Source organism: Pelobates fuscus, chromosome 1 (genome assembly GCF_036172605.1).
Source record: "Pelobates fuscus isolate aPelFus1 chromosome 1, aPelFus1.pri, whole genome shotgun sequence".
Taxonomy (NCBI): domain Eukaryota; kingdom Metazoa; phylum Chordata; class Amphibia; order Anura; family Pelobatidae; genus Pelobates; species Pelobates fuscus.
The window spans coordinates 291,063,305-291,185,200 of NC_086317.1; the positions used below are offsets into that span (position 1 = coordinate 291,063,305).

Below are 121,896 nucleotides of genomic sequence, written 5' to 3' on the forward strand. Positions count from 1 at the left end.
AGCTCCTGGGTCCTCTCTCACTCCCTCCCCCCACCAGCTGCCAGCACAGTGTGATCTCCCCTCCGGTCCTTGAAGGCACATTGCAGGGCTGGCACTTGGACAATGCCAGCCCTGCATTAGCCGGCTGGGGAGAGGGAGACCCTCGGTTTTATCAGGGGGGGCAATTGCCCCGTTGCCCCCACCCCCTGGATCCGCCACTGCACAGGCGCCATTGTGTCATATGTTTGTCGATTTGGTTTAATAATTCCGTTTGCTTCACCTCAGCAGCATGGATTTTCTCCACCCTCAGCAGCCACTGAGCTGTAGATGGGGTATTCATCTGTTTCCAGAGGGACAGCTCCAATGATTTCGCTGCGTTGTCGCAGAATCAATTTTTTTGTATCGTGAGATTGGCAGTTGGAAAATCAATTTCTTTCATTACATGTGATTAATCTAGGACATAGAAAGATTCACAACAAAAAGACATCATATTTCAAGGAGAAGCACTATATTGTAAACAACAAAAACATTTCATTTATTATAAAAAAATATTGCATTACTATCACAATATTTTTATTGAAAAACAAATACAAAAATAACATAAGCATATTAAATGAATTATGATAAAAAATTGATAATTTAATTTACCATTTAAAAGAGGGAAGTACTCATGCCATTATACAGAGCATCAGTGAGTTCTCACTTGAAGTATTGTACACAGTACAAGACCGTATCTTCAGAAGGATATTGATACTTTGGATAGAGTTCAGAGAAGAGCTACTAAACTGGTTTATGGATTGCAGGCTAAAACTTACCAGGAAAGGTTAAAATATCTGAACATGTATAGCTTGGAGGAAAGATGAGACAGGGGTGGTATGATAGAAACATTTAAATACATTAAGGGAATTAACACAGTAAAGAAAAAATATATATTTAAATGAAGAAAAATTACCACAACAAGAGGAAATAGTCTTAAAATAGATGAGCAAAGGTTTCAAAATAATTTCAGAAAGTATTACTTTACTGAGAGGGTAGTGGACGCATGAATTAGCCTTCCAGCTGAAGTGGTAGACGATAACACAGTGACGGAGTTTAAGCATGAGTGGGATAAGCATAAGGCTATCCTAGCTATAAGATAGGGCCAGGGACTAATGAATGTAAAAGAATTGGATCTATATCATGAATTTTGAAAATTGGGCAGACCAGATAGGCAGTATGGTTCTTATATGCAGTCACATTCTATGTTTCTTAGTTATTCTGGTTACTGTAGTATCCCTTTAAGGTCAGAAAACATTTTATTGAAAAAGAAAGTTATTGTTTTTGGTCTTAATTATCTTTGTATGAGTTTTTACTAGAACAATACTGTATACAATTAGCATTTCCTTTGTATAACAAATTAATTACAGTAATTTTGAATCTAAATTTCATTCAAGATTAAACGTAACAATGCAAGGAGACTTCCTAGATTTGTCTCATACTACTTCTGTGCCGACATTGATTATAGAAAAAATATTCTAATGGGGTTTTTTCATAAAAGTTATTATTGGGCACTATCCTCATGACCGCAAGGAAGATTGGCTTCCTATGGTTGACTGTGCCGTCTCACAGTATTGTGTTCCTTTTGATACTATATGCAGTCAAAAAATAAGTCAGCTAACAAGTATACCATGCATGTTCTGCCCTATTAGGCTGAAGCGATGGTTTCAAGTTATCCATAAAAAGATCGCAAAAATCAAGCATATATCTAACAATAATTAGATATAACTAGTGAAACAATTATACAATAAAAATTGCATATTAATTTTGTAATATTAAAGCAACTTTAGCTTTAAAAAGCAGTTTTAGGGTATAGATCATTACAAAAATGTATAGCATATATATATAATAGAAATGCTTTTTTATAGTATATGTATTATCTTTTTATTATTTAGTAATATTTTTAGTAATCCACTGAAGCCATGAATGTTATTATCTCCTTTGGCATAGATAAATAATGGAAACATTAGAAAGATGTCCTTCTACTAATCAGGCAAATAATTTCTTATTTGACAGACAGTCAACAGAGTCTGCAAAACCCACACCTCTATAAGACAATTGTACAAAAACACTCACTTATCGTAGTAATGCAGCTTCCTCTCGGGATATTCCAGACTTTATCCCTTACAAAATGGAAAATGTATAAAGATGGCATAGGAAAACACAGCACAATAGTGTGATATTGTAAATAAACATAAGAACTGTGCAAATATAAGGTGAACTCACAATATGTAGAAAGTAAAATCACCTTAGGGTGCCTCCCCTTGGATATATGGGGAGTATTTCCAAAACTCCCTCTCAGCTGGTTGATGGTCTCGCCACAATATGGAAGTCCGGACTCAGGAAATGGTTAAGAAATCTGCTTTATTTAGTGTGTATAAAAAGTAAAAAAAACAAATATGGTCCAACATGTTTTGTCTGTTTCGTCAACATGTTTTTGCAATATAACACGTTTCACCGCATTGGAGAGGGGAAAATAGAGAATATAGACTCACACAACAAAAGACTTTTTGGATCCACCAATTGGGCTCTTAGGAGCCAGGTCGTCTTAATGCAGATATAGATATAGTGTGCTTCCTTTAGATATATATTTTTTTCTATTTAGAGGCGAACTCGCCAGTTAGACAACACATATCCCTCTCGAAGAATATCTTTCTTTGGGTTACTAGGATTTTACATATATATATATATATATATATATATATATATATATATATATATATATATATATATATATGTTTTTTTTTACTTTTTACTGCCCTTATGGTAGATTGCCTCAATTTTTAGGTGGGATATCTATCATGCAAGCACTTTGTTCTATAGAATAAATAGGTCTGATTAATAAGTTTCTCGAATATTCAATACACCTACATATCAATATAGAGGAGGGATCTAAGTTTTGTAAATATATACTTTTGATGTATCTATTCGTCTGTATATTCCACATGAGTTGGATAAATATGAGGCAGCACTGGCTTCCAAAATAGGTTATTACAACACAATATAGAAGTCATAAAAATTTGGAATCTAAATCAAAATCTAGATTTCCATATTATAAAAAAAACCAATTTAAAATCATTTTCTATAATCAGAATTTTTACATTTGAAATTTTCAAATTATAAAATGTTTCCAAAGTCCAGTTTATTCATCTAAATGGTGTTGTTCACCTATATACTGGATAAGTGCAACCTCATTCAATGTTTGTGTCCTATCTGAATTTTCTTCTATCTTTTTAAATATATTATATACTGGATGTAGTTTGTATATGTACTATTATTTACACCTATTTTGAGCCCTGTAGACTTCCTTACTTTGAACCAAGGAGTTATTCATGTCTGCATCAATATGGGACACTTATTGTGTATTACTGAAGGTGGAACGCAAAATGGCCACCATTTGGAACGCATACGACACCCGGAAGTGCAAGCCGGAAGTGACATACCGGAAGTGACGTCACACGGGTCTGATACCCACGAAAATCAGTTGAGGAATCCCTTGAAACAGCTGGACAGTGAGGACAACGCCCCCTGGACCACCAATAGCAAGAAAAGCCAGCCACATATAAGGAAGGACTGGGGAAGGAAGGGTTATGCTACTATTTTGTCCTTTTGTTAGGAGATTTTTATTTGTGTTTATTATTGTGTCCCTGACGTCTTTGTTAGACGAAGCATGTTGGACCATATTTGTTTTTTTACTTTTTATACTCACTAAATAAAGCAGATTTCTTAACCATTTCCTGAGTACGGACTTCCATTTCGTGGCGATCACATCAACCAGCTGAGAGGGAGTTCTCGAAATACCCCCCATATATCCAAGGGGAGGCACCCTAAGGCGATTTTACTTTCTACATCTTGTGAGCGCCACTTATAGTTGCACAGTTCTTATGTTTATTTACAATATCACACTATTGTGTTGTGTTTTCTTTCTGTAGATTATCAGCTATACTCCTCTGCCACCTATATAAATAATTTCTTATTAACTGTACTTAACCACATCTATTGTTTTAATACTTTAATAGCAGCTGTCTGCGCAGACAAGCATAGGAGCATTTTCTTCTTACCTTCACTCGTTCAATATTTGTAATTAATTAATTTTAATTATCATGTTGTTTTGTTTATCTATAGAACAGTTATTGCATTTGCATACCTGACATACATATATGAAACATTTAGAAGTACAATTGTACCAAATTACTATTAAAATCTGAGAAAACTATCCTTTATTGAGTTTCAGAACAAGCTACATATTATCAGCTGGCACATCAGGTAGACACACATCATTGGGATTGAAAGATTTCAACAGTATGATACCTTTCCATTTGCACCAATCACCTTTACCATTGACAACTATGAATGGCTCTATATCTTACAAGTGAGAGAATGACTGCAAATGCAAATGTAACACTATGCATGGCAGGTTATTTCACAATGTTGAGGAGAGCATATGATTTGCCATTTTGCCAGCTGTATGGTTGTGTGTTGCTTGGTTACCTTTTATAGAAAATTGAATCTAAAAAAGCTAAAGCTCCAGAATATAATTATTGTTGTTGCATATCAATGATGTCCAATGGGTCACTTACTGTAGGGTCAATTGTACTGAAATATTTATATAACAAAACATGGTCTCCTAGTCTAAGCTTCTCTACATTCCCTTTCAAACAAAGTACATTTTTTCAGAATTTTGGTTAATCAGTGGGTCGTCCAAATCCCATAACTCAGAAGTGTTATATGGATGTTTCACATAACAAACAGCCTATGCAATGGATGACATCTTTTTTGTTTTATGTTTTGTAATTGTGGCTATGGGGCTAGAAAATGTGGGTGGAATGGAGAAGAAGCTGTTTTTTGGAAGAGTTGAGACAAATAAGCATCTTAATTTGCCATGATGGACAAGAAGTCTTCCTAATGATGTGCATCACCTGTCCGGTAAAGAAATGGGAAACAAATAATGATTAATGGTTAGAGAACAGTCACTTAACAGTCACAGAGGTGAAAAGAAAAGAGCAGTAAACTATTTCCAGGTAGGATTCTTCCAGACACTTTGATTTAGCTACTGAGGAAGACATACAAGCAGACATGGATAGGTACCTGTGTCATTGATCCTAGAGTGAGACTGGTGAGATAGTGGTTATGTTACAACTGTGCCTAGCCAGCCAGTGCCCCTTACACCAACATTAAATCACTGATCTTGATGGGATTATTTTACTGATTTCAGATTTTTGGTATTATTTCTTGTGAGAGAGACGTTGATTTGGAGCTTCAGTTCCACTGTTTTCTTGTGCATTTTAAATTGCAATCTAGTTGTTGCCGTGTTTTTTTCTTCTGACTATTCAGTCCAGTCTGCTGCAGTAGCAATAATGTTGCAGACATGGTACTGCAAAATTGATGACAAACACGTTTCCTTTAACTGTGCGCCGTGCAAGTATCCGAGCAGTGTGTGTGCTGTGCACTGTGTACTGTGTGTGTAGTAAAGTAATCTTGATGTCTGTCAAAATAACATTATAGTGGTAGTAAATCCACCAAACAGCTATCAATTTTTAACACAAATTAAAATCTGTTTTGTCTTAATAAACATATGTGTATTAGCTTAGACAATTCACATTACAATTTACTTTAATCATAAAAACAAACCCACCATCATCAATTTTACATCCTAATCCAAAGAAGAAGTAAGGCGTCATGTTCCCCAATCCACCATCAGCTGTAGCACCATGGCTTCCCAAATCCTTAACGCCTATTCCTCAGTCATGAGGACTGCTGATACTTCCACCACCACTGCTACCTCTACCACAGCCACCAACACCACCATATAAAACACTATTAGTAGTATTCAGCATTAGGATAGTTAAAACTAGTTATGACAGCTTTTACTGTATCCAAAGATAATACAACTAGGAGATAGGTGTGTGTGCGCCTCTCCCTAAATCACCTCTCCCTAAATTTGCAAAAGCATTCTAAAATTTGGTTGAGTAAATAAATAAAATTAATCTACAGGACTCCTGCTGCTGCTTCCCTTTTATCCAATGTCTTTCATTGTAGTGGGTTCAATTCTGCCTGGCTGAGGCTCCCTAGTGACAAACTGCATGTAAAACTGTATGCTGAAATGATAGGAAGTAGTATCCTCATCCTCAAGTAGTATCCTTTTACAAGGAAGCAGCACCAGTATCTAAGGATTCTGCACTTCCTTGAACATTAATATTTAAATACATTTTTGTTTCAGTATTCATTAATTGCACATTATTGCAATGAAAATAAAAAATGAATAAAAGATTTTGATTGGACAGGAAAATCAGCAGCAAGAGCCGGTCTCCATTCGCGCCTAATTACATGAAAACTACCATACGAATGTTGCAGTTTGTTATATGAGAATGCTCCCCTTGTTCGGTAGATTAAAACTCCTGAATGCCGGTTTGATTCGTTGAATGGAAAGTAGTCAGCCGGGACTTCCATAATGACCGGACCTTCGCGTGGTTGCCATGCCGAAAACAGTTCCAGGCAATTAACGCGTAGGTCCCGCTGACCGCATTTGGGAGATTTAAGATGGCCGCCATCCTTTGTTCTCACCACGTGTTCGTATGCCGAATGGTGGCCACCTAGAAGCACTCAATTAAGTTGCGGTTTTCTCAATGTTCCAAATTTTGATTTCTACCCAGGGTGGTCTCCGTTCAGTAGAACGAATACATTTCTCGAACACATAGTTAAAACGAAACGGCTAAAAGTATTTAAACAGCAGGGAGTGGATATAACCGAATGCACACAGGTGAGTATATGGAAATCCTTTACAATAAATATTAAAAAAAATCATTCAAATATATTATTTATTAGTCCTGATTGTTAAAATGCCTCATATGAATTTGAAAACATTTTTAGAACTTATAGGACAAATAATGAAAAGAGTGAATTGCAGTTTCAAAGCTAATCCTTTGCAAAAGTGGTGGTCCACTCAGACATTAATAGCACTCACAGAATCCAAAACTCTAAACAATATTAAATATATTATAATTATTATTGTTATTATTATTATTATTATTATTATTATTATTATTAATAGTATTATTATGTACATTCCTCAGGGGAACTAGCTAAAAACATTTGGACATATTTGACCATTTTATTGCCAACCTCTCCAAGACAGTGGCAGGACTAATGCAGAGAAGGCCCTGCTGTAAGAAATTTTTTGGTCTCCCCACTATTATAATCATCATTAATATTTCTATAGCGCCAAACATTCGGCAACAAGTTGGATGCACAGGAACGGAGAGGTTGAGGGTCCTGCTCAATGAACTTACATGCTAGGGGGGAGTGGGGTAAAGTGACACAAAAGGCAGGAGTAGAAAAGTAGCTTAGTTGAATAGTATTCACTGAAGACTTAGTGTTTTATTTTTGTTTATGACAGTTACAGGAGAGGAATCGGGGAGGGGGGGAGGGGAGAAATGATTAACAGCTTAGTTAATACATGTAGCAAAAGTAACCTCACCACTGGCCTGTTTGCCAGCCTCCTGACTCAGGACTATGGGCCATGCAAAAAAGTTCATAAAATACCTTGTTCATGCCCTTTTGCATTCAGTAGACTGCATTCCCCTCCTATTCTAACATTGTACCGTTCGACTACTGAACAACCGCATGAACCAGGGACCACCCCGGAGCTTGTTAACACCTATTAACAACTTGGAACGCTTCTCACCGCAGTGTTCTACTTGTTCATCTGGGTGGCCGCAATTCCTATGGACATCTTGTTTGCATGAACACAGGCAGTGGTGTTTGGGCATGAATCTCGTGGAACTAAAATCGGACGCAGAAACTCCCGAACACCGCTGGACTTCCATCATCACCTGCGTTCAGTTCTATACAATTTAGAAGGGCACTGTTTGGTGAAATTGTTTGTCTGGATGAGGGGAGCAAGCTCCAAGGTAACAACATTGACTATGTTTGGTAGTTTGTTCGTTTTCCAAGCTACTGAACTAGACCAACCCAAAGCCCTGATTCTCGGGACCATGCGTGCGGAAGGTCAAAAATAAGGCTTCCTGAACCCCTAAACTGATCTGGGTGATATTTGGATATGTTGGTCACCCAGAGCATGGTGGAGATAATTGAGTTAGTGCAGTCCATGACTCAATTATCTCCAAGATACAGAGGAGGGATTATCTGATTATGTATGGGAGTGTCCTGGATCTGAAAGTCAATGTGATTGTGTAATTGGTTTACTCTCAGGTCCGGGGGTAGTGCTCCTTGCATGGGGACTTGCATTTAAGGCCAGTTGTGGCTCCCATTAAATTAGTTCTTGCTTACCCTCAACATAGAGCCTCGTCTCATGTGTGGGGGAAATGGCTGCATCTGCCCTGGGGATTGCTATATCACTATACTCCTCTGGGTTATAATTAACCTTTCTTGGATTTATAATTGAGGGCAATGCTAGTACCCGCACAGCGCTCCTGACTACAGCTTTATGCAACCAGCTAGTTCCCAGACAGCATTCCTATACGAGGAGGAGGATGACCAAGACTATAGAGATGCAGCCTGGAAGGAAATCTGGTATGAGGCCCTGGAAGACATACGGGGCGAGAGTCTCCCCAGTGAGGAGCAGCGGTTGCAGATGCGAGTGGCCCTGCGAATACCTCTCCTGGGAGAGCAGCCCCTGGATGAGTGGGTGACAGAACTCAAATTGAAGGAGCTTTAGCTAGACAATGCCTACCAGGCCCTATGGTGGTATACGGTTCGGCATAACCCCTGGATGGCTGAGTACGACAGGCCTGAGGGTGAGGATTACAATGGACCTGTTGTGGGAAGCCTTTGCAGAACCAGAGTTCGGGAGTGCTGGAGAGACACGATGTTGCAACACTTATGACTACAGGGAGGGCATGCATGATTGGGCTGATGCCAACGAGGTGAGACTAGACCTGACATCTCTGTTAACAATGGAGTGGGAGCTGGAGCAGGACTACCAACACATGCTCAGCTCAATTCAGCCCCAATCTGCCCTGCAAGGAGAACAGGAGAGCTGGGTGGCAGACTCAGACCTGCCAGCCTACAGCTGAGAAGACCCGGCCGAGGTATCCCCTGCTTCACTACCAGTTGCAGAAGTAGGGGACCTCATAGACTCCTAGACAATATATGTAATATTTTACAATTATATTTTTTATATATAGGTATATATATAGTGATATTATTTATTTTTTATTTTTTGTTTATATTTTTTAACGTATGTATATATATTTTTTTATTTTATATTATATTTATATAACTAATATCATTCTACTTGCATTTTTCTACTTGCATTAAAGGACCACTATAGGCACCCAGACCACTTCAGCTAAATGAAGTGGTCTGGGTGCCAGGTCCATCTAGGGTTAACCCTGCAGCTGTTAACATAGCAGTTTCAGAGAAACTGCTATGTTTACATTAGGGTTAATCCAGCCTCTAGTGGCTGGCTCACTGACAGCCGCTAGAGGGGCTTCTGCGCTTCTCACTGTGATTTGAGAAATGCTTTCCTATGGACTGATTGAATGTGCGCATGACTCTTGACGCGCATGTGCATTCGGCGGATGACGTCGAAAGAGGGAAGAGAGTCCCCAGCGCCGAGGGAGCCCGGTGTTGGAGAAAGGTAAGAGTTTAACCCATTAACCCCTCTTGAGCCCGGCGGGAGGGGGTGTCATGCCTTAACTATGGTATCCTCTTACTTCCTGGTTCCACGGAGCCTAGCCACACCCCTTTATGACACGGTCTCCTTATTTAATCCGACCGCACCAGCTGATCGACGCTGGATTATTGAACTACGTTCCGTACTCACGAACCGGCTACAACTTCGTTGTGAAAGCCTCTGTTACCGGACCGGACTGGAAGACTTCAAGTTCCCTTCACCTCTCCTCATCCACGACTAAAGCTGACTCTCTCCATCCATGATAACCGCCTCTGAGGAGATCTCGGGAACCAGTGTTCTATGTGCCGGAAGCTAAGTAAAACCTCTGTGATAAGCGTTGCATCTCAAAGCCGTTAATTCCTGTCTCCAAAGTCCTTCGATAAAACAAACCAGTTACAGCTAACTTCAACTCATACTCTATATCAGTTAGCTGCATCTGTCTTGCTTCAGTTAAATACTATGGAACGGCTATTGTAACTTCTTATCACCTAATTCATTAATACTACTAAGAGACTCTTTCTGATTCAGTGTCTGCTAATTACTACCGTTTACTACTTAAAGCTACAGTGCCTGTAATTGTGGACTTCAGTTATCGTTTACTACTTAAAGCTACAGTGCCTGTAATTGTGGACTTCAGTTATCGTTTACTACTTAAAGCTACAGTGCCTGTAATTGTGGACTTCAGTTATCGTTTACTACTTAAAGCTACAGTGCCTGTAATTGTGGACTTCAGTTATCGTTTACTACTTAAAGCTACAGTGCCTGTAATTGTGGACTTCAGTTATCGTTTACTACTTAAAGCTACAGTGTCTGTAATTGTGGACTTCAGTTATCGTTTACTACTTAAAGCTACAGTACCTGTAAATTGGACTTAACGTCAATACCTTTTACTTTTTATAATAAATATTCAAACTATAAGAAATCTGCAGTTGTGTTCCTTCATAACAAATGTTTAGACGTGACAGAATAATCCAGCCCTTGTAATGGATCCAGCAGATTTCGATTCTACGATAACTACGCTGAATCAACGAGTCAATACACTAGCCCATGGTTTGCAAGACCTTCAAGTTACTAATGAAAGAATTCTCACTTATGTCAAAGACTTACAGACACATCCTCCTCATACTGTTCTGCACTCACTTAGCGATCCTGCTGTATGTAACCCTGAAAAATTCTATGGTGATCGTTCCAAATATAAGGAGTTTTTTTATTCCTGCAAATTATTGATTGCTTTAAAACCTAGATCTTATCCCACAGAAAGATCTAAGGTTTATTCAGTTATCTCATTTCTGAGAGGTGAACCTATGTCCTGGGCCCATTCCTTTTTGGACAATGATGACCCCATCTTAGATTCACTGGAGGAATTCCTTAAAGCCATGTCTCTTCTCAATGAAGATCCATACAAACAAAATACTGCTGAATTAACAATTAGAACCTTGCTACAAAACCATAGACCCGTTGAAGATTATATTGCTGAATTTAAAAGATGGGCAGCAGAAACGCAAAGGAATGACATCGCATTGCGCAACCAGTTTCGAATCGGCTTATCTGAAGCTGTAAAAGATGAACTATCCAGAATAGAACTCCCTACTACTTTGAATGCTCTGATTCATCTATTGATCAGCATTGACAGAAGGCTTAGAGAAAGAAAGGCCGAAAAGGCTCTCTCAACTTCAACTGGGAAAAAATCATTTCATCCTCCAAAGCCTCCTGACAACCCATCCGAACCAATCGAACCTATGGAAATAGGGATAATAAGAAGTCCCCTCACTCCTGAAGAGAAAAATCGAAGACGTATATTAAACCTCTGCATGTATTGTGCCTCTCAAGTTCATTTAGTCTCTGATTGTCCTTTATTGAAACGGATAAAAGGCAGTAGGCAGTCTCATGCCTCTTCCATCCTAAGTGTACTTCCCTCTACAGCAAATACTCAAATGTCCCCTATCGTTCTTGTATTACAGTGGGACAATAAAAGAATTATAACCAAGGCTGTTATCGATTCCGGTGCAAATGGAGTATTCATCGACTCAGCCTTTGTAACAAAGAATAAAATTCCTTGTGTTCGTAAAAGAACTTCTGTGCCTGTTAAAGTGATTGACGGGTCCCTCATTTCATCGGGACCAATACTTCATGAATCCATCCCTCTAAAAGTAACCATCAATCATACTCATACTGAAAGTCTTATATTTGATGTTATCTCATCACCATTTTTTCCTATTATATTAGGGATCAACTGGTTAAGGAACCACAACCCTCAAATCTCATGGTTTCCCTTCTCTCTTGCCTTTAATTCCGATTATTGCAAGAAAACATGCTTGCAACGTATTCCAATTCTTCAGTCTACTAAAGAACCAGCTAAAACCTCATGTTGTTCTGACACCGAACTGGAGTTTCCTCCTCCTACAGTCATTGGAATCTTATCTTCTCTTATTGACGACATTAAAGATCTCAGTGAAGATGCTCTTGAACTTCCTAAATCAATTAAATTATCCAAGAAAAACGGTCTCTACTATTTTAAAGACCGGATTTATGTACCTCCCTCTTTCAGAATTAAAGTACTTGAATTTATTCATGATTCTCCTCTGGCAGGTCATCCAGGTATAAAAAAGACCCTTGAATTGTCTAAGAGATACTATTGGTGGCCTCGTCAAGACCAAACTATTGAATCTTATGTCAAATCTTGTTCTATATGCCAAAGATCCAAACATGTCCATCATCAACCATTCGGTCACTTATTGAATTTACCGATTCCTGAACGGCCTTGGCAATCCATTTCTATGGACTTCTTGGTGGAACAACCTCCTCCCTCTTATGAAATCGGTGATCTTGTCTGGCTTTCCTCAAAGAACATCTCTACAAACCGTCCATCAAAGAAGTTAAGTTCCCTTTTTCTTGGTCCTTTTCCGACAATATCGGTTATCAACCGTAATGTTGTTAAATTGAAGCTTCCACCTACTTTGAAACTACATCCTGTTTTTCATGTGTCCTTGCTAAAACCTCATCATCCTGACCCTTTCCATAGAAATGTCACTACTTCTCCTGATCCCATATTGGTCCAGGGTGAAGAAGAATACGAAATTCAAAGTATACTGGATTCAAGGATTCATCGTGGCTCTTTACAATACCTCATCAGATGGAAAGGATATGGAATTGATGAAGATACATGGGAAAACTCCTCTGTCGTTCATGCTGACAAATTGATTTCCAAATTTCACAAGCGTTACCCTTCTAAACCAAGTCAATAGCACCCAGAGGTTGCTCATTAAGGAGAGGGTACTGTCATGCCTTAACTATGGTATCCTCTTACTTCCTGGTTCCACGGAGCCTAGCCACACCCCTTTATGACACGGTCTCCTTATTTAATCCGACCGCACCAGCTGATCGACGCTGGATTATTGAACTACGTTCCGTACTCACGAACCGGCTACAACTTCGTTGTGAAAGCCTCTGTTACCGGACCGGACTGGAAGACTTCAAGTTCCCTTCACCTCTCCTCATCCACGACTAAAGCTGACTCTCTCCATCCATGATAACCGCCTCTGAGGAGATCTCGGGAACCAGTGTTCTATGTGCCGGAAGCTAAGTAAAACCTCTGTGATAAGCGTTGCATCTCAAAGCCGTTAATTCCTGTCTCCAAAGTCCTTCGATAAAACAAACCAGTTACAGCTAACTTCAACTCATACTCTATATCAGTTAGCTGCGTCTGTCTTGCTTCAGTTAAATACTATGGAACGGCTATTGTAACTTCTTATCACCTAATTCATTAATACTACTAAGAGACTCTTTCTGATTCAGTGTCTGCTAATTACTACCGTTTACTACTTAAAGCTACAGTGCCTGTAATTGTGGACTTCAGTTATCGTTTACTACTTAAAGCTACAGTGCCTGTAATTGTGGACTTCAGTTATCGTTTACTACTTAAAGCTACAGTGCCTGTAATTGTGGACTTCAGTTATCGTTTACTACTTAAAGCTACAGTGCCTGTAATTGTGGACTTCAGTTATCGTTTACTACTTAAAGCTACAGTGCCTGTAATTGTGGACTTCAGTTATCGTTTACTACTTAAAGCTACAGTGTCTGTAATTGTGGACTTCAGTTATCGTTTACTACTTAAAGCTACAGTACCTGTAAATTGGACTTAACGTCAATACCTTTTACTTTTTGTAATAAATATTCAAACTATAAGAAATCTGCAGTTGTGTTCCTTCATAACAAATGTTTAGACGTGACAGGGGGCCATGAGGGTGGGGGGACCCATTAACACTATAGTGCCAGGAAAATGAGTTTGTTTTCCTTGCACTATAGTGGTCCTTTAATATATATATATATATGTATATATATATATAGATTTACAGTGTATATGATCTCAGTATATATTATTTCATTTAACACTGTTTTAAAACTTTATTAAACTTTTTTTAAGGCAGCAGGGGGGGCTATCTGGTAGACTTGGAGTTGTGGATAAAAGACATATTGCACAGTCTGTTGCTCTACATAATTCATTTTCTGCACTTTCAGAGTGTAGTGGTGTCGTGGAGAGAGGCACTGAGGCTAGTGGTGTTGTGCAGAGAGGCACTGAGGCTAGTGGTGTTGTGCAGAGAGGCACTGAGGCTAGTGGTGTTGTGCAGAGAGGCACTGAGGCTAGTGGTGTTGTGCAGAGAGGCACTGAGGCTAGTGGCGTTGTGCAGAGAGGCACTGAGGCTAGTGGTGTTGTGCAGAGAGGCACTGAGGCTAGTGGTGTTGTGCAGAGAGGCACTGAGGCTAGTGGTGTTGTGCAGAGAGGCACTGAGGCTAGTGGCGTTGTGCAGAGAGGCACTGAGGCTAGTGGCGTTGTGCAGAGAGGCACTGAGGCTAGTGGTGTTGTTGAGAGAGGCACTGAGGCTAGTGGTGTTGTTGAGAGAGGCACTGAGGCTAGTGGTGTTGTGCAGAGAGGCTTGAAGACTATGGTGAGGCCTAATAGAAAGAAGTTGTTGTTGGGGGATTCCATCATAAGAGGTGTGGAGATGGACAATGGTGGTCTTGTGAGGTGTCTTCCTAGAGCTACTGCTCACAGAGACAGGAGACGTATCTGTAATATTGTTAAGCGAGCAAAGCAGGAAGGGGAATTGGATGTACTTGTCCATTTAGGGACAAATGACTTGGCTTGCAATGAGGTTTCAGAGGTTAAGGAAGTTTTTAGTGTTTTTGCCAATGATATACGTCAGGTTGCTTCCACACTGTCATTCTCTGAAGTTCTGCCTGTGCATAACACTCAGAACAACAGGCGGATGCGTATTAGGGACTTTAACTTGTGGCTTGGTGAATGGTGTCGGGAGCAAGGATTTGGCTTTATTGCTCATGGTAGCTCTGTTTGGAATGGAAATAAACTGTACAAAAAAGATGGTTTGCATCTTTCTCAAAAGGGAACACATTTTCTCAGTGAGCAGTTCAGAGGTTTTGCTAGGATGTATTTAAACTAGGAGGGGGGGCAAAAGGGTGATAAAACATCAATCCAATTGTCCCCCAAAACAAGGACAGAAGGTGCCTGTAGCAAGTGTGTTAAAAAATGATAAGCTTAGAGTCATGTCTACAAATGCTCGCAGTTTAGGAAATAAGATCCATGAACTTGTGGCAATAATGGCAACTGATAGTGTAGATTTAGTCACTGTTACTGAGACATGGTATAATGAGAAAAATGACTGGGACATAGCAATACCAGGGTACTCTTTATATAGAAAAGACAGGGAAGGCAAGAAAGGGGGAGGGGTGGCCCTGTATGTAAAGGATAGCATAAAATCTAGCCTAATAAAGATTAGTGAGGCGAACATAGAGTCCGTTTGGGTTACGTTAGAATTTGGTAATCACACAGTAACTCGTGTAGGTGTGATTTATAGGCCCCCAGGACAAATTGAAGAGTTAGATAATCTACTAGTTGAAGAAATAGCTAAAATAACAATGAAGGGGGAAGTTATCATCATGGGTGACTTTAATCTTCCTGATGTGAATTGGAAAACAAAAATAGCTACTTGTGCCAGGAGCACACATATTCTAAACTCCCTACTGGGATTGTCTCTAAAACAAGTCGTTGAGGAGCCAACTCGTAAAGAGGCCATACTAGATTTAGTGTTAACAAATGGAGATTTGGTATCCGATATTACTGTAGGTGAAAGTTTAGGATCCAGTGATCATCAGTCAGTGTGGTTTAATATAAGAACAGTGACTGAGTCACACCACACAAAAACACAAGTTTTAGACTTTAGAAAAACAGACTTTTCTAAAATTAGAATATGTGTAAAGGAGTCATTATCAGACTAGAGCAATTTAAATGGAGTCCAAAAGAAATGGGATTATTTAAAAGTTGCACTACTAAAGGCAACAGAAAATTGCATTAGGCTTGTCAGTAAAAGCAAAAAAATCAAGAAACCACTGTGGTACTCCGCAGATAATGGCCAAAATAGTAAAAAACAAAAAGTTAGCATTTAGCAATTATAAAAAAAAAACAGAGTGAGGAAGACAGAATGACCTATAAGATTAGGCAGAAAGAGGCTAAGCAAGTTATAAGAGCTTCCAAATAACACACAGAAGAGAAAATAGCACAGTCAGTAAAAAAGGGGACAAAACTATTTTTAGATACATAAATGAGAAAAGAAAAGTAAAACAAGGATTAGTTAGATTAAAAACAAAAGAAGGAAGGTATGCAGATGAGGATAAAGGTCTAGCTGACTGCCTCAATGAATATTTTTGTTCGGTATTTACAGATGAAAATGAAGGAAAGGGACCTCAGTTAAGAAAAAGGATAAATGAGTCATTTATTACGCGTGAGTTTACAGAGGAAGAGGTTCTATTTCAACTGTTAAAAGTAAAGACAAATAAGTCAATGGGACCTGATGGAATACACCCAAAGCTATTAAAAGAGCTTAGTGGTGTACTAGCAAAACCATTAACAGATTTATTTAACCAATAATTGATAACAGGAGTAGTCCCAGAAGGTTGGAAGTTAGCGAATGTTGTGCCCATTCACAAGAAAGGTAATAGGGAGGAGTCGGGCAACTATAGGCCAGTAAGCCTTACTTCAGTAGTGGGGAAAGTGATGGAAACCATGTTAAAGGATAGGATTGTTGAACATCTAAAAACACATGGATTTCAAGATCATAGACAACATGGGTTTACTTCAGGGAGATCATGCCAAACTAATCTTATTGATTTTTTTGATTGGGTAACTAAAATTATAGATCAGGGTGGTGCAGTAGACATTGCTTACCTAGATTTCAGTAAGGCTTTTGACACTGTTGCACATAGAAGGCTATAAACTACAATCTTAGAGTTTGGATTCCCATATAGTTGAATAGGTAAGGCAGTGGCTGAGTGACAGGCAACAGAGGGTTGTAGTCAATGGAGTATATTTGAAGTTTGGGCTTGTCACCAGTGTGGTACCTCAGGGATCTGTACTTGGACCCATTCTCTTTAATATTTTTATTAGTGATATTGAAGAAGGTCTTGATAGTAAGGTGTGTCTTTTTGCGGATGATACTAAGATATGTAACAGGGTTGATGTTCCAGGAGGGATAAGCCAAATGGAAAATGATTTAGGTAAACTAGAAAAATGGTCAGAGTTGTGGCAACTGACATTTAATGTGGATAAGTGCAAGATAATGCATCTTGGACGTAAAAACTCAAGGGCAGAGTACATAATATTTAATAGAGTCCTAACCTCAACATCTGAGGAAAGGGATTTAGGGGTGATTATTTCTGATGACTTAAAGGTAGGCAGACAATGTAATAGAGCAGCCGGAAATGCTAGCAGAATGCTTGGTTGTATAGGGAGAGGTATTAGCAGTAGAAAGAGGGAAGTGCTCATGCCATTGTACAGAACACTGGTGAGACCTCACTTGGAGTACTGTACACAGTACTGGAGACCCTATCTTCAGAAGGATATTGATACCTTAGAGAGAGTTCAAATAAGGGCTACTAAACTGGTTCATGGATTGCAGGATAAAACTTACCAGGAAAGGTTAAAGGATCTTAACATGTATAGCTTGGAGGAAAGACGAGACAGGGGGGATATGATAGAAACATTTAAATACATAAAGGGAATCAACACAGTAAAGGAGGAGACTATATTTAAAAGAAGAAAAACTACCACAACAAGAGGACATAGTCTTAAATTAGAGGGACAAAGGTTTAAAAATAATATCAGGAAGTATTACTTTACTGAGAGGGTAGTGGATGCATGGAATAGCCTTCCAGCTGAAGTGGTAGAGGTTAACACAGTAAAGGAGTTTAAGCATGCGTGGGATAGGCATAAGGCTATCCTAACTATAAGATAAGGCCAGGGACTAATGAAAGTATTTAGAAAACTGGGCAGACTAGATGGGCCGAATGGTTCTTATCTGCCGTCACATTCTATGTTTCTATGTTTCTACCTGTCAGGATCGGCAGCAGGGGGACTCCCTGGGATGTCAGGTAGGTAGGAAGGTAGCATTTAGAGCCGCGTCCCCAAAGATGGCATAGCACACCCGCCGTCCTTAAGGGGTTAACAGACAGAATAACAAAAAAAATCCAGAAAAAGGCATGTCAAAAAAGCTATAAATTGAATTGCATGTCAATATGTGGAATAGGTATTTGATCCCCTATCAATCAGCAAAATTTCTGGCTCCCAGGTGTCTTTTATACAGGTGTCTTAAAGGGAGTGCTCCTAATCTCAGCTTGTTACCTGTATAAAAGACACCTGTCCACAGAAGCAATCAATCAATTCATCAATCAATCAAACCAAACTCTCCACAATGGCCAAGACCAAAGAGCTGTCCAAGGATGTAAGGGACAAGATTGTAGACCTACACAAGGCTGAAATTGGCTAAAAGACCATCGTCAAAGAGCTTGGTGATAATAGGAGTTTTATCCAGACTCTGACTTGCGATCCGAGTAAGGAAAGGAAGACACTGTCAGGATCGGGACAGGGATCCAACACGCAGAGTACAAAGAGTGGAAAGGTACGTATACCGGGCCTTAGAATGGCCGGACTAACGTACCGAGAGTAATAGAGAATAGTCAGAGACAAGCCGAGGTCGAGGGAACGGGAAGACAGATAAGCGAGAGACAAGCCGGGTCAAGGGAGAACAGAGAAGCAGGGAAGTACAACAAGCCGAGTCAAAACCAAATAGAGCAAACTAGAATACCAGAGCACTGAGTGACTAGACAAGCTAGAACCACGACAGGGCAATGAGCTGAAGAGAGAAGTAAGCTTAAATACCCTGGCTCTGGATGGTAATCACGCCTCTGACAAGTGCCGATTGGATATCGGACACTTGAGTGACAGGTCGCTCGTGATAGCGTCATGACGTCACGTATTGAGCGTCCTGCTAGAAAAGGATGTGGATTCCTCGCGGCCGGTGTTTAAGTGGCTGGATGGACCGCGAGGAACGGAGGAAACAGCTCGCCTGGACGGATAAACCACCAAGTCTCTACCTCCCTTAGAGGTAGAGACCTCAGGTACCCTGACAGTACCCCCCCTCTCAGATACGCCCACCGGGCGGAAGGAACCGGGGCGAGATGGGAAGCGGAGGTGAAATGCTCTGCGAAGGCGAGAAGCATGAACGTCCTCCTGAGGTACCCAACTCCTCTCCTCAGGACCATATCCCCTCCAGTTGACCAGATATTGCAATTTTCCCCTTGAAATTCTGGAATCAACGATGGAGCTTACCTCGTACTCCTCCCGACCCTCCACCTGAACAGGACGAGGCGAGGAGACTTTAGAGGAGAATTTGTTGCAAATAAGAGGTTTCAACAAGGAGACATGAAAAGAGTTAGGAATGCGTAAGGCAGGTGGCAGAGCAAGGCGATACGCAACCGGATTGATACGAGTGAGAACCCTGTAAGGGCCTATGTAGCGAGGAGCAAATTTCATAGATGGAACTTTTAGTCGAATATTCTTAGTACTTAGCCATACCCTATCCCCCGGAACAAAAACAGGAGCCGCTCTTCTATGCTTGTCAGCGTGTTTCTTGAACAACGAGGAACTATGTAACAGAATTTGCCGAGTCTGATCCCATAATTTCTTCAGGTTGGCGACATGATCATCAACCGACGGTATCCCCTGAGAAGAGGAAACCGAAGGAAAAATCGAGGGATGAAAGCCATAGTTCATGAAGAAAGGGCTAGAGCGAGTTGAATCGCAAACAAGGTTATTGTGTGCGAACTCCGCCCAAGGAATCAGACCGACCCAATCGTCCTGGTGTTCGGAAACAAAGCAACGCAGATACTGTTCGATCTTTTGATTGGTACGTTCAGCAGCTCCGTTAGACTGAGGGTGATAGGCCGAGGAGAAGTTCAATTTGATGCCCATTTGAGAACAAAAGGATCTCCAGAAACGTGAGACAAATTGAGAGCCTCTATCAGAAACAATCTCCGAAGGAATCCCATGTAGGCGAAAAACCTCTCTTGCAAAAATCTCCGCCAATTCAGGAGAAGTCGGAAGTTTAGGTAATGGCACGAAATGGGCCATCTTAGTAAATCTATCCACTACCGTGAGAATAACAGTCTGTCTCTTGGAAGCAGGCAAATCAACGATAAAGTCTATGGACAAACAGGACCAAGGTTTCTCAGGAATGTCCAAGGGGTGTAACAGGCCACATGGAGATGCATGAGGTAGTTTAGTCTTGGCACAAGTTTCACAAGCTGCGACGAACTCCTCAATATCTTTTCGAAGTGAAGGCCACCAGAAATCCTTGGATATCAAAGAGCATGTCTTGCGAATACCAGGATGACCAGCTATTTTACTTTCGTGAAAACACTGTAAGAGCTCCAGTTGAAGTTCAGGAGGAACAAAGTTTCTTCCCTCAGGAGTGTTTCCGGGAGCTAGATGTTGTGACTTCAAGATCTGGTCAAGTAGCGGAGAATGAATTTTGAGACTGGTATTAGCAATAATATTGCATTTGGGTACAATGGAGGACATAAGTGGTTCAACTGAAGCAGAGGGCTCATATTGGCGAGATAGCGCATCGGCTTTAGAATTCTTTGACCCAGGTCTGTAAGTCAGAACGTAATTGAAATGGGTAAGAAACAACGACCAACGAGCCTGCCTGGAGGACAACCGCTTAGCCTCTCCGATATAAGACAAATTTTTGTGGTCAGTTAGAATGGTAACAGGATGTAATGTACCTTCCAATAAATGTCTCCACTCTTTCAAAGCCTTGATAACCGCTAGTAATTCTCTGTCACCAATGTCATATCTGCTTTCAGTACCGGTCAATTTTTTAGAGAAAAATCCACATGGATGTAATGGTTTATCAACCCCCAACCTTTGAGATAGGACAGCACCTAAACCAGTCTCTGATGCGTCTACCTCAAGTAGAAAAGGCAGAGAAGTGTCGGGGTGAACTAAAATTGGAGCGGAAGCGAAAAGCTCCTTGAGAGTTTTGAACGCAAGGAGAGCTTCAGTAGTCCAATTCTTAGTATCAGCCCCCTGTTTGGTCATATTAGTGATAGGTGCGATAATGGAAGAATAGCCCTTAATAAAGCGCCTGTAATAATTAGAAAAACCAATAAATCTCTGTATGGCTTTAAGACCTTTGGGTAAAGGCCACTCTAGAATGGATTGGAGCTTATCCGGATCCATCTTAAATCCCTCCCCAGAGATCACATAGCCGAGAAAGGTTACCTGGGTTTGATCAAAGCTACATTTCTCCAACTTGCAGTACAAGCCATGCTGGAGAAGCTTGTGCAAAACCCTCCTGACTTGCTTGTGATGAGTCTCAATCTCACTAGAATGAATGAGTATATCATCTAGGTATACAATGACGCAATCTTGCTGAAATTCCCTAAGAACCTCATTTATCAGATCCTGGAATACAGCTGGCGCATTGCATAACCCAAAAGGCATAACAGTATATTCATAGTGACCATATCGAGTATTGAATGCCGTCATCCACTCATGTCCCTGCTGGATTCTCACCAAGTTATATGCCCCTCTGAGGTCTAACTTGGTGAAAATTGTAGAGCCCTTCAAACGATCGAAGAGTTCGGTGATCAAGGGAATCGGGTAGGCATTTTTAATGGTTATCTTATTCAAGCCTCGATAATCAATACAAGGTCTCAAAGAACCATCTTTCTTTTTAACAAAAAAAAATCCAGCCCCGGCAGGGGAGGAGGACCTCCTGATGAATCCCTTGTCTAAATTCTCGTGAATATACTCCTCTAGAACTGAGTTCTCTTTTGTAGATAATGGGTATACATGACCTCTGGGAGGCATGGTACCAGGGAGTAGGTTAATTTTGCAGTCAAAGGACCTGTGTGGGGGTAAGGTATCGGCTTTCTTTTTGTCAAATACTGCCTTTAAATCTAGATACTGAGGCGGAATTTGTGTCTCTGTAGGATTGTCAGAGGTAGTCGATGTATTAGTTAATCCGAGAGGTAAGACCTTCCGCAAGCATTTCTCTTGACAATTCTCTCCCCACGAAACTATCTCCCCTGACTCCCAATTAATAATAGGGTTGTGTCTCCTCAACCAGGAGTACCCCAGGACTATGGGAATAGACGGAGAAGAAATGAGCATTAAGGATATATCCTCTTTATGTAGGATGCCAACAGTTAAGTTAATCGGTATGGTCTCATGGAAAATAACAGGCTCAAGTAACGGTCTACCATCGATGGCCTCAACAGCCAGTGGTGTCTCTTTTAACTGGGATGGGATGGCATGCTTGGCAACAAAACCCTGATCTATAAAGCTCTCAGCAGCTCCAGAATCGATTAGTGCCATAGTCTTTACTACTCCCTTCTCCCACCTCAAAGAAACGGGTAACAGAAGCCTGAACTCTTTGTAATTGTGAATAGAGGACAAAGTAGAAACACCCAAGGCCTGTCCTCTAGAGAAACTTAGGTGCGAGCGTTTCCCGAACGATTGGGACAATTTAGGCGTAAATGTCCTCTGACTCCACAATACATACATAAACCCTCCCTTCTTCTGTACTGTCTCTCTCTCTCTGTGAGATGAGTACTGCCTATCTGCATAGGTTCAGAAATACGTAAGTCCTCGAACTCAGAATTTTGAAAGGTAGGCGCTAGTTTAAAGGAGGGTCTACGGGTCCTATCTCGAGTGTTCTGCCTCTCTCTTATGCGTTCATCAATACGAGATATAAAAGAAATTAAATCCTCCAAATTCTCAGGGAGTTCTCTAGTAGCGACCTCGTCAAGAATTACATCTGATAACCCATTCAGAAACACATCTATATAAGCCTGTTCGTTCCACTTAACTTCTGCCGCCAAGGACCTGAACTCTAGTGCATAGTCCACAAGTGTTCGATTGTCCTGTCTAAGGCGCAACAGTAATCTAGCTGCATTGACCTTTCTACCAGGAGGGTCAAAAGTTCTTCTAAACGCAGCTACAAAGGCATTATAATTATAGACTAGTGGATTATCATTCTCCCATAAAGGATTGGCCCATCTCAGAGCTTTCTCAATGAGTAAAGTAATAACAAATCCAACCTTCGCTCTATCTGTAGGATAAGAGCGGGGTTGTAATTCGAAATGAATGCTAATCTGGTTCAGAAAACCACGGCACTTCTCCGGTGACCCGCCATAACGTACTGGTGGGGTAATACGGGAAGAAGCACCTACAGTGGCTACCTCTAGACCTGAGACTGCAGGAGAAATAGAAGGAGTACGTGTCTCCTCAGGTGGGTTACTAGCACGAGACAAAAGTGCCTGTAGTGCTAGGGCCATCTGATCCATCCTATGCTCCATGGCGTCAAACCTGGGATCAGAAGAACCAAGCTGACTGTTTGTACCTGCAGGATCCATTGGCCCTGTCGTAATGTCAGGATCGGGACAGGGATCCAACACACAGAGTACAAAGAGTGGAAAGGTACGTATACCGGGCCTTAGAATGGCCGGACTAACGTACCGAGAGTAATAGAGAATAGTCAGAGACAAGCCGAGGTCGAGGGAACGGGAAGACAGATAAGCGAGAGACAAGCCGGGTCAAGGGAGAACAGAGAAGCAGGGAAGTACAACAAGCCGAGTCAAAACCAAATAGAGCAAACTAGAATACCAGAGCACTGAGTGACTAGACAAGCTAGAACCACGACAGGGCAATGAGCTGAAGAGAGAAGTAAGCTTAAATACCCTGGCTCTGGATGGTAATCACGCCTCTGACAAGTGCCGATTGGATATCGGACACTTGAGTGACAGGTCGCTCGTGATAGCGTCATGACGTCACGTATTGAGCGTCCTGCTAGAAAAGGATGTGGATTCCTCGCGGCCGGTGTTTAAGTGGCTGGATGGACCGCGAGGAACGGAGGAAACAGCTCGCCTGGACGGATAAACCACCAAGTCTCTACCTCCCTTAGAGGTAGAGACCTCAGGTACCCTGACAGACACTTGCGAAGGGGGAAAACGTGGCTACAGAATGTGTAATATGGTTTCATGATAGCACTTATTAATTTGTAAAGTCATGCATATTGAACAATCACATGAGAACTATTGGTCATTAATTAATATTCAGAATTATAAGCAACAAGGCAGCCAAAAGACATGTTGTTCACTCATCCTACAAAGTACAGGTGAAACAAAGTTAATGTTAAAACAAGGAATTAACAAATACAAATTTCTAAATCATAAATTTGAGGAGATCCTCTCATATCTTTCCTCTCATAAACTCTCCCCTCCCAAGATGATTGGGAATATAATAAATAGACAGACAGCACAGAGGGGACAATCTGGCCCAAACTGACAGATGTACAAAGGGAAAGAGACTGAACTATGCTAGGGAGGTGTTGCAAAAATAACCTCGCCACTGGTTCTTGGAGGGGCCTGTTTGCCAGCCTCCTGCCCACCAACTATGGGCCCTGCAGGCAAACCTGTAAAAGACTACCGAACTTGACCAACTGTTAGCACTGACTTCGCTGGAATTGTTTTGGGCATAGGACCATGTGCAAGGTCGATAAAAAATATGACTTCAAGGAAATTCCTGAACCCCTGAACCGATCTGGGTGATTTTTCGATATGTTGTTAACCCAGATCAGGGATATCAGGGGATGTAACTTTTATTGTGTTGTATGTGTTTGTAAGGTACTTTTTGGGGTTTCATGCAATTGTATGTTTTTCTGTGCTTGGAGATAAGTGGGTTAGATTAGTACAATTCCTGATTCAATTATCTCCCAAGCGCAGAGGAGGGATTCTATTGTTTGTGTATGGGAGTGTCTCACTGTATAACTCAGTTTTTATTGGTTTATTCATTTTGTGTCCCTGTACCCAACAAGGTCCACCTGGGTGTCACCCTTGTTGGGAAACTTGCATAAAAGGCCAGTGTGCTTCCATTAAAATTCTGTAAATGCTTACCCTCAACATAGAGTCTCATCTCATGTGTGGGGGAAATGGCTGTATCTATCCTGGGGATTGCTATATCACTATACTCCCCAGGAATTATAATCACTAGCACTTATAAGAGCTGTTCCTGCTACGCTCTCTGGGAGTAGGAGAGGTCTTCCCACTGGAAGCTGGATCCCAGTCTTGAGTCCAGGGTGGGTGAAGGATGGCGAGACACCAACCAAGCTGCGGCAGTTCGTGGGGTTTATGGTGGTTATGGTGTTTCAGTACAGTGCTTATGGTGCTTGCAAGTACTATGAAGCAGCGATTGATGGAGGTACCTGGTCGGGATGCCAGGTGGGTCCGTCACAGGAGGGGCTTAACAATCATCATGACTAACGAAAGAAAGGTGGTTTTCCATAGCAAGCGGTGACAAAGGAATCTTAACGTCAGATTTAGTGGGTAAAGTATTAATCTATGTCCTATCAATACTTAGCTAATCCAAAGCCTATAAGACTAAATAATTGATTCTCACCTTTTAGGTATATAACGTTTGAATCAAAATTGGATTAACCCCTTAAGGATACATGACATGTGTGCCATGTCATGATTCCCTTTTATTTCAGAAGTTTGGTCCTTAAGGGGTTAAGTTCTCCTAACTGCAATATGGACATAGTATAATTCCAATTTTGCCATAATTAAAGTCTTCTATATGGAAACAAACATTTGGCAGGAAAAATAAAGATTAGCTCCAATCAGAGTGCTTTGAGTCAAATTGCAGGGCGTGGGAAGCCTTTTCCCACCCTGCAAAGCTCAGTGTGCACTGTGCACTCGCTGGGTGAAGATGGATTTTTTTTAGCGTCAGGTTTTTCTTTTTTCCGCATGTTTTTTTTATTTTGCGCTCTGTTTTTTTTTTATTTAATAAATTAAACGGGAATTGTGGATTTTAATTTTGCTTTTTTGGGGGCTTAAAAAGGAAGGTTTAAGAAAAAAGAAGACATCAAATGGTAAATATGATTTTTTTGTCATTTACAGGTATTTTGTTTTTTGTTTCCTCCTCACTATTTTTAGGGTGACGGGGCTAGGTCGTGTTTAATGTTATTGGGGTGGGGGGGTGACAAGGGACTTTGGCACCCCTAGTCACCTATGGGGGGTGATTTTTTACATTTACCCCCCACCCGTCGCCAATGGGTGGGGCCTTGGGGGGGGACAATAGGTCCCCCCTTTGTTACTTTCGGCCCCCACCCGCCACTCATGGGTGGGGGGAAGACAATAGGTCCCCTCCCTTTTGTTACTTAGGGCCCCCATCTGCCCCTCATGGCCCCTCATCTGCCGCTGTTCCATTAAATAGCCCCCACTCGCAGGGCACGGGTGGGGGCTGGGGGAGAACACTATGTCCTTCCCTGTTAATTATTTTTCTAGATGCCCCACCATGGTGGACCTATAGGTCCTCCAATAATTGATTCGGGGGGTGGGAAGCTTATTTTTTTAGAACAGTGAGCAGCCTGTGGCTCCCCTATGCTATTATGGGGTCAAATTGACCCCCATAGAGTGAGAGGACATGGGGGGAGTTAGGAAGTGGTGGGGAGCACTGCTCCCTGACGCTTCTATTTTTACATATTACAAGGAGGCACCTGCAAGCCAGTAGTTCCCTCCTTGTAGTAAAATGAACAAAAAAACAAAGAGGTATTTGTTCATTTGTTTGAAATGTCTAATATAAACAAGATAGGAGAGTGCAAATCTATTAAAGTAAAACTAAATAAAATATAATAAAAGTGAATGAATTAAGCAGCTATACACAAATAAAGTTTCCTTAAAAGCATAAAATGTATGTTCAAATTGAGTGTCAGCGCTATGTTTGAAAAACGTAAATTAGGTGATCGATATCAGTAAGAAATATTAACACTTATAAATTTGGATTCCTGATAAATACATCAAAACATGTAAGGCACAATAAGTGTAGTATCAAACAACCATAAAGTCTCGCTAAAGGGTCCAGAAAGTCTTTGGGTGTTGATCTTTATAGGGTTAATCCTGTCTTGCAGCTATGATGCAGCATTTGTTGGAACACTGTAGCACAGTGAACGTTGTACCTTAAAAGGATACAAAAAAGCCTTCCATAGCGTAATTTATTCAAATAAAAATATGATACCCTTCCCCCAAATAAAACCCTTACATTAGCAAGTGGTGGTACTCGTCTCCAAGATACCACAAATAAGCTTAAATGTATCAGAGGCTTAGCAGCCGTGTACTGTCCGTTGTTCTGACAGTGCACACTCCTGTCCGATCTCAGTACTGATAATATAGATGTAACTGCAGGCTGTAGATTGGGATCGGTGTTAACAGTCTGATGTGCTTCCACCTCTGACAGCAATTGCGCTCATGCTTCAACGCATTTCGCCCCCGTGATACCGGGCTTTCTCAACATAGTGTGTCGGCTAATGGGAGCTTTATTATATATGCTCCTATCCAATTAGTTCATAGAAAAACTACTACTGTATATACTCAAGCATTTTTTGTGCTGAAAACCCCCCACTCGACTTATACTCGTGTCAATGTCTGTATTATGGCAATTTACATTGCCATAATACAGCCCAGGACCGCTGGGCTCATTACAAGCCTGGCGGTCCTGTTGGGGGCTGGCAGACTTACAGTGGAGGAGAAGGGAGCTGACCGGAACGGAGGTGAGCGAAGGGAGCTGACAGGAGCTGCAGGAAAGGTAAGTAAGAGCTCTCTGCCAGCCCCCTCCTAAACAGCCCATCCACTGGATCACCAGGGAATAAAATTAAATAATAATAAAACAATATTACAATAAAAAAAATATTAAAATTAAAAAAATTAAATAATAAAATAAAAAAGAATAATATTTTTTTTTTTAATAATTAAAATGCCCTCTCCCCACCCAGTTCGCACACACTACACACACACAAACACAAACACACACTCATACAAACACACACTCTTCATTATATACACACACTTATACACAAACACACACTCTGCATTATATACACACACACACTCATACAAACACACACACACTGCATTATATACACACACACTCATACAAACACACACACTGCATTATATACACACACACACTCATGCAAACACACACACACATACACACACACTCTGCATTATATATACACACACTCACACTCTGCATTCACACAAACACACACACTCTGCATTATATACACACAGAGTGTGCGTATATAATGCAGAGTGTGTGTTTGTATGAGTGTGTGTGTGTATATAATGCAGAATGTGTGTTTGTATGAGTGTGTGTGTATAATGCAGATTGTTTGTATGAGTGTGTGTGTAATGCAGAGTGTGTGTTTGTATGAGTTTGTGTGTATATTATTATAAAAATCACAGAATTTCATAGCCCCAAGTTTTACCCTCGACTTATGCATGAGGCATAGCATATTTCACAATTGTTGGTCACAAAACTGCACTCGACTTATACATGAGATCGATTTATACACGAGTATATATGGTACTCTGATCTTACCGTGAAAAGTGCTCTCCATACATGACCACCCTTCGTTCAGAGTCAGTGTACAATTGAATCCACATTGTATTATAATCCTATTAATGCATAACATTTATAACAATTATATCATTATGCAGATACATTAATTCCCATGTAATACAATAAACAGATAAAATTACTAAAATAAAGTGTATAAATTGCTCAATGCAAAAAAAGAACTTGGCTAAAGACTTAAAAAAAAAAAATATTCTGGATGATTGTAAAACGAGAAGAGTTATATGTAGTGATGTCCCGAACAGTTCGCCGGGAACCGTTCACTGGCGAACATAGCGTGTTCGCGGTCGCGAACACGCGCAATGTTCGGTCCGCCCCCTATTCGTCATGGAGGTGGGAGGGTCTGGGAGGGAGGGTCTGCTGCTGATTGGCTGGAATGTGTCTGCTGACTGTGAGGCACAGGGTCAAAGTTTACTCAATGATGACGAATGGGGCGGACCGAACAGCGCGCGTGTTCGCGATCACGAACACGCTATGTTCGCCGGCGAACTGTTCGAGACATCACTAGTTATATGTAACAAATGCTACCTAGGGGAATAGTGAATAACAAGTAGATATTCCTCTTTTTGCACTCACATAAATGAACAGATATGTATAAGTCATATAGAGATTTTTGCAAAATATATCACTTTTCCTTTACCAAAGAAGGAGGTTGTGGGCATCTATGGCACTACTTCAAATGTATTCTCTCTGTGTAAATTAGTCAAAAAGACATAATAATAAAAACATATATATGCAAATTCATATCAGAAACATGTATACATTATAAAAAAGCACTATAGCTGGTATTGTGTTCTATTTTTCTAAATACAGATTGTAGATCCATAAATAAAGAGAAAAATATTTTCTTAGAGCGCTAGATTAAATCTTAGATTGAACAGCTTATATTTGTCATTAAACATTACTCACTATATATGAGAAAGCCTCCACCTTGGGCACTATATACAGAGGCTTGTTGTTTGATGTTGACAAGTTCAAAATCAGCATTCATTCCTGATGGAGCCATAGTTCTCAGCCTGTAGATCAATGTTTTTGCTAACTCTCCTCCTCTCCAGGGAATATTAACCTTCTCTATACCACAAAAGTCTAGACACCCTTTTCCTATTACCACTATCATAGTATATAGTGTTATATATGTGGAATCTCATGCAGTCTGATATACACGATCGCTCTGTTTATAATTCAACTAGTGCACAGAATTCACAAGACATGGACACCCCTCCTACCACATCAAACAGATGCGATCCACTACTTGACCATCAAGATTTGTCACACCGATTTGGGGATATCGCAACACACAAGACCACCTGACATCCAGGTACCACAAGAACCCAGGTAACCTGGATCATTTCCACATACACTGCATATACAGGAAACAATGCAGCTACACCCTACAACAAATCCTCCCCCCTCCACCACCACCACAGCACAGCACGGGCTCATGCCCTTCAGCCTCCTGTCCCCCTTTAGTCTCAAACCACAAAATTGCCCTAACCACTCCACGTGAACGCAACATAAAAGGATTCAACTCCCAAGCAGGCTATGGAATAACCTAACCTGCACACCGGATAGGAAGGCCGTGGACACACCCAGCCACCCTATAATATTAATACACTGTACCTAGCTCCTATTTAGGTCTGAAAGACCTTTCCCAGGTGCACAACCGCTACCTAGGAAGCCCAACCCCGCCCAAGGTAGCCCACCAAGGGACCCCTACCAAGTCTACTCCCCTACTGCTGATTACAGCAACTGTAGACATCACACGCTTCTTGTATATAGTTAAAGTTTATTCCCCTCAACCATCCCCAAGCGCCCTCCCAGCCCTCCCCCCAACATACCCACAACAAGGATGGCCAACACTAATACCACACTACCTCTTGACCCCAAGATGGTGAACATACGCATAGTTACCCTTAACGTAAGGGGCCTAAACTTCCCCGAGAAACGAAAAATGGCTCTCCTAGACCTCAACCGCCTAAAAGCTGATATACCCTTCCTTCAAGAAACCCACTTCAAAAGAGACAACGCCCCCACACTGCACAACTGAAAGTTCCCGAGAGGCTACTTCAGTGACTACGCACACACGAAAGCACGAGGGGTGGCAATATTGCTATCAGCCCACGTGCCCTTCACCTATTTAGCACACAAAACAGACGATACAGGGAGGCTCCTGATGGTTAAAGGCCAAATTGGCCTAACCACAGTAACATTGGTCAACACATATCTCCCTAACAGGCGTCAATGTACTATCCTCAAGAAACAACTTAAAACCATAGAACTCTTTACGGAGGGAATTCTGATAATGGGTGGAGACTTTAACCTCTCCATTGATGCCCAAATGGACACACATGACCCAATATCAGACATCTGCCCGGAAAAAAATGACAGCGTTGCTAGACCAAGCACAACTCTTCGACTGCTGGCTCACTTTACACCCGGCAACGTAATTATTACGCACGTGGAAGCAAGTGCGGTCACCTGCTTGCAAATTCTCTCCGACAACAGAGACAATCCTCATTTATAGCCAAAATCAAGACCCATACAGGCGCCACGGCCTACAATCTCCCAGACATTCTACTGGCCTTTCACAAATTTTACACAGAACTCTATAACTTTAGGGATACACCTCCCTCAAACACTGAAATTGAACACTTCCTCTCCTCCCGTATCGAGAAACCTATTCCGACACATAGCCTCCCATCCCTTGAAGCCCCTATCACGCTGGATGAGGACCGCGCAGTCATACAACATCTCCCCTTAAGGAAAAGCCCGGGGCCAGATGGCTTTACTGCCAAATATTATAAGATGTTCGCAGAACACCTGATAGACCCCTGTAGGCCTTTAACTCCCTCACGCAAACATCAAATCTTCCCATTCCATCCTTAGAAGCTCACATAACCCTCATTCCCAAACCGACCAATTGTGGAAGTTATAGGCCAATATGCCTTATAAACCTAGACTTGAAGATCTTCACGAAAATCCTGGCCAACCGCCTACGACCCCTTCTCCACTCTCTGATACACAAAGACCAAGCGGGTTTCGTCCCAAACAGGGAAGCGAAACATAATACAACTAAGATACTAAACCTTTTATATATAGAAAAACACCTCCCCATAGACAGCCTCCTGCTTTCAATTGACGTGGAGAAGGCATTTGACAGGGTGGACTGGACCCTGTTGATTGCCACGCTCCGCAAACTAGGTTTCGGCCCCAATTGGATATGATGGATGCAGTCCATATACTCCACCCCAACCGCAAGACTGCGAATAAACGGACAACTATCCGACCCGGTACACATCAGAAATGGCACGAGACAGGGGTGCCCCTTATCCCCCTCCTATTCATCCTTATACTGGAACCATTCCTGAATGGTATAAGGAATAACACAGACATACAAGGCATATGGGTACAGCAGGCAGAATACAAGGTCTCAGCCTTTGCTGATGACCTCCTATTCACCATCCAATCCCCTGACACCTCACTACCACCACTATTGGAGGAAATTTCCCTATACAACTCACTCTCAAACTTCAAAGTTAACTTCGCCAAAAGTGAAATTCTTCCAATCAAACTGACCCCCCAAACCTGCTCCTCTCTCACAGCGCAGTTCCCGTTCACTTGGGCAGATAAGGCAATAACATACCCAGGGGTTCGCCTTCCGGTCGACCTCTCCACTACATTCAAAATTAATTTTGAACCACTCTTCCACTCGATATCTAAAGACCTCAACTCATGGCACAGGCCACAGTACTCATGGCTTTGTAGAGTCAACATCCTCAAAATGAACACCCTCCCCAAGATCTTGTACCTACTACAGACCCTTCCCATTGCTATACCCAAGACATTCTTCACTAAACTCAGACAATTGTTCACATCCTTCATATGGGCCCACAAACAGCCACGAATCACATACGACACCCTCACTAGACACAAGACCAGGGGCGGTCTGGGGCTACCGCACCTAGAGAGGTACCACAAAGCGGTCATCCTAACAAGGATCTACAAATGGTCGAACCACACCCAAGTCACCAATGGATCCAACTAGAAGCTCAGTTTTTACTGTCCCCTTACACACAATACCATGGCAAAAAGCGGTCCCCTCATTGCTTCTCCCCAGCCACACCACACACCCCACGATCATGCCTACACTCCAGATATGGACACGCATGCGGGAAGACACAGGCATATTCCCCCACCCATCCCCCCTATACCCCATTACGCACAACCCGCTCTTCCCACCAGGCCTGCAAGCCAAGACATTTCAACACCTCTAAAACACAACTAATGAAACTTACCTCCAGTTAAGCACCATGTTAGAGGGAAGCCGCATCCGGTCCCTGACCAGCTTGACTAAACACAACAACCCTACAACGATGCAAACTCTCCTCTATGCTCAGGTGACTCACTTCATAAGAAACAACCCCACACTCCAGGGGGGCTCCCGCACTCTCTCAGACTTTGAGATCCATTGCAAGGCAAATAATGTTAAAACCAAACAGCTTTCGACATTCTATAAGCTCCTAGGATCTGACCACCACAACACACTACCAAAATTCACAGACTCATGGTCCACCGATCTAGGTATTCAAATCGACGTTCCCCAATGGAAGACCATCTTCCGCCAAACCCACACCACCTCCGTATGTGCTGCTATCCAGGAAAGTAACTATAAGAGAATCGCCAGGTGGCACTATTCCCCTTCGAAAATCCACAACCTTTTCCCCAATTCACACGACGCCTGCTGGAAATGCTCCCAACCAGGAGCCTCCTTGGCACATACATGGTGGCTTTGCCCAACTCTCCAGAAATACTGGAATAACATAGTAAAAATGATCGAAACAATAACAGGGATCCATATACCTATTACCCCACAAACCCTACTGTTTATGATACTCCCCCATCCCCTTCCCAAACCACAAGGAATTCTTCTCACGCACCTGGTAACGGCTGCCAATTTGCTTATACCGGTAAAATGGAAAAACCCGATCGCCCCATCGATCACCAGGGTAGACACACTCAGGAACATGGAAGAAATCCATGCCTCCATCACACACAAACAAGCTCTCTTCCGAGACATTTGGGAACGCTGGGACACATTCATGGCAGAGAACTAGCATGGCTCTGATCGCCAGACAACGGGGCCTAAGGAAACACACACAGGACGCACAAAAAGGGAACTAAAGAAGGTAACCCCCGAACACACCCTTCCTGCTGGTCTTGCCCCCCCACCCCCCCCCCCTCACGATTTCCACAAACACTCACCCTAATTCCCAAGACACACTAATAACGGCACAAACACACAGAATACACAGGAAAGACAAAATGGATTAAACAGAGAGGCCATGCCTTGCCCCCATCACCCCACCACCCCCTCAATCCCAGTTACTACCCCACATATGTATCCAAACCCTCTAGCCTGCTTTGCAGTCGTCTCATCCCCAACACGGCACTGTCCACGCCACCACACGGTGACCAGAACGACTGAAGCTGCACTACTAACTTTAACAACATGTCAGGCAGATTCACACTCATACACTCTCGAATACTCCAGTTACCTCCCTGTAAGGTAGCACACGGACACATTAACACGCTGGCATACTTGACCTACATTTCTTATAGCCTCCACCCTACACACTTCACACCACACCACCTGAAGGTGCAGAAGTAAACCGTCAATCAACTATACATCCACTTAGGACATGTTTGGTTATCTACAGCCAACAGATACTCAATGTTAGCAGCTGAGTCCTAAAATGCATTGTAACCAATCAAACAGAAATCAAAAGCTTTATCACTTGTATTTCACTTGCCATTCCTCTATAAAATACTATGAGTACACTCAGATTATCACCGTGCTAATGTCGTGAACATATGCTTTGAGCCTGCTGACCCTGCTGTGGCGATAAAGGCACTGTTCTATTTATTTCAATATCGAAATAAAAAATGTAAAGACAAAAAAAAAAAAGTCTAGACACCCTGGATCACTAGCATGATGTTTCAGGAAGTGCTTAGATACTGAATGTTTGTCAAATTTCCTTTTAATATTATATATATGTTTATTAAGTCTAGTTTTTAACACCCTTTTTGTTTGTCCTACATATTGTAGTCCACATGGACAACTTAAAAGATAAATGACTTGCTTTGAATGGCAAGTAATACATTCTTTAATATCAAAGGATTTTTAAGTGGCTGAGGATTGGAAATTAGACATTTTCTTATAGGGAGGACCTGTCGCTCTACAGATACTGCAGTTGCCACATTTAAAAAAAACAAAAACTTTTCTGAGTTCAAGAAATGCTTTTGGGGTTTAGGTGGTCTGAAACTGTGTACTATTTGGCTTTTAATTCTCGGTGTACCCCTGAAGATAATTCTTGGATGGTTGGGTAAAAAAGTGGCCAAAACTGAATCTTTCTTTAAAAGATGCCATTTTTTTTTATGCTTTTATTCAAAAGCTGAGATTGACTGCTATAATTAAAAATAATGGGACAATTAAAACTATCATTTTGTGTTTTTTCTCTCTCTTGGATGGGTTCAGGAGAATATTTCTCTCCAAATTGTTTAAATTGTCTATTCATTCATTCATTCGTATTTCCGACGAATGAATGAGTTGATGAAATTCCCATCTGAATGCCCCAGTGTTTAACTGGGCATGCGCAGGAATTTTATAATGTTATCTAGTGTGGGCAGGTGATGTTAGCTTGCACACTGATTTAACCATTCATTGTTTTATCTAAAAGAAGGTTTTCTATTGGGTTTCATACTGCATGTTATTAGACTTGTTGCCTTGTTGATCACTGGTATTATTACTATTAGTTTCTGCACTAGATATTTTAGTTAATAAATAAATATATATATATATATTTTTTTTTTGTACAATATTGTCTGTTATTGTGTCTCTAAATTAGCACCAATCAAGAATCCAGGGTAATTATTTTGTTTATGTTTATTAGTAAGGCATCTCCCTATTATCAGATCCTTGCCTGTCCAAATAAATGTAACGTTTGTAACGATTGTAACGTTTGGCAATAAGCGTGCCGTTGTACTGGAGATTTTTTTTTTCGTGTAATAACTTATCTCTATATGAAATCCTAGAGATATAAACCTCCATAATTGAATCCATTACAATAGGTAAGTTATTTGTGTGAGTTTACAAATCACTGGGTTTTTTTTGTTGTTGTTTTTTTTATCAAATACTATACACATTTTTACACATTCACCTCTCTGCTTTCTTGTATTTTAATTTAGCTGTTTTTTAGAGAACTGACTTGGTAGTTGCTGCCAAAAGAATCATTCCAAATTGCAATTCAGCTCAAAACAAATCTTCAAGTCTAACTTAAAGTTATATGAGTTTCTCTAAGAATTCAGAAACAGATCCATGATATTTACAAATATTGTTTGCAGGCTTAGCATAATTCAGCATAGCAGGAATGTTTTGTGTGTGTGTGTTAGGTTCAGATTGTGTATATTAATATCTGGGGTCAGTGAGACCACCATTACGCAGCATAAAAAAGCAAATTAGTTCTATACTTCCTCCCATACCCCCAGATACTTGGGTGCAAGATAATTTATTTTAAAGGGGCTCAGCAATTTTTCCACCTTGTCTATTTTGGCCAGAATATTACTTAAATCTTCACAATTCCATCTTTAGTGAGTAAATTGAAAAATAAAAAAAATAAAAAAATACCTATTCACTGTTTTATCTCACACAACGTGTTAACATTGTCAACTTAAACCCTATATCTCTCTAATCCACGACTACACTCATCCCTTAATTTATTTAATTTATCCATATTGTTCTTGAATCTCCATCTACCATTCTGGGTACTTTTTGTTGTAAACATATCTCACGTTCATTAAACAAGCATTTGAACAGCTTTGATCAGCTGTTTACTCAACTTGATTTATCATAATTTCTTGCTTTTCTTACCCACTGTGTATTCCTGTAGACTTGATTGGTTCTTCATACATTTAATTATTGATAAAAAAAAAAAAACTAAACAAAAAAAAAACATAGGAATAATTGCTTCTATGAAACATTAACAAAACATATTTGTGCATGGACTATCCACTATAAACGAACATATGCTAATGTTGCATCTGATTTGCACAATGCAGAATGTATGTCACCATGCCACTGGCAGGGGTTAGGCACAAAAATAAATTAACCAGTCCCACACTAGGATTGGTGACCCTGTCTATCACCCACTCTGACATTTTGTAAGTGCCAATGGCAGTAGCTAGGTAGGTACAGCAATAATCTTAAAATAACCTAACATTTAGAGTAAACTAAGTACAATAGTCTTCTCATATATTACATATATTCATTGTTAGTTCAAATAGCAAAAAACAAATACTCTGACTAATATTCAAATCAAGATAAACTATTTAAACAAGAAATACATTCATAAATTGTTGTGCATTATATTCACCTTTGCCAGTCAGGAAGAGGACAGAGAAACCACTCAATGTTTCGACACTAAATGGCTTTTGTCAAGGGCCATTGACTATTATACTTTGTTTACTCTATATGTTTATTAACTGCAGAGATATGAGTTTTCTAGGGGTGTATATGGATCATTATTTTACATTTGTATTGCTATGAAATAACATTTGATTTATATAAAATGAGAGTGAATTCTATTTATCAAAGCCCAATGGCAAGAGTGGTGGGAATGGATATGTGTTCAGAGTGGTTTTATTTAAAAAATGGTACTCGTCAAGGGTGTCCATTGTCGCCTATCTTATACATACTATCCATGGAAGCCTTGGCTATTAGAATAAGAAATAATCCCAACATTCGGGGGGTACCTTCCCCAGATAGAGACTTGAAAATCAGTATATATGCCGATGACACCATTCTGACCCTCACAGATCAAGTCAATTAAGAACCTGATGAAAGAAATAGAACAATATAGTATTGTCTCAAATTATAAGATAAATATAGAAAAAACCATAGTGATGTTCAAAAACTGTAACAAAAAATGGATAAATGAATTTCTCAAAACATGGCTTTTCAAATGCAAATGGCAGCCTCGAATATCTAGGCATACTTATATCGGATGATATTGATAACATAGTGGAGATTAATTATAAGAAGCTATTGAAGTCCACTGGAATAACATTAAAAAAATTGAATTGTCTATTTTTTAGTTGGATGGGAAGGATAAATATAATTAATTTGTATATAATTCCTAGATGGACCTACTTTTTTAGAATGGTCCCTTTAAAAATTCCCTTACCCTGGTTAGAGATCGTACAAATGTCAATTAAAAATTTTATCTGGAAAGGGAAAAGACTGCGGATCAGCATAGATCAACTAACTAATACTATAGGACATGGAGGTGTAAATTTCCCAAATATAATAAATCACTATGAAGCCACTATTGTATATCACACCCAGTTACTGACAAAAAAAGACTCCGGAAAATTGGGTTGGTATGGATTAGAGACCCAAACATTGAATGGGTTAAACTTAAAAAAGTCTATATGGCAACCAAAAAAGTATAGAGAAGTAATTGGCAACAAAATCCTCTCCCATTTATTGAATGAATGGTTTTTGATAAAAAAAAAAACTAAAAATTCTGGGAAATCTTTATGGGTTTATGAAGATAGACCTATTAGAGGTATTCATACCCGATTTAAAAATAGACTCCTGGAAGGGAAGGAATATTCAAATACTAGAAGACATATTATTAAGAGATAAAATTAAAGATTTCCTAACTTTGTCGGAAGGATTTGGTCTTCCCCAAACGGAGATTTTTCGATATCTAAGAATAAAGTCCTCCCTAGGGAACTGTCTTGCAACTTGCAATAATAATAGGAATAGTCTCATAATACAGATTTTTGGAAATGAAAACCCAAATAAAAATATGGTTAAATGTTATGCCTTGATAAGATCATCTCCTAAAATTATAACATCTAAACAGATAAAGAGTTGGGAAAAAGAATGCAATTTAAAAATAGATCTCTCAGAATGGGGCAGCATGTTGACACAAGTTAAAAAAATATCCATAATACGATTCTGTTTGAGACACACTATAAAATATGCTATTGGTGGTACTTAGTACCTAGCAGACTAAACAGAATCGATCAAAGGGAGTCCAACATATGCTGGAGATGTGGTTCTGAAGTTGGTAGTTTTATCCATATATGGTGGAACTGCAAAATAATTACAAAAACATGGGTGGAAGTTTTTAGAAAATTATATATTTGGGACAAAATCTGGATAGAACAATCCCCAATTACCGCTCTACTTCAGCTACACTGGCCTGATCTTTGTTTATACCAACAATATTTAGTAAACCATGCTTTTATAGCGGTAAAAATATTGATAGCCAGAAAATGGAAAAATCCCATGATAAGTATAAAAACTGGGAAAATCAATTGGCTTTACAGTTTAAGAATGAGATAATATTATTTAGAACTAAGGAGAATTTACGAAAATATGAAATGAGTAAAAAATGTTTACAACTGTTAGAAATGAATCAGTAGCTCCCATAGGCCACTGTATAGGGCTTTATCATAATGAATTGCTGAATACTTGACTTATAATCAAAGTAATATATCTATGCTGGTCAAAAACCAAATATAGAATATAAAAAAAAAAATATATATATATATTTTTCTTTTTTTTCTTTTTTTATTTCAGACAGTACCCGCCGGTAAATTTCTGCTACCGTTCATGTAGTTTGGGCCATGGTACTTAAGTCATAATTAATATTTTCCGTTTTAAAAAAAAAAAAGAAAAAAAAAGACAATACAAACACATAGATGATGACAAAGGTCCTCAATAGTATTCCCATAGTAATAATTAGAGTAGCTAGATGATTATCTTAACATTTATTCTTACTTAATTTTCTAATTTATTTATTAAATTAGATTACACCCACAACTTATTTAACCATTTATCTATATCCATCTTTTTTTTCAGATTTTTATTTACACCTCCTTCCATTTTTAGCTGTAAGATTAACTGATTTTTTGTGGTTTCCCAATTTGGTATTATCTTAGTTCTCCATCTTGTAGCTATAGAAATCTTTGCCGCTATTAAGGCATGGGTAAAAAAATATTGGAAATCCATATTATATTGGTTAAGATTTAAGTGTAGTATGAGTAATTCGGGAGACAAGGGAATTTTAATACCGATTATTTCTTGGATTTTACCTATAAACATTTTCCAAAATTCTATTATCAGGGGACAGCTCCACCAGATATGTAACATGTCTCCCGTTGCTTTATCACACCTCCAACAGGTGTCTGATATGTTATGATCCATTTTATTCATGCGACTAGGGACCAGATAGAGTCTATTTATGATCTTAAAATGTAACTCAACTAAATTTAAGCATTTAATATGTTTAGCAACTGACACCCAAGCTTTTTTCCATTCGTTTTTATCCAACTGTTTCTTTATTTTCAAATCTTTCTCCCATTTCTCAATGGCCGGAAAAATAAGATCTTCTTCCCCGTGTCTCAGTATCAAATTACACTTTTTTAATAGATTTTTCATGTCATTCGCCTTCAACAAATGGCATAATTTACATTTGACTTCTGAATGTTCTTTATCTAGTGCTTTACTTAAGTAGCTATTAATCCTTATATAGTTATATTTTTCATTTTCTGAAAGAGCGAATTCAGTGCGTATTTGTTCATATGATTTGAAATTTGATCCTGTCATTAGATCTTCTATATTTTGGATGCCTGCTTTGGCCCAATTTTTTAAATTTAGATCTTCTATATTGTTTTCCAGTATTAAAATTGGTAAAATGTTGATGATACGATTATTGAGTCCCAATTTTTTTCTTATTTTGCTCCATGCTTCTCCAATATCTTGTACCACTATACTTTCGGAACTTGGTTGGCAGTTATCTTTCTTTTTTTGCGTAAACCAAAAGAGGGTAGACAGCTCTTTGTTATTTGACATTTTTTTTTTCTATTGCATACCATCTCTCTAATTTAGACTCTGTTTGTTGTGAAATAATACAATGAAAGAGAGTGCTCGCTTGATAATATTGTTGGATCAGGGCAAGTCCTACACCTCCATTTGCTTGTTTTATCGCCAAGAATTTTCTTGCCAGCCTTGGTTTCTTTGATTGCCATATAAATTTAGAGAAGGATTGTTGGATCAGTGATAGCCAACTGTCAGGTACCTTCAAAGGAAGCATTCTGAATAGATATAACCACTTTGGTAGGATATAGGATTTAATTATATTTATACGACCCCACCAGGAGAATTCCAGATTTCTCCAATCTTTTAATAGCTTATTCATTTTGAGAAGTAATAGGAGAAAATTGATCTCAACAATTTTCATTGGATCTGTACAAATATTAATTCCCAAATAATTAAATGATTTTTCAATCCAAATAAAATCAAACCTCTTTTTTATCTCTTTTTTTTCTTCCATATTTACATTACTCGCCAGGATAGTTGATTTGTCTGTATTTACTCTGTAGCCTGAAACCTGTGAAAACTTTTCTATAATTGTCATAAGCTGTGTTATTGATTGTAGCGGGTTTTCTAAAGTTATAATCACATCATCTGCATAAAGATTTATTTTAATGTTTTCTTTCTTATGATCGAAACCTAAGATGTTTTCTTCTTGTCTAATGGCAGATGCCAGAGGTTCTAATTATATTATATAGAGTAAGGGGGATAGAGGACACCCCTGTCTTGTTCCGTTAGATAATGGGAACCACTCTGAGCTAAAGCCATTCCCCATAATTCTTGCTGTTGGAACAGTGTATAGGGCAAAAATATTCTCGAGAAGTCTTCCCTCCAATCCAAATAACTGCAGTGATTGTCTCATGAACTCCCAGTTGACCCTGTCGAATGCTTTCTCAGCATCCAGTGACAGGGTCAACATGGGAGTTCCAGTGGTCCAAACGGAGTCCAAAATGTCAACCAATCTTCTGATGTTATGGGTTGAAGACCTCCCCGGGACAAACCCGACTTGATCTCTGTTTATCACCTCTGATATAATATTTTTTTAGGCGTTCTGCTATCATGGCAGATTATAATTTAATGTCGGTATTCAAAAGCGAGATTGGACGATAATTCTTTATCTTTTCTGCATCCTTTTCTTGTTTAAGGATTGGCACTATATTTGCTTGTAACAGTTCTGCAGGTATGCTATTAGGTGTTACAAAAGAATTGAAAACTTCAATTAAATCAGTTTTAATATTGTTTCTTAGTCATTTGTAAAAAAGGTTATCAAATCCATCTGGGCCAGAAGATTTTTTTTTTTTAATTTATTAATACAGAAAATCAGTTCTTCTTCTTGAAAAGCTTTATTAAGCTCCTGCAATTGTGTTTGTGAAATTTTTGGACTCTTTATGTTCCCGAGGAATTCACTAATGTTCGCCGTTTCGATTGGCTCTTTAATATTATATAGATCTTGATAATAATTCTTGAAGGCTTCTGCTATTTTTTCAGGTCTCAGGAGAGTCTCTCCATTGTGAATAATTTTGGTAATGATTCTTTTTGATTTTTCTTTTTTTATTCTGTTTGTCATTAATTTTTCTGCTCTATTTCCAGTGTAGTACCATTTCTGTTTTAAGTATAACAGCGCATTATTAGCCTTTGTCATAAGATGTTCATTTATTAATTTTTCAGTGTCTGTAATTTCGTTAGTAATACTACATAATGTTTTTTTTTTATTTTGTTCAAGTAAGTTGTCTAGTTTTATGTACAATTCAGCTAAATTTGCCTTTTTTTATTTAGTTTATTTTTTTTTGCTGATAAACTTATAAAAAGGCCCCTTATTACTGATTTGTAAGCGCACCAAGTCATTGCTGGAGAAACTTCTTTATTTCTGTTTTCTTTGAAAAAGTGGTCTGTTGTATCTTTAATTTGTTTTAGATTATCTTTATTTTTAAGTAACCAGTCTTTCATTCTCCAGTCAGCTCTTGTTCTTTGATGTTGTTCTTTTATATCTAAGATGACCGGATTATGGTCTGACCAGGTAGTGGCTATTATGAAAACCTTTTTAATTTGGCTCGCTAAATTTCTATCCCCCAAGAAGAGATCAATTCTGGAATATGAACAGAAAGCTTTTGAGAAACAAGAAAAATCCTTTTCCTTCGTATGAAATATCCTCCAATAATCTAAAAGCTGAGCTTGTTTAATTAGTTCTGATAATTTTTTAGCAGTCACTTTCAAGTTTCCATAGTTACTAGTTTTTGTTTTAGAGCTTCGGTCAATCTCAATATCAGGTACGCAGTTGAAATCTCCCATAACAATAACTCGGCCCATTTTCATACGCTCAGTTTTGTTGAGCACTTTTTTAATAAATGCAATTTGTGATTGATTTGGTGCATATATATTAACTAACGTATATTTTTGATTATTAATTTCTGCTACTAATATAATATATCTGCCTTCTATATCAATTTCCTGATGTATAATTTTTAATGAAATATTCCTAGAAAATAAAAAGGCTACTCCTCTTTTCTTTTTTTGACTCAGAGAGGCACTGATTATAGTAGGAAAAAATTTAGATTTAAGATTGTTTTTATCTTGGGTTCTCCAGTGGGTTTCTTGGAGAGCTGCAATCTGGATTTGTTCTTTTTTTAGAAACTCAAGGATTGTATATCTTTTAAATTGTGAGTTAATCCCCTGTGCGTTGATCGTAGCTGATCTCATATTATTTTATGAATCCTATTTCTTTTCTTTCGAGGACTAAAAAGTTCACCATCTTTACTAACAAACATATAAAACATAACAGAAACGTACATTGTCTGCCTTTTCCTAGGCAAAAAACTATGTATCTATTCCCTCCCTTGTTTTCCTCACTACCTGGGTCACCCATAACCTCCAGGTGGGAGCCCTGCCAAAAACAAAGGGAGAGAAAACAAAAACCCAAAAACGACACCAACTCTCTAATCAGTGACGTCGTAAATGTCCCCATACTCTAAGCTCGCAAAGAGGTAAAATGTTGAGATCTGCAAACTAGAGTATTCTCCTTGGCCAGACGGATTTAATGGTTATTTGTTTTACCAGAAGGCTAAAAAAATAAAAAAAAAAATAAATAAATAAATAAATAAATAATTCCCATTTCATTAATTTATTTATTTAGCCTGACTAGCACCCTAGAGTTAGATTAGATTTTAGTGTTTATTTAATTCCAGGATATTACATTTATTTTGTGTCAAAATCTTTCTATCAGTTACTTCTAATATTTAGTGTATTTGTTTATTATTATTGTGATTAGTATAGACTCTCCTATTCTTTTATCTTTTTTTTTTTAACTTTTCAGGAGAGATTTAGCGTAATAGTGTAAAACTCTAGTGTAGCTTAAATCCTAATCTTATATTATTTTATTTTATATGTGCTGAAAGAGGAAAAAAAATCCCATTTCTCTACTTTACTTATTTAGCCTTAATAGCCCTTGAATTAAATTAAAAATGTATTTTTCCCTTTTTTTTTTCCTTTTTTTGTGCTTATATAATTCCAAAATATTCCGTTTATTTGTGCTTAAAAATTTCTATCAATTACTTCTAATATTTAATGTATTTGTTTATTATTATTGTGATTGTGATTAATATAAACTCTCCTGTTCTTTTATCTTTTTTTTCCTTTTCCTTCTTTTTTTTTCTTATTTTTAACTTTTCAGGAGAGGATTAGATTAATAATGTAAATCTACTCTTTACTTTTATGTGACCTCCAGTGTAGCTTGAATCCTCATAGTATATTATTTTGTTTTATATGTGCTGAAAGAGGAGGGGAAAAAAAATATTAAATCATTCTATAACTTATTTTAAATTCCCTTCTAGTAACCATTGTTCTAATTTCTGCGGTTTATCAAAGGTCAGTCTTTGATTATTATATGTTAGATTTATGCGTGTCGGAAATCCCCAAGCGTATTTAACTTCATTTTTTCTAAGGACCTCTGTCTGCCTGTTAAATAATTTCCTTTGAAGTCTTGTCTGGTATGAGAGATCTTGAAAAATCTTAATTTGATGGAAAATTGACCCCTTCAGGTCTTTTGTTGTCATAGCCTTCATAATTTCCATCTTAAAACGGTATGTTTGTAGGCAGATAATTGTGTCTCTCGGGACTTGGTCTGGTACGTTACCGGGTTTATAAGTTCTATGACATCTTTTGATGCCGCTTGTACCGTTGCCTAAATTAATCCCCAGAAACTTAAAAAACTCTGCACAATAATCTTCTAAATTTGAATTTACAACAGTCTCCGGGATCCCCCTAATTCGAAGATTTTGTCTTCTGGATCTATCTTCTAAATCAGTAATCTTCTCTTTCAGGGTCTCTAGGTTTTCCTCCAATTTAATTATTTTATCCGTATTATTTTTTTGTTGTATATTTATTTGATCCGTCTTCTCTTCTAACAGTTCCACTCTTCTTCCTATATTTAGAATCTCATTTTTTATTTCTCTAGACTGCAAATTTATTTCTTCTTTTATTTTTTCTAATTGAATCTCCAGGCATTTGGATGAATAACCGGCTGTGATAGATACATTCTCTTCCCATGAGCTGTCTGACATAGTTTTGTCTATCTCAGTCTCTTTGGGGTCCAATATAGGTATTGATTCTTCTTGTATAGATTTAGTACTGCTCCCTTTGTTTAATATGGGAGAGAAAAAACCTGAAGTCCTCCTTTCTATGGCTGGCTCTTGTTTTTTCACTGCTCTTTTTAAATTCTGTTTACTATCTGAATTTTTTTTTTGAGGCCATATTTGATCAGGTGTTTGTTTCTTTCTACTTTGCTTCTTCTTTTTTTTTTCCTCCTCTTTACCTCCCCCCCCCCTTTTTTTTTCTTTTTGCTTTATCTTTTTCCTTCCTTTTTTCCTTCTCTTTTCTTTTTCTTTCTCCCCCTCTCTTCCCATTTCCTTCCCCTTTCCTTCTCTTCCCTTTCATCTGTCTTTCTATTTCTCTTTCTATTCTCGTTCTGTTTTCCTTCTCTGTTTTTTTTTTTTTTTATATTTTTTTCCTCAGTAAAGTTTCCTTTAAATCTTAGTAGGTGGTTAAAGGATAATAAAGATGGCAATTATTGCAATAATAGTAGGAAGTAAGGTTATTAAACCTAAATATGGACCTTAATATAGACTGAGTGATATATAAGCTTGGTTATCTAATGCATGAATATAGCATAAGTGTAGCATAAATGTTTAGCAACCAGCCGGTATACTTATCCACTTCTCCGTTTAAGCGTCCTCAGGGGTCACTCCCATCACTCTTTTCCAGCAATCAATGGACGAAGTTTGTTTTTACTTAAAATGTAGGCGTTTGTGTCCTATCTTCTCTCACAGCCGCTCAGCAACGCCGCAACAACACCGCAGCCAAACCGCAGCCACGAGACAGTATGGGCGTCTTCCCTCACAACGCCCCACTCTGCTCGGTATCTCCCATCTTCCGGCTAAGGAAAAAAACCCGCGAGACGCGGCGTGCCTCCGTGCGCCGTCTACGTCATCCCCCCTCCTCATCAAAAATATATATATATATAGTAAATGAGAGTGCAGGTATTTCTTTAATATATGGTTTTAATGTTATGTCTGATCAATGTAAATGCATAGATATGTGGTTGCTTCTTAAAATAACATTTGGACATTCATGCCTACTAAACATTGAGATACCAGTTACTAATTATGGTTGGGGAAAGAGAGAGATGAGCACCAGAAGGAATGAAAATTAATATTAGCTGCCTAGGAGAGTGACTCCTCTTAAAGGGACACTATAGTCACCCAGACCACTTCAGCTCAATGAAGTGGTCTGGGTGCCAGGTCCCTCAGGTTTTAACTCTTCACATATAAACATAACAGTTTCAGAGAAACTGCTATGTTTACATTTGGAGTTAATCCAGCCTCTAGTGGCTGTCTTCCGAATTTTGCCTCCATCACGCAGAGTGTCCATAGGAAAGCATTGAGAAATGCTTTCCTATGGACACTTTGAATGCACGCATGGCACTTGCCGCGCATGTGCGTTCGGCTCCAGTGACGTCGGACGGGGGAGCTGACGTCAGACGGAGAGGAGAGGTCACCAGCGCCGAGGGAGCCCGGCGTTGGATTAAGGTAAGTGGCTTAAGGGGTTTCAACACTGTGCAATACAGTATTTGAAAACATAATTTGTTTTTCTTGAAATAATAAAAATTCAACAGATGCAGAAATACTGTCTCAATATGTACTGAACCACAGCCTAATTAAAAATAATCTCTGAGTTCTGTGTCATGCCATTAAAATAAAAAGAACAAATTTACTTTTTTTCTCAGGACTTTTATACATACTTAATCATTATGCACTTACTCTCCCATTGTCATTCCAGTTCAAAAGACCTTGACACCATCATATCTCATCTGAGAACCAAAGTTCTAAGAGTTTGATGTTCTCCTTTTAACTAATGTATTGCATTTTGCCACTGGCATGCTTCTGAATATACAGTCATGCTGTTTTACTTCTGATTTTAATGTCACCAAACATGAATCTCTTGACTACATTTATATTCTTGTTACCCATAGAGTGGAACAAAAATGTGACAATTCAGTGAGAAAGTGAATTATGAATTCTTGCTTTTTGTGTACTGTTCTCCGTGGATTGTGTTTTAGCTGAATCAAATGTGTCCAGGTTATTCAGTGCAGGTATTATTTGTACTTTTTTATGGAAATACAATAATATGTATTTTGTGCAAGAATTTAACATTTTAATAACTGAGGGTTATTTTAGATTTTCTGTAAATGATGACTGATTCACTGTTGGCAATTTTGATGATCATCATAAAAGTATGCTTTTTTTATTAATTATATTCATACATGTAATATCTTTTTTGATTTTTTAAAAGAGAACTATTATGACTGAGATTTTTGCACAACCCAATAACGAAATAATGCTCCTTGATGCTATCTGGTCATTTAGAACATCTACTGAAGTGAGTTAATCCAGTACTGTGGACACCCACAGTGATCCACAAAGAGTACGCTGTGGCGACCTGCTGTTAGCTATTGCTATTATTTTATTGTAAAAGAAATGTGGAATTTCCCACACTTGTCCTTCTCAGTCCATGTAATCAGAACTCAGAAGAATAATAACCATATTTTATCCTATGTGCCCCTAGTAATTATAGGCACTGTCAAATGACTAGATAATTATATAAATACAGTATAACCAGCCGAAATGCAAGGTCTTTGCAGTATCACAATTTGTTTTCTGTTACACTTTGTACCCTATGAGTGCATTGTAACTCACTCTAACTGTATCAATGTTAAAGGGACACTAATGTCATTAAAACAATTTAAGCTTAATGAATGATACAGAATATGACACCCTTATATAAGAAGTGCAATAAAACAATGCAAAGATAAACCCTTAAAAATTGTTTACCTAAAATAAAAGTCTCCCAAAACTGTAGAAAGATATATCAGGACTCCTCCAGGTCCTGAATAGTATATAAACACAGAAAATATCTACAGTGGAAGGAAGTAAAAACTCATAGAGTAGTACAGTTAATACTCCTTTAAACAGTGCGTTTTAGATTGCACTCACAAGCATATGATTGATTGTAGGCACATCACATGATATAACATGATATTTCTTCCTGTCCAGGAAGAAAGGCTAAAGTAAGATGTTTGGAACGTACCAAGAATATACGCAAAACAATTACCACACATTCGGTTCCAACACATGTCCCCTTTTTAATAATAACCTTAATTTTATTGCAATAGAACAAGTGCATCTTGATGAGAGATGAGGAGACTTGATGTTGAAATTAAGAAAAAGAGAAGGGTTTTGGATCCACAAAATAAAAACTTTGCAGATAAATGTTGATTTTAATTTTGTGTGTTTTTTTTAGATAAGACATGTATTATCTTATTTTACAATGTAATAATTTATATTATTATTTTTAGACTTTTTTCTTTTTTATATCTATATATTGCTTGATTAATTTTCAGCCATTCTGGGGTTTGCTGATTTTTTTTAGTTTTTTTAGGTTTTTAAGGCATTTTTATCAAGTAATTTGTATGAAGAATTATTTTTTATGGATCTTTCTGACTTTCTTTTATCTATTTTTTTAATATTAGTAAATATTTACACCTATTAACCTTTATAATGATTATTGTGAACCATAGAGTATTTTTGATTGTATTATATTCTGATGTTTTTACCATTATTCTGAAATTTGTTTATGTTTTTTTTTCTTATTTCACATCTCCTTTTGGAGTAATATTTTTGACACTTAGATGACTTTGAAAATTTCCGGCACTCAGCGCTAGCAGTGGAATGCAAGCGCCATGTCCGAGACCCCTATAATGCACATACAATACGTTCATTAATGCAACATGGAGATGCAAAAGCGTCATATGAGAATGAGGCCTGGAACACACTCACATCCGGAGGTACTACTCATCGCTGATAGGCTGGAGGCAACTGCGGCAATAATGAATATTGATATAAAAAAGAGTGACCCAGAACACATTTACGGGAGAGTGGATGACTATATAACCCCTGAGAAAGCCCGGGCTATAGACGGACGAAACGCGTAGGGTTGAGCTGTAGCAGAGAGTTGATTTTATTTTATTGTTTATTGTTTTATTGTTTATTATTTTGTTTGGCTTATAATAAATTGTTAAAATGTAAGCCAGTCGTGTGGAGGTGTCTTTTGGAATCCAGCCAGTGACAACATCTTCTGAGATTTGATGTGACTTGATAAGTCCTTTTTTATTCGGTCTACACTTATTATAATTTTTTTCACTCTCTCCTATGTGCCCTTTTATTGTGTCTGAGGATTTTGTGTCTGAGGATTTTCAGTCATCTTATATCATGTGATGTGCCTACAATCAATCATATGCTTGTGAGTGCAATCTAAAGCACACTGTTTAAAAGTGTATTAACTGTACTGCTCTATGAGTTTTTACTTCCTTCCATTGTAGATATTTTCTGTGTTTAAGCTTAATGAAGCAGTTTTGGTGTATAGATCCTTCCCCTGCAGTCTCATTGCTTTTTTCTCTGACAGCTAGGAGTTAAATCCCTTTGTTTATGCATCCCCAGGCACACGTCTCTGCTTGTCACTTAGATAGCCTTCCTAAACACTTCCTGTAAAGAGTCATCTAATGTTTACATTTCCTTTATTTAAAATTCTATTTAATTTAGTATTTCTTGCTCTTAGAATAGCTTGCTAGACCTGCCAGAGCCTTCTGTATGTAATTAAAGTTTAAATTACAGAGCAGGATATAAAAACTTTTAAAGTAAGTTACATCTGATTGAAAATAATAAGATATAGTATTTATATAGTGCCCTTCTCCCAGTGCGACTGTTATCATTGATCTCAGCCAAAGAGGTGGAGCGGCATGCTGGAGACCAGCTCTGAGAGGTAGAAGAGATAACTAAACTCCCCTTTTTAATCCTTTCAGTAAGTGCCCTGTTACCTAACGTTGATTAGTCACCATCAAAGCTCAATAAAAGTGTGGAAAAAGAAGCCCCTGCTTGCACTTATATAATATTAACTCAAATTGCTTAAAAAAATAAACAAACAGGATGCTGCCCACACCACTGGCCACACCCCTTGTACGTCACAGGACTGAGCTGGTTTGCCATAAGAAATTAGCTCACTATACCCGTGCCCTCCTCTTCTATAATACAAGCATTGATAAAAATCAACTGAATGTGCGGTTAAGATGAATCAATATTCATGGGTTGCAGCAATGGCTATGGTACACATTAGCACCCAATAAAAGTAATCTGAATGGGCAAACACCGCATGGATGAATATCGTTTGGCACACATTCGTTCTTTCGTTTGTTTTGTGATTATGTAATTGTTTTCATCCAAACTCCAAGTCAGATGTTGCTTACTTCATACCTAAAAAAGTGCTGTAAGCCTATCCTTTATCCAAAGACAGTAAGAACATTTTCATGTGATAGTTTCTTAGCATGCATTTAATTAATCTATACAATATATAAACCAACTCAAACATTTATATATATAAATAAACAATAGGCAGATCACGCTTTCAAACCTCAAACTGCATACCAGATGCTATCATATTTGTGTTATTCATAAAATGTTTTGTTTGACTGGCAACGTTCAGTATGGTGGTCTTAATCTAATTTTAGCACCAGGAGATACATGTCCTGGGCCTCCAAAGGTAAGTGGAAATTATGCTCCCAGACAGCAGTTAACTCTTGCACTTGCTGCCATCAATAACTACATTATTGATGGCACTTGCAAACTGCAAGGGCATGTATGTTCTGAAACTACCATATGATTTAAGGAAACCTAACCCTATCCCTAATCAATATATGAAACAGTGAAGCATGTTTTAACGAAAAATAATACCATGTTTGGAGTCACAACATATGCATAAACTATTTGACCTTCAATCTTGTGGTTTATTGTGATGTCTACAGAACCACTCAAATGCGCTATTTTCCCATAATACATGGTTCATTTATATATTGTGTGTGTACATGCATTTGTGCAATATTATAATACACTATGTAAATTCAATGTAATATTTCCTACCATTATTTTTTACACTCTTTAACTGTAATTGTATTTCTCCTTAAAATCAAACTATATGAGTTATTCCTTTAGGAAAACAAATTACATTTGTTTTGTTTTTTTACTTGAATATTTACTTGTTAACTTCCATTTTCAAGATAACAGTTTAAAAAGTAATAAACATGTTTGATGCAAATACTCTAAAATGTTTTATTTTGTATATAAAAAAAATCTAAATTACTCTATTAAAATTTGAGTATCAAACATTAACAGCGATCATTATAAGATAGATATTTAAATCAAATAATCCATTCTGTACAACTAATTATCTAATTACTCTTCTCTTAGTTTAAAAATAGATGCGTTCATATTTGCTAAATTCTAAAATCTCTAGTCAGAGTATTTAGCTGATATCAGAGTGATAAGCATTTCTCCTTTTAGTGGAAGTTGTTCTTCTCAAGGTATCTAGACTTTTGGAGTCTTCTGTGCATAAGATAGGCAATTCCACCCATTAGGGTGCAAAGTAATGCTAAAAAGCCAACAGCAATCCCCAGGCCAATAGCGGACCTCACAACTCCTTGTGAATCCATATTAGAAGCACCTGAAAAATAAATGTCAACATTTTAGATATGTGCAAAAGAAAGTGCATGCATGATTACTATTATCTTTCACTTATTAACACTTAATAAATATATAGGGGTGTTGTGGCGGAACAGACCTCGCCACATGTTCTTTGAGGGGGCTGCTTGCCCGCTTCCTACCTTCTGACTATGGCCCTGGGATATATGACGTTTGAAAACACTATTTGTGCCCTGTGACAAAACTGGAGATTGTGCACAAATATGACTATTGTCCATATTTTTTATGATTCCCTTCGTTTGTTGAACTGTTCCCCATGTGTTTCATCTGTTGGTTTGGCTGGATAGACTACCAGACAAACGGTGAAGTTACAATGGATGAAGCACATGGTGAGTACAATGGATGGCGGCCATTTTAACTCACAGACACTGTTTTGACTTTTCTACACAGTGCCAACTCGCCGGTATTTGGTGCACAAAGACATCGTTCAGTAGTTTTAAACTACAGAACAGGGGACACATTTAACAGTAATTATTTTTAATATTGCCTGTATATGTTCTGTGGAATCTGCATTAAACCGTATCTTCCAAACTACTGAACGGATCTGGGTGAATTTTGGATATGTGGTTCACCCAGATCCCCCGGTTCCGATGATATATATATATATTTTTATGAGGTTATTGCATGTTTTGGGGTCCCTGTGATATGTTTTATAATACTGTGTGGCGAAACCAACCTCGCCACTGGGCCCTGGAGAAGCCTGTTTGCTAGCCTCCTACCTACTGACTATGGCCCCTGGGTTATTTGGGGCATATTGTACTGTATATTGCTGCTACTGGCCCTTTTAACAGCATCTATGGACATATTGGGACTTTTGGGACTACTGTCCCTTTAAGATTGTGAAGCATAACCATTCATCCGAATTACTTGAATTTTGGATATGTTGTCCCCCTGAATAAGGGCTATCCAGCGATGCTGGATTTAAAGGTGTACCCCCGGGTTTTGGGGTACATCCAGAACTTGGCTGAAAAAGTGTACCGGATAATTGAGTTTAATGTTATCTGAGGGGAGGGGATGTGTGGGCTGAACCATGTATGTGATTGGTTATTTTATGCCTCCCCCTGGGTGTGGCCTGTATGTGGATTAGTGTAATAAAAGCCAGGCTGGATGAGCCAGTCCAGAGTTCCTGTTTAACCCTCAAAGTGAAGTGTCGTCTCATTATTGGGGGAGGATTTATTGTATGCTGTTCCAGTTGACTGCTAGGAGTACAAGCCTATTCGTATGGTTCCTATTCAATGGTCTACAGCATTCATATGCTTGGGAGAATTTAAAAGGTTTCTCGGATTCGGTGATTGTGGTGTCTGCCAGAGTGCTTGGAGTCCTCAGGAAGCGCTAGGAGCATCCATTAACGGAGGTACCAAGTCGGGGTGCCAGGTGATCCGTTACATTGGTGGCAGCGGTGGGATGGCGTCCTAGTGCGAGGTAAAGCAGCTCGGAGACACAGTGCGTTTGGATTTACAATTGAGGGCAACGCTAGCAGTCGTGCAGCGCCCCTGGGAGCAGACAAGTATGGAAGGTTCTGGCTCTGGAGATGATTGGCTGGCCGAGGTGAGGCAGCGAGTGGCTGAGTATGGGGATGATATACCCATGGAGACACGCCGGGTGATCTGGAACCAGGTCATGGCCGAGCGAAACACAAGGCTGGACCGAGAATTCCGGTTGGCAAAAGAGAGGAAGTATGCTCAGCAGCAGGAGCGTTACAGCAGCCGGGTAGAGGCTGCATCCGAGGAGGTTAGCCGTCTTTCCCTGAGGCGGCGGGAGGAACCCGAAGTGGGGGTCCTCATAGACTGGTCCTGTGAGGAACCACAACAGGCAGGTAGAGATGGGACCAAGGTCACTCCACCGGGATGCTGGGCAGCCGGCCCAGATCCCCAGCAGCAACCAGAGTTGCCAGGTGGGGAAGCAGGTGGCCCTTACTCACAAATGTTGAGGGGCCTCACGGATTGGTCCTGGGAAGACCCACCAATGGCAGGTGGAGATGGGACTGCGGTCTCTCTACCGGCCCTACAGGGATGCTGGGCAGTCGGCCCAGATCCCCAGCGGCAGTGTGCGTTACAGGGAGCTGAAGGTGCCGTTCTGGCTCCCCAGCGGCAGTCTACGGTGCAGGGAGAGGAGCCTGTTATCCCCTCTCCCCAGCGGTTGAAGGTGTGTAAGGGAGAGGAGTTTGTTATTCCCTCTCCCCAGCGGCAGCACAGCTCACCAAGGGGAGACAGTAAGCCCCTCACCAGCGCAGATGGGACCGTGGTCTCTGCGCCCTGCCTACAGGGAGTACAGAGGGTCAGCCCTGCTCCCCAGCGGCTGAAAGTGTGTAAGGGAGAGGAGTTTGTTACCCCCTCTCCCCAGCAGCAGCTTAGCACACCAAGGGGAGACAGTAAGCCCCACACCAGCGCAGATGGGACCGTGGTCTCTGCGCCCAAGCTACAGGGAGCTGAAGGGGCCGTCCTCCCCCCCCAGCGGCAGTGTGATTTGTTGGGAATTGGGAGCCCAGTCTCCATTCCCCAGCGGCAGGCTGAGTTACAGGGGGCAGAGGTAGTTGGTCCTACCCCCCAGCAGCAGAGTGATATGCCGGGAAGGCAGTGTGAAGTGCAGGGAGAGGAGAGCAGCGTCCTCCCTCCCCAGCGGAAGGCTGAGTTACAGGGGGCAGAGGTAGTTGGTCCTACCCCCCAGCAGCAGCGTGATTTTTTGGGAATAGAGAGCCCAGTCTCTATTCCCCAGCAGCAGGACACTGAATTGGGAGGAGAGACAGTCGGTCTCCCTCCACAAAGACTGAAAGTAGGCATGGGAGAGGAGATTGTTACCTCCTCTCCCCAGCAGCAGATCATCAATGGGCAGAGTGTTCTAATGGGAGAGGAGATTGTTACCACCTCTCCCCAGCGGCAGATCATCAATGGGCAGAGTGTTCTAATGGGAGAGGAGCTGGTTACCACCTCTCCCCAGCGGCAGCTTAATGTACCAGGGGGAGACTGTAAGCCCCACACCTGTGCAGATGGGACCGTGGTCTCTGCACTTCCAGCACAGGGGGTAGGGACGGTCGGTCCTGCCCCCCCACAACAGGGCTGTTTAGCCAAAGGGGAGACAGTCGGTCTCCAGCAACCAGGCTCCAACCAGACTACTCCTGTAGTAGTGCTGGCACCAGGGCAGAGTACCGCTGGTCTCTGCCCACTCAGTAACCCACCAAAACAGCCTACCAGTCCCCCACACAGCCGGGGTGAGGCACCTGGACCTGGACAAGTTTTTCCATTACTCAGGTGTAGTAACCATTTATTGTGGGTGGGCTGTACTGCTGTTTCTGTTTTGTGGGTGGGCTGCTGGACTAACAAGGGCACTGACCGGCAAGAGGTCAGGTACCCTGTTAGTCTGTTTGGAAAAGGGGAGAAATGTGGCGAAACCAACCTCGCCACTGGGCCCTGGAGAAGCCTGTTTGCTAGCCTCCTACTGACTATGGCCCCTGGGTTATTTGGGGCATATTGTACTGTATATTGCTGCTACTGGCCCTTTTAACAGCATCTATGGACATATTGGGACTTTTGGGACTACTGTCCCTTTAAGATTGTGAAGCATAACCATTCATCCGAATTACTTGAATTTTGGATATGTTGTCCCCCTGAATAAGGGCTATCCAGCGATGCTGGATTTAAAGGTGTACCCCCGGGTTTTGGGGTACATCCAGAACTTGGCTGAAAAAGTGTACCGGATAATTGAGTTTAATGTTATCTGAGGGGAGGGGATGTGTGGGCTGAACCATGTATGTGATTGGTTATTTTATGCCTCCCCCTGGGTGTGGCCTGTATGTGGATTAGTGTAATAAAAGCCAGGCTGGATGAGCCAGTCCAGAGTTCCTGTTTAACCCTCAAAGTGAAGTGTCGTCTCATTATTGGGGGAGGATTTATTGTATGCTGTTCCAGTTTGACTGCTAGGAGTGCAAACCTATTCGTATGGTTCCTATTCAACTGTCTACAGCATTCAGAGGCTTGTGAGGCTTCAAATGCTTCTCAGATTCGGTGATTATGGTGTCTGCCAGAGTGCTTGGAGTCCTCAGGAAGCACTAGGAGCATCCATTAACGGAGGTACCCAGTCGGGGTGCCAGGCGATCCGTTACATACTGTATTTTCCTGCCTGTGATAATTAAGTTAGTCTATTGTGTTGAGATAATTGTATCACAGGCAGAGGGGAGGATTTCTGATGTAATGAATGGGAGTGTTAGCTGTGTTGTAATGTGCTAATTGGTTGTTCTTCAAAACCCTGTGGGCAGTACTATGTTTGTAGAATGTGAATAAAAGAGGCTGTATGTGCCAGTACAGTCAGTTCTACTTCACCCTCAATTTGGAGTGCCGTCTCTTATTGGGGGAATCTGCTCCAAGGGATTGCTATGCTAGTCACTACTAAGTTCTTGTAAGAGCTTGTTCCTGTCTTGCTCTCTGAAGGAGTCTACGGTGGTTATGGTGTCGGCTGGAGTGCTTAGAGCCCTCAGGAAGCGCTAGGAGCATCCTTCAACGGAGGTACCCAGTCGGGGTGCTAGGTGATCCGTTACAGGTGTATATAAAAAAATACCCCTCTGTCTCATTTGAGATATGCCAGAAGCTCAAGGAAGCAAGCTGAAGGGTCAGTGTAGGACCCGCTTAGGGAGGTCTGCCTTGACATTGGCAGGCGGGCATTCCCTCCAATGGCCATTGGAGTAACTAAATGACCTCCATGTGTTTAAATATACATAGGGATTAAGGAGAGAGTGCAGGTAACTTGTTTTTCTTTGATTTTTACTGTATATATTGGGGCTTATGTGTATTGTAGTCGTTGCTGCCGCCCAGGAATGATGGGAGTGAGTGCAGGACTTATCTTTAAGTATTTGTATTCGCTTCTTGAAACAACCACACTGTCATTTTTCAGAGCATCTTGTATTTCTCCTGAGGTTACCTGTGGGTTTTTCTTTCTATCCTGAACAATTCTTGTACCAGTTGTGGCTGAAATCTTTCTTGGTCTACCTAACCCTAGCTTGGTATCAAGAGATTGCTGAATGTTCCACTTCTTTATAAGTGATTGAACAGTACTAACAGGCATTTTCAATGCTTTTGGATTTCTTTTCATATCCTTTTCCATCTTTATAAAGTTCCATTACCTTGTTCCGCAGGTCTTTTGACCATTCTTTTCTTCTCTCCATAGTTTAGTATCTAGCCTGCTCAGTGCATCTATGTGAGAGCTAACAAACTCATTGACTATTTATATACAGACACTAATTGCAATTTAAAAAAACAGGTGTGGGAAACTAACCTTTAATTGCCATTTTAACCTACGTGTGTTAACTGTGTGTCTGTAACAAAGCCAAACATTCAAACGTATGTAAACTTTTGATCAGGGCCATTTAGGTGATTTCTGTTATCATTATGATTTAAAAAAGAGCCAAACAAATAAGTGATAATACATGGCTTCATATGGTCACTATCCTTGAATAAAATATATATTTTTTTTTGCATGATCAGTTATATTATCAAAATCAATGCCAAAATGTCACAATTTCTGCCAGGGTGTGCAAACTGTATATAACTAACATACCTTAGGGTAGAATATGGAAAATCTGATTTTGTTTGTCATCTGCAAATGCATGGGTGACTGTCAAAGCAGACTACAAGATCATTATTAAAAAAGTGGTCCCAGGACAGTATGCTAAGTATCCCTTACACTGGCTGAGAAGTGTAAGCTGACACACTCAATCATTGAATTGCATAGACAGACAGGATTGGTATTGAGAAAATGGAATAATATTATAATAACTTTCACTTTGTAGAGATAGCCAGACTGATGATGCCTAGAGGACTAAGTAAGTGTTAACAATTTGAAAATGTTTTTACTCTTAATAGTGTGACAGATCCAGGGTACTTTTGAAACCACAATCACTGCAACTGACTGGTGTGTCTATGGTGCTTAGTATGCCTCATAAATTCCTCTTACAGTTTTATCAGCCAATTTCATGATTCTGTAAAGTTTTTGCTGTATTATAAAATGTCAGCTTTTTAAAATATTTTTTTCCTTGAAATATGTAACACAAGAAAAAAATAAATTAAAAATGAATTATAATGAAATTATAAAATATCAGCTATGCATTAATACATTTTAAATAGGCCAATATTTACTTTCTTAATTATTATGTAGGCATCAGAATCAGAACATGTGATCAGGATTTTAAAGTGCACTACTGGAGCTCAAATGGTTAAAAATAAAAGTGTAGTAAAAATTAAAAAGGATACCTAGGACCTTTCACTAATTAGAAAGCAGCATATCATACAGACACTATTGTACCTTATAAGTAATATATAAGGGGATTAAAATGAAAAATTACTTGAATAAAAGTACAAAATATGCTGTTTATATATCTATCAATTCATATATTACTTTTCCTAAACTGACACTGATGTAATAAATGTGAAGAAAATAAATACTCACCACTGCTTGAGCTTCCTGTTGTACCTGTAACAGAAATAGAGAAACTCTTTTAGCCGACATTGTAAAGGTGAGATTTGTTTTTGTTCATTAAAGCATTATTGAACCAAGCCTTTGATATACAACCTGAAAAGTTTCACCTCTGTGCACTAAAGGTGAATTTGTACAGACTTTGCAACCAATGAAAGAACTTTCTATCACTGAGTTACCTTCAGGCCAGCAGTAAAAAATTACATAAAAAAAAAAAATTAGCTTTGATTCCCAAGATACTTGCTAAAACTAAAGGCTTAGTTAATCCGAAGTTATGAGGCAGGGACAGATTTTGATTTTACTGCACAGATCAAAGATGGTGATATTTTGTGCTAGCAAATAAAAGAAAAATTAACTATTTGCAGTAATTTGAATTATGCAACTGTGTTACTTGTTAAAGACTTAAACAAAATGTTTGCCAAAAGCACACAATTTGAAAACGCTTAATGTATTTTTTTTAAATATACCACAAACTCACTATTAGATGTCAATCTCCATAGATCTCCATATTTTATGGACATACAGTTAAAGAAAATGGGTCTGGATGTTTCTCCAACAGAGAGCTTAAAGGGACACTATAAGCACCCAGACCCCTTCAGCTCTGTGACAAAATGCCTTTTGTCACTGGATTGTTAGGTGACAAGCTGCCCTTTGCCCGTGGCTGCTGGAGGAGCCTGCTTGCCAACCTCCTTCCTCATGACTATGACCCTGGGGTGTATTGCCATTTAAAAATACTATTTGGGGCTTATTGGCATCTAAAGACTGTTTCTGTCCATTTGAATCCATGGGAAGGTGTGTCTCTTCCCCTCCCCCGTTCTGTCTATTGTTCTCCAGCAGGGTATTATCCCAGGCACACTTCCAAACCAGTTGGAACTGACTGCCTTTGTGCCTCCTTGGTCTCTCAACAGCCCTTGCTATGCTTTACCCCGTGGCAAATTTACTCTGTTCATGGTATCTGAGCGCTGTTCACCTATATTGGGCGTTTAGATCCGAGCTATCTGGGGATAGGTTAAATGTGGGGGTTCTGTGTAATATAATAAGAACTATGTATTTTTATGTACTTTTACGTATTTTTGCTGTTAGTGTAAAATGTAGATATTTTCTGTACCTGGAGATAATTGAGTTTACTGCAGTGCCTTAAGCCAATTATCTCCAGGATGGAGAGGAGGGATTTCATTGTGTATGTGGGAGTGTTATAATGTTAATTAGTGTTCCCATTGGTTTGTGTCCCTTTTGTCACAGTTTACCACCAAGTCCAGGGGGTGTGCCTCTGGCCTGAAAACTTGTATATAAGGAGTAATAAACACTCATTGGAGTCAGATCATCTTGTACCTTCATGAAGTTTCAGCTCATGTTTGGGGGATTGGAGAACTACACTCTGGGGATTGCTATAATCACTATGCTCCCCAGAGTGTAATCACTAAGCTCTGCTAAGAGCTTGTTCCTGTTCCTGCTCTCTGGAATTCGGAGAGGACGACCTACTGGAAGCTGGACTCTGGTCTTGGGTCCAGAGTGGTTGGAGACGGCGAGACCCCAACCAAGCTGCGGCTGTTCGTTTGAGTCTACAGTGGTTATGGTGTCTGGCAGAGTGCTTGGAGTCCTCGGGAAGCACTAGGAGCATCCATCAACAGAAGGTACCCGGTCGGGGTACCAGCGGTTCCGTTACAGTGGTGGCAGCTGTGGGATGGCACCCTAGTGCGAGAAGAAGCAGCGCACTAGGTAACGTTTGTAACTACAATTTGAGGGCAACACTAGTATTTGTACAGCGCCCCTGTTCACAACAAACATGACCTATCGCTTTGAGGGCGCCGCTTACAGGGAGGAGGCAATGAGGCGTTTAACCAGGTATGGCCCGGATCCTTCGGGAAAAACAATCCTGGCAACCATGCGCAAGTTGGAAATTGGAGAATCGAGCGGCATGGGAATTTGAGCTCCGATTGCGGAGATTGGGGCTGTGGGCAATCGGTCTCTCACCCAGCGGCAGCCAGCATCCCAGGGAGAGGAGATTGTCGGTACCTCGTCCCTGCAGCAGCCATCATCACTGGGAGACGAGACAGTCGGTCTGACTCCCCAGCGGCAGTGTGTTGACAAGGGAGAAGAGACAACCGGTCTCTCTCCCAAGCGGCAGCCAACATTCCAGGGAGAGGAGACTGTTGGTCCCTCGTCCCTACAGCAACCATCATCACGGGGAGTGGAAATGGTTGCTCCCACCACCCAGCACCAGGCAGCGTTACTGGGAGTCGAGATAATTGGTCTGACTCCCCAGCGGCAGTGTGTTGTACCGGGAGAAGAGACAACCAGTCTCTCTCCCCAGCGGCAGCGTACCCTACCAAGGGGAGACCCTACTCCCCCAGAGGGTGCAGATGGAACCATAGTCTCTGCACCCGACCTAGAGGGATGCTGGATGGTCTATCCAGATCCCCAACTACCCTCACAAGAATACCGGGCGGAGGAGGTAAGCAATGTCTCCCCTCCTCAACCAAGTTGCGTCCAGGCTACCCCAGCTGAAGCGCTGGCATCGGGGCAGAGTAAAGTTGGCCTCTGCCCCCCATGTCCCCACAGAGTGTTGCCCAGTAGCACCAGAGGAACCACCAGGTGCAGTAAATGTGTGTTGTGGGTGGGTGGGCTACTCATGTATTTATTCACTGTGGGTGGGGTTTATCAACTAACTCGGGCACTGACCGACAGGTCAGGTACCTGGTTAGTCTCCCCCCCAAAGGGGAGATGTCTGCCCATTTGAATTCATGGGAAGGTTTGTCTCTTCCCCTCCCCTGTTTCCTGTCTATTGTTTTCCAGCAGGGCGTTGTCCCAGGCACACTGCCAAACCAGTTGGAACTGACTGCTTTTGTCCCTCCTTGGTCTCTCAACAGCCCTTGCTATGCTTAACCCCATGACAAATTTACTCTGTTCATGGGATCTGAGTGCTGTTCACCTATATTGAGCACTCAGATCCGAGCTATCTGGGGATAGGTGAAATGTGGGGGTTCTGTGTAATATAATAAGAACTATGTATTTTTATGTACTTTTACGTATTTTTGCTGTTAGTGTAAAATGTAGATATTTTCTGTACCTGGAGATAATTGAGTTTACTGCAGTGCCTTAAGCCAATTATCTCCAGGATGGAGAGGAGGGATTTCATTGTGTATGTGGGAGTGTTTTTACCACCAGGTCCAGGGGGTGTGCCTCTGGCCTGAAAACTTGTATATAAGGAGTAATAAATGCTCATTGGAGTCAGATTATCTTGTACCTTCATAAAGTTTCAGCCCATGTTTGGGGGATTGGAGAACTACACTCTGGGGATTGTTATAATCACTATACTCCCCAGGGTATAATCACTAAGCTCTGCTAAGAGCTTGTTCCTGTTCCTGCTCTCTGGAATTCGGAGAGGTCGCCCTACTGGAAGCTGGACCCTGGTCTTGGGTCCAGAGTGGGTGGAGACGGCGAGGCCCCAACCAAGCTGTGGCGGTTCGTGGGAGTCTACAGTGTTTATGATGTCTGGCAAAGTGCTTGGAGTCCTCAGGAAGCACTAGGACCATCCATCAACGGAAGGTACCCGGTTGAGATGCCAGCGGTTCCGTTACAAGCTCATTAAAGTGGTCTTGGTGCTCTGTCCCTGTCCCCTTAATCCTGCAATGTAAATTATTGCAGTTTCTCGGAAACTGAAATAATTACATTGAAGGGTTAGGACTACCTCTAGTGTCTTACATTAGGACAGTCATGAGAGGCACTTCCTGGTGGTTAAGCGACTTTTGGTAGCCTGATGCTGGATGTGCTCACTTTCAGACATAAGGATCCAGTGTAGGTAAAAAACCCCATAGGAAAGCATTCATTATGCCTACCCCACGCATGCTTGAACTCCCTCACTGTGTTAGCCTCTACCACTTCAGTTGGAAGGCTGTTCCATGCATCCACTACCCTCTCTCTAAAGTAATACTTCCTGATATTATTTTTAAACCATTTCCCCTCTAATTTAAGTCTATGCCCTCTTGTTGTGGTAGTTTTTCTTCTTTTAAATATAGTCTCTCTTTTACTGTGTATATTCCCTTTATGTATTTAAATGTCTTTATCATATCCCCCCTGTCTCGTCTTTCCTCCAAGCTATACATGTTAAGATCCCTTAACCTTTCCTTGTAAGTTTTATCCTGCAATCCATGAACCAGTTTAGTAGCCCTTCTCTGAACTCTCTCTTAAGTATCAATATGCTTTGAAGATATGGTCTCCAGTACTGCAACAGCTCTGATCATTTTTCTTGTTCACCTAAATTATTTGCAATTTGACTTATCCCTCCAGGAACATCAAAAAAAAAAAAAAAAACATCCTAAATGTTAGGATTATTTTATGCTGCTGTTGAAGCTGAATCTGAGTGTTTAAGATTATGCTTCCTGCTGAAACTGAAACTCAGAAACTCTGCTATGCTGTGAGTGGCTAGATGTATGTCAATTCAAATTGAAATGCATAACTCATGCTAATTAAATGGTATATTTTCACAGACAGAAAATTAATATATGAAGAGCTTTTGTAACGATATGTAAGAGGGTATCCATGAAATATTTTTATAAAGTCTTGTATTTGAAAACCATCAAGGAAAATATATTTTCATATATATAATCAGAGATCCGGCAGGGGAACGTAATATTTTGCTGATCTGCTCTATTGGATAGGTTTTGTTTGTTCAAAGTGCGTTTTTTTAACTTGAATCAGGTCCGTCTAAAACAGGAAAACTATTTAGCGCATGGTAAGTATTTTGCCATGAAAAGAAGATTATTCTTAATTTTAATGTAAGTGCACTTGCTATAATACATTCACCTTTTTTGTCATTTATTGACCATTTCAATTATAAGAGATTACATTTTCCATAGGTTACTAAAAGACATGTTGATAAGCTACACATAGAAAGCCAGAATATTGCCAAAAAAAGAACACTATAGGCAGCTTAACAACTTCCTCTTATTTAAGTTGTTATGGTGCCTGCAGTCTGCTCCCCTCTCCTACCCTCCAAAACCATTATTTCATGGATTAGAAGGGTGCGAAGCTCGGCCTCAAGCCATGCATCCTAACCTTCTGGGTATGAGAGCAAGGAATCTTTCTGGCCGGCTCTCATACTGTAACATACCGTGACGACACGCATGCATGCTCAGAGCAATTAATGTATTAACATAAACAAAAAAAAAATACTCTGATGCAATGACTTAGCACTGAATGCCAACACTAACAAGTTGCATTGTTCTGTTACAGATATTGGCCTCAATTTGATATTTTTGGATACGCTTTTCAAATTATTTATTATTCGAACGTTTTCAAATTCATAAAGAAATCTTGGAAAACCATGTATCATGACATGCTCTGTCATGTTTTCAATCCTTAAACCCCTTAACGACCGAGGACGGTTCAGGACCGACATCAGCATTTTAGCATTGCCGACTGCTGACGGTCCTGTACCGTCCTAACGGTGTAATGTACTTACCCAATCACCGTCGTTCCCCCAGTGGTGATCGGCGGTGCTCCCAGTGTGGGGAGGCTGCCTGCAGCCCAGGCAGTCTCCCCACGGCGGATTAGGACTCCTGGGGCCATGTGATTGCTTCACAGAGTGCTCACATGGTCACAATAGGAGTCCATGTGTCTGCCTGCAGGGGGACTGCCTGTGCTGACAGGCAGTCTCCCTGTTAATGTAAAATAAAAAAAAAATAATAAATGTTAATGTTAATAAAAAAAATAATAGATGAAAATGTATCCATACTTACCGTAATTTTCCTTTCCTGGTCATAGGCCATGGCAGCACAACAATGGGTTAGCTCCTCCCTATCCCTAATTAGACAGGAACAGAATTAAAAATAGAGGTATAAATACCCCCTCCCACCACCACTCCCTCAGTCTTGTTAACAGCAATATCCCAGGGCGGGATCTTTGTGCTGCCATGGCCTATGACCAGGAAAGGAAAATTACGGTAAGTATGGATACATTTTCATCTTTCCTGGCCATATCCATGGCAGCACAACAATGGGTTATACCCAAGCAATAGCCAAGGGAGGGAATAAAGAAAAACTCAGACTCAGTGTTTTTAGAGATGCTAGTGTATTAGAAAACCACACGTGAAATTGTAGACAAATCAACTAAGATTAGCTGACTGCGGACAGAACAGATTTGCCAAAGAGCTCTAACTGGCTGGCTTATACGTCAATCTGGTAATGTTTTATAAATGTGTTTGGAGAGGACCATGTAGCTGCTTTGCAGATGAGTTCTGGTGATAAATTAGCCGCTGCTGCCCAAGATGAGGAAAGAGGCCTCGTAGAGTGAGCTTCGAGTCCTTCAGGAATTCGATACCTTGTAAGCCTGAATGATTGCGGCTACTATCCATCTACTAATGACTATTTTAGATGCTTGAAGCCCTCTTCCGGGACCGCTGGGTATGATGAACAGTCTTTGAGAATTACACCAAGCAGATGATAGACAGATAGACAGACAGACATCTTACCAGATCTAACGGAGAAAGATTGGGTTCTGCATAATTTTCAGGAACCTCCGAATGAAGAGCTGGGAGTACTATCTCCTCGTTGATGTGAAAAGCTGATACTACTTTAGGACGCAATTCAGGAACAGTCCTCAAAATAACTCTGTCCTTATGGAATATTGTAAAAGGCTCTTTGGCCAATAAGGCATGGAGCTCAGACACCCATCTGTCTGAAGCTAAGGCCACCAATAGTACCGTCTTTATGGTGAGAAAGTCAGGAGAGATGGATTCTAGAGGTTCAAAAGGAGGACCACTCAGAGCTTTTAATACCAGGGGTAGATCCCATGGTGGAGCAAAGGGCTTGATAGGAGGCTTTATCTTTAATACTGCTGCCATAAATCTGATCACATCCGTGTTTAAGGCCCATCTTTGATCTGTAAGGGCTGAAAGAGCTGAAATATGTACTTCCAGGGTATTGTAACTTAACCCCTTGTCGAGACCTAATTGCAGGAATTCCAGGATATCTTTAGTAGTGATTGTCTGAATGTTTATTTGATTAGACGTAGCCCAGGAGGAAAAGACATCCCAGATTCTGTAGTAAGTGGTAGACATAGAGCGTTGAGTCTCAATTACTGCATGAGAAAAACCTTTACCTTTTAACCCTTCCCTTTTAATTTCCATGCCATCAGCTTGACGGAGGCAGGGTCTGGGTGGAGAACAGGACCTTGATATAGAAGCGAAGGAATCTTTGGAAGCTGCCAAGGGTCTGCATTGCAAAGGCTCAGTAGAAGGGTAAACCATGGTCTGCGAGGCCAAAAGGGAGCTATGAGAATGATGGATACCGTCTCTTGTCTCAACCGTCTCAGAAGTGGAAAGATGAGTGGTGTAGGAGGGAATGCGTAACCTAGGTGGAATTGCCAATCGCTTGACAGAGCATCTCTTCCTATGGCCAGAGGATCGATGTTCTTTGAGAAGAAGTTTCTCACTTTCCTGTTCTTGTTTGTTGCCATTAGGTCTATTTGTGGCATTCCCCATATTCATGTAATTTTCTCGAATATTTTGTTTGACAGACTCCATTCTCCTGGGTCTAATTCCACTCTGATCAGGAAATCTGCTATGGAATTCTGGATTCCAGGAAGATGTACTGCTGATATGCCTGCTAGATGTTTCTGCGAGAAAAGGCCATCAGAGGCTTCATAATTGACATCATTTTCTGACTCCTTGTTCCTCCTTGATGATTTATGTAGGCGACTACTGTGGTGTTGTCTGTTCTGATTTTGACCCACTTGAAGCGTATAAGGGGGAGAACATTTTTTAAAGCTCTTAGTACTGCCATCAGTTCTAATAGGTTGGAGGGAGTCTCTGTTGCTGGAAAAGGCCATTTCCCTTGAACGAATTGATCTTGCAGGTGAGCTCCCCATCCCCATTGGCTTGCATCCGTGGTTACAACAGTCCATGTGATGTTCCCCAAGGGGAATCCTCTGAACAGGGATTTCTTTTGTAACCACCACATCAGTGATTGATGGACCTGAGGAGGAATCTTGATAGGCTGTCGTGGATTTCAGGAATAGGACAGGAACAAAAAGACTGAGGGAGTGGTGGTGGGAGGGGGTATTTATACCTCTATTTTTAATTATGTTCCTGTCTAATTAGGGATAGGGAGGAGCTAACCCGTTGTTGTGCTGCCATGGATATGGCCAGTAAAATTATATATGGGTGCATATATATGATATATAGACATATATTATATTTATATAATATATGTCTATATATCATATATATAATGTCATACTAAGTGTATTTTTTTATTAATATGTACATATATTAATATAACAATGCACTTATAATTAAATTACACATATATATAATATATATAATAACTATATATATTGTATATATATATATATATTATAAAATACAAATAATAAGTAATTTAAAATAAATAAAAAAAATTAAAAATAATAATAAAAATTCCAAAAAATTATATATCTATATGAAATTTTATTCTAACTGTATTTTGATATTAATATATATATATATATATATATATATATATATATATTAATATCAAAATACACTTAGAATTAAATTGTATATATCTATGTATATATAAATAAATAAATAAAAATAATCCAAAATATACATATGTCCATATACAAAATTACATAAATAATTATATAAATATACACGTAGACTTCAAATATATAAATATGCATATATATTTAAATTCTACATGTGTATTTATTTAATATTTTTACATAATTAAGTAATTTTATTGATTGCAATTTGAGGTAGCTGCCTGCCAACCCAGGCCGAAAGTCCAGAGAATTTAATTTGCTAGCACTGTATTTTACCCTGTAACTTTCTATGACACCCTAAAACCTGTACAGGGGGGTACTGTTTTACTCAGGAGACTTCGCTGAACACAAATATTAGTGATTCAAAACAGTAAAACATATTACAGCGATGATAATGTCAGTGAAAGTGACTTTTTTGCATTTTTTCACACACAAACAGCACTTTTACTGATGATATAATTGTTGTGATACATTTTCCTGTTTTGAAACACTAATATTTGTGTTCAGCAAAGTCTCCCAAGTATAGCAGTACCCCCCATATACAGGTTTTATAGCGTTTTTGAAAGTTACAAGGTCAGATATATGGGTTAACTATTTTTACATTGAAAATGGACAGGTTGGTTACGTTGCCTTTGAGAGCATATGGTAGCCCAGGAATGAGAATTACCCCCATGATGGCATACTATTTGCAAAAGAAGACAACCAAAGGTATTGCAAATGGGGTATGTCCAGTCTTTTTTAGTAGCCACTTAGTCACAAACACTGACCAAAATTAGCATTCAATTTTGTTTTTTACTTTTTTCACACACAAACTCTAAATTTGACCACTGTTTGCGACTAAGTGGCTACTAAAAAAGACTGGACATACCCCATATTGAATACCCTGGGTTGTCTACTTTAAAAGAAATATGTACATGTGGGGTGTTATTCAGAGATTTATGACAGATAATAGTGTTACAATGTCACTATTGATAAATTTAAAAAATGTATGTTTTGAAACCGCAATATCCTACTTGTACTTATAGCCCTATAACTTGCAAAAAAAAAGCATGTAAACACATGGTATTTTTCAACTCAGGACAACATTGTGAATCTATTTAGCAGTTTTTTTTCATTTGCTTTTGTAGATGAGTAAAAGATTTTTCAAGTAAAAGTAAAAAAACATGTATTTTTTTCAGTTTTTCATCATATTTTTTTATTTTTTTTTAAATTAAATTACATGAGATTATATAAATAATGGTATGTAAAGAAAGCCCCCTTTGTCCTGAAAAAAACAATATATAATTTGTATAGGAACAGTAAATGAGAGAGCGGAAAATTACAGCTAAACACAAACACCACAAAAGTGTAAAAAGAGGCCTGTTCGCAAATGTACAACATCGCAAAAACAGTCTGGTCCTTAAAGCTATACATACCACCATCAGCAGTTGTTATGATCCCAGTCGATGAAATTGTTGCCGGTTCTGAAACTGATGTAGAGGTTGAAGCTGCTCTAATCGCTCTTCTTTTTCGTTGACAAGTCTATAAATAGATTTTACAGGTAATTAGTATTACTATAGCACTCTACATATCTGTAAATATATATATAGACATATACACACACACATAGTATGCACCAAAGTGAGCATTGTTTGGAATTCAAAGTGTATTTAAAATTTAAGGTCAAAATAGCTTGAATTGTAAAGTTCTTGAGGTCAGTTATACTTCCAGTTTGTTATTTTGATCTAAAATGTGAATCACTTTGGTTGCATCTCCAAAAATTCTCACTTTAATGAATATTTGTGGTAGTTTTCTGCCAGCCTTTTATGAGTACTCAAACATTATATACTAGATGGAATAATTTTCATTTGGGCTTACATTCATTTACCTGCACTGATTTGGAAGAATGTAAGATAGCCATTCACTGGTGAGACCTCACTTGGAGTATTGTACGCAGTACTGGAGACTGTATCTCCAGAAGGCTATTGATGCATTGGAGAGAGTAAACTGGTTCATGGATTGCAGGATAAAACTTACATGTCAAACTCAAAGGCTAGCAAGGGCCAAATAAACAAGGTTTAAGTTTCAGTGGGCCGCAAAAAAACAAAAATGTAAATTTTCATTGAAACGTAGGTTTATTTTGAAAAGTACAGTATTAAAAAAACAACAGTGACCCCCTCTACTAAACACCAGTCCCCCCTCGTCTACTAAATCCCAGTCCCCCTCTCGTCTATTAAGTCTTAATCCCCCCTTGTCTACTAAATCACAGTCCACCATCTACTAAACCATCTACTAAACCCCTGTTCTCACTCACACTCACTGATAAACACTCACTGACAGATATACACATACACTGACATAAACACACAATCACTCCAACACACACATGCACTCACAGACACACACATTCACTGACAGACACACACTAACTGACAAACAGGCTCCCTCACAGACACACACAATCACTCAAACACACAGGCTCCCTCACAGACACACAGACACACACACACACACACACAGACTCACTGACAGACACACACACTGACAGAGAAACACACACAGACAGATATACACACACAGCCATATATACACAAACACACACACACAGCCATACACACAGACACACAGACAGCCATACACACAGACAGCCATACACACACACACACACACACACACACACAGACAGCCATACACAGAAACAGCAATAAATCCAATCCATGGATGTTCCACCTCAAGACTTGCAGGACTTAAATAATCCACTCGTAATGTCTTAGGACCATATATCAGAGGACACATTCAGAGGTCTTGTGGAGTCAATGCCTTGGTGGATCAGAGCTGTTTTGGCAATACAAGAAGGGCCTACACAATGTTAGGCAAGTGGTTTTAATTTTGTGGCTAATCTGTGTATATAATATAGATTACACAGGATTGCATTATCTGTGAAAAATAAGATTACAGATGAATTAAACAAATTTGCACAAGTCAGGTGCTTTGTCACGGCTAAAAGAAATCTGCATATAAAAGGAAAACAAGCAGTTGATATGCTATTATAGAAAATAACTTTTGCATAGACCAAATATGTTTACTTTTATTATTTTTGTTATTTTTCATACTTACTTGTTTAAAGCTAGAGCAGGCAGAGGTTTCACAAAGTCGAGTAATGCAATGCAAGTAAAAAGTTGACACAGGCTGATTATATTGCTCTAGGAATCGGAAGGCTAAAAACGAAAACCGTGCATATTGACTGTCTCCATTTAGTGTTATATTAGTATATGGATCCCTTGAACATCTACAGGAAAAAGTACATAGATTGTTTAGTCAACCTAAAATCTCTTTCATTAGCCACCGCATTGATTTCAGTGGTGTAAAGTTCATTGCAACCAAGGAGTCACGAGTTATGTTTCAGTGTAGTGTTTGTTTTTCTTCTAAACTGCATCCAGGTCCTTCAGGATGCTTTGATTATAATATAAAATGTATCATTGCATGTGATATCTATGGTTATTAAAAAAATGAACGATAATACATCCCAGAATATACTTTATAGTACAAACTACGGGCTCTTTTTCCAATCCCATTAGTAAATATTAGTTACAAGTTGTAGCTATTAAAAGCCAAAAGCTTGTAGGAGTGACAAATTATAACTTTGTTGCTAAATATTTGTAAACTTTCATTAAAACAGCTATCATTACAATTAACAACCTGCACATTAGCAACTTGATGGCAAGTAGCAACAGACAAGTAGTGGCAGGCCAGTAACAAATTGTAACAGGGTTGGAAGAAAATCTTTTAGTTTATAGGTTGCATTGGTATTTAGCCATGGTTGACACTTTAGTTTAATCAAATAAGGAAGGGTTAGGGCACTCTAAAAGAGTTGTGCTGCCCATCTGGGCATCCCCTATGTGAGAATGTGCAGACTAGCTTGCTCTGTTGTGATTTAAAGTTGAGGAGTCAGGCACAAGCAGCAGCAATTATAAAGCTGATCTACCACCTGTCCCTTATCCAGGCACATGCAAGGAAATCTATGGGCAGTAAGCATTTTAAACAGGAGGGAAGTGCAAGGGTGCAGCATCCATTTGCTGATGTCCCATGACTTGTGTTTGAGGGACATTTGGGAGTAGAAGGGACCATAGATGCCTGGCAGCAGAACCTGCTGAAACAGAGAGAAGATAGGGGGTACCACACTGATCAAATGAGCTGCTACTAATGCCTTCAGCCCCCACCTGAGTGTATATTAAAAGATGGTGGAGCTGTTCGCTCTTTGTTTGTGTATGTATGTATTGGGTAGTGTGTGTGTGTTTTAGGCAGTGCATTTATATAGACTGGTCTCATTTTTTTGTAAAGATTTCAGCTTGTTGTCTACTTTCACTGTTGCTCCAATCTCTTTCTTAACATGTGTCTCACTTAAAAAACAATAAGCAGCCAGATATGTGGAGGGTCTATTCACTAAAAAGTGATTTGATTCATCTTTAAAAACCTAAAACATGTGTCAAAATAGCAAAGTTTGAGAAAGTCTTCAAATCAGATGAGATGGAGACTTTTTCCCACTTTTGTTTTTGCCCAAAGTGCTCACTTTTTTTTTTAAACAAACAGTCATATTTGGAAAAAGAAAAGCACACAGAACACTGAGAAAAGGGCAAGATACATAAAAAAAAAGTGGGAGACAATTTTTCTACCAATTTGCCTTCCATTTTTCATCTTAAAAAAGCAAACGAGGAGTGCAATGTACTAGTATTCTATTCTATGAACACTACTATTGTAAAGTGTTGTAGTCTATCCTGAAATAAAGGTGTTTAAAAAACAAAACAACTAGACAAGCAAGCTAAAGTGCTTTAGGTGTCAAGAGTGTCCCTTTAAAGGCATTATAGTTAATCTCTAGTATAGCAAGAGATACTGGGGCTCTTCTGGTCCTATATTTAAATATGATAGAGAAAGATAAATTTGGCATTAAGCTAGCTAGTCTTTCACTATCTAGCTACACTTCACTGTTTCAATGCTAAAGGGATCTCAGTTATAATTAGTTGAACAGCCACTGGCTGTTTATTTTCTTATTCCCCACCCATACAGGGCTGCTATGAGAACTCTTGGGACCTCTTACAAAACAACTGGCTGAGTTATCTTGCAGATATGCACTCACTAATGCATACTACCAAACACAGAAATACACACAAACACACACACACACACACACACACACACACACACACACACACACACACACACACAGATATGATTTTCTAATGATTACAAACACACACAGAACAAACTGCCTGATAAAAGTACACAGACAAGGACCCTCACTTCCAGACAAACAGACACACATTCCCCAACACATAATTTAATTTAAAGTTGTTTCTAGCCCCTCCTATCTGTCTACCTTTTTCTATAGTGGCTTCTAAGAGATTCAGAGTAATTGCTAAAAGAATATATTGTGTGAAGATACTACTGTCAGATCATTAAGAAACAACATCAGGTAACACCTATTATATTGTTATTGCCCCCATTCAGGGATTGGAAAACAAATATATAACAAATTTGTTGACAAATTCTTAAAAACACGAGAATAAGTATAGGATAAAGGAAGATGTGGTTCTGCTCACAGGTATATGAGGGACATTTACTCTAATTCTAAAATTTGCACGTGGAGAAACAAGAAACAACAACATTTTTAAGGCATTGGTTGATATGTATTAGAATTACCTAGACATAAGTGACAGTAGAGAACAGCAGTATGTGTATTTGCTATATCAATACTGTACGTTTCCCTAGAATGCCTGGGTTCTTTCTTTCTGTCAGGGTCTTTAGAGGCCAGGTTGGGCTAAACTTCTAGCCATATGTTGTCATTGTGTTGATGATTTAGTAAAGATATATACCCCTACCTGTTGAGTGGGTGGATATATTTTATAAAACAAAACAGCTGTTGCTTTGTATGCTATTAAAATGTTGTTTTATCACTTTATGTACCTTTTTGTGCAAGTAAAGGGGATGCAGGGAACTGGGGACACCTTTGAAATCTATGCCTGAACTGCATAAGAGTGGGTCATCAGGGTATAGTAATTGGTGGGTCATATTGTCAAGCTGTGACATTTTAATTTGATTTTAAAATTGGCACACTACTAATGTAAAGGTATTTTAATTGAACATATAATTTGCTTGCTGATGTGGAATAGGTCCACGGGAGAGGTCTGATGGTCACCCTTCCCAGTGTTTTTTTCTCTCTCTAACAACTTTGTCCTAGCAGCATGCTGGTCCAGGACAGTTTGTGTTGTTATTTAACGTGGATATTAACAGGTCTTTCTCCGTCCATCATCCTACCTCCCCTCTTCCTGACTCATCCTTCTCTCCCAAGACCCATGGATTGTGTGAGTGATGACATAATCTGTGGTAACTCACATCCTACTTTACCATAATGGATAGGTAGAACAGAAAAACAGCTTGTACAACAAGCTTCAGTTATCTTGCCTACAGCTTTTGCAACCCTCCCCGCCCCCTCTTGCCCATACTTTCTGTGATTGTCCATTCACAGACTTCCCAATGCAGCTCAATGAGAAATATTAAAAAGGCAAGTGCTCTGGCAAGGGCCAGTGCTCTATCAAAATTCCATACCCCTGTCACTTCCGGTGACACGCTCGCAGCTGAAGTGAGGATGAATCAGCTGATGTCCTGTGCTCATGCACAGCACATGCATGTGTAATATTGGGGTATGGTTTTCTAAAGCTGTGAGCGCACATGCGCCTAAATCAGCTGCGCAGGACGCATGAGCAATATAGGGTAGTACATTCTGATGCTGCTATTGCACTTTTGAAAAGTGTAGATTTTGTCAGTAGTATATGGTGGTAGTCCACTAAATAGCATGTGGGAAACCTGTTGGTCATTGTAAGCTAATTATTAGAATTGGACACTATCAGTGCTATAAATGCATGATGGCATTACAATATACAATACGTCTGTTGTAACTTGTTGAACTTACCCAATAAAAAGATCATAGTAGGTAGAATTAGTTGGATATGGAGATGTGGAGGCATAGCACCGATCCAGATATACATTAAATCTGTTGAAAAATATTTAAATATTATAGTTTAATCTTATATTGTCTTTACTGTTATATTATTTACATTATGCAGTACTAATCAAAATCCTACATAATATGTAACATATATTTGAAATGTTCCAGACTAACACTTTTTGTTATATCAGACCTACCACGGAGCTGAATGGATGTGCAATAGTTCAGCTCCACTGTGCTCGATCGACAATCCACTCTAATCGGAAACTACATTCCACTATGGAGAACCCCAAGAAGCAAAATACCTCTCACAATACCTCAGGAAGGACCCCCTCCACAAAATCAGGCTCACTAACCATATATTTCCATTACTTAATGAACCGCGAGTCAGAGACTACGGGAAACAAAATGGTGCTGACAGAACACCAAACGGACTCCTCTCCATGTAGCCCAGCGCCGTCTGAAGGCTCATTCGTTACAGACCCATTTCACTTATCAATGTGGACATCAAACTATTTACTAAAATATTGCCCTCTAGATTGCAACTTTTCCTTCCAGAACTTATCCATCTGGACCAGTCAGGCTTCATGCCTGGCAAGGAAGCAAAGACCAATACCACAAAATAATAAATCAAATGCATTGGGTGCAAATGACGAGGACACCGAGTTCCTTGTTAGCCATCGACGCCTAAAAGGCGTTCGATCAGGTAGACTGGCCCCTAATGACAGAAACAATGAGACACTTGGGATCACCATCTCCTACCCACCCTGGAACTATGACAAGGCTCCAGGTTCCAGTGGGTGAACCTCTCTTCCTCCAGAGAGCAAAGCAGGAACAACTCTTAGAAGAACTAGTGATTATTCAAGGGAGTATGAAGAGCATAGCAATCCATTGTAGCAGTTTCCCCCAATAAGAGACAGAACTCAGTATTGAGGGTGAAGTAGAACAGAAGGTTTAATGACAGAGGCTTGATTTATATACAATTTTCCCAACAAGGTTGACGTCCAGCTGGACCTTGTTGGGCACCAGACATAAAACATACAGGCAAATCAGAAACAGTGTGATCATGAATAACACTCTGACATACTGTACACAATCCCTCCCCTCTACCTGTGATATAATTACTGAAGACAAATGACTAACTCAATTAACGTTAACAGAAAAAACATACATTTTTAAAAATATGGCACAAGTACCCCAAAATTATACATATTCCTATAAGCTATATCCCCTGATAGTCCTGATCTGGGTGAACAACATATCCAAAAATCACCCAGATCAGAGCAGGGGTTCCAGGAAATCCCTTAGCAGCAAACCAACTTATCCCAATCCATTGGCAGCAGTCAGCTCCCCCGTCCATCCGGGAATGGATCCAAAGGGTAGACAAATGGAAGAAATTACCTACACCAAGTCCAAACATTTTTCTAAAATCGCACAGACATGGGAACCGTGGGTTACTTTCCTATTGACGGAAGCCAATATCCTTTGAATTAGATGGGCCATATGTCAGGAACATGGATATTAGGACCTTTCCTGAACACCATTTACCTCAACTCAGAGTAGGGGATTGATACTTTGGGTAAGCAAAACCCACATTGATACACACAACACTCCATTATGACGCCTGGTCATCTCACACCGTTATAAGCTATACAAGCTCCAAACGGTGCAACACCGGATTGACACTCTGATACTGTACTCCTTAGTTATTAACCAATCTGTTATATTGCTATCAAAATATATTCTGGATATGAGAATGTATATGCATTTAATCTATAAAGTAAGACATCTTTGAATTGATACCAAACTTGTAGATACTAGAATGTATAAGTATTGAATCTATTCCGTAAATCATCACAGACCAATGCATTCATTTATTTATTTGTATTTATTTATTATTTTTTTTAATTGCTTGAATTGCTCTGTTATACTATACAACTATTAATTGCAAATCCTTTCTGCTTTTAAATCAGTGACTGTTTTTGAAAAATGAATAAAATTAAATTAAATTAAATTAAAAAAAAAAGTGTTCTGGTCCCTAAACCTCTAATAGCAACAAAATGGGAACATGAAAAAAAAACATGTATCTTTGTATAGAAGTCCCCAGAGTCTTTTATTAGCCAGCGGGCTCTCAACATCCTTCTATGAGTGTGTGTGGCTTATCATGATAATGTATTTAATTAACATCTAATTTATAAACACTTGGGAGAATTTACAAACATTGACTCTGTACAGCTTAGTTCCAACACAGTCAATCTAAAAAACTATTTCCAACTTGGGTATTTTGGCCTAACTTTTATAGGTTAGTTGTTGTCAACCATCTAAATCTTACTATTTGCTTTTTTTTTTTTTTAATTCTTTATTTTTAGACAGTCAAGTAGCAATACATACTGTTTGGAAGACACTTGTTTCGAATTACAACAGTACAAAACAATAGTGCAGTTTAACATAAGTTTGGGTCCAAAGCATGCTACATACACTTTTAACAGTAAAGAAAGTCAAATGTCCTTTGTAAATATGAAATCAAAAGTCCCCTTACTAGAAGAGTTTTTGATGACTGTCTTTTTTATAACTAGGATAAAAACATAACTAAAAAAAATGAAAGTAATTCAACCCTGTTAGTGCGTTGTTAGCAGTATAGTATATAATTGAGCAGTTATCTTTCCTTTAGGCTGAAGGTTCAAGTGTATACAAGTTATTAACCAACAAAGCCAATAGATTGCTTGAGCCAACCAATCAATCTGAAACAAAATAAATTATAGAATCAAAAAACAAAGAACCAGTGGAAACTCTGACCCCTACTCTAATAGTTAGAAAGTTTCACCAGGAATACCCTAATAGTATGAGAGTGCCCCACCACATGACCGCCATCCACTCTCCCTACTATTCCCTCTCTCTTTTCAAAAGACTGTGGGGCATTGTAAACTATGGCAGTGAACTTATCCTTAAATATACTTCTACTACTTAATCTTTGGTAGTATTTCTTCTTCTATAGGCTGTGTCTCCCAGCCATCCCACATCTAATCCCCTCCTGACCACCAGTGTTATTGTATTCATAAGTTTCTCGGGCCAGCAGACCATCCACCATTCTAGCTAGTAGGAATCCACGCATCAAGGTCAAACATCTTGGCCAAAAGTTCCGTAACTTCTAGCCATAGTGGCAGTAGTTTTGTGCAGTCCCACCACATGTGAATGTGAGTACATTTCGCTCTGCAGTCCCTCCAACAATGGTCTGTAGACCCTCTGCCATTTCTATATACCTTGGTGGGGTAGTGTACCAATGGATTATCGTTTTTAGACCCGCACAAATTAATACTTTGCCAATGGCCTCCCAGATGTCCTGCCACACCCCGCTCTCCTGCACTGTTTGCTTTTTTAAATATAGGATTGTTTTTGTCTTTTTACTTCACTTTACACAGGAGGATTATCTAATATGTTTATCAGTATTATTATGAATCCATTTTTTATTGTGTGGCTCTAAAATAGTAGCTCAATAACTATATTTACATACTGGAGGGCACCTTTTAACATTTCTTACTTTTCTGTGAGGTTTGTTGCTCTCACTTCTACATAAACTCTTGACTTCAGTTTTATCCCAGTCGCTGGTATAGTAAGTTTTCTTCCATAAAATTCATCCTGCAATAAAAAGCATAATAGAATAATTTTTTTTTACAAAATATGTTTTTTTTTTAACTTGAGAATGGCACCTTCCACACTTACATATTATTTAAACATAATAATATAATATAATTGAGGTTTTATGTTGTGCAAGGTATTTGCAGTCTCTACACTGGGTATCTAAAAACTTGGATCCTAGCTTTTTTGTATAGTGAATCAAGGTGGTCGGTGTTCAATTTTTATTCAGTCTGCTTGCATGAAAGTGTGATCTTATGTTAATGATAAACCCATGTTCTCTGTTAAATATATATTCCCCTCCTTTTTTTGTCTTTCACTCTTGATATGGAAGGAGATATAGGAAGTAGTAATACAAGCAGTGTCAGTCACACTGCTCAGAATTATTATTATTATTATTATTATTATTATTATTATTATTATTATCATTATCATTATCATCATCATCATCATCATCATCATCATCATCATCATCATCATCATCATCATCGTCATCGTCATCATCATCATCATTTTATAATAAATGTTTATAATAGCATTCTGAAGAGCATTACAATGGTACAATGAAATTCATGAAGTAATTCACAAATATAATAATAAAGACAGATCCAAAAGATAAAGTACAGTCTGTTGAATTTAGTTTACATTCTAGAAGGAAGTGTGGCACAAAAACACAAGAGGTAAAAAACCACATCAGTGGGGAGGAATAATTAGCAGGTTGGCCACTGCATCTAGTTTTGCTTGTGAAACGGTAATAAGTAAGAGAACTAAAGAATGGAGTTTAAGACAGTGGAGTGGATGATTGAGACATTGACGATGTGTGAAAGATGGGAAGACTGTTGCAAGGACAGAAGTTTCACAGGATGATCAGCAGGGATGTATTTCTGAATTAGAAAGAACATTTAAAATGGTTGGAATTGTTGAGTGCTTTGTTTGTTAATGACAGTAGTTTGAATTAAATATTGACAGGCATTTGACTGGCACTGAAAATAGCAGCAGAAAATGCTGCCTATAAATGTTCTGGCATGCAAAAACAGCTGAAATATTGCCTGGCCTAATATCTATACTATGTCGAGCATTTTTGTAATGCCAATTCTGAGTCGCCAAAATTTGATTATTCCATATCTTGATTAAAAAAGAATGAGTAAGTAAGAGAACTTTTTGTTATAATGAACATTTGGAATCTTTTTCCTTTTTGCTATATTGTATTAATAAAAAAATACGGGGAATCTTTTAAATTGAAAAACAGGAATTCTACAAAACAAATTAAAGGCAGTTAATTACCCACTCACTCCTTCCACCATAAGAACAAAACATTCCCACACATCCAGTCTGTAGCAGCAGGAGTACTTTAGGGCTTTTTTTTTTTTTTTTTAAATGATTTTAAAAAATGTTATAAACTTTAAAAAATATTTTGTCAAAAGACTAAACTTTAAAAAGTATATAATTTATAAAAATGTTTCAATATATAATAAAAATTCTAAATACTAAAATATTTGTCATAATAAAAGAAAGGAGAAGAGAACAAAGTCTGTCCACACGTGTATGCATACATACACAAATATCATTAATAAGCAACAGTTGAAAAAAATATATATAATATGTATATAAAATAGTAAACTTTATTAAGTGAAAAACAAAAACTGAACTATGTACAAATAGGGAAGGGGGAGGAGGGAGAGGGAGATATAGGATGCAAAGCACCTGGGTAAGTAAAATATAGTTTCCTAAAACAAGGAGAACGCTAGCTACAGGGTACTACAGTGGTAATAGAGACCACTAAAAGAAGGTGTCAAAATGCAATGGCTTCAGATATCATCTAAAGTCTCCTCGGTACAGTATTGTCTTATTCTTGCCCAGTGAGGAAAACGTGATAGTATGTATCTGAACGGAGCGAGCACCCTGTAGTAACAAAAGAACGCTAGCTCCAGGGTACTACAGTGGTAACAAAGACCACTAAAGGAAGTATAGAAACGCCATGGCTAAAGATAACATCAAAAAGCTCCTCGGTACAATATATTCTTGCCGAGAGAGAAACAAATAATGATGTATATCTGAGCGGAGCGAGCACCTCAGTGATAGTGCCTGGCTTCAGATACCATCTAAAATCTCCTCGGAACAATATAACTCTTGCCGAGTGAGAAAAACGTGATAGTATGTATCTGAGCGGAGCGAGCACCTCAGTGAGTGTGCCTGTAGTAACAAAAGAACACTAGCTACAGGGTACTACAGTGGTAACAAAGATCACTAAAGGAAGTATCAAAACGCCATGGCTACAGATAACATCTAAAGTCTCCTCGGTACAATATTGTTCTTGCCGAGAGAGAAACAAAATGATGTGTATCTGAGCTGAGCGAGCACCTCAGTGATTGTGCCTGTAGTTACAGAGGATACAGTAAATTCAAATGCCACACTAGGTTGGGTAAGACTATTTGTTAACCCTCTAGTTCATGGGCAAAGAAAACCGTAATATTGAATGGGAATACAATAGGGCTGGATTCTTATGTACGCCAATGACTGTTTAACAATTGCTGCAATGGTAACGGGGATCCGTCTGCAGGGGTACGTGTGCTCCTTCGTAGAGTTACACGAAAATCCCCATTCATGATTAGCAGTATTGTGAACTTGTGACCCTACAGTAGGCAGAATTGAATTAAACAGGAGTGTCACACATGGCTGTTCAGTAACAGGCAATATAATAGAAAACCGGGATCCCCCCTGATATAGTACACTGTAAAATGCACCCTCCTAGTACACCAGTAGGCCTCTGCAATAGGAGCCTTAAATAATGTGAGTTTTATAGCAAGAGGTCCTAGTTAACCAGCTAGTCTTGCAAAGCCAGATAGCAAGAGAAAGGAATGGTGCCTTCACGGGTACCAGGTATAGTAAAGACAAGTAGAAGGAGGATAAGATGTAGTGCAACACTACGTACGGAGCTAGAAATAACCTGTACAAGTAGAGTGTATCCTAATCGTATTAGGGGAATACCCCGTAGATTGCCTGGATGATAAGATGCCTAGAGGTTAGATAATTCCCATTGGGTACTCTGGAATAACCTGTGAAGTGCCTTGGTCGGCGACGAGGTTCTGTGAGTAAGTAATAGCGTATGAGGGGTCGGGTAGATAGTTTACCCGACCGTGGTATCTAAAGTCAGTATTAGACAACACAAGCCCAACTTTTTAGTGCAGTGGGGCGGGTGATGGTCACACCCAAAGTAGATGTCAGTCGGTAAGGTTGGATAGAATCTCCCAATGTCTTGCCCGACGCGCATTTTCGCCGACGAGCCTGGTACACACAGGCGAAACGCGCGTCGGGCAAGACATTGGGAAATTAAAGTCTTAATGTTTGCTTTAATTTAATTAAAAAATCATTTTTTTAATTAAAGTACTCCTTCTGCTGCTCTCCCTTTTTAAATGAATTCATTGTAGTGGTTTCAGCCTGCCTGGCTGAGTCCTGTCACAGATCCAGTTGGTAGAAGCTGATAATAGTTTGCAGGTTATTTTTTCCTACATCAAAAGATGGTCAATCATGTTACAGATTGGATGTGCGCGAAAGTTTTTCAGGGTGGAAAAGTTTAGTGTCCTTCATTTTGTAAAAAACAGTACCATCAACGTCTCCCAATAGCATCTGGGAATGTAGCAGGCATAGCCAGCAGCAACTGTTTAATGTATCTATTATTATTTACCTAGTTATTTTTTTAGGTGGATAAATAAGGAGATGACCATTAGCAGTACCACCACCATATATTAGTATACTATTTTTTCTACAAAGACCTTAGTAAAATACCTGCCAAACACAATGCTGGCAGGGATCACTAGTAGTAAACTATATTTTGTTTATTTTGCAAAATGGATTGGTGCTTAGTGTATTTACTGCTGTAACAATAATGAGATTTTAAGAAGCATTGCACAGTGCTCACAACTTTCTTTCTCCAAACAGTTATAAAAAACAAAACAAAAAGCTAACAACTGTATATTTGTAAACTAATCATGCACTAGTGCCAATGAAAAAATGTCTTGCTAGATTCTTCACCAGGTTAATTTCTTCACCTAGTCTTACACTAGAATCAAAGACCCAGTCTATATCCCACTCCCATACAGGAACAGCAGCGGTAAAACACTCTGTATCTCTCATTAAGTGCAGTCAAAGTGTCTGGAAAAAAATCCTGCTTAATTGTAGATTATTTCACTGCTCCTCCTTCTCCTGCAGCAGTACCTTAAACCTAGTCTCACACTATGGTCATAACACAATGGCAACCTTTTATCTCCTAATTAAAGTTGATTCCAATGCCCCTGACAGTAGCAAGATAGTTAGATACAGCAGGAAACAAAACTCTCACTCAGGCACATCAAGGGTAAACCTTTATCCCTTTCAGCCCCGTGGAGGGTTGGGGGCGCAAGGGAGGGGGGAACCTTAAAAACCTATAGTGCCATGAAAACAACTTTGTTCTTCTGGAACAATAGAATCCCTTTAACACTAACCCTATCATATCATATTATGTAAAATACAAATAACAATCAAGTATGAATTTAAGGAGAACATCTCTGGGTTTTGAAAATAGTTATAATGACTCAACCCATATTTATTTATACATGTTATAGCAACTACAGCCAGGGTCGGTGCAAATATTTTGCACCCTAGACAAGATCAGGCAAGATCAACTACTTGCGCCCACCCAAGAAAACAAACAAACAAAAATGATCTCACTCCCCCAACTCCTTTGTGTGTCTCTATTGCCTTTTCCTCAGCCCTCTGTGTCTCTCTGTGTCAGGGTTTCTTTGCTGTTTTAAACAGCAACCCTTTTCTGTTTCAGTGATTGAGTTTCAGTTGCAATTACTATCAGCTCCTTCTGCTTGTTGCCACGGTTACTCACCTGTGAGTAGTAATCAACCCTGCTGCTAATCAGTTCTGCCTATTTAAGCAGCTAAGCCCAGAACCTCCTTGCCCTTGCGTGGTTTCCTGTTTCCCAGAAGTCTCTTTGTTCCTGTGTTTCCTGTTTGCTCCTGGTTCCTGACTCCGGCCTTGTTCCTGACTCCGCTGCTCTCCGTGCTCCTGATCCTGGCTTGTCTGACTACCCGCTCTGGTGACTGACCCCTGCTTGATTCCTGGACTTTGCTTTTGTTTATTATTTGTTATTTATTAATAAAGGTGTGTTTGCATCTACTTCTGTCTCTGTCTGGTTCCTGGTCTCTGACATTACGCAAGGGCCATGAATACAGATGGTACAGGCAAGACACCTATACCTAACCTGCTTACCCAGTGGGACCAGCAGAACCACCATTTGGACCAGTATGCCCATCTGGATCCAGTACCCGGCCAGCCTGCGATTGCGGCCGCCTTTGCCTCACTTCCTGTTGTAGCCTCCAAACCTGTAGCGGCTAGAGAAATGACTGGGTCTGTCCCGCTCCCTCAGTATTTTGGGGGCAACCCAGCTCAGTGCAGAGAATTTATAAATCAAGTTAAAGGATACCTTAAAATCCTGCCCCAGGCATTTCCTACAGACAGTGACAACGTTCACTTCATGATTTCTTTGCTGTCTGGAAAGGCCCTAGCTTGGGCAAAACCTCTCTGGGAGGCAGAGAGGCCTATTATTTACAATTACCCTGAATTTGTTGCGTCCTTTAAAAGGGTTTTTGATATTCCAGCTCGCTCCACCCCTACTGCCGAACTACTCATGCCTAATGCTCAGGGCACAAAAACTATTGTCGAGTATGCCAGTGAATTCCGTACCATGGCAGCAGAGGGTGACTGGAACAACGAGACTCTCGTGGCTGCCTTTGCACAGGGTCTCTCCGATGTGTTTAAAAATGAGATTGCAGGGGGCGGGGCCTGACCTGCAAACGGAGTAGTCGCATGGCAGAGGAGCTCCCGAAGCCATTGCTGATTTCAGGGAAATTACCACAGATCCAATGCTTACATTGATGCCGGAATACACTGCCCAGGCTACGGGCACTCTGGCAAATCGTCTGATACTGGACACCGGTGTTTCCCGCAAGCGTGTAACGGAGGTGGCCCGCTGCGGCCTACGGTGGATGGGGATGGGGGGAGACGGCCGCTCTCCTCGCCTCTACACCGGGGGCGCTGAGCCACTAATTGCCCGCTCCTCCCCCCCCCTTAGGACCGGTGGGGGTGATCCCGGTCCAACCCTGCCAGACACAAGAGACACGGCTGACAAAGATGGCGGGGCCCCACAAGCAACCCCCAGCTCCACAATGGCGGACGCCACGTGCGACCATGACTGCTGCGGAGGGGAGACTACCACGATGACAAGGCTGACCGCAATCTTCAACGCCTTTTGGGCGAAACTAGAAACCAGAGAGCGGCAGGCTAAAGCACAAAGAAACCTACCCAGAGAGAGTCCCACAGGTATCCGCCCCAGCCGTGCTAAACCCCGCTCGACAGTCAACAAACAAAAATGTCGCCGAAGACGGAGACATCTACCGCCTGCCCGTAGGTGCTTATACAGAGCGGCACTACCTCCCCGAGGAGACCTACAGGATACAGGTCGATTCCGCACGACATCAAGCACTGCTCAGCGACCGCTGAATGGCAGACCCACGCCGTGGCGCCGGAGCACAACAAAGACCTGGGGAACCATAGAGTCCCGGACAAGCACACCACAAACCTGCACCGTGATCTCAAGTACCCACGGCGATGAACAAACATGCCCACCACGGGAACCATGCCAGCTGGACTTTGCCCTACCTCTGCGAGACCCCCATGCATCTCCTACATCATTTCCCCTGCTGGGAGTTGGATAAAGAAGGACTCACATCGCAGGAACGCACGGGGGGCACTGTCTGGTACCTCTGCCGTAATAAACCCTGGCTAGTCCATTCTGCAACTCTTTAAACCGTGCTAGCTGTTCAACACTGAACTTTACTTCTCGGTACTGTTCAAACGTTTATGCTCACTGCATATATCACTGATACCTGCATGATAATATTAATGTCTTGTGTGTTTGTAGATAGACTGCTGCTGTCCAACTTCATGCCAAATAGCCTATAGGTCTGGCAGCTTACAGGTTGCCCTGACCCCGAGTTCAACCAAGTTTTATCAGCATGTTTGTTTTTGTTTTTTCAGATCGCACAGGCAGTTAATTTATCATATACCGTACTTTGATATCTCTCATGCCTTAGCATGGCTTACCCTCCTTACGTTTACCCCCCTGCTAGCAATTCTTAATACTTGCAAAGCGCAGGGATGTTATGTTTGACCTATTTAGTGCAGTACAAATGTTTATCATTTAGAGAATGCAAAGCCATACAGCTTCCGCCTTAAGCATAACCACCAATGTTATATACACGTCTAGCCTAATCTTCACTATTACTCACTACTAGTGAATCATAGACGGCTGCTTGATATATACTAGCTTCTCGGTCCACTATGTTGAAGCATACTTCTATTACTTAAACGTACCGATTGTGCAAATACTTAAAGCATGCAATCAGTAAAAAGCGAACAGACTATAGCACCTGCAGGTAGCCTTATCTATGTACCTAAATACTCGTCTGCATAACTATGCGTACATATACTCTGTATCCGATCCTCATTTCACTAGCATGTTACCTTTATTAATATAATCAGTGTAAATCTACGTAACTAAGCTTGTCAAAAATATAAAACTGTGCCTGTTACTTCTCTGCCCCGCATGTTAAGCGAGGAATTACCTGAGGACTGCTTTCGGGGCACCTCAGTATTGCATGTACCACTCTTATGCACTGAAAAAATAAAGAATTAAAAAAAAAAAAAAAAAAAAAAATGAGATTGCAGCCAGAGAGTTACCTAAAGATCTCGAGGAACTGATCTCATTTGTCACCCTCATTGACATCAGACTCCGAGAGAGATCCTCATCCAGGGAGCGCCTGCGGAGGCCTCCTGTATATTTGGCACCAAGCTTTTCTTGCCCACCCAAACCTCCCTCACCTCCTATGCCTCCTGGGCCTGAGTCCTCTGTCTGTGTGGAGCCAAGGCGGTTAGGCTTCTCACGCCTCTCGGTCGAGGAGAGAGCCTTTAGGAGGAGGGAGGGCCTGTGCCTATACTGCGGACACCACGGTCACATGTTAAAGTTTTGCCCGATCCGTCCGGCAAAGGGTCCGCACCCAAGATACTGTCAGGGGCAGATCTTGGGTGGTCTTTCTGCAGACCCAGAGATATGTGTGGGCAAACCCTTGGTGCCTATTATCCTCTCCTGGCCTGATTCATCCATTGAGACCCGGGCATTTCTTGATTCTGGGGCCGCAGGCTTGTTTATAGATTGTGCATTTGCAGCAAAGCACTCTATACCCTTACAGTCTCGCAACTTCCCACTAGCCTTCGAAGCCATCGATGGCAGACCAATACAGCCAACCCACGTGACCCAAGAAACCATGCCCATATCTCTGGCTGTAGGGGCTCTACATCATGAGACGATCCAATTCCAGGTCATTTCCTCTCCATATTACCAGGTTGTTTTGGGATACCCTTGGTTACAGAAGCATAACCCCACAATTGATTGGCGCAAAGCTGAGATATTATCATGGTCCCAGCACATTGTCCTGTCTCCAGAAACCGGTCAAAGTTTTGGGCGCATGTTCTTCCTCTTCCTTACCCGCTGAGTACCAAGAATTCCAAGATGTATTTGACAAGGGTCAAGCCAGCGTTCTGCCACCACACCGTCCGTATGACTGTGGTATCGAACTCCAACCGGGTACCAATCCTCCCCGGGGCCGGATTTACCCACTGTCTGTAGCAGAGAATCGAGCCATGGAGGAGTATGTTACCGATGCACTGTCTAAGGGTTTTATTCAGAAGTCATCTTCTCCTGCCGGGGCCGGCTTTTTCTTTGTAAAGAAAAAAGATGGCGAGTTGAGACCCTGTATCGACTATAGGGGTCTCAATCGCATTACTATTAAGAATGCCTACCCCATTCCATTAATCACGGAGTTATTTGACCGCCTCAAGGGAGCAACGGTCTTCACCAAACTTGATCTGAGAGGGGCATATAATCTCGTCCGGATAAAAGAGGACCACGAATGGAAAACTGCATTTAACACCAGGAGCGGGCATTACGAATACCTAGTAATGCCCTTTGGTCTTTGCAATGCTCCGGCGGTTTTCCAAGAATTTATAAATGACGTCCTGCGAGATATGCTGCAGCAATGCGTGGTGGTTTATCTTGATGATATTCTGATCCATTCCACATCTCTCGAGAACCATCACGCAGACGTTTCTCGTGTTCTACAGAGACTTAGAGAAAATAATCTGTTCTGCAAATTGGAGAAATGTGAGTTTCACTGCAAACAGGTCACATTCTTGGGATATGTTATCTCAGATGCTGGATTCTCTATGGATCCGGAGAAACTTTCGGCTGTACTAAAATGGCCTCGACCTACGGGTCTTCGCTCTATACAACGTTTTCTGGGCTTCGCCAATTATTATCGGAAGTTCATACGCAACTTTTCTTCCTTGGTTAAACCTCTCACGGACATGACCAGGAGAGATGCTGATCCACAGCATTGGTCACAGGAAGCCATTACTGCCTTTGAGTCTCTCAAAGTCGCCTTTGCTGCTGCTCCTATACTGGCACACCCTAACCCTGCCTTACCATTCATTCTTGAGGTCGATGCGTCTGAGACAGGAGTAGGCGCCCTCCTGTCTCAACGTCCTAACCCAGAGAGCTCCAGGCATCCGTGCGGGTATTTCTCGAGGAAATTGAACCCGGCGGAATGCAATTACCAGATTGGTGATAGAGAACTTCTAGCCATAATTTTAGCTCTCAAAGAATGGAGGCACCTTCTTGAGGGTACTTCAGTGCCAATCCTCATACTCACAGACCACAAGAATCTAACATATCTTTCGGAAGCTAAGCGACTATCCCCCCGGCAAGCTAGATGGGCTCTCTTCCTATCAAGATTCAATTATGTGGTTTCTTACTTGCCCGGTACAAAAAACATTCGGGCTGATGCCTTGTCTCGACAGTTCTCCCCTCCATCTAGAGAGGAGATAACCCCTACTCCTGTGATTCCTCCGGACCATATACTGGCAACCATCCGTACTAACCTCACCTCACCCCTAGGCGAGGAGATTCTGGCTGCACAAAGTAATGCTCCTCCAGAGAAACCTAATGGCCGTTGTTTTGTACCTATTAACCTCCGTACGAAACTATTGAGTACATACCACGACCCCAAAGCAGCTGGACATCCAGGCAAAAACCAGTTAATCTGGTCCGTATCCCGGCAATTTTGGTGGCCTGGTCTCCGTTCGGATGTCACCGCTTTTGTAGCTGCCTGTCCTGTGTGCGCTCAAAATAAAACCCCACGACGCCCTCCAGTGGGTCTCCTGCAAACCATACCTAATGGTGAACGACCCTGGACCCACTTGTCCATGGATTTTATCGTAGATCTTCCGGTCTCCCGTGGCAATACAGTCGTTCTCATGGTTGTTGACCGATTCTCGAAGATGTCGCATTGCATTCCCTTGAAAAAACTACCAACTTCCCAGGAACTTGCAACAATTTTTGGTCGGGAGATCTTTCGTTTGCATGGGTTACCCAAAGTGATAGTCTCAGATAGGGGTAGCCAGTTCGTGTCCAGATTTTGGAGAGCTTTTTGTAAGCAAATGGGAATTCAGCTTTCCTTCTCCTCGGCCTACCACCCGCAATCCAATGGTGCAGCGGAACGAGCTAACCAAACACTGGAACAGTTTCTGCGTTGCTACATTTCTGACCACCAGAACAACTGGTCTGATCTGCTACCCTGGGCGGAGTTTGCCCACAATAGTGCGATTAATGCCTCCTCCCGGCTATCCCCATTCCTGGCAAACTATGGGTTTCAACCATCCATGTTGAGCGCTCCAATTAATTATGCAGATCTACATAAAAATCAAGATGAAAATATCAATAAACTTAAAAATGACCAATCTCGCCGAGATCACCACAATGACCACCATAAACCACAATTGAATGTACTGGGTGAGTCTTATCTGAATCAGAATACTCTACACATATATATAAGAGTATAACAAAATATCATTTATTGTATAGTAAACCAATCATAAAAAATGAAACAACATCTCAAAACGTCCAGTATCAGATGTAAACGTGATGAATAGTAAGGGGCCCCTTATTCATATTCTTGTCGACAAAGGACTGATGTAAAAAATCAGAGATGTGCACATTAGCATAAAAACTATATGTGAACTCAAAAAAGTTCAAGCAGTAGGCTCCAGTCCAGTCCGTGAAAAAATATATAAGTGGATAAACGGATAATGCCCAGACGACCAAGCCGTCTTACGGAGAGGGAGCTCAAACACCAGCCAAACACCCTGGTCAAGACTAAGAGGGAAGCGATAGGGATGGCCCCAAAGGTGAAAAAATCACATCCAGATATGGAAAACTATGGGGATATCACTTCAGCAACTTACCCTATCCGTCCGACCATCGGGTGAGAAACTGGGAGCACATAAACTCCAAACCGTGAGGGCTGCAGGAAAAAGGCCGTTCTCGCCAGGTCGCTTGCCGAAAATCAATGGCGGGTCGTAAAGGACGAATCGGCTGGGAAGTTCAAATCCGTCGGCGGTGTGGTGAGGTAGCAGACAGCACGTCTACGCGTTTCATCCTAGCTGGAGGACTTTTTCAAGACAATGTCTGCTGTCTAAGAGCCGGGTTTATATACCCACTCTTAATTGATTCATAGAATGGTCATGATTGTTAATTGATAAACTGAGATCATTACAGATCTAAAGTAAATGGTCATAATTGTTAATTGATAAACTGAGATCATTACAGATCTAAAATAAAATATGCTGCAAGTGGATAGAAAAACACAAAATATAATAAATGAAAACATATATCCTTATTAGGACAATCTCATATTATTAACATCGAAAAATTATATATATATAGACATAAAATAAAGATTAAAAATATATTTTTATTTTTACTTTTATTTTTACTAATAAAGTATTTCAATCTCAAGTTTAACAGAGATAATTAATCAATCTTGATTTGTGAGCCTTTTTTTAAAAATAATAATAATGATAATATAGTTCAATTGTTTTATAAAAATCTATTGTTTATATATATTAGATTAGGAACAAGAACATTAAAATAAATGTTGAGCACTATATTTTTGTATATATATTTATATGTATAATTAAGAAAAAGAACATTGGAAAAAAATGCTGAACACTCATATAGGATTCATATAAGTGTTAAAGAGACCATGGGGTCTAAGGTGAATCGTAATATATATGTGGATCCCGATTGATCCTCTCCCACATATAGAGACAGTGAAAGATCTTTCACTCACAGGGACAAATAAGTATGTCTTCCAAATTTTAAATGTTACATTCCACTTCTTCATTTAACCCATTAGGAGTAAGTGTGTTGAGTCTAAAGATCCATTTAGTTTCTGCTGTAATTAAGGCTAATTTTCTATTGGGTATATTCTCTGCAATATGCTCGATGCCCATTACTAAAAGCTGTGAAGGGTTACTGTCATGGGCCATTTGGAAGTGTCTGGCTACTGGAGATTTTTTATCACGGTTGCTGATGGCTCGTCTGTGTTCCCTGAACCTGGCTTTTAATGGTCTCGAAGTCTGACCTACATATAGCAAGTCACAAGTACATATCAACAGATATACCACAAATGAGGTATTGCACGAGATTCTAGTAGTTGTATGGAAGTTCTCATCTTTAGAGGAAGGGGGAAAATTCTTTTTTCCGTGACATATGTGTTGGCAGGTTAAGCATCGGGTGGCACCACATTTGAAATTTCCTGCTTCACATAATATCGATGTTTGATTAGTTTTTGCAGTCGGAAATTTGGAAGGGGCCAATAGGTTCTTTAGATTCCTATTTTTACGGAATGTTACTCTGGGTACTTCAGGGATACTGAAACGAAGCCATGGATCCAACCGCAGAATAGACCAATGATTGTTTAGGATACGAATGATCTGGTTGTACGCCCTATTGTACGTTGTCGAGAAGATGGGACCTTTATTCTGACCCACCTCTCTAGTACTGATGTGAAAGTCTATCCTCGGTTTAGGTCTCCTTATTATCGGATGATTCTCCAATAGAGATAGAATCTCCCTATGTTTGACTGAGGGGGAAGGTGATGAAATCAGTATATCAGCTGCAAACCCAGGGATAATTATAGGGTTCTTTCTGTCCATTCCAATTTTACGCTGGTTGATAAGGGAATCTCTATTGAGCCCTCTAGCCTTCTGGTACGCCCGACCAATGATGCTAGGGTCATAATTCTTATCCAGAAATCGCTGGCAAAGGTCCAACGACTCCTCTTCAAAATTCTCCAAAAAGGAACAATTGCGTCGGAGCCTGGTGAACTGGCTAAACGGGATATTATTAATCCACGTAGGATGATGACCACTCGTGGAGTGTAAAAAACCATTGACATCCACCTGTTTTTTATATGTTCTGGTGTGGACATAACCAGGTTTCCCACTCAGGATTAAATCCAGAAATTCAATAGTAGATCTATTTTTGTTGCTCGTGAAGGAGAGCCCCCACTCGTTGTTATTGAGACTTTGAACGAACTCCTCAGCTTCATTTAGATCACCTTCCCAAATGATCAGGATGTCATCAATGAAGCGTTTGTAGAATTTCAGGTGCCTCTTCCAGATAGGGTTATGGTAGATCTACCAGCAACATCTACCATAACCCTATCTGGAAGAGGCACCTGAAATTCTACAAACGCTTCATTGATGACATCCTGATCATTTGGGAAGGTGATCTAAATGAAGCTGAGGAGTTCGTTCAAAGTCTCAATAACAACGAGTGGGGGCTCTCCTTCACGAGCAACAAAAATAGATCTACTATTGAATTTCTGGATTTAATCCTGAGTGGGAAACCTGGTTATGTCCACACCAGAACATATAAAAAACAGGTGGATGTCAATGGTTTTTTACACTCCACGAGTGGTCATCATCCTACGTGGATTAATAATATCCCGTTTAGCCAGTTCACCAGGCTCCGACGCAATTGTTCCTTTTTGGAGAATTTTGAAGAGGAGTCGTTGGACCTTTGCCAGCGATTTCTGGATAAGAATTATGACCCTAGCATCATTGGTCGGGCGTACCAGAAGGCTAGAGGGCTCAATAGAGATTCCCTTATCAACCAGCGTAAAATTGGAATGGACAGAAAGAACCCTATAATTATCCCTGGGTTTGCAGCTGATATACTGATTTCATCACCTTCCCCCTCAGTCAAACATAGGGAGATTCTATCTCTATTGGAGAATCATCCGATAATAAGGAGACCTAAACCGAGGATAGACTTTCACATCAGTACTAGAGAGGTGGGTCAGAATAAAGGTCCCATCTTCTCGACAACGTACAATAGGGCGTACAACCAGATCATTCGTATCCTAAACAATCATTGGTCTATTCTGCGGTTGGATCCATGGCTTCGTTTCAGTATCCCTGAAGTACCCAGAGTAACATTCCGTAAAAATAGGAATCTAAAGAACCTATTGGCCCCTTCCAAATTTCCGACTGCAAAAACTAATCAAACATCGATATTATGTGAAGCAGGAAATTTCAAATGTGGTGCCACCCGATGCTTAACCTGCCAACACATATGTCACGGAAAAAAGAATTTTCCCCCTTCCTCTAAAGATGAGAACTTCCATACAACTACTAGAATCTCGTGCAATACCTCATTTGTGGTATATCTGTTGATATGTACTTGTGACTTGCTATATGTAGGTCAGACTTCGAGACCATTAAAAGCCAGGTTCAGGGAACACAGACGAGCCATCAGCAACCGTGATAAAAAATCTCCAGTAGCCAGACACTTCCAAATGGCCCATGACAGTAACCCTTCACAGCTTTTAGTAATGGGCATCGAGCATATTGCAGAGAATATACCCAATAGAAAATTAGCCTTAATTACAGCAGAAACTAAATGGATCTTTAGACTCAACACACTTACTCCTAATGGGTTAAATGAAGAAGTGGAATGTAACATTTAAAATTTGGAAGACATACTTATTTGTCCCTGTGAGTGAAAGATCTTTCACTGTCTCTATATGTGGGAGAGGATCAATCGGGATCCACATATATATTACGATTCACCTTAGACCCCATGGTCTCTTTAACACTTATATGAATCCTATATGAGTGTTCAGCATTTTTTTCCAATGTTCTTTTTCTTAATTATACATATAAATATATATACAAAAATATAGTGCTCAACATTTATTTTAATGTTCTTGTTCCTAATCTAATATATATAAACAATAGATTTTTATAAAGCAATTGAACTATATTATCATTATTATTATTTTTAAAAAAAGGCTCACAAATCAAGATTGATTAATTATCTCTGTTAAACTTGAGATTGAAATACTTTATTAGTAAAAATAAAAGTAAAAATAAAAATATATTTTTAATCTTTATTTTATGTCTATATATATATAATTTTTCGATGTTAATAATATGAGATTGTCCTAATAAGGATATATGTTTTCATTTATTATATTTTGTGTTTTTCTATTCACTTGCAGCATATTTTATTTTAGATCTGTAATGATCTCAGTTTATCAATTAACAATTATGACCATTTACTTTAGATCTGTAATGATCTCAGTTTATCAATTAACAATCATGACCATTCTATGAATCAATTAAGAGTGGGTATATAAACCCGGCTCTTAGACAGCAGACATTGTCTTGAAAAAGTCCTCCAGCTAGGACGAAACGCGTAGACGTGCTGTCTGCTACCTCACCACACCGCCGACGGATTTGAACTTCCCAGCCGATTCGTCCTTTACGACCCGCCATTGATTTTCGGCAAGCGACCTGTCGAGAACGGCCTTTTTCCTGCAGCCCTCACGGTTTGGAGTTTATGTGCTCCCAGTTTCTCACCCGATGGTCGGACGGATAGGGTAAGTTGCTGAAGTGATATCCCCATAGTTTTCCATATCTGGATGTGATTTTTTCACCTTTGGGGCCATCCCTATCGCTTCCCTCTTAGTCTTGACCAGGGTGTTTGGCTGGTGTTTGAGCTCCCTCTCCGTAAGACGGCTTGGTCGTCTGGGCATTATCCGTTTATCCACTTATATATTTTTTCACGGACTGGACTGGAGCCTACTGCTTGAACTTTTTTGAGTTCACATATAGTTTTTATGCTAATGTGCACATCTCTGATTTTTTACATCAGTCCTTTGTCGACAAGAATATGAATAAGGGGCCCCTTACTATTCATCACGTTTACATCTGATACTGGACGTTTTGAGATGTTGTTTCATTTTTTATGATTGGTTTACTATACAATAAATTATATTTTGTTATACTCTTATATATATGTGTAGAGTATTCTGATTCAGATAAGACTCACCCAGTACATTCAATTGTGGTTTATGGTGGTCATTGTGGTGATCTCGGCGAGATTGGTCATTTTTAAGTTTATTGATATTTTCATCTTGATTTTTATGTAGATCTGCATAATTAATTGGAGCGCTCACATACCAGTTATATCTTTTCGGTTTCATTTAATAAGTCGCTCCCTTGTATGTGACGCAGCCCTACTGTTATTTCATCCCATTGGGTATATTTATTTCTCACTGTCAGTCCATATTACATTTACATTTTGTCAACCATCCATGTTGCCTGATACGTTCTTGCCACAGGAGATACCGGCATTGGAGGAACATCTCAGGGAACTCCGTTCCACTTGGGTGCAGGTCCAGAGTTCTTTGCAACGCGCAATGCAGAACTACAAACTCCAGGCCGACCGCAGACGCCTTCCTGCACCTACCTATCAGGTCGGAGAGAGGGTCTGGCTGTCTTCCCGCAACCTACGCCTCCGTGTTCCCTCACAAAAACTGGCACCCCGATACGTTGGGCCATTTCGTATACTTCGAAGGGTTAACCCTGTAGCTTACGCACTTGACCTTCCTGCTAACATGCGCATCTCAAATGTTTTCCATGTTTCCCTCTTGAAACCGTTGGTTTGTAATCGCTACACCACCTCAGTGCCACGTCCACGTCCTGTTCTGATTGACAATCATGAGGAATATGAAATACGCAGCATCATTGACTCACGGGTCTTCAGAGGACAGATCCAATACTTGGTGCACTGGAAAGGATACGGTCCAGAGGAACGCTCCTGGGTTCCTGCCTCTGATGTCCATGCACCATCCCTCCTTCGTTCATATCACGCCCGCTTCCCCATGAAGCCCGGACCCACCAACAGAGATGGGGGGGAGTCGTTGAGGGGGAGGTACTGTCAGGGTTTCTTTGCTGTTTTAAACAGCAACCCTTTTCTGTTTCAGTGATTGAGTTTCAGTTGCAATTACTATCAGCTCCTTCTGCTTGTTGCCACGGTTACTCACCTGTGAGTAGTAATCAACCCTGCTGCTAATCAGTTCTGCCTATTTAAGCAGCTAAGCCCAGAACCTCCTTGCCCTTGCGTGGTTTCCTGTTTCCCAGAAGTCTCTTTGTTCCTGTGTTTCCTGTTTGCTCCTGGTTCCTGACTCCGGCCTTGTTCCTGACTCCGCTGCTCTCCGTGCTCCTGATCCTGGCTTGTCTGACTACCCGCTCTGGTGACTGACCCCTGCTTGATTCCTGGACTTTGCTTTTGTTTATTATTTGTTATTTATTAATAAAGGTGTGTTTGCATCTACTTCTGTCTCTGTCTGGTTCCTGGTCTCTGACACTCTGTCCCTAAGCACATTAATGTGTCTCTTTCTCCTCCAAGCCACTCTGTGTGTCTCTTTTTCTTCTCCCCAGTTCTGTGTGTCTATTTGTCCCTCCAGCTCCTCTCTGTGTCTGTTTGTCCATCTCAGCTCTGTGTGTCTCTTTCTCCATCTCAGCTCTGTGTGTCTCTTTGTCGTTGTCCCCCAGCACCTTTGTGTCTCTTTGTCCCCCAACCTTTGTGTGTGTCTCTTTTTCCCCTTCCTCAGTCCCTCTGTGTGCACACAGGGCTGGAAGTGAGGGCAAGAGAGACACACAGAGAACTGAGGGCTGGGTGGAGAGGCACACACAGTCAAGGGGAGGGGGAGAAGAACACATAGTGCTGGCCCTGACTACAGCACAGATAGTACAGCAAAGTTTATTACTATTTCCAATAATCTTAAAAAATATTTTACTGACAAAGAAAGTTTCTACCCTTGAAATTCTTTGGCACTTGTCTTTCCATTTAAGAAAAAAACATTTTGAAATGTTATTTTTGTGGAAGGGTCATCAAATGTACTGATATTTCTAAAACACTATTTTTCATGTAAAAGCAAAAATAATTTAATAACTTACGAGATACAACTGGAGAGAGAGTGTGCTGATGAAAGTGCCGTTATTTGTATTGATTGCTATGTTATTTGCAGCCCTGTAATTGGAAAAATATATGATTAGTGATAGGCTAAAAATATCCTTTACAACTATACATTTTGCATTTGGCTTAATTATTGTTATGATAATATGAATTATTAGATATTGTTTTCTGTTCCCTACACTTATGCAATTAAAACAATAAATTATTTTAATGGTAACAGATTTGGTTTTAACCAAGATTTGCTGTATAAAGTACCCATAAACTCAGATACCTTGCTTTGTTGCAATAAAGTCAAAAGAAGCAGAGCATATGGATCTGCATAAGTTCATGTGAGTGTATGTAAATATAAAATGGTGCATACATACACATGAATACATCCATTTGTGTAAAGGTGACGTGTATTACTATTTTGTACTAAAATATACTATATGACAGCATAGGCGTGCGCACGGGGTGTGCCGGGTGTGCCTGGGCACACCCTAATCCCCGCGGCACGCCTATGGATTGAGTCCTGCAGGAACAAAGTTCCTGCACTTTTTTTGTGCAGGAACGCTGTTCCTGCAGGCACTCAGCGCCCCCCTTCCTCCCCCCATGTCCCCCCTGTCATGGATGGGACGGGGGGGGGCAAGAGGTTATGGACACCCCCCCCCCCCGGGCGGCTCTCTCAATATCAGCCGCGGCGAGGGAGCTGTGAGCTCTCTGCTCCCTCTCGCCGCGCGCTGCTTGCTGATGCTGGGAGCCGGAATATGACGTCATATTCCGGCTCCCAGCTACAGCAGACAGCCCGCGCGGCGAGAGGGAGCAGAGAGCTCACAGCTCCCTCGCCGCGGCTGATATTGAGAGAGCCGCCCGACCCACTGGACCCCAGGGACAAGTCCACGCCAGCACTCCAGGTAGGGAGGCTGGGTGGACATTTTTTTAATAAAAAAAAAAATCATTACTGTGTTTGTGTCTGTGACTGTGTTTGTGTCTGTGACTGTTTGTGTGTGACTGTGTTTGTGTGTGTGTCTGTGTGTGTGTGTGTGTGTGTGTGTGTGTGTCTGTGTGTGTGTATGTGAATGTGTGTGTGTGCCTGTGAATGTGTGTGTGAATGTGTGTGTGTGTATGTGAATGTGTGTGTGTGTGTGTGTGTGTGTCTGTGAATGTGTGTGTGCCTGTGAATGTGTATGTGTGTATGTGTATCTGTGAATGTGTGTCTGTGAATGTGTATGTGTGTCAGTGTATGTGAATATGTGTGTCTGTGAATGTGTGTGTCTATGAATGTATGAGTGTGTGTGTGTGTGTGTCTGTGAGTGTATGTGTGTGTGTTTGAGTATGCGTGTCAATGTGTGTGTGTATATATATATATATATATATATATATATATAAATAAATATATACACACACACACACACATATACATACACACACTGGAGTGTATATTATTTTTTTTGGGGGGTGGGAATTTTGGTTCCCACACTTTATTCCCCAGGACTTTATTCTCCCCTGTCGGCTCACGCAGAACCGGCGCTGAGTGTCGGCTCTGCTCTAAGCCTCCATGGGCCGGCGGGGAGATCAAAGATCTACCTCACCGGCCCACAGCAGCATGAAGGGAGGCAGGAGAGGACCCGGGGAGCTCTAGACAGCAGCTCCGCCAGGTTCCTCTGGCGAGATCTGAGCGTTGCCGCGGCAACGCTCAGATCTCACGAGAGTTAACTCTAGCCCCGCAGGCTAGAGTTCACTCTCCACTGGACCACCAGGGATGGCACATGGCAGCAAGGATCCCCCCTCCCTACATAAGGTAAGAAGGGAGGGGGGATATTTACTAATCTGCCCCCACCTCCACAATCTGTCCAAGCATACAGCACACACACACACATACAGCACCCACACACAAAAAGCACCTACAGACATACAGCACTCTCACACAAACAGCACACACACAGCACCCTCACACACACAACACCCAAACAGCACCCACACACATACAGTACACATACAGCACCCTCACACACACAGTACACTAACTGCACCCTCACAAACACACACAGCACCTTTACAAACACACAACACCCTCACACACAGCACACTAACAACACCCTCGCAAACACACACACACAAACAGCACCCTCAGAAATACATGACACCCACACACATCACACAAACAGCACCATCACACACACATCACACAAACAGCACCCTCACACACACAGCACCCTCACACAGCACACTAACAGGACCCTAACACACACACACAAACACCCTCACACACAAACAGCACCCTCACACACACACACACAAACACCCTCACCCACATAGCACACTACCAGCACCCTCACACATACACACACACAGCAGCACCCTTACACACACCACCCTCACACAGCACACTAACAGCACACACACACACACACACACACACACACACAGCAGTGTATGTATATATGTGTGTGTATATATATATATATATATATATATATATATATATATATATACATATACATGCGGCGTGTGTTTGTGCTTTAGGGTGCACACCCTAATGCAATAGGCTGCGCACGCCTATGTATGACAGTATTATTGATTATTAGAATTATAGGTTGTGGAATGGAGTGGGACAGTGGTCATGTTTGCCCCTCCCTCCCCCATCCCAATTAAGTGTACACAGTGCTCCCCTTTCTGCTTTCCCTTAAAGGACCACTATAGTGTCAGGAAAACATACTCGTGCCCTGAGAGTGCCCCCACCCTCAGGGACCCCCTCCTGCCAGGCTGAAGTTGGAGGAAGGGGTTAAACTTACCTCTTTTTCCAGCGCCGGGCGGGGATCTCACCTCCTGCTCTCCTCCTCCTCTCAGCCTCCTCAGCTGAATGTGCATGCTTTTACAATTACAATGCTTTCCTATGGACGCTTGCGTCTTCTCATTGTGATTTCCACAGTGAGAAGCACGCAAGCCGTCTAGCGGCTGTCAATGAGACAGCCACTAGAGGCTGGCTTAACCCCAATATAAAAAAGGGTTAACCCTAGCTGGACCAGGCACCCAGGCATTAAGCTGAAGTGGTCTGGGTGCCTATAGTGGTCCTTTAAATGTAGGGATGCATGCTAAAATGTCTTGAACCAGGATCCACTCTGCATTACTTGTGCCATTGCCACAACTGTATGTTCTGCACCTAACCAATCAAACTGACCTCAATGTTTTCTCTTGATTGTGTGTAGAGGAAAGACATTATTTACATGGACTGCACTACCATCAAACAATACAATTATTAGAATTATTATAGTAATATTTTCTCAAAGATTCCGATTCCATTTCTGTGGAAACAAAGATAAATCACTATACTACATTAAAGAAAATCTATAGTCACAAAAACAACTTTAGTTTAATGAAGCAGTTTTGGTGTACAGATCATGCCTCTGAAGTTTCACTGCTCAATTCTCTAACAGTTAGGAGTTAGATCACTTTTGTTTCTGTTTTTGCAGCCCTAGCCTCAGCCCTCCTGGCTGTGACTCATACTGCCTACATGAAAAAATGGTTCATTTTTAATTAGATGTATCTCCTGCTCTGTAAATTAAACTTCAATTACATACAGGAGGCTCCTGTAAGGTATACCAATCTATTAACAGGGCAGGAGATTAGAAAATTCACTATTAAAGAGAATTTGCAATAAAGGAAGTGTAAACATTAGATCTCTCTACAAGAAGTGTTTGGGAAGGCTTTGTAAGTCGCATGCAGGGAGGAGAGACTTGGGTGGCATAAACAAAGTGATTTAACTCTTACATCACAGAGAATTGTGCAATGCAACTGCCGGGGCATGATCTATACACCAACACTGCTTTTTTTTTTACCATAAAGTTGTTTTGTTAATCCCAACATTATACAATCCATTAACACTTGCCCTAACACTAACCATTAAAACTTACACTATTTAAGCAATTACACTAAAAATAACCCCAAGAATACCCCTAAGAATGAGTTGGGGAAAAATAATCAAATTTCTGGGTTCTGGAAACATTCATAAACCACTCAGCTTTTTGGCTTGTTATGATGTCTCCTGAATCCCTTGATGATACTAGTACCTACACTGCAAGGTTCATTAAAATCTATCTCTGTCTCATCCATCCTTCCCCTTATATCCTGTTTGGAATTAAACATGTAAAAGGCTTAGTTGAATCTAAAAGACTGCTTGCAAAATGCCTACAAGATATCTGAAGCTTTCTGAAAACAATATAAGGCAGTTTGACATGGTAAGATGCAATCATCAACAGATGGGAAGACGGACAGATAAACAGATATACAGGTATATCTAGGAGCATTTTCCATACTATTGGGTAAATGCCATGTGTAGTAGCGTGTAGAGTACTTACACGTCAAGCCGAGTGTTGTTCATGAGATACTCTAAAGGGTAAACGCAGGAATATAAATACTTGAGTTCTGAGTTGTATGTGATGACACCCGATGTTGGTTCTTTTGACTTGATTATGCCACTGATATTGACATACTGAATATGTAAAAAGTCTGAAAAAATCCCTTCTCCGATAGTGTCATTAATCTAAAAAAAATAATTTTAAACAAACAAAATGAAAATTAATTAATGAATAATTCAAGAAAGCCACAAATAATTAGACACTGCTTTCACCACACCTTATATTCTCCAGCAGAAGAAGATGGATAGCTTTATAGAGAAAAGCTTACAGATGCAAGATAACGCTCACTGGCTGACAATTTCAACCAGTGAGTGCAATCCTTCTGTGACATCCAGCTTCCTCTGCTTAGAACACTGATTGCGGCTGATGCAGTATTCGCTTCCAGACAGACCCAAGTAAGTTCTCAAACTAAGGTAAATTTAACAAAGTGTTTGAACTTTAGAGTGAGGGAGAACTTTGAGCTAACCTAGTAAGAAAAGGACTATAAATATTATGATCATTATTATATTTTAAGACTATTTTAAATTAAGGAATGTTATTCCTTCTGAAAAATATCTCTTACCGTAAATAAACTTCCACAAGTTGAATTTGCATTGATTGAAAATGTATACTTTACGAATGGGACACCACTTGATGTGTCAAGCACTCCTTGGCATCCAGGTACATTAATAAAATCATTCATGTAAAGTTGAGTTTCATTATAACCAGCATAGTATACTGGGCACAAATAAATTGATAGTTCAATGTCCTGTGGTCCACATGTCACTAGTATGTCTGTATATTCTGAAATTAGAAAAAAACAAAAAAAAATATAAAACATAAAACAAATAGCTTGTATATAGTAAATAGTTTAAAAGAATACATATATACTTAAATAAATTAATTCGCCCTTAGGGGGTGCACATATGAGTAGGGGACCTAGGAGTTGGCCACCTTAGAGCACCCCTGAAGTGAGCACTAATTCAACAAGGCAGAGTAGGCACCTGCTTATCTGGACGCAGGTGCCTATACTGCCAAAATATGCCAAGGGGTAGAGGAGGCAGATGGCGAGGGAACGCTGATGTTTCTCAATTTTCTCGCTGTTCCCTCTCTCCATGCTTTGATCCTGGGAGCAGGAATATGACATCACTCTGGACCCGAATCACTAAGTTGCGCGTGAGGGAGTAATGATGAACTGGAAGATTATAGGAGCCACTGGACTCCAGGGAGAAGATCCTCAGATGACCTCAGGGAAAGATCTCCACTTGACCCTGGGGAGAAGATGCCCACTAGACCCAAGGGAGAGAACATTCTTGGCATAACAAAACAATATAAAACCACAATAATTGAAATTAATTTGTGAGTGTGCTTGCAAGAATGTGTAAATGTGTGAGTGTGTCTGCCAATGTGAGTCTTTTTGTCAATGAGCGTGATTTAAATAAGCGAAAGTGTGTGTCTGTCATTGAGAATGTGTGTCAGTGTGTCTGTCAGTGAGTGTGTGTATGTCAGTTAGTGTATTTCTGTCATGGCTCCCGGCATTGGTGCTCACGTGACCCGATTGGTAGGTCATGCTATTAATAGTTCTGGATGGCATTTCAAGTGAGCATGTTAGTTTGTTGTCCCTGCAGGGCATTTCATTCACAGAGCCCAGCTAAAGAGCTGCTTCTTGGGAACAATGCCCTGTGTTTGCACAGAACATTTCTGTGTTTGTTGGTGACTTGTCTCTGTTGCCCTACTGAGTGGCATACCAGAGGGCAAAAGTGGGACATGGCCAGTAAAGAGTGTTGTACATGTGTGGGGATGTTGCCTGTGGTACTGTATGTAATTGGAGGCTGCTTGTGGGATTGCGAATGAATAGTGAGACTGTTAATGATGTTGTTTGTGTAAAGGAGTCTGTTTGTAGTATACTATGTGTGGCTATGGACTGTAGTGTGCATGTGTCTCCACTGGCTCTGAAGTGTGTCTGTTTATGGGCTGTAGAGATTGTGTGTTTGTGTCTGTCTCCTCATGTCTGTTTTGAAAAATAGTGCCTCAGAGGGGATATGATAACATCATATGCAGGGCCAGTATAAACCATTATCTGGAAATCTATTCATAAACAGGGCTATACACAGGACATGAGGTCACACATTTAGACTGGAAGAAAGGAGATTTAATCTAAGGCAAAGGAAATGTTTTTTTTTACAGTAAGTTTCTTTGCCTGAAGAGGTGGTTTTATCAGAGTCCATACAGATGTTTAAACAGCAATTGGATAAATACTTCCAAAAACTAGTGATGTACCGAACTGTTCGATGGCGAATAGTTCCTGGCGAACATAGCGTGTTAGCGTTCACCACGGCGGGCGTACACATGCGCGGTTCGATCCGCCCCCTATTCGTCATCATTGAGTAAACTTTGACCCTGTGCCTCATGGTCAGCAGACACATTCCAGCAAATTAGCAGCAGACCCTCCCTTCCAAACCCTCCCACAGCAATACTGTACACTGTACAGCAATAACAGCATCCATTTTAGATTCATTCTGAAGCTGCATTCTTAGATAGACGAGGGAAAGTGTAGCTGCTGCTCATTTGATAGGGAAATTGATAGCTAGGCTAGGGCATTCAGTGTCCACTACAGTCCTGAAGGACTCATCTGATCTCTGCTGTAAGGACAGCACCCCAAAAAGCCCTTTTTAGGGCTAGAACATCAGTCTGCTTTTTTTTCTGTGTAATGTAATTGCAGTTGCCTGCCTGCCAGCTTCTGTGTCAGGCTCACAGTGGATACTGTGCCCACTTGCCCAGTGCCACCACTCATATCTGGTGTCACAATAGCTTAAGCTTGCATTTAAAAACAAAAACATTTTTTTCACTGTAATAGATTGAATAGCAGTTAGTTGTCTGCAAGTGTCTGGGTGTCAGGCCTTCCGCGTGTACTCTGCCAACCTCTGCCAGTGTACTTTGCCACTCATATCTGGTGTCTCTATAGTGTGCCTTTAAAAAGAAAAAATGTTTTTCACTGTAAGCTAATAGCAGTTAGTTGTCTGCAAGCATCTGGGTGTCAGGACTTCAGCGTGTACTCTGCCAACCTCTGCCAGTGTACTTTGCCACTCATATATGGTGTCTCTATAGCGTGCCTTTAAAAAGAAAAAGAGTTTTTCACTGTAAGCTAATAGCAGTCAATGTCCTTAAAGCGGGTGTCAGGCCTTCAGCGTGTACTCTGCCAACCTCTGCCAGTGTACTTTGCCACTCATATCTGGTGTCACAATAGCGTGCCTTTAAAAAGAAAAAACTTTTTCACTGTAAGCTAATAGCAGTCAGTGTCCTTCAAGTGGGTGTCAGGCCTTCAGCGTGTACTCTGCCAACCTCTGCAAGTGCACTTTGCCACTCATATCTGGTGTCACTATAGCGTGCATTTAAAAAGAAAAAAAGATTTTCACTGTTATAGATTGAATAGCAGTTAGTTGTCTTCAAGCGGGTGTGTCAGGCCTACAGTGTGTACTCTGCCAACCTCTGATACTGCACAGTGCCACTCATATCTGGTCGCACAGTAGCTTGCACGCATAGTACCACTAATCCAAAAAAAAAATGACAGGCAGAGGCAGGCCACCCCGCAGGGGCCATCGTGGTCGTGGTGCTGTGATTCCCTTTTGCCCTAGAATAATGCCCAGTTTTCAGAGGCCACGTACCATGAACTTGAAAAGTTCTGAGGACATAGTTGACTGGCTAACACAGGACACCCAATCTTCTACAGCTTCCGCTCGGAACCTTGACGCACCATCCTCCTCCAGCTTAGCTTCGGGCACCTCTCAAGATACCACTCACCCGCCTGCCGCCACCACCAACACTAGCACCACAGCCGCTTCACTTGGTATGTCAGAGGAGTTATTTACACATCTGTTTGAAGAAATGAGTGATGCGCAACCATTATTGTCAGAGGATGTAGATAACAGGGATATATCTCAGGCAGGCAGCATTACACACATGGACGTACGGTGTGATGATGATGATGATGTTGTACCCGCTGCTGCTTCCTTTGCTGAGTTGTCAGATACAAGTGAAGCGGTTGATGATGACGATGCGTCCATGGATGTCACGTGGGTGCCCGCTCGTCAAGAAGAAGAACAGGGCGAAAGTTCAGGTGGGGAGACAGAGAGGAGGAGGAGGAGACGAGTTGGAAGCAGGGGGAGGTCATCACAAGGAGCTAGTGGCACAGTCAGACAGCATGCATCGGCACCCGGGGTCAGCCCGACAGCAGGCCAATCAACGCATGCTGTGTCCACCACCAGAATGCCGTCATTGCAGTGTGGAATTTTTTTGTGTGTGTCTGCCTCTGACAACAGCGATGCCATTTGCAACCTGTGCCAAAGAAACTGAGTTGTGGGAAGTCCAACACCGACCTAGGTACAACTGCTTTCGTAGGCACATGATCGCACATCACAAACGCCTATGGGATCAACACATGAGTACAAGCAGCACAAAAAACTCAAAGCCACCATCCTCCTCCTGGTCCAGCATCTTAAGCCACATCAACCCCTGCTGTTCTCCTTGCCCCCTCTCAACCATCTGCCACTCCGTCTCTCGCCTTGAGCAGTTCCCGCTCATCTGCCCACATTCAGGTGTCTGTCAAGGACATGTTTGAGCGTAAGAAGCCAATGTCAGAAAGTCACCCCCTTGCCCAGCGTCTGACAGCTGGCTTGTCTGAACTATTAGCCCGCCAGCTTTTACCATACAAGCTGGTGGAGTCTGAGGCGTTCAAAAAATTTGTATCTATTGGGACACCGCAGTGGAAGGTACCCGGACAAAATTTCTTTTCACAAAAGGCAATCCCCAACCTGTACTCGATTGTGCAAAAGGAAGTAATGGCATGTCTGGCACACAGTGTTGGGTCCATCTGACCACTGATACCTGGTCTGTAAAGCATGGTCAGGGCAGGTATATCACCTACACTGCGCATTGGGTAAACCTGCTGACGGCTGCCAAGCATGGAATGTGTGGCTCTGCAGAGAAGTTGGTGACACCACCACGACTTGCAGGCAGGCCTGCTGCCACCTCCTCTACTCCTCCTACTCCATCCTCTTCCATAACCTCCTCGTCTGAGTCCTCTTCTGCTGCTTCATCTTGCTCCACATCAACGGCACCCCTTCAGCTCCCCAGGTACTATTCCACATCCCGGATACGGCAGTGTCACGCCGTCTTGGGTTTGACTTGCTTGAAAGCAGAGAGTCACACCGGACAAGCACTCCTGTCCGTCCTGAACACACAGGTGGAAAAGTGGCTGACTCCGCAGCAACTGGATATCGGCAAAGTGGTATGTGACGGAACAAATTTGTTGGCGGCATTGAAGTTGGGCAAGTTGACACATGTGTCGTGCATGGCACATGTGTGTAATCTGATCGTACAATGCTTTGTGCATAAGTACACAGGCTTACAGGATGTCCTGAAGCAGGCCAGGAAGGTGTGTGGCCATTTCAGGCGTTCCTACACGGCCATGGCGCACTTTGCAGATATCCAGCAGCGAAACAACATGCCAGTGAGGCGCTTGATTTGCGACAGCCCGACACGTTGGAATTCAACACTCCTAATGTTCGACCGCCTGCTCCAACAAGAAAAAGCCGTTAATGAATATTTGTATGACCGGGGTGCTAGGACAGCCTCTGGGGAGCTGGGAATTTTTTTGTCACGTTACTGGACGCTCATGCGCAATGCCTGTAGGCTCATGCGTCCTTTTGATGAGGTGACAAACCTAGTCAGTCGAACCGAAGGCACCATCAGCGACATCATACCATTTGTTTTCTTCCTGGAGTGTGCCCTGCGAAGAGTGCTGGATCAGGTCGTAGATCAGCGTGAAGAGGAAGAGGAAGAGTTGTGGTCACCATCACCACCAGAAACAGCCTTATCAGCATCGCTTGCTGGACCTGCGGCAATGCTGGAAGAGGATTGTGAGGAAGAGGAGTCAGAGGAGGAATGTGGCTTTGAGGAGGAGGAGGAAGACCAACCACAACAGTCATCCCATGGTGCTCGTTGTCACCTATCTGGTACCCGTGGTGTTGAACGTGGATGGGGGGAAGAACATACCTTCATTGAGATCACTGAGGAGGAGGAAAGGGAAATGAGTAGCTCGGCATCCAACCTTGTGCAAATCTGGGGTCTTTCATGCTGTCGTGCCTGTTGAGGGACCCTCGTATAAAAAGGCTGACGGAGAACAACCTGTACTGGGTGTCCACGCTACTAGACCCCCAGTATAAGCAGAAAGTGGCGGAAATGTTACCAAATTACAACAAGTCGGAAAGGATGCAGCATTTGCAAAATAAATTAAAAAGTATGCTTTACACAGCGTATAAGGGTGATGTCACAGCACAACGGGAATTTAACAGGGGAAGAGGTGAAAGTCATCCTCCTCCTCCGACGACCACGCCGGCAAGGACAAGACGCTTTAAAGACGTGTTGTTGATGGAGGACATGCGGAGCTTTTTAAGTCCTATGCATCACCACAGCCCTTCGGGATCCACCCTCAGAGAACGACTCGACCGACAGGTAGCAGACTACCTCGCCTTAACTGCAGATATCGACACTCTGAGGAGCGATGAACCCCTTGACTACTGGGTGTGCAGGCTTGACCTGTGGCCTGAGCTATCCCAATTTGCAATAGAACTTCTGGCCTGCCCCGCTTCAAGTGTCCTGTCAGAAAGGACCTTCAGTGCAGCAGGAGGTATTGTCACTGAGAAGAGAAGTCGCCTAGGTCAAAAAAGTCTAGATTACCTCACCTTTATTAAGATGAATGAGTGAAGGATTCCGAAGGGACTGAAAGTGGGCGATACATTCGACTAAAAAGGGCCTGATGAGATGAGCTGCCTTGGGCTAAAAATGGTCCACACGCTGCTGTATTTTAGCTCTGAATGCCGGTTGACTTGCATGACTTATCCGCCACCAACTAGGGTTCAAGCCGCAATGTTTTAGGGCACTTTCTGCCTGGGAAACAAACATCAATGTTTATGGCCGCTGCTACAGCAGCGGCTGCAACAATACCTAATTTTTCAGGCATGTGAACATGCCTAATTTTTCGGCCCTCTGGTGCTGCACTGTGGCTTCAAAAACCAAACCAAAAAAAAGGCACATAACAGGGATTAAACTGATAGGAATAGTACTACTTAACAAACCACTCCTATCTGGTGGCACATTAGATTGCACGCGCAGTGCCCCAAATTTGAAGTAGGAGGACCGACCAAGCATCTTTTTCCATCTCCCGGTTCCTAAAATCGATGCCATATACACGTCCCCTGATAGGGCGCCAGCTCGTTATTCTCTTGGGCGCCAGCTCGTTATTCTCTTTTTCACTTCACAAGATACACTTTACTGCACTATGGGCACTTAGACCCACTCTTTGTCTTGCACACTGTTATTCCTAGCCAGCATCTGTGATGGGAAATCAGGCAGCCATCTAAAGGTTTAGATTGAGCTTTAGCTTAGAACACCCTTGAAGGTGTTTAAGGCTATTAGGGCAGGGCCGCCATCAGGGGGTGACAACCATGACGGATGTCACGTGCCCGGCAGCCCTGGGGGGCCCGCACTGCTCCGGCAGTCCTGGGCCCTACTTTCCCTCTCTGCACACATAGATCGCGAATATCGCGATCTATGTGTGCAGCCGCGGGCCCCCCGGCTGCCAGTTACCGCAGAGGGGGCCCAGGCAGCACACTGCTTCTCCTCTTCAAATCTCTGCTAATAACTCTTGCGAGACCCGGTTGCCATGGCAACGCTTCGTGGGTCTTGCGAGAGTTATTGGAGGAGAGAAGAGGAGAAGCTGTGTGCTGCCTGGGCCCCCTCTGCGGCAGGCAGCCGGGGGGCCCCCCACCGGACCACCAGGGATGGAATCCCCCCCCCCACCGGGCCACCAGGGATCATGGAATCTCCCCCCCACCCTGGACAAAGGTAAGCAGGGAGGGGGGAAAAAACATTTAATTAAATTACATTTTTTTTTAAATGTTTGTGAAAATGCCCCTTCCTCCCCCTCCCCTTTCCCCTCCCCCCAGATTGCACATTTACACACACACTGCATACACTGACACAACACACACACACACACACTGCATACACTGACACAACACACACACTGCATACACTGACACAACACACACACACACTGCATACACTGACACAACACACACACACACACTGCATACACTGACACAACACACACACTGCATACACTGACACAACACACACACACACTGCATACACTGATACAACACACGCATACACTGACACAACACACACACACACTGCATACACTGACAACACACACACACACACACTGCATACACTGACACAACACACACACACACACTGCATACACTGACACAACACACACACTGCATACACTGACACAACACACACACACACTGCATACACTGACACAAAACACACACACACTGCATACACTGACACAACACACACACACACTGCATACACTGACACAACACACACACACTGCATACACTGACACAACACACACACTGCATACACTGACACAACACACACACACACACACACTGCATACACTGACACAACACACACACACACTGCATACACTGACACAACACACACACTGCATACACTGACACAACACACACACACTGCATACACTGACAACACACACACACACTGCATACACTGACACAACACACACACACACTGCATACACTGACACAACACACACACACACACTGCATACACTGACACAACACACACTCTGCATACACTGACACAACACACACTCTGCATACACTAACACAACACACACACACTGCATACACTAATACACTAATACAATACACACACTGCATTCACTAATACAACATGCACTCTGCATCCACTATACTGACACACACTCTGCATTCGCTACACATTAACACACTCTGCATTCACTACACTAACACACTCTCTGCATTCACTACACATTAACACTCTGCATTCACCACACTAACACACACTCTGCATCCGCTACACGCTAACGCACTCTGCATTCACTACACTAACACACTCTCTGCATTCACTACACATTAACACACACTCTGCATTCACTACAAATTTACACACACACTACATTCATTACACTGACACACTCTGCATTCACTACACCCTAACACACACTCTGCATTTATTACACACTAACACACACTCTGCATTTACTAAACTATGCACACACTCTCGATTCACTATACTGACACACACTCTGCATTCACTGCACAAACAGTATCTAATACACACAAACACTACATCCATTACACACATTCTAATTCACTTCCACTATACACACCACATTCAGTCCTGCATCATTGTCAGCGGACTAGGTAGGGTGTGGGCGGGCCCGGGAGTGAGGGGGCGGGAGGGGGGGCCCAGACCTTGTGCTTTGTCAGGGGCCCCAAAATTTCTGATGGCAGCCCTGTATTAGGGCTAGTTTAGAGGATTCTTCTTAGACCTCTCTGAGTCTTTATAGCACTTCTACCTATCCAGCATTTCTGGAAACTAGCTAGGAGAAAGGGTGGCTGTGTGTCTGTGATGCATTTAACTTTATATCACCTTATTGACACTTTATCACTCCGGTCTCCATACTCTCTGCCTATACCCATCTATTTAGAGAGAATTTCCTTGCCCCTGCCAATATTATATAATAGGTAATAGTATTACCATTAATACACAATTAGGTCTCTGAGGACAGGTGTCAATCCATATCTGCCAAGTGACCCTATGTAGGGGGAACAGTCCCTATTCTGCTCTGTGTCAGTGTGTATCAGGGGCTCTGAGGACAGGTGTCAATCCATATCTGCCAAGTGACCCTATGTAGGGGGAACATTCTCTATTCTGCTCTGTATCAGTGTGTATCATGGTCTCTGAGGACTGGTGTCAATCCATATCTGCCAAGTGACCCTATGTAGGGGGAACAGTCTCTATTCTGCTCTGTGTCAGTGTGTATCATGGTCTCTGAGGACAGGTGTCAATCCATATCTGCCAAGTGACCCTATGTAGGGGGAACAGTCTCTATTCTGCTCTGTGTCAGTGTGTATCATGATCTCTGAGGACAGGTGTCAATCCATATCTGCCATGTGACCCTATGTAGGGGGAACAGTCCCTATTCTGCTCTGTGTCAGTGTGTATCAGGGATCCTTAGGATAGGTGTCAATCCATATCTGCCATGTGACCCTATGTAGGGGGAACAGTCCCTATTTTGCTCTGTGTCAGTGTGTTTTAGGGTCTCTGAGGACAGGTGTCAATCCATATGTCAAGGTGTCAATATGTCATATGTCAGGTGTCAATCCATATCCATTGTGATTTAGGAATATTAGGTGATTTATGCCCTTTATGGATTAAAACCAGACTCTGCATCAACTGTGTAATTTTCCATGGGAGTTTTGCCATGGATCCCCCTCTGGCATGCCACAGTCCAGGTGTTAGTCCCCTTGAAACAACTTTTCCGTCACTTTTGTGGCCAGAAAGAGTCCCTGTGGGTTTTAAAATTCGCCTGCCCATTGAAGTCAATGGTGTTTCGCCCGGTTCGCCGGTTCGCGAACTGAAAATTTTGTGTTCGCGACACCACTACCAAAAACATAACATACAGGGATATAATTTCTAAATAGTGAGGTAATAGCTGCTTCATCCAAGGGGATATCGGACTGCAATTTGGGGGTCAGGAAGGAATTTTTTCCTAATTTGTTGCAAAATTGGAAGCACTGTTTATGACCTATTCACCATGTCATTAACATTGAAAACAAACACTTTTTAAATCTAACCTGGTGTTCTAAAGGTCCCATTGCAGGCTGCTATGTCCAAGCAGTGATATCCATTAATGATATATAATGCCACAATATAAAGAAAACATTTTTTCTCTCCACTGTTTGATAGGAAAACCTGAAAAAACAGCAGATAATAGCGATTTAAATTTTTCATTATCGTACATATAATAAAATTAGTTCAAATTTACATTCTTCATACATACAGATCATTTTTTGAAACATAAATTGCTTAAAAGGCACACTAAAATACCATTTTTGTTTGAAAAAATATTCGCACAGCATTTATTTGAAAAATGGAATAGCATATAACCAACTTATAAAACCATTCTTCTCATTTCCAGTAGATGGACAAAATTGTGTAAATAAAAATGGTAATATAACCATACCATACCCTATAAATCATTGTGCCACGGTAGTATTTGTGTGCATGTGTGTATGTATATATGTATGTGTATAAGTATATATATATATATATATATATATATATATATATATATATATATATATTTAAGGCTGGGCCTGTAGTTGTTGGAGGGGCTTGGTTCCCCTTTAAAAAGGCCTTCAATCCTCTCCCACATTACCGTTGTTGGTTTGGCGAGTTGCCAGCATTGCTGGGGGTCACTTTCGGGTCAAGTCAGCGGGAGGCGCTTCACAGAGGTCCAACTGTCTCAAAATTCTGGTGTCCCCCGTGCAGAGCGTTTACTCTACCTAAGTGCCTGTCCATCTGCCTGGTCCCTCTTCCACAGGGTTCATGTCACACCAACCTAATTTTTGAGTCCATACAGGCGGGTGCAACTTGGCACGCCATCTGTACCATTCCACACACTGTGCACTATATGACTTGTCTGGGACTCGGGAACCAACAGACTAACCAGGTTCCCCCGGCACCGCGACGTTGTAGATTGAGACCCCCCCATGGAAAACGCGCTGCGTTCGCCACATGGGCAATTTATTTCCTTGTTTAAACTTGCCGCGTGTCGGTTTTTCATGTATCCGAACTAGTGGTTCGGGAGTTTTAACCCAAAACACTCGTACAGGCAATTTCCTTTCATACTAACTTAGTATTTTCGTGCGTCATTTGGCACTTTCAGGTTTTCATTAGCAACATTCCATTTAAGTCAGGGTGTCTGGGTTTTCGGTTATATTCACAAAATTTTGGCTGTTTTTTCCTACCCCTTTTTCGTATAACAATTTACATATCATTCAGTACAATTTCGCAACCTTGTGTCCACTTTTCAATGTTAATCTGTGTAATTTTACTAGGTTTTAGTGTACGGACGATATTACAGAGAAATTAATTTTGCTTCTTGTAATATTGTAGATAAGGAAGGAAGTTTTAATTTAGTATTATACTGAAACCTGCTATTTTGGTTCACATCTATAGGTATTGTTGATGTTCTACCCGCTGGTGTCAGAACTGTCAGTCAAGTGATTTGTACCGATTTTACAAACACTTCAAATTGTCATTTCTAGATTGATGAATTTGGCTTTAATTGTTTAGGCTATAACTTCCTATCTCCTCATTATTTATGGTAATATCTCAATTTCTTTAGGTGTCAATATCGGGTATATATATGCCTATTGCAAGGTCACAAGGTGTTCATCAATTCATGGCAGCATTTGCCAAATTGGCACCTTGTGTCTGGCAATTGGGGTAGGTTACTCTATATTAGTTGGGTCCATGATCTGACCTACATGTTTTATACCATCCTCAGATACTTTAGGTTGCCGTATGTTACTACCCTAACCCTCCTTGCTCGACTCCTACAACTATTCATCATTTCAGATTCTCACTAACAATGTTAACATTTACTGAGTTCATATTTACTTTTAGCGGAGAGTACTGGCTTTCAGGGATCAAGGTGCTCAACTAGGTTAATGTTTTCCGACCTCCATAGGCTAGTGGTCCCGCGAGGCCAACATACTTGAAGGTATACGCCGGAACGGTCTAACGCATAGATATTCGCCTTGCATGGTGGCATAGAGATGGCCTCACCTGTCACTCCCATACAATCTTATGCTTTATTTGTCACCGAAAGGCCAACAACCCGCCACAACGTTTTGTAGCCACAAATACCCTCGAGCAAATGCATAGTTAGAGCCCCACTTGACAACTAGCAGGGTCTCACCTGTCACCCCTTTTCTAGTGGAAATTTTCGCTACTTGGCAATAGCTAGACTGGCACTACTAGTTGGGTTTACACTAATGGTAATTTCATATTTCAAGTATGTCTCAGGTTCCCAAATGTAGGAATGTGTATTGCTATGTGTTTACTGGTTATAAGAAACCCAGGTGTCCAATAGTGTATACCTCCATACTTGGAGGTATATGCCCATTGGTCCAAACATAGTTATCTGCCTTGCACGGTTGCACAGAGAGGGCCTCAGCTGTCACTCCCATACTATATTCTGCTTTAATTTTCACTGAGAGGCTGAAACCTCGCCACATCATTTGTGGCCACAAATCCCCTCGGGCCAAAGCATAGTTAGAGCCTCTCAAGCCACTTGGCAACTAGCAGGGCATTACCTGTCACCCTTTTAGTTTAATTTTTCGAGTTTTTTCTGTAGGCATGTTGCAGGCCTCTGGCTTGTGCAGTTGGTGCATCCACAGCACACTCTACCAACCTATGCCCCAATACGGCAGAAGGTGAGAAGGGTCACTCGGTCCCTAACTCGGCAAGATCGACCAAAGGTTTGAAGGATAATCTGGGTAGGGACAGTGTCTTCTTGGGCAAGTGCCAGATATGTTATAATTTGAATGCGGGAACTTGTGGGTTTAGTTCCTGTAGATTGTTACACATGTGTGCTTACTGTTTTCCGGGCTCATGCAAAACACCATGTGACCTAAGACAATGTTTCCTATAACGTACATCACTTGCATCAATGTCACGTTATTTGCTAACCTATTACAACATCCTCTCTCACAACATTTGGTTACATTTCTCACTGAAAGGTTGTCTAAAGTATTCACGCAGGTATCATGCACTTGCCATCTGGTACGCTGGATTGCAATAATTTGCAAACGGCGATAGCAGATCCAGAGTCAGTGCATGAACTCATCAGAATTAAATTCTAATCCTATTGGTATTGTCACGGGTAAATCTTCACATAAACACAGACTGATTATCTACTTGTCGGCCCACATTCCTAAACGCTCCCCCGTCGTAATTCCCTCATACCCTCTGATGAATTTCTCTCTGCTATATGCCACCATTGCTAATGCCATCAGGGCCATTTTTTGCTGCTGGGACAGGAGCATGGCTCAGTAAAACGGATAATGTCAATGCTTTAAACTTACTTCCTATTCACCCTTCACTGTGGCGTCTGCACGGCTTTAAATGGGGAGGTTTATATTACATAGTTACATAGTTACATAGCTGAAAAGAGACTTGCGTCCATCAAGTTCAGCTTTCCTCACATTCGTTTTTTGCTGTTGATCCAAAAGAAGGCAAAAAAACCCAGTTTGAAGCACAATTTTGCAACAAGCTAGGAAAAAAAATCCTTCTTGACCCCAGAATGGCAGTCAGATTTATCCTTGGATCAAGCAGTTATTACCCTACATTGAAAGATTATATCCTTGAATATTCTGTTTTTGCAAGTATGCATCCAGTAGCTGTTTGCACATCTGTATGGACTCTGATAAAACCACCTCTTCAGGCAGAGAATTCCACATCCTGATTGTTCTTACAGTATAAAAACCTTTCCTATGCCTTAGACGAAATCTTCTTTCTTCCAGTCTAAACGCATGGCCTCGTGTCCTATGTAAAGTCCGGTTTGTGAATAGATTTCCACACAATGGTTTGTATTGGCCCCGAATATATTTGTATAATGTTATCATATCCCCTCTCAGGCGACGTTTTTCTAAACTAAATAGGTTTAAATTTGTTAACCTTTCTTCATAGCTGCTATGTTCCATTCCTTTTATTAATTTTGTAGCCCGCCTCTGCACTTTTTCTAGTGCCATAATATCCTTCTTTATTATTTCTTCGCCTGACTGTAATTCACTATTTAGAGGACTTCTTCACGATTGAAGACACTCACTACCCCCTAGCAGCCTCGAACACTCTATGACTCTTTTGAATCCCTGGGTATACCGGTCTACCCTTAAAAGACAGAAGGTCCTGACATGGTTGTACATTTGCTGGGGATTCAACTGGACTCAGTTAACATGCAGGCCAGTCTTTCCCAGGATAAAATTGAGCGCACCCTATCAAGCATTGAGCTTTACTTATAGCTAGGTTCTTGTAACCGAAAGAACTTCAGTCTCTGCTTGCCATTTGTTGCCATGAGGATCATTCCCCAGGGTAGATCCTTCATTTTCTTTTTCCCGGTCCTCCCCTCAGACGAATCACGCATACGTTTTGACACACATGCAACAGCTGACTTACTTATGTGGTGCACTTTTCTCACATCATGGAACGGGCAAGCCATGTTCATCCCCCCAATTTCCGACTATTCTCCTACACACTGGACAAATGCTGCAGCCAATACTGGCTTCACAGCCAGTAGTGGCAACAAATGGCTTGGGGGTACATGGCCTAGAGAAGTTAAGACCCTGCCTAGCTTCTTCTAACATCGGCCTTGTTTTAATGGTACCCAATTGGGGCGGCTGTTAGCGCCTGAGGGCCAGACTAGGCTAGTCACTCAGTCACATGTTTTATGACAACCTAGCCTCTTACCACATTGTAAATTAAGGATGATCTTCTTCTTTGGTAATTATGAGGTTTTGAGGAGACGCAAATGGGTAGCGGCCAATTGCCAATTTTTCATCACCTGTACTCACGTTCCCGGGGTCACAAATATATCAACAGATCACTTGCCTCGTTTTGCGTGCAGGCTTTTTTTCAGACTCTGCCCACCGCTGCCCATCTGGCTGCCCCGGCCCCTCCATTTTCAGACATGCTCCTGGATTAAATGTTTTTATTAACTTACGCACAAAATCTTTCCCACCTTGCACTTTCAGTTAACTCTAGGAATCCTATGATAAGGTTTTACACCTTTTCACCAAATTTATAGCAGAATTTCGAGTTCAGGACAGGTTGCTTTGGAGACTACATTGGGGTTCACTTTTTTTTGCTACCTTAAACTGAAATTATCTTTCAACACAATCAAACTTTATCTAACAGGCATTCAACACCACATGCTATTACACACCTCAATAAACAGGATTCCGTTCATCATACCAGATAAAACCATGCTGCAGGGAATCTAAAAATCAGACACACATTTACCCCTAAAGACTACCCATCCACAATAAGATATTCCAATCATTATCCGACTTGTTAGATACAGCTCCACTCGAACATATAATAATATGGTAATTTAACAGCCATATACCAAGCTTTTCATGGATTCTGAAGTCCAAAGGAATTCACCACCAGTAATGTACCAGCCACAAACAGGCCACAAATTCATATGCCAATACCTTCTTTCACTTCACCACTCTAAACTAGCCAGATGGGACGCACAGTTGACATACCTTTTCCCTACCTATAATAAATGGTGCCCTGTTAAGGTTTTGAATACATATGTCAACACCTTTCACAAACAACCACATCAACCACTATTAGAACTACACAGTTCCATTCTCACTACAGCTAAATGTATGCTCTATGTCCGTATGCTATTGACTAGACTTGGCCTAAAGGCAAATCATTACTCAGGACTCTTTTAGCATGGGGCAGCATCATTCACTTCCTCCAACCACATGCCAACTCATAATCAAATCTATGGGCCGCTGAGAATCATCTGCTTACACTCTATACATACCAAACACAGTTAAAGAGTTATGACAAGCATTTTGTGATTTGTCCAAATAATTGATGTTTGTAGTATGAATACATTTTGTATGGTACTCTTCTTCTTGCCCTCTTTATTACAGTCCTACTGCATCGTCGGTTCCGGCACACCACAACTGACTGGTATCATTAACTATGTTTATTGTATATGAATTATGTTATCTTACCATTACGGCAATATTGCCCTGACCACAAATTTAAGGGTGGGCCTGTAGTTGTGGGAGGGGCTTGGGTTCCCTTTAAAAGGTCCTCCAATCCTCACCCACTTTACCGTTGTTGGCTTGGCGATTTGCCCCTCCCACCACTCCCTTTATTCACATCACCCTCTAAGGTTGGCCCTCTTTATTACAGGCCTACTGCATCATCGGTTCCGGCACACCACAACCGACTGGTGTCATTAACTATGTTTATTGTATACGAATTATGTTATCTTACGATTACGGCAATCTTGCCCTGACAACAAATATTTATATATATAAATTTTAAAAAGTATATCCTGAAGAAAGTTTGTGTAAGGACTGAAACGTTGATATTTTTGTGTTCGTATATGTATAATCTATGTTTATGAATTAGAGTTACTCAATCTGGTGTAGCAAGATGTAGCAATATTTTAAATGTTATAAATGGATGTTTAATATTATCATGTTTAATATTATCATTAAAGGATATATATATATATATATATATATATATATATATATATATATATATATATATATATATATATATATATATAACCTATAATATATAGGCTAATATACGTATATATATATATATATATATATATATATATATTATTGTTCTTTTTTAATTATAAATATTAGTTCTTTCAGGGTAAAAAATTACATTATACAATAAGCATACTCACATGCAGGCACAGACAATCGCACTGGTACAGAGGCACACAGACATGCAATCTCACTGACACACACAAGATCATTGACAAACACAGACAAGGTTACAGGTACACACAAACTTAGTACAGACAAACTCTCTGACACACACACACAAACGTACTACAGACAAACTCACTGGTATAGACACAGATGCTTACTACAGACAAGCTCACTGACACACACATGCTGATTACAGACAAGCTCACTACAGACATGCTTACTGGCCCACATTTGTTCACTACAGACTAGCTCACTGACATACATACACATGCTCATTACAAGTTTACTGACATAAACATGGTCACTACAGACAATCTCACTGACACACACATCCAAGCTCACTGCAGACAAGCTCACTGACACACACACACACCAAATTTAACTGAAGACAACTGAAGGACACACACATGCTCATTACAAGTTCACTGATATAAACATGCTCACTACAGACAATCTCATTGACATGCATACACATGTTCAATACAGACAAGCTCACTGACACACACATATAAGCTCACTACATACAAGCTCAATAACATACATACACATGCCTGCTACAGACAAGCTCACTGATACACACACATACAGACTCAGCACAGACAAGCTCACTGACACACACATGCTCATTACAAGTTCACTGACATAAACATGCTTACTTTAGACCAGCTCATTAACACACACCCAAGCAAACTACAGACAAGCTCACTGACACACACATGCTCACAACAGTAGGCAGACACACACATACACACACACACATATTATATAATATGCATACTCACATGCAGGCCCAGAAAAAACAAATTGAGGTAAAGGAAGCTTACCTGAAATTTAAATTTTTAATTTTATAAAAAGGTAAAAATATTGTATACACAATTTTAGCAGTAATGGAGTTCAATGTTATTGTTAGGATTGTACTGCCAATCAATTTGCTAAATTTAGTGCAAAATAGCTGAGCTGGAAAAAAGATCCAATACAATTTTAGTTTGTTTACAAAATAACTGTTTTGGATAAAATTGTATGTTGGTTGCTAACTCATTACAACCCACTTTTCACTGGACAGACCTCTAAACTATGGTACAAATGGTATTCCTAGAATAGTAGTATATACAATAACAGTGAATTTGCTTGTTTACACAGTGTACCCATACATAATTGATACAGTTTAGTTTTTTTTAAAGGACATATCTGGCTTTCTTCTCATCTCCTATATGTATACTTAGTACAGTTTTAAAAAACATGTATTTTCAGCATTTTTCCCATAATAACTACACAATTATAGCAACAACAGAAAAATAACTCAAAATAGATTCACTTAATAGTTCCTATTATGAAAAATACATTTAGGATTTCAATTAATTTTTTAAGCTATTGGACAAATATGGCAAGCAGTGAATTGTCGTATTAGAACTAATGCTGGTTTGTCAGTAAACACATGATTTTTGCCGTCTCTACTCTATGTACACTAATATTTTGGCTATAGTATTCGACAAAATGTCTGCTCATTGTACTGGATTATTAGTATTATAATGGGATGTCTATCATGCAAGTAAGGTTAGTAATGTTTGCTTGTCATCTATTCACCATACACTTGTAGTAAGAACAAAAAGTGAGATGAAAAAAAAAAATACCAACGGCATTATTAATGATCGATATCTGGAATGTATAATGTAATATTATGTACTAAGACAATATTTATTTAGGTAATAATTTCATTCTATTTTTACATGGAATTTGAAAATTTGCAGACCCTTATTTTTGAAAAAATTAAATATAGAAAAAGACACATATTTGTACTACAATATCAATCAAAGATTGATTTGTATCACATGCATATGCTTCCACAAATAAACATGTAAAATAAATTATTAAACTACAAAAAATACAATTGATATAGTCTTGTATAAATTACAACTCCTGCTATGTTTACATAAACAGACTGAGTAAGCACATACATTTAAAACAGATTTAAGTATATAGAATACAGAAAAATGCATTAATTGCAATAGCTAACCATGCCACTTATACTCTAAACACAAACTCAAATTAAGATTTAGGATAGAATCATTTGTACATCACATATCACATATCACATATTTTCGCCTAAATGTTTTAACTTGGATTTTAATTGACTTCATTCTGGTATTTTGAGAGTAAACTCCCTTCTCCCCTTATTTTAACAATCATAATAAAGTCATCAGTGGGTTTTTTTTTCTCCATTTTTTTAGGATTGTATGTATACTTGCAATCTAAAAAATCATCAATATAAATAGATTAATTAAAGTGTATGTCAAGATACAACTGAGAATTGGTAACAGTTATTGTAGTTTCCCCTCATCAGTTATATATCAGCATAGTTCAGGTATTTGTTGTGATTAATAAATATGTCAACTTACCATATTTGTCCAAAAACAGAGCTACCTTGTCTACTTCATCAAATGTGAAACTCAAATGAGGCATACATTGGGTCTTCTGTTTATATATAAATATTGACTGCTATATCTATCGTCATCAGGTATCTTTTTGGGGCAATTGTATGAATTGTACAAGAAATATCTATTATGTAGATGTAAACAATGTTTATCTGCGTAAAGACATGGAAGGAAAGAAAACCATATAGTATGACATACTAATAGGCTTCCCATTAAAAAGACAATGGCATGACCTACTTAATATCTCCTAAAGTATGCACAGGTTTCCTGACTCGGTAATATGATATTAAGGGTGTTCCCAGAGATTGAATCCAGGGAATGTCTGCTTGCCTAAGAAGATGAAGCAAACAGGATGAGAAAGGGTATTCATTTATGCATTTACTGGGTGGGGATAACTGGAAATGATTTCAATAAATTAAAACCTGTAAGTCTGTACAGTTCAATTGTGTCGTTGTTTTTTTGAGGATTTTGTTACGAGCAAACATTCACATCCTTTCATTGCCAGAGGGTTGTTACATTTGGAATGCGGTGCAAACCACAGTTCAAATTGTGGTTCTAATGTAGACATTCCTATTTTCATAGTTTAAAAACTTTTATTTTTTTGAGAATTGAGTTCTATGTGACTAAACATCTAGCTGCCTTGTTATAGTAAACAAATATTTTTTTTTTAAAAGGACACAATAGTCAAAAGAACAGCTACAGCTTGATGTAGTTATTCTGCTGTGTGTAGTAAGTCCCTCCATTTTCATGCAAATACTGCCTTTTCAGACAGTCAGATGGCCACGGGAGGTGCTTCCTGGGTCAGTGCTTCACAATGTGCAGCACTGATGTTCAGTGTCTCCATGCTCTGCATGGAGATGCTGAACTTAACTCATAGAGATGCATTGATTCAATGCATTTCTATGAGGAGATGTTGATTAGCCAGTGCAACATTTGGCTCCGCCCCACTCAGCCTGAATGGCCGTGATCATCAGCATTGATGATCTCAGCCAATACACTGCTTTCCCGTGTGAAAGCATTAAATTGACTTACTTCTGTTTCAAGGAGCTGCACATTGTTGTTATAACTCTGTGTATAACAGAGCAACAATAAGACAGTAAGCTGTCTTTAAAATTCAATGTGTTTAGAATTCAGTCTGTGTAAATAAGATACATTGCCTTTGTTTTAAATTACGTTTTAGTTGCATAAATTGTTATTAGCAAGTCACATTCCCTTCACACCACTCAAATTAATGTGCCTGTCTTTGTCAATTTGAAATATTGGGAGTTATGCTTCTAATGTGACTTGTTTTTTTAATCCAATAGTCCTTTCATATATCGCATCAAGGTGCAATATAACAAAGGATGACTATCTCTATTGATATTTAAGATTGTGTTCCTCTATGCATTGTTGTCTGTTCCAAGTATTACGCATGAAGCTCCTGTGTAACTTTACTGCAATTCTGTCATTTGTATATCAATCCCCTGTGATTTTAGTTTATGACATCCCTTGGGACTAGTTCTACCCATATCAACACTAACTTGATATTAACAGAACCTGTGCCAATTATACTTGACCTACTTTGCTCTCCATACATATTCTAGTTTAGCTGAACTTCACTTCTAGCTTGCTAGATACTGCTAGACAACCACTTTTAATTTTGGCATCAGGTAGGAAGGGTCTCAGATACATTATCCAATAAAAGTCTTGATTTCATGCTTTTAGATATGCTTTCAGAATATCATAATCCTCCAGAAGTCACATTTAAAGTCTATGGGGATTTTTGGACATACATCATTTTAAAACATTTGTGATAATTTGAAAAATGTATCTAAAAATATTAAATTGAGGCCAACGTTAGAGATTCAAAATATGTCAGCATGAAACTGCGGGGCATATTATTTTAGCAATTAATCATTTCCGTGCAGTATTTTTTACTTAATGTCTGACGTGAGTAAGTCTTGCTCATGGGTAAGGATGATCACAGATGGATTAGCCATTAGGCAACCAAGGTCGGCACCTGTCTGGGACTGGAGCTCAGGCTCTGAGAGGGCTGTCCTCCACCTGGAAGGAATCTTTAACCTATTAGCAATCTAAGTAGGTAGAATGGCAGCATATCATACCTTCTTGCATACATACACAAAAAAATATATACACACACACATATATATATATATATATATATATATATATATATATATATATAC

General features: G+C 40.5%; 1 protein-coding gene across 1 annotated transcript; it reads right to left on the reverse strand.

Moving 5' to 3' along the window:
• Nucleotides 1–51,154: 51,154 nt before the first annotated feature.
• Nucleotides 51,155–119,710, reverse strand: LOC134593970 (zona pellucida-like domain-containing protein 1). The gene is made up of 11 exons (XM_063444611.1): nucleotides 119,675–119,710; nucleotides 110,583–110,700; nucleotides 100,403–100,623; nucleotides 99,781–99,965; nucleotides 95,425–95,497; nucleotides 77,075–77,172; nucleotides 73,501–73,581; nucleotides 69,651–69,822; nucleotides 67,970–68,075; nucleotides 58,002–58,025; nucleotides 51,155–51,528 (listed from the first exon to the last, which is right to left on the reverse strand). The coding sequence occupies exons 1-11, from the start codon at nucleotides 119,675–119,677 to the stop codon at nucleotides 51,365–51,367; spliced, it is 1,245 nt and encodes a 414-aa protein (XP_063300681.1). The 5' UTR covers nucleotides 119,678–119,710; the 3' UTR covers nucleotides 51,155–51,364.
• Between the last annotated feature and the right edge of the window lie 2,186 nt (nucleotides 119,711–121,896).

Excerpts from the sequence above, each read along its gene's own strand:
- LOC134593970 (XM_063444611.1), bottom strand. Across the intron at positions 77,173-95,424 it reads TCTCTCTCCAGTTGTATCTC|GATGAATTTTATGGAAGAAA; the intron begins GTAAGTTATTAA and ends TTTTTATTGCAG. Across the intron at positions 73,582-77,074 it reads GCAACAAACCTCACAGAAAA|ATTTAATGTATATCTGGATC; the intron begins GTAAGAAATGTT and ends ATTTTTCAACAG.